This window comes from Larimichthys crocea, unplaced genomic scaffold (assembly GCF_000972845.2).
Source record: "Larimichthys crocea isolate SSNF unplaced genomic scaffold, L_crocea_2.0 scaffold462, whole genome shotgun sequence".
Taxonomy (NCBI): domain Eukaryota; kingdom Metazoa; phylum Chordata; class Actinopteri; family Sciaenidae; genus Larimichthys; species Larimichthys crocea.
The window spans coordinates 136,552-265,117 of NW_020856024.1; the positions used below are offsets into that span (position 1 = coordinate 136,552).

The following is a 128,566-nucleotide window of genomic DNA, read 5'->3' on the forward strand; positions in this document are numbered from 1 at the left end:
TTTTCAACAATGGGGTTGATGCCCCGGGGGGTGTCGAGGTAACTCAGTCCAGGTAAGTACCCATCCTCTTTAGCTGAGAGCAGCTCCATGAGCAGGTCACTAAGTTCTCTTAGTTTAATGTTCTCCCTTGAAGTGAGACGGGGAAAGTTATCCAGCCGCTTAAATAAAGCGCTCTCTATCACTTCGGGTGCGGCATAGCACTCTCTGAGTCTTGTCCAAGACATCTGCAGCGCAGCTTGAGGGTTAGTGACATGGACTGCTCGAATCCTTTTAACTTGTTCCGATGATTCTCTTCCTAGCCATTTTACCAATAGATCTAACTCTTCACTAGCTGTTAGGTCTAAGTCCTGAACGGCGTTAATGAAGGAGGACTGCCATGCTCTGAAGCTCTCAGGCTGATCATCAAATTTGGTAAGACCTGTGGTTACTAACTCCCTGCGAGCCAGATATTTAGCCAAGTCTATCATGTTAGCACCTGGAGTAATAGCATAGTCCTGTGTGTCCTTCCTAGGAAAACGATCTGAATAACTCACATGCCTGAGTGGAGAGGTGGGTTGCTCCTGAGACGTCTTGTAAGAGGAGTGAGGTTGTGGACTTAAGTGCTGAGGCAGGTGCGGTGTTGATATGCATTCTCTTTGCTGTGTGTGTCTTGGCGTTGTGGGCCAGTCATCATGGTGGTAGGTGGAATTTATTTCAGGGGGCTCCTGCTTTGTCAATGGCTGTGTCTCTTTGATATGGGGAAAGGGCTGTGTATCTGGGGCAGGTGTGTTAAGATTGAAGCTGACCTGAGCTTGTTGTTCTAGGTATGCCTCTGTCCGTTGTTGAACTGACCGTGGCGAGACATCACTCCTAGCGACGCTGCATGTGTCCTCACATTCTGTTCTTGCTGCAGCCTCTAAAACTTCAGCCTCTGCATTAGCAGCTGCAGCTGCCTTTTCAAGTTCTAGCGCTTCCAAGTCTGCTTCCAGTGTAGCTTTTTCCAAATCTAATTTTGCTTTCTGCTTCTTCAATTCCAACTCCTTTTGTGCGAACGTGACTCTTGCACGTGCGGCTTCAGCTGTAGCTCTGGCCTTAGCAGCGGCGCTAACCACTGAAAACTTGGAAGAAGACGTGCACCTGGAGCTGGACTTCGATGATGCCTTTTCATCCTTTAGTTTTGTCTGGGCTTCCATAACTGCAGCAATCCTTCTGACAGTATGGCTTTTCACTGTACTGCTCTCTTTATGTGTTGTACTCCTCGAGTGTTAACATAAATAAACAGCCAGCCAAACTCCTTTTCAAGAGCCAGGAAGTGAGCCTGCTTGCTCCTTTAATGACTTTGCTCACAGCAGGTAAGTCAGGTTGACAACATTGAATTGGAGTGAAACTATAAAAGAAAGATAAAAAGACGACTTAATAAACTGTTATGTGAACAACAGGTAAGTATTAACTTCTTAATGTTAACATGAAACACTTACAGCCATTGCTTTCTGAAGGATGCAGACAAAATATCACAGAGAAACAGTCATCAAACTATCATTGCACACTGTCGCGTTTTTCTCACCGCTTACGATCTTACTACCTACTTCCTGTCTAAGCGGATTTCAAAATAAAAGCTCCGCAACAATAAAAACATTTCAACATTCAAATTAAGAGTCTTTTTAACATATAAAACACATTCAGGGCAGAACACTCATCGTTTTTGTTGATGAGCCCCACCACAGTCGTGTCGTCTGCAAACTTAATGAAGAGGTTGGTGTTGTGTGTCGGTGTGCAGTCACGGGTCAGCAGGGTGAACAGTAAGGGGCTAAGCACGCATCCTTGGGGAGCCCCTGTGTTTAGCCTGATGGTGCTGGATGCGTTGCTGCTGACCCGGACTGCCTGTGGTCTTCCGGTCAGGAAGTCCAGCAACCAGTTGCAGAGTAAGGTGCTTAATCCAAGACAGTCCAGTTTTTGTATTAGCTGCTAGGGGATGATGGTATTGAAAGCTAAACTGAAATCTAGGAACAGCATCCTCACATATGAGTCCTTAGAGTCCAGGTGAGTGACAGCTGAGTGGAGGGTAGTGGATATTGCATCATCAGTGGACTGGTTGGCTATGCAAACTGGTAGGGGTCCAGGTAGTCAGGGGGCCAATTCTGGAAAGTGCTTCTGTTAAGACTTTTGCGGACATATTGGGGTAGGGGATGACAACCTATTTTTTTAGTTAGAAGGGACCTACAGGTGAAATTCTAGGGTGGTTGTCAGGCTGAAAAAATATTTTTGTGACTTTTGGAAGCTATTTTTATTTTTTTTAGTGAACACGACATACCTACAGTAAATGGTAATTATCCACAACCACAAAGACCACATACAAAAACTTGGTATCAAATGAAAGCTTACACTCATGGGATGTGTGTAGATGTGTCAGAATAAGACTATTAAAGTATAGGAGCAAATGGAGCTAGAACATGTAAAAAATCAATCTCCGCCTAAAGAATGCCACATTTTAAAGTGAATATCAGCCTGTAAACATAAGGTATGAACTCAAAATCTCTATCGGTCAGTACCCCTATCTGGGGGAAAGAGTCATGCCAAGTCTAAAGCCTGTATTGTGAAATGGGGCAACACTGCACAAGTTTCAGCATTTTGATGTCCAGGCGGAAATCTAGGCCTATCTAAATAGGCCTAAGCCTAGCCTTTGGTCCTATTTGTCTTAATCCATTTACCTGGTTGTGAAGCCAAATATACATGTATGTATTGTATTTGACATATCACAAATGATCTCAAATGCAACTACTGTATTACTTTTATTAGAATGAGTAACTACTAATGGTTTGTAGTGAGTAGTAGTCGTATGGCAAAGATAACATTAAGACAGCTTATTTAAGTTTTGAAAAAAAAGACTTATTAACAATAATCACAAACTTAAAGGATCTTGGACTTCATTAGAACACAAGAACTTGAATTAACAGCATGGTAATGTCCTGCTAGTAGAATTAGATTTGTTTTTTGTACTCCAGAGACAGCAGAAAAGGTAGGCAGCTATCAGATGTGAACCATGTCCAAATGCTTAGTCAGAGTCCTGAAAAGGGACATAAAAGAAGAGTTTAGGGTTTTATTTTATGACATTAAATGGCAAAACCTAAGCTTAATATACAGGGGAAAAAAATGTTTCAACATATGATAATGTTACATGGGTACCTGAGTATTTTTGCACCAAGCTGCACAGGCACATGCACATGCCCCACAGCAATACATCCCACCTCTTCGACATCGACACTGCCTGGTGCTGCACTGACTTCCACTCTCCTTGCATCCACAGGTCGTCAACTCTAGACATTTTGCCTGTAATGGTTCTTTGGTTAAAAGCTTGGGGACCAGAACACCATCCTTCATGTGCCAACCACAACTGGTTGGTGAGGGCAACTGTGGATGAGACACTAGTGACTGTTTCCAAATCTTTGTTTGATAGTGCGCCCTCATAAGGTGCAGAGACAAGGCATCCTGTGTTGGAGGTAAAGTATCTACATTGGCTTTCATCTTCCGAAACAGGGCACATCGAACCTCATGTATTGATTTTTTGGTTGATTTTGGGTCATACAATTTGCGTACAAACTCTTCTGCCAAGCATAGAGTATCTTGACTTGGCACTTCTTCTTCTCCAAAGTTTTGAAGAAGATGAGGGCACTGCTGGAAAACTTTCCATGCAGTTCTTTTTCCTATTCCAGTGAACTGGCTAGTAATGTCACATCCAGTGATGGTGTGAAATGCCAACAAACCATTAATGATACCATTTGGTAGTTTGATATCATGAACTTTGATGTAGCGAGGTTTCTTGACTGTTCCTGCTTTTATCCAAATCTCTGGACTCAGATGTTGTGCAAAGACAAGCAGCAACACCAGAACATCTGTGTCTCGGCAGTGAATGATGATCCGCTGATAGCCTTTGGCTGTTGCATCCACTGCATGCAGCAATATGCGAGTATCACCTTCCTCATGTATAGCCTGTAGTTGGGAAACATCAGTGTCAGCTGCAGATGCCACTTTTTCAGGGTCATTAAATCCCCCACTTATCAAAATTTTCTGTCCATAATCATGCACATGCCTTTCAAGCTCCTCTGACAGGAAGTGGGTCAAGTTAGACTTGTTTGCATCCAATTCAATGAAGCTGTTCCAGTCAGAGGGTACCTTCACATCCCTTCTAACGATTGTGCGAATCTTTTGTTCAGAGGTGGCACGTTTTGCTCTTGTTCCTTCCTTAATTGAGTTTTCTTTGTACTGATCAAAGACCACTCTTGTGATGCTCCAATGTAGATGACCTTTGACTTTCTCCACGAACATGTCAGCATAATCACCAAAGGTTGATGCATTAGGAAGTTTTCCTATTGCTCTTACCAGGGCCATCCCATCAATGATAGTACAAGTGCTCACAGCAGATGGACTGAGCTCTATCTCCATTGCACCAGCTTGTAATATGTTTGCTAAGTCAGCTTTGTTAGTTGGTCTCAGCAAGGAATCTGTTGTGGCAAGTGACAGGGGGACTGCACACAATTTCCTTTGAAGAAGCTCATCAATGTTGACCTCTCTACCTCTGTCCATGGACACAATGATGTGACGGAAAATATCTCTGTCAGGCTTTACACACTTGGATCTCAACTTCCCTTCAAGTTTCCCTTTGCTGTACAGATTTGAGAATGTTTTGGGGTTTCCCTTGGTGAGGCTGCTGTGAAAGTCGATACATATTGTGCTTAACCGTTTTTTCACCAACTCCATAACAATTTGTTTCCCAGACTTGGTAAGGTCTTTCACTATATCCTCTGAAGCCACATCACCAGTTGTCAAAGACACCAACTCGTGCATATTCTCTTCTCCAAACACATTGTACCTTTGGAACTGGTCAACAAGTTGAATGACATCATTGTTATCCCTCCTCAGTCTTGATGGAAGGCAGTCTTTGTGAGTGTCTTCATCATCCTCTCCATCATGTGTCAGACAAAACAATGATCTGGTATCCTGTGCCAAGGATGCTCTTTCATTGTAGGTGATGGACCACCGGTGTCTTGCTGACTCATTTCGAGTGATGCCTACCAATGCCTACCAATTCTCCAGCAACCTTTCCAGTTTTGTTAATGTGCTCAAGACACAGATCAAAAGGCACCTTGTTGAAGCTGTGATTGGTCTATTTGGCCACAAAATAACCATCCAGGAAGCCCTCATAGACTTAAGGCGCTGTCTGAGCCAGATGTTCCATATCTGCTATGAATACTGCACCCCATCTTGTGTAGTGGGTGTGGTCATAAGCAGCAAACCAGGGCATCATGCTCTTGAAGGCTGACATGTACAGCTTCCAGTCACCACACCTCAGTGCCCGTGTGAATGCCAGGAGAATAGACACAAGGTCCATGTATTGTCACCAGAAGGTAAAAGTCGATTTGTCTTTGTTTGCTTTGTCAAACTCTGCAAGGAGATCTTGAACCTTTTCAACTTTTAGCACAAGCTCTTCATAGCATGCAACAGCTGTTTCAATTTCTTCACATTGTATGTGTTCTGACACTGCATTTGCCAACTGAATGCAACTGTTGTCAATTGCGCAATCATTGTCATCCACCCATTGCAGAAAGGTTGGCCACAATATTCTCCAAAGGGCTTCGAAGGCAAGTTTGTGTGCACAGGCTACACAGTTCCATCCTTTCCCCTTCATGATGTTTTCAGCTTTGTTCTTTCCAAACACACCACTTTCCACAAAAATGTCACTCAATCCTGAATCAACAAGGTGCTGACCAATAACTTTTGAAAAGTTCATCTGCACATGGAAGCCACCCAGGAGAATAACAATATCCTCACACTCTTTGTGGTGGTGCCACTGGAGCATCTTTGCTTTACAGTAGAGCTGCTCATCAAAATTAATGACTGTATACATTTGACCCAGTTTTTTAGTAATTTTGTGGCAATTCTGTAAAACGGTCTAAAGTGTGTCATAGTCATGTGCTGGAGAGTTTATGATGAGCATCATTCCAGCAACTGTTTTTGGGTGATCTGATTTTGACATAAAGTGGTTGAAGCCACTCCAAGATGGAACAACCTGATCGTCTGTATTCTGTAGTCTGCATATAATCCAGGCAAGATCTTGACTCTTTGATTGTTTAGTTATGTTTAAGTTTATTTGTGTATCTGCATCATACATCTCTGGTAAAATGTGTGAATGAAATTTTGGAGGGGGCTTCTGTGATTCCATTTTAGCATTCTTAAGCTCAAACAGTCTTGGTGGAACTGAGACCGATTTTGATCTTCCAGATATCAGTTTTATTTTCTGAATTTCTTCTTGAGGCTCACTCCGTCTGAAAGCAGCAATTTGGGAGGCATGAAATGTACCATCAAGGGTTTCCTCGTTTATGTCTATGTTGTCATTTGCATACATGATGTATCCAGGGAGGCTTGCACTGACAAAATTAAGTGGAATATACATTTCACTATGTCAAAGTATCGCTTCAGGGCCTCATTTGCAATCATAGTATCTGTTCTCAGCACTGACTCATAGCTTATGCTGTGTCCAGCAGCATTAAGTAATTGCACTAAATTCTTTGAGCGTGTAGCTTGATGCACAGTTATTCCGATACCAATGTGCTTTGGTGTTGGTTTCCGTCCACCAGATGCCAGGAAAACAATGTCTTGAGCAATGCTGAGTAACTTTGTGTTAAAGGTTTCTTCACTCTCATCTTCTAGGTCACCATCACCAATACAAAGGAGTCGTAACAACATGTATAGACTTTCAGGCACAGCTTTTTCGACATGATGCAGATTTCATTTCAGGAAATATCATAATGGGATCACTTGGCTTTTGTGAATGCACAAATAGTGCTTTTCCACCAAGCAACTTGTCAAGCTTTGTCTTGAAACGCTGTAAACATTTGTAAATTCCTGGATCTAAGTGAAAGTCTGCAAGAAGCTTACAGTATCTTTCCCATACTGTTTGCATTGAGTATATTTCACCTTTAGCAAGCCCTACTTTAAGCTCTTCTGCCACATTTTGTAAACAAATGGAATATGGCTCATTTCCTCCTGATGAAGTACCCTGATACTTCCTTAAGAATGCACTGTAACAGGTAAGGTGATATTTGCCTTCTGCAGCAATCAAGTCATTGACTCCTGCAAGCCTGGTCGCAATTCTGTGTCTTGTTGAGCTAGATGAAGAATCTTTTCAGATGTACTCAAGACTTGGATGTTGTAAACTTTGTCTCTAGGCTTATCTTTCTGACAAAAAATACATTTTTCCCAAGTGACTGGAGATACTGATTGTCTAGTGGAGCAGAGGCAGAAGGTGCTTGCAGGTTCCTGTGATTTCTTTGCACTTTCAAAGCTCTTCTTAAGGCGATGAATGTAAGTGACATTGGTAAAAGCAGCATAACACGTTTTGTGCCATTTTATCTTGTCAGTGTCTCTGTCTAAGAACTCCTGGATTCTACCCAGAGCATCTTCATATTCAACGTCTTTGTATTTTGTCCTTTCAGTTGCTCTGACTCTGATGCAATTCAGGCCTTCCTCAGATGATTTTCTTAGTTGCTTATCTTTGCTGTATTTTCCATGGTCATTTTGGCAAATAAAACATTTCTGCCAATTTATATCTTTTGCTATTGGCTCTTTTGGGGATGCTAGGCTTATAGCTCTCTCTGGCTCCATGTTAACTTATCTGAAAAGCAAGGAAAAGATTAACACCTCTCTACCCTGCTTGCATCTTTTTACAAGACCAAAAATATGGATCAGCTTAAACAAGCTGAGTGAATTCCTAACTAAAAAGGTGGTCCACACTTTTATTTAGCTATCAAGTTAGCTAGCTAGCTAGCTAGTTAGCTGTTATTATCAAGATACAGTATAGTTATCTAGCTAGTGAAGTTTAGCTAATTGGGAAACAGGTTTGCCTACCTTTTCTGGTATCATTTGGTGGTGGAATCTGAGTTTGTTGTTTGTAGACAATGAGAAAAATGTGAATCTCTTCAGTGAAATTCTGTCGAGTAGGAGACGTTGGGAAAACGGTTCCAGCAAGCTATATTTTGAAAATACATACCCATGCCTTTTTTTCAGACCTCCCCTCGAAACCACGCCTTCAAAGTAATGGAAGGGTCTCAAGTTTGATGGACGTGTCAGGATCATAATGAGCAGCCTCATCAATGTGACTGGATGGTGTTTTCCCATGATTTCGCCCTCTAGACTGGACTAAAACATTTAGTTTTTTTTTTTGACAAACCTTCTATTTTACTGGCTGCAGTGGGGTTGTGAAGAGGTTTTCAAGCAATATGGTAAAAAAAAATGCTCCAGAAAACATCTCCTACCCCACCTTTAACATCTGCTTCAATAATCTTGACTGAACCTCTTGTTTCACGCCTCATGTCACAGCTTTGCTGACCATACAGTGCCCCTTGTGGTGCAATGCTCATTTGGCATAATTATTATTCATTTTTATAAAGGTCATGTTTGCACATAAAATGGATTATTTTGCAATTATGTTAAAAATTACACTAGGGGGTTAAGGAGAATAAGGAAACACTTCAAGTTAAAATCCGATTTTGTCACTTTTAAAGATATAGTGATAAAATGGACAAAAATCATTTTCCAGGCTGACAACCTGGCTAGATTACATCTAGATTACAAGGGGTCAAATATTAATATTTTATATGTTGTCAACTCCTATTATGAGATGTTCGCATCAGTTACAATGTCAGCTTTGGCCCCCTGAGTAAGGGAGGGAGGAAGGATGGATTTGATGTGCTGCATGACTAACCGCTCGAAGCACTTCATGATGATGGGGGTCAGTGCCACGGGGCGGTAGTCGTTGAAGCAGGATGGAGAGGCCTTCTTTGGAACCGGGATGATGGTGGTGTACTTGAAGCAGGTGGGGACAACAGCTTGGCTCAGGGAGGTATTGAAGATGTCTGTGAGGACATCTGTGAGCTCCTCTGTGCAGTCCTTCAGCACACGACCAGGAATGTTGTCAGGTCCTGCAACTTTGCGAGCGTTGATCCTGGAGAGGGATCTCCTCACGCTGGCTGGAGACAGGGACCTGGTCATCTGGGGGGGGGGGGGGGTGTTGTTTTCTGTGCAGGTGTGGTGTTGTCGGCTTCAAACTGTCCAAAGAAGTGGTTCAGATCATTCAGCAGAGTGATGTCACTGTCACAGGTCTGTGGTCGAGGTTTATAGTCCGTGATAGTCTGTAAACCTCTGCCACAGGCTCCTTGTGTCTCTGCTGTCGGTGAAGTGGTGGGTTATCCTGCTGCTGTACTGCCTCTTTGCAAGCCTGATGCCATGGGACAGGTTGGCTCTTGCTGATCTCAGACCAGCCTCATCACCTGCTCTGAAAGCAGGTTCCGGGCTCTCAGTAACCGATGGACTTCCCCCGTCAGCCATGGTTTCTGGTTGGCCCGTACTGTGATGGTCTTGGTGTCCGTGACATCATCAATGCATTTGCTGATGTAGGCAGTAACAGTGTCCGAATATTCCTGGATGTTGATCTGATGGTTGTAGGTGGCTGCCTGCTTAAACATGTCCCAGTCTGTGGTGTTAAAGCAGTCCTGTAGTGCTGAGGAGGCACCCTCTGGCCACACCTGTACCTGCTTCTGAACCGGTCTGGTGACTTTTACCTTAGGCCTGTATGCTGGCATTAGCATAACAGTGATGTGGTCCAAAGCACTGAGATGGGGGAGGGGCGAGGCCTTGCATGCTCCTCTCAGAGTTGTGTATACCTGGTCCAGTGTGTTGTTTCCCCGAGTTTCAAAGTCAATGTGTTGGTATAACTGAGGAAACACTGTTTTGAGGTTTGCATGGTTGAAATCTCCAGCCACGATGAGAAGTCCCTCTGGATGGGAAGTCTGCTGTTCACTGATGGAGCTGTACAGTTCACTCAGTGCCTTGTCTCTATCATTGTTGTTACAGCTGGGAGGGATGTAAACTGCAACAAGCAGGATGGCCGAAAACTCCCTTGGTAGATAGTAGGCCAGCACTTGATGATCATAAACTCCACAAGGGGTGAACAGTGTCTGCAGACCACCACAGTGTCCTGACACCAAGCGTCCCTGATGTACACACAGACCCCGCCACCGCGGTAGACGGGACTCAAGAGTGATGAGACGGAAAAAGCGATAGTTAGCAAGTGGGAGATGAATGCTTGTCCTTGGGGGATAATGTGCATGGCGGAGTGGCGGGGTTACCTCCTTCAATGAGGGCTCTGTCTGCTTGGTAGCAAGTTAGCTGGCCGAGCTGGATGGCGGAGTCCGGTACATTGTTGTTCAGCCATGTTTCCGTAAAAACAAAAACACAGCACTCTCTCACAGTCCGCTGGGTCGATCTCAGAAGGTGTATGTAATCCAGTTTATTGTTCAAGGAGCGTACATTGGCTAGTACGATGGACGGTAAAGCTGGCTTATGTGGGTTAGCCGCTAGCCTGGCCTGGATACCTCCACGCTTTCCTCGCTTCTGCCTCCTCTCGCACCGCCTGCGGCGCTTCCTCTGCGGGTGTGCTGCAGTAGTGGGGGTCGGTGTCGAAGCGGGCCGCCGGAGTAGGCCGAGGTTGTGTAGCTCCTCAGCGTGAGTCGGGTTTATGTTCCAAAAAAAAGTATTTCCGATGTCAAAAAGAGTCCCGCGGCTGTATGTGCGCCATGGGATGGACAAACGCGATGAAAACGTAAAATTCCTCGAGCACACTGAGGAAGACAAAATTGTAAAACACGTAAAACACACCATTTTCGGGACAGAGAGGGGCCGCTGCATCCGTACGCGCCGCCAGCTGAGTCAAGCTGGAGATGGAATTGGCATGCTGACCTCTGAATATGGAGGAACTGGCGTGGGGTGTGGATCGGCATCGGGGGCCAAGTGTCTGAAGTTCTGGAACGAGAAACAAGAGAGTGAGTCAGTGAAGGATGTAATGGAGTGCCATGTTAAGCGGCGTATGAATGGCATGATGGGTGTAGCATTAGAACGACCTTTGTTAATGACCCCATAAGTTGGCGACGGCTACAATGGGGCAGATTTGAGATTTGAGCAAGTTTTTCCTCACTCGAACCGAGGGTCTAAGGACAGAGGGTGTCACTCCCTGTACAGATTGTAAAGCCCTCTGAGGCAAATGTACTTTGTGACTTTGGGCTATATAAATAAAATCTGATTTGATTTGATTTGATTTCGAACAGTGCCATAGAGGTGGATGTGTTTTTGTTGGATATCTCTGGAGGCCATTCGGCTGCGAACCATCTTCCATTATAGAAACCCCAAAACCGACAGAAGGGGGGCATCTGTGTACAGGTTTATATCTTCTGGATGGGACAGTTGTTCATCATAGAAGAAGGAGATCCTGTTCCAGTTGCTGTGGAGGTGTAGCCAAAGACAGAGTTTAGCTCGGCTTGGGCTATCTAGGTAGACGGGACTCAAGAGTGATGAGACGGAAGAAGCGATAGTTAGCAAGTGGGAGATGAATGCTTGTCCTTGGGGGATAATGTGCATGGCGAAGTTGAGCTGGCCAAAAAGAGAAAGAAGTTGCAGCATGGTGCAAGAAGGACTTGGATATTAAAAGTCTTTACTAGGAATCAAGCTGTTGATGCTAGGGATGGTGCTACCGTGGGGTGCTGAAAAATCGATGATGAGGCATTTTTTTCCAGAGTATTTCCTGGTTGCGATGCCAAGGGGGCTGATGCGGAATTTAGGAATGATGATGAAGCCTTCTTTGATTTCTTTGGCTATCTTTTGGCGGATTGGAGATTTTTGCGTGTGAAGGTGATTGACTGTTTGGCAGCTATCCCGGGGTGGAAGCCTTCTCTGAAGCCCTTGATGAGAAACTGAACGAAGGCTGGATCGGGTTGGTTTTGCAGGGCTGCTGCTAAGGCTGAGATAATGATGGGTGTTGAAAGGAACTTACCTGAGGCATTTGAAAAATGTGGCAGTAAATTTCATTGTCGATGGAGCCTCAATAAGTGTTCTCACTGAGTTGTTGTAGCCGGGCAGTGGCTTCAGAAGTGAAATGAATGTAGTACTAGTAGAACCCTTGTCACCGGCTGGGGAACTAAGAGCAGATAACGTCTCTGAAAAGAGAAAATGCATAGGCAAACTCTATGGGTGTGAGTTCTTTGGAACGTTATGGTTTCTTTAAATTGGTTGCGTGAATTAACTCGTTTTGACTTTTGTAAAAACGGTCGGGTTGTATAGTTACTGTCTAGGATTTGGTTGCGGAGCCTGGTGGGTACCAGAAAGGGATGGGAGATACAGGCGTTAGGATGGCAGATAGGTGGACTGGCTGTTGACAGAGTAAAGGTGGCGGATGGTTGCTGAGCTAGAGGGTATTGTGAAGGAAGCTGCTGGACTTACCGGTGTCAAACACACCCGCCACAGTCTGCTGCTGTAGTAGCTGCAAGTAAGCAGCAGGTGGCGCTGGCATCCCAGTGCCAGATGCCCCTGCTGCAGTTGGCTGATGAAGTTGGTGGTTGGGCTGCAGGTGGCGCCCGTATCTCCATGCCGGAAGGCCCTGCTGTGGTCGGCTTCTGCACTTGATGGAAGTAGGGAGCAGGGGGCGCTGGAACCATGGTGTCTCCAGCCATGGAGTGGGTTGGCTGCTAGAGGTAGTGATTTGCCATTTGAGAGGAAGTGGAGGGACCTTGGGCCTTGAGCTTGTTCTTCCTCGCCTCTCTGGAGGAGGTGGACTGGGCAAATCAGAGAAATTGTCGGATGAGTTGTACTGACTTTGGATGTTGAGGAGTGATGAACCGTGAGGTATGTGGACCACGGATGTGACGGCATGCGAAGCTGAGTGCTGCTTCCTGGGCTGCTTGATGGAGGAGAGTGGGGTCTCGGGCACTGGAGCATCAGAGAAGTTTCTGACCGGCTGGCGTCGGTTGATGTGAATAATTGAGGGGGCAGATCTGATTTGGCTGGAACAGGTCGTCGTCCGAAGGAGACAGCGAGATTAGGTCCATTTTGGGTGAGTCAGATTTGGCCATTTAAAGAAACGTTTTAACTTTTAGCTATGGCTTGCTAACTCGATGGTGCTGTCAGGTTTGGACCTGATGCAGAATGCAAGAGTGAAATGGAAGCCATGGTTAGGCATGAACTTATGATGCTGTTGGTAGAGGCATGGTTGAGGTGTGTTCCGGCTCCTGAAATTCCACTTTAAGCTTCAAGTAATGTAATGACTGTAAGAAAAAAAAAACTGCTATATAAGTTAATCTAGTAACTTATTCACAAGTGTTGCAGATTTATTTGAGCTTGATAGCTGAAAGCTCTGGCCCCAGCCAATGCAAAGAAGCCAAAATGGGAGAAAATGATCTCTGATCTTGGTTCCTGTCAGAACACGTGCAGCAGCATTCTGAATTAGCTGCAAAGTCCTAAGAGACTTATTGGAGCAGCCTGATAACAAAGAGTTAAAATAGTCCAAAGGGAAAGCATGATACACTATGACAAATAAAATTGGCTTTAGTGTTTTTCAAGGTAGGTATGAAAAACTAGATCAGACTAGACTTGAACAAAACCTTCAAATGAATTATGATTAGGTTTAGAAATTTTAGAATTTTAAACTTATAAACTTGGCCATATTTATAGATATGAAAGCTACTCCGTCCAAAGTGGGATGGATGCCGTCCCAGAAAGTTGCCCAAATTATCTATGAAGCCCACATTGTTTGATTGGCACCACTTCGACAACCAGTGATGGAATGATGACATGCAGTTAAACATGTTATCCAGAGTCCAGAGAATAGTACTAGTCCGATATTGATTCAGCATAAATTTTAGTGACATCTGATTGCTGTGTCGGGTGTCATTACTGCTGATGTGGATAACAATCTTGCTGTACTTAGATTCAATGTACCTCAGACAGTTGCCCAGCTTCCCGGCTGCCTGGGGGGTTGCCAAGGGACAGCGAGCAGAAGCTACCTTGAGTCAGTCCACACTGGCTAATCGGGACTTGCTAACTATAGCAGCTAAGGATTGCTCAGTGGTGCAATACCGTGCCTCCAATTCACTGAGCCTCACCTCCAAAACAAAGCAAATAAACTACATTTATTACTGTACATGTACCATTATTAGTATTAGTATTATTATTTTATAAGGAGGACAAGGAGTAACTAAACAAGAGAAAGCAGGAGAGGAAGAGAGAGAAGCCATCACCAAATCATAAAAAAAAGTTATCTCATTACTCTTTCCATATAGAGCAGGTCTAGACTGTACTCTTTATAATATTTACAGAAACCCAACAATTTCCACAATGAGCAAACACTTGGGGATTAGTGAGGAAGGAAAAACTTCCTTTTAACAGGCAGAAACCACACACACACACACACACACACACACATATTGCATGACATTGCATTAAATGGAGTTTTAGAAATAAAGTTTTGTAAATGGGCATGTGCGCATGTGTGCACACAGATAAGACCCCAAATGTTGTAGAAAAAAAAATAAAATAAAATAAAATCTGTAAAACAACCAATGAGAGAAAGGAGGTGTGGAAAACACTTTGTACGATTCCTTTAAAATGGGTGTGTGTCCGAGAACGACCCAAAACCATCTTGGTGAAAAAAAGAAACTCATCATGCCGCTGAAAAGATCTAATTCCGACAGAGACAATGATGTTTCTGACTCGAGCAGCGAAGAAATGCAGAATTTACAGCAGAAGAGAATCATCACATCTCTGATATGTGAGACACCTGTTACAATCTTTCAAGAATCAAGATTGAACACTGGTGCTCCAAAGAAGAGCGTAGTCTATCTGTGTTGACTGCAAGCGCCCCCGTGCGATTCTCTGCATGGTGAATGGAGCCGTACGGAGTGCAACGCTATTGGGGCTATGTGTTCAAGTATGAAACGAGTGAGCTTTGGCTGTATCAGAGGAATGAGGGTGAAACAGTGGGGCCTCTGTCTGCTGTAGGGATGCTGAGTTCCAATGACTGGGCACTGCTGAGACTGGTGATTCCAAATCACTCTGCTTTAATCAGCCAGACCGGGCATCCCCAGGATCAGGAAGGCCCTGTAGCCGCTAAACACCCCAGATTGGAGGCCGATACCAAGGCTACTGGCAATCGAGAACCTGTCCCTTCGGTCGCTGGTTCTTACGAGACACTTTCCAGACATCCGGAGAGAGAGGAGCTACGGAGCACTTTCTCTTGGAGAGTTTTAATTCAGACTGCGGCGTATTCAAGACGCTGCTAGATCTGCCGGGAGCTGCGTGGAAGGAGAAGATGGAAGAAATTGGAGAAAAAATTACATCTCTGTTCACCAGCTGCCGCAAATGGAATGACGTCCTGGCGGTGAAAAAAACTCTGTCCTTCTGAAACCACACCCCCTTACCCGTGCAACACCTTACACACTCAACAACATAAAAGAACTGTTCAACACAGTTACCCGTTTGTAGACCTGCCACGTGAGAGAACAGACCCCTGGAATGGAGACTTGCAGCAAGCCCGAATCGCCGCAACCCAAAAGTGAAAAAGCTCAGGATGATCCTGACACGACAAGAAGACCTCTTGGACATCCACTCCCAAACAGTTTATTATGAACCACTTTAGACAAAGTGACCGCAGTGACGAGGACACGTGCATGAAACTCAACTGTATGATAGTGGGTCTGACCTTACCCGTTCTTAGTCTAAAGGTGGTGATAGACTCTGAACTCCCCGGGGCCAGCGTGACACCTTCTGGATTAAAGGACCTGTGACTAGCCGTGGCTTTAATCTACTCAGACGGGGCATTTCACCATGAATACTTCACCTGGCTGCTCTCGGTGAACAACCTGATACAGAGGCTCATGTCAGATCTATGCTCCAAACCTGAAGAAGCCAAGGTGACTTTCTCAATGACTGTAGACAGTACTCTGATCCCAAAAACACACGTGAGCATTCATTGCCAGAACAAACGCCTGAAACGTAGGTTACAGCGAACCGACTAGGGACCTGTGTGGGCACGCATGAAAGATGTTGTGTACTATGTGATCTTACATGAAAGATGTTGTGTACTATGTGATCTTACTGATGTTTGCAAAGATTATCATGCGGCATTCTTCAGACTAGTTTAGATCACAGTGTGTTAGTTCAGGTTTTAAAGATGATTAAAGACTAGTCATCTCCTTTTTGCAACCAATGTACAGTATTACACACATCTTTTATGTATCTTTATCCTGTATGTATCTTAACCTTTGATGTATCCTATTACAATACAATCATTAAAAGAAATAAAGAAGCAATCCAGAGTGGTGTGTTTTTCAATAAACCCTGAGAGGCAGGATGGCGGTGAAAAAAAACTCTGTCCTTCTGAAACCACACCCCCCATTACCCGTGCAACCCATGCTTTTTACCCCTCACTTCATTCCTTCCATCCAACGTCTTCTGACCGCGCGCAACATCCGAGAGGACGACGCCAGAGTCAAAACCGTGGCGCAGACTCTATGACACAAGCTCAGATCTGTGAGGAACATCCAGGATTCCATCAGCAGCATGTACGACCAGGATTGGCCAGGACATACTCAAAATCGGAGAACTGAAACTGCAAATACGTTTGTTCTCTTGTTTCTGTTTTGTTTATTAATCATGGGTAATTATTGGAGATAACTTGTAACCTATGTAGAAGAGAGGATGATCATCACCCATCTGATTGAGATTTTGATACAGGATTTTTGCAACAGAGTTTCAACAGATAGAGACGCTGTCACAACACTGGCTGAAATCAGACGACTAAGCAACATTATGGACAGAGTTCGTTCTCACGCTGGACATACAGCTTGGGAAGTCATGTGAGAGCGCATCTGATTTGACCTTTGAAGAAATTGTGAAAGATTGGATTAAGGACTCTTTTGTTATAACACCCTGTCATTTGCTCACTCTGTACACTTTGTTTTGTTGATGTGTTGATTTTTCATTTGCAGAATAACACGTCTGTGAATATCCCGAGCGAATTGAAAAGATTGCACAACATTCTTCAGACTAGTTTAGATCACTGTGTGTTAGTTCAGGTTTTTAAGATGATTAAAGACTAGTCATCTCCTTTTTGCAACCAGTTTTCAGTATTACACCTTATCTTATCATCATACCTTATCTTTTATGTATCTTTATCCTTTATGTATTTTAACCTTTGATGTATCCTATTACAATACAATCATTAAAAGAAATAAAGAAGCAATCCAGAGTGGTGTGTTTTTCAGTAAACCCTGAGAGTTTGTTGCAGGCAGGCAGGCAGGATGGTGGTGAGACGGGTCATAAAAAGAGTGTATTACAACCCGGCACATCGGGCTAGTTTTGGAGGTGTAGACCGACTGCATAGGGGTGTGCAGGATGAAATAGGAAAGAAAGTCAGTGTGGAAAATGTTAAAGATTTTTTACAAGAGCGAGATACCTACACTCTGCATAAACCAGCCAGAATACATTTCACCAGAAACATTTCACCAGAGTTTTTGTCCTTAGGCCTTTAAACCAATTTCAAGCAGATCTTTGTGACATGCAAGCCTTGGCGGAACACAATGACGGGTTTAAATATTTATTAACGGTCATAGATGTATTTTCAAAAAAAGCATACATGCGTGTTTTAAAGAGAAAAACTGCAGACGAGGTGGTGAAGGCCTTTGTTTCAATCTTCAAAGACAGTCAGATCCCTGAAAAGTTACAAACGGATGCTGGTAAAGAGTTTTTCAACAAGAGTTTTGATGCTTTGATGAAGAAGCACAACATTGTACACTTTGCCACAGCAAGCGATCTGAAGGCCTCTGTTATTGAGAGGTTTAACCGTACGTTAAAAACTAGAATGTGGAGATATTTTACAGCTAACAAGTGATACCTCGAAGTTTTACAGGATTTGGTGAAAAGCTACAATCACAGCTTTCATAAAAGTATAAAAATGGCGCCTATGCAGGTGACCACCGAGAATGCCTCAAGTGTTTCTAAATCTGTACGGTACGTTTCCTACACGACACCGTGATGTGGTGCAAATGAAAAAGGGTGATCTTGTCAGATTATCCAAGGTCAGAGGGGCGTCTGATAAAAAATATGAACAGAGTTTTATGGACGAAGTGTTTACGGTGGAGGCCTGCATTCCTCGGACTCCCCCTGTGTACAAACTCAGAGATTATGACGGGGAGCCTATCGAAGGCTCCTTTTACGAGGCAGAGTTGCAAAAAGTAAAAATGTCTAAAGATAGGACGTATCACGTAGAAGAAATATTGAAACGACGTACCGTCAAGGGTGAAAAACAGGTTTTGGTGCGTTGGAAAAACTGGCCCGGCAAATTTAATAGCTGGGTCAAGGCCTCGGATCTGAAAAATATATAAAAGCCACGTTCAACGACCCCGGACCGATCATACTGTCGGATATGGCGACAGACGCAGGATTTTACGCCACCTTACCTTCCAACGCTAGTAAAGACGTGTTTAAAAATAACACCAGCTCAAATTACACGGTAGACTTATCCAAGGCTATTGAACTGAACGGAGAATGGGTGGTGGGTCTGTGCGAAATCATTTATCCTCACACGTGGTTACCTCGGGATAACGCTTATATCGAACTAATGGAAAACTTGGATGAACCTGTAATTCCGGCGGAGGAAGATTATCCTAATCATACAAAGCCTGGAGAGATACTCAGAATTCAAAAGTTTAGTCAGGGAGGATATTATGAGAAGGCGAAAGACCTCCTGGATCAAATCGTACCGAAACTCATAAAATATGACCCCACAGCCGACGTTGTTTACAGCAACGTGACCAAGTGCAACGATTTCAAAGGCAGCGGTCAGTACAAAATTCGAGCGCAAGCCCCCTTGGCCTACATCCTGGGTCCTAAACCGGGTGAGTGGTGGACCCTCTCTTCCCGTTCGGCTACCTACCCGTGCGATCTCAAAAGAGGTATTTATAACCTCTTTATTTACACAGACATCATTCACTATCAACAGATCGGTGACAGCTACTCGCCGTTGTTGAGCGTGGTGAACGTTAAAGGTAGTTTTGGAGACGTGGTGAGTCTCAGGTACAATACGGTCCATTACGTGCGCGTGTCTAAAAGTTACATTAAAACGATTCATATAGAGATTAAAACGGATCGCAAGTGTGTGGACTTTGTCTACGGGAAGGCTATTTTGAAACTTCACTTTAAACCAGCCGTGGCTCAGCATCCTGTATAAAAATAAATAAAAAACATGGAACAGGTACGTCTGAGAGAGGATCCTCATCGCTTCATAAACTATTATGAAAGTCAAGTGGGGGGCGCTTTACCCGGTTTTTATGGAGCACCGGTCATGTACGGTCGGGGTATAGGCTCCATCTTCTCGAGATTGTTTCATTTTGTCTCTTCTCTGGTGAAAAAAGGCTTTGCCATCGCCAAGCCACACCTCAAATCGGGAGCGAGTAACATCGCCTCTGATGTGATTAAAAACTGCGGTGGGGAATATGACCGATCGACAGAATCAGGAGGGATTCGGAGGGATTATGGTTTTATCGCGTAGACAAAGGAGGAGGCCGCCGGGGGATCGTGTTTTTTCGCTCCCTAATAAACGTGCGAGTCATAAAAGGAAAAAATCAGTCGGGAGAAGCAAGCCGAAGGGGAGGAAGTCTGCCAGAAGCTGCGATATCTTTTAGACCTAAATAATACAAGAAGAAGAAAAGAAATTTCAACAACAACAACAACAGCAAAAGCAATATGGCTCTTTTACACCAAAAATCACCCGAGTGCACCCTGGCGGAGCTGGATTTATTTTCAGCCCCCATGACGCAGCTGTCTATCTTCCTCTATCGGCAATCACCGATGGGAGCCACATTGAGTTCTTTATTCCCGGAGATGGTGAAAAGTATTTGGATTTGAATGATACCTTGCTGCATCTCTGCCTGAAAATCACCAACGCTGACGGTACAGACCTGGAGAATGACCCCAATGTGGGCCTGATCAATTACCCTCTGAATACAATTTTCAGTCAGTGCAACGTTATGCTGGGGGATAGATTAATTTCACAGTCTAGCGCTACGCACCCGTACAGAGCCATGATTGAAACCCTACACGATTACTCTGAAGATCTGCTCAAGAGTCAATTCAGCGCGGCTCTTTTTTACAAAGACACAGCTGGAGCAATGGACTCTGCTGTGACCAACAACGGTCCTAACCACAGACTTAACTCCCGAGCAGCCTTCTCCGCCAACTCCCGGAAAGCACACCTGTTTGGCTCCCTCCACGGGGACGTTTTTTCTGCGAATCAAGCTGACTTGAGCCAACGACGCCTTTTGCCTCATGGGAGATAGCGCTTCTGATTTCCGCCTGAGAATACTAGGCGCCTCGCTGTTTGTTAAAAAACAGGGTCATGCAGCAGCTCTGCTGAAGGGTAACGCGCTGTACCCACTGTCGCGCGTCAATGTAAAAACCTACTCCATACCTGAGAATTCTAGGATATGTAACCAGGAGAACCTCTTTCTGGGTGCTATGCCCAAATATGTGGTGCTGGGTATGGTACACCACGAAGCTTTCACAGGAAGAAGAGACCTGCCTTTCAATTTTACCCACAACAACGTAGAATATCTGGCCCTCTGTCAGGATGGCAGACAGGTTCCGGCTAAGGCTTTCCAGCCCCAGTTTAATCAAGGCAGTTCAGTCAGATAGTTTTACAACATGTTTATCGCCACGGGAAGACACCTAAAAGATCTACCTCTGAGCATCAACCGTGAAGAATTTCACGACGGATACTCTCTGTTTGTGTTTAATCTCACCCCGGGTGATGACAACGGCGCTCTGTCCCCTGTTTCCAGCGGGAATTTAAGATTGGAAATCAAATTCAGAGTACCGTTACCACACACCACCACTCTGATCGCCTACACCTGTTACGATTCCATTCTGGAAATTAACTCGAAAAGACAGGTGCTGGTGGATTATTATTAAAAAATCAAAACATGAATAATCATGAACTGGAAAATCTTTTGCATCGTCTGCTAGGAGATGTATTCTGCGGTGTGTGGGCTTCTGATCAGCTCCCGTTACTGACACGTTCCTTTGACACCCCAGTCTACTTTCAGTCTGCCCGGTGAGCACTGGCTCTCTTTGACTCTGGAAGAGGACGGTGTAGCCACCTTTTTTGACTCTTATGGTTTTCCTCCGGACTTTGCTCATTACCCCTCAAGCATCTTACAGTTTTTGGAGCAGCGTTCTGACCGGATATTGTACCACGATCGTCAGCTTCAACACACCCTGTCCACCGTATGCGGTCAACACTGCGTTTATTATCTCTGCCATAGGGCCTGCGGAGTATCCTTTGAACGACTGTTGTCTCTGTATGACGACGATGTGATAAAAAATGATCAGACTGTATCACACTTTGTGGAGAAATATCGACACTGTATCAGAAATCGAAGCTCCAGATGTTTTAACCATGGAACTTGTTCTTTGCAAATGTTTAATCAGTGTTACAACCTGTGAATTATCTATTCATTATATCTATTATTACATAACGTATCATATACATATATCATGAAAATAACTCTCCTTTAGACTGAATGTGATCAATAAGGCCTTTATTGAGAAAAAACATTTTTGTACGTTTGGAGGAGCTATTGTATTTTGTTCTTCTTCTTGTTCTTCTTGTTCTTCTTCTTGTTCTTCTTCTTCTTCTCCTTCATTATCATGCCCCTCTGGTCTGCTTCAGCGTGGGGATAGGGTTACTGTCCATTTGGAGACTTGTTTGACCACTGGAGGAGCTATTGTGTTTTGTTGTTCTTCTTCTTCATTATCTTGCCCCTCTGCTCTGCTTCAGCGTGGAGTGGGTCATTTCCCCTTTTTCAAAACCGCCCTGAGCTTGAGGGTTATTCACAGAGGATAAGGCAATGTTGAGGTCTGACAGAGTATTTAAGAAACTCATCCAGCCTCTAGTGGGGTTTGGGCTTTTTTATAAGGGAGGGAGATGTTTTTAAATAAATCAATCATATGAGACCCTTTTACGGTTTGTCCTTTATAAATAAATCCACCTTTTGAATTCCAGCCAGCGTTGCTCTTGGATAATTTCTTCATAATGTACTCGGCATTCTTGCGGTCGCGCTGGGGATGTTACATCCACGTCTGTGCTGCCTGTTGTCTCCTCCCCTCCTTGTGTTTCTCCCTCCCTCCTAGGGGTGGGTCCCTGACACAGGCAGGGGGGTCTTTGGTGGCGTCTTCAAAACTCTCTAAAAAGAAGGCTTTTTGTGAGGGGAAGATTTGATGCGCCAATATATTCATCTGTAATTTGTCCCGAGGGTTTTTAAACAACACCAGATAATTACTGTTCAAACTCATGGTACGGCTGTGTTTACCTCTGTGAAATACATTTTGCGTCAACATAAACACACTCATATTTCTATGATATCTGTACTGAGTAAAAATTTTGACCACTTCAGGATGGTCGGAGGCTTGAAAAATAACATCATCCAGAATAATCAAATGGTTCTGATCAGGAGGAAACAGCTCTGTGTCATCAAAAGAATCAGGCAGTCCTTCAACAAACTTAATCTTTTTATTCATTTTTTGCAGTTGTTGAGGCAATCTTAATTCACCTCCCCGAATTGGATGATGCAAGATGAGCACTCAGAAGACGTGGATTCGTTCAAAGTATTTATTTATTGTAACAACAGCTGTTGGAGATCCTACCACAGAAAATACATCTGTTACAGCAATGAGCCAAGTAAGATCTGAAGAGTCCTTCCTGCTTCAGTCTTCTTATACTCTTCTACACCTGTCCACTGACGTCACTCCTTCTCTTCCTGTTCTATACGTGGCTGCCCTATATGGTTATATTTCTTTGAAGTCTTTAGCTGCTTAAAATAGGGTGTTTCCCCCTTGTAAGGGTGCAGTCCTTTTGCTCTGTCTGTGCAAACCTTTCTGAGACATTCCTGAAATAGCCAGTAGAAGAAATAGGAGTCGTCAGCAGGAGTGTGTGTCTCTGCTGTGCTGCACACTTCTCACTGTTACATTCATTTGCTCCATCATACATTCTTTAAACATTGTAATTACTTGAATAGCTGGTGTGTTTGTGCTGTACATCTATATTCACAATTCCCTCTTTTGATCTCCCTCAAGGAGATCACATTTTCCAAATCTCTAATTATCATGACTAGTTTTATTCAGAGTCAATAATACTAGGTGACTCATTATTATTTCTAATAACACCTAAGGGTGTCTTTGTCACTCTCCACTTGTAGGTCCTCTAATTGAACAAGTGGCATCATCCCATGGATGTCTTTTTTCTCTATGGCAGCTGTTATCAGCCTTAGTGAGAGGGAACAGATACAGGGAATACAGCAACAACCACACGTAACTATAATAGCTATGTTTAGTAACGGAGTCCCTTATAGTTATTTCTCAGGTGGTAACACCCCTGGGAAAGTTTCTGACCCTATTGTCTTATTTCTTTAACTCAACTCTATAGCAAATGGCATACACTGGAAAACACTATGTATAGTAAGTAAAAATGTAAACAAATATTAACTGTCTAATACAAATCCTAATCTCCCTACACTTGGGTCTGTCCTGTGACACCCAGCTTAATCATTGCCCACTTAAACACCCCTAGAATGACACACCACCCCAATATGCACAAACTTAATTAGGTTTTTGTCATTCTTTGCTCACGTCTGCTGGATGTTATCTTTCTTCTTTCTTGAGTTGGTGGTTTGGCACACCACGTGTAGGAGAGGAGCGCTTATTTCACCTCCTCCCGTCTCCAACTCTTCTTTCTTAGGGCCCCAGGGATAGACTGCCCTGGTGCCCTGATCACTACCAGGGGATTATTCGGGTAAAGGACAGTCACTCAGTGCTTTTTTGAGTACCTGATTAAATAGACCAGGAGAAAGTGCAAACCCTTGTGGCAGCCGAGTATCGCCACTGGTAACCCTTGTAGGTGAATGAAAACAGAAACATTCTTCTGCTAGGGGAAGACAAAAGAAAGCATTAGCCAAATCAATGCAGGTAAACCAACTCTGAGAGGGGTCCAGGTTTGCTAGAGCCACATATAGGTTCGCTACCGGTACAGTGGGTGTGGTCAAAATGTTGTTAATTGCCCTAAGGTCATGTGCCATGCGGTATTTACCTGTCCCTTTCTTCTCCACAGGGAGGATGGGTTGTGGTAACGCCCTCTTTACCACGCCTCCTAATTCTTTAGCTTGGTGTTGTGGATGCAGCGCTAGAGAGACATGTGGTGCAGCTTCATCTGACATCATGTACCACTGCAACAGCTCAGGACTCAGATCTACCCCTGCAGCTACTCCTTCGGGTGCTACATAAATATTTCGAATTTCAATTGTCCAGCTTTTACCTTCAAGCTGGTCCTGACATTTGTCTTGGTACCAATCTGTTTGCAATCTGTCATAAAAGAGGGTAACGTGAGGGGGATCAGGAGGAGAGACATACGGCTTGAGCTGGGCGATCCAGGGCTTCCACTCCTGATAAACAGAGAGGATGCCGCGTTTTTCTGGAGTTTCAGGTGTTAACATTCTTCAATAGATGTCAGCATACTGTTCTTCCACAGGTCTGAGGAGATACTGCCCCCCCTGTGTTAGTACTGGCAAACTGAAACTCAGTTCTTAGAGATCAAAAGGGGGATCAATCTACCATACAGAGATCAATCTACCATACGTTGTATCACCCCTAGAATAACACACCATCCCAATATGCACAAACTTAATTGGGTTTTTGTCATTCTTCCTCCACGGCTACTGGATGTTGTCCTTCTTCTTTCTTGAGTTGGTGGTTTGGCACACCACATGTAGGAGAGGAGCACTTATTTCACCTCCTCCCGTCTGCAGCTCTTCTTTCTTCGGGCCCCAGGGGTAGACTGCCCTGGTGCCCTGATCGCCACCTGGGGATTATTCTGCCCCTGTGCTGGTGGAATCTGTTTCTGAGCCAGCCGGCTCAGTGCTCTCAGCTTGAAGATCTTTCTGGACCTCAGTTAAGGAACGTTGTGGTTCCTCAGCCACGGCACACTGACTCCAATGGAACCAGGTGTCGCCTTTGCCCTTGAAACGCACGCCGTGGGAGGTCCTCTCCGTGATCTGGAATGGCCCTGTCCAGCGCGGTTCGGACCACTTTCGTTTGAGGACTCTCAGCAAATCCCACTCTGCTTCTGGAGGTGCTGTCTTTGTGGCTCCCTCCTGCTGGGCCTTCACCTGCTTGGAGAATGCTGACACCAAACCCTGTAGTTCATGGAAGTAAGCTTTAGAGGTTACATTTTGATCATCACTTCCCATCAGGGGTAGCTTAGAATATGGTCCGGGGAAAGCCCTCCCCGTCTGGAGCTCATGTGGAGTGAACCCAGTACTCTGATTAACTGAGCTCCTAATAGACATAAGAGCCAGAGTCAACGTGTCCACCCAATTCAATTTGGTCTGTGCACAGATTTTTGCCAATTTACTCTTTACCATTTGATTCATTCGTTCCACTTTTCCTTGTGACTGTGGGTGATAAACAGTACCAAAAGAGTGTTTTAACCCCAACATTGCCTCTACTTGTTGGAGGTCTTGGTTTTTGAAATGTGTCCCATTATCTGATCTGATCTTTTCAGGAAAACCATGCCGTGGGATCTAATGATTTACCAGAAATTTGATTACCGTCTTACCATCCTCCTTCTTGGTGGGCCACGCCTCTGGCCATCCTGTGTATGCATCCACACACATCAACACATACCTGTACCCTCTGACTGAGTCTATCATATCGGTGTAGTCTATGATAATCTCTCTCCCTGGCTTTGTCTCTATGGGGTACCTACCTGGTTCTGGTCTGACAGTTGGTCTGGCGTTGAATTTTGTGCATTGTTCACATGTTTTGATTAAGTACTGGGCCATGTCTTTCAAGAAAGGATGCCACCAATTCTCAAGGTTTCGCATCATCTGGGCCGCACCCACATGTCCCATCCCATGTGCCTCCTCCAGGGCTGTTTTACGCAGCCCCGGGGGTAAGATGGGGCGGCCATCTGGTCCTCTCCAGAGGCCATCTGTGTCCGTGGCCCCCCTAGCTTTCCACAGGGTTTTCTCCTGTGGAGAAGCCTTGGCCTGTAATTCAGTTAGTTGTGTCATGTCCAGCATTGGTTCCAGCTCCGTCTCTGAGCACATTAAGACCAATTTGTCGAGTAACCTGCCGTCTGTTTTGCTGCTTGGTCAGCTGCATTGTTACCTCTCGCGACTTTGGTGTTGCCAGTATCGTGTCCTTTGCACTTTATGACTGCCACTCTCTCAGGGAGTAGTAGTGCTTCCGCCAATTCTTTCATCTCAGTCTCATGTCTTTCAGGTTTATTGGTTGTCGTCAAAAAACCCGTCCTCATCCATTGTCCTAGTTCTACATGAACTGCTCCTGTATAAGCTGAGTCTGTGTATATGTTGACTTCCTGGCCTTGTCCTATCTTCAGTGCCTCTATTACCGCCACTACCTCCACTCTCTGTGCTGATTGCTGTCCTTCTAGTCTTTCTGCCTTTTGTATCACTATGTCTCCGCCTATGTCTTCCACTACCGCATAAGCTGCTTTCAGACCTTCCTGTTCGTGTCTGAAACAACAACCATCTGTATATAGATCCCTGGCTCCCTCTATCGGTGTGGCCTGCAGGTCTATTCTCACTTTTTCTTCCATCAATACCTTTTCTGCAAATTCATGTGGCTCTCCTGTCCCTATTTGATCTGCCATGTTGATTCCTTCGTGCGTAAACGAGATGTTTGGCGCTTCTAACACTTAGTGTTGTGAGTGTAAATGCCTGTGAGTTCACATATGCCACTACACTATGTGTTGTTGTAGTGTATTTTCGGTGGTGATGCTGATGTTTGAAGAGAAGTTCCGCCGACACCGTCTTAGTCGTATAACAAGTTTATTACAACAAGCACAGTGTCGAAGCAAGTAGAAACTACTTGGAGAGCTCCTGGCCAAATGATGAGAGACTCTCCCGACCTATGCCGGACAAGCCTTTATATAGGTTATTTTGTGCCTCCCCATGACGTGCAGTAACACGAGCTCACGGCAAACATACAATGAAGTTACTTAAGACCAAAGAAACAGAAAGATAATAAACAGTCCTTTCCCAGGAAGATCTTACAATAAAGCACATGTCTACAACTATGCTAAGACTATGCATCTATGCGCAGACACCTCATATTCCCCCTCATTGTAAACACGTATATTTTGTTATCGGGACTCTACGTAGTCCCAGCCATCTTTCCGAAATATCCGTCCATCAATCTAGACAGGAAAATTCTTTCACGGCCCCTCTGCCCCAGGCGGCCACATATAGTACTCCAATCCAATAATTTTACTCATTATATATTGATATCAATTAAAGCAAATACATATGGAGACCTCAGCAAATAAAATCAAGAATATCCACCTTCAGGCTAGTCAACCCATCGCACCCTCCAATGGACCTGACCCTACCTATCCCCACTGTCCCTGACGGACCGAAAAATAAACATAAAAACTGAGGTTCCAACATATTAGCCACAAATTGAATACAATGTAACATAATAAATGGTACAGATTAACATTCAGATTAACATCATATACATGCATTTCCGTTCCATTTCCGTTCTTCTTTGTCACTCATCGGGGCTGACAGTTCCTCCACAGTGTTGATTCCAAGCATAGTTGATTTCCAAGCATAGTTGAGATGATGTTTACTCTGGACATTCTCACACTGTCCTTGTCCAGAGTCCAGGGTTATTTGTCCTTTTTGATTGTCCTTATTGGAGTCTCTGAATCCCTTTATCAGCTTGGGATCCTTGAATCATCAACCACCCCCATGGTGGTCCTCCCCCACTGTTGTTCTAAGGGAAAAAGAAAACACCAACCAGTATCTTTGCGGAAATAACACCTACAATTTGAAAGCATCGATACAATTTCTATTTCTATAATTATTATAAATTCCTTGCATCACTACAGTAACCCTACTAAGTAACTAGAAATACATGTTAAAACTATAAGTATATTATACATAAAGAATACGATTTTCAAAACCCCATTAATTTCCACACATTCCTTGACTCTGCGGGTGATAAACTGCACCAAGACACTGCCTATTCACAATTTTTTACAAAAGCAATTTTACTGTTTTGTCAACGAACTCTTTACCATTATCTGAGGATATCCAAACTGGAAGCCCCCACCTGCTTATAACCTTTCTACATAAAACCTTTTGCAAAACATGGCAAATGACTGAGCATCCCTCTGCTTAGTTGGACAAGCTTCAGGCCATCTTGAAAATCAGTTCACAACAACCAACATATACCTCTTACCATTATCTGGTCTGATCATATCAACAAAGGCCACAACTAGCTCACACATATTACTCCTTGGAGTCGGAATGCGACCAGGTGGAACCATCACCCCCCTTAGAACATTATTTTCCAAACAGATTGTGCATCTGCCTATGACATAGTCAATCCGTGTAAGTAGACATGGTGCCCAGAATCCATATTCCTTCATAATCTTTCTCCTAACTTCCCCCCTTGCAACATAAGCTAACTCATGTGCATCCGTCCTAAATCCTTAGCCCTAACAGATCTGGAGGAGCTATTATCAGCTCCTCATGGTTCTTCCCAAGACCCATAGGATCCTGGGTGGTCTTGATTGGGCCCAAAATACTCCTCTGAAATTCCATCTACAGCTTCTCCTATCCTATTGCACTCACGGGCAAAATGACCAAACTGTCCACAGTTATAACATCCTTCAGAAGACTGCTGAAAATACGGACTAAATCTTTCTCCTCTTCCTCTCCAAGTTTGTTGCTGACCGGGAACTGGCTGTGGGTATGCAGCTATAGGAATCACTGAAGTTGGCTGAGGTGCTTGTGTCAAAACCTGATTTACTGGTAATGGCTGATTCACCTGGGGCTGACTCTGTAAGACCACAGCCTGTTTCTTTTCCTTCTTCTTATTATCCATTAACTGTATTTGATTAAGTATTCTTAGGGTTTCCTGATCTTGCTCCCTCTGATCATGCTCCTTCTTCCTATATAGCTCTACTTGATGGGCTATATGGTCTGTGTAAACACCTTTAGTCATGCTCCCTAATCCAACTACTTCTGCCAATTTGCTCCTCACTGGTGGAGGCAGTCCCTTTTGTAGTATTCCTCTCAGGATTGACTGTTCCATCTGGTTTAGCTCTGGATTATTCCCTGTGACATTTCTCCATGTTTGATGAGCTCTTGAAACATAGGCTCTAGGATTTTCTTCTGACCCCAGTGACTCAATGAAAATATTATCTGGGTGAACATTTGTTGGAAATGTTTCTTTCAATGCTCTCCACATTACACCTCTATGTGCAGCAAACAACTCAGAATCTTTTACAGCCGTTCCCACATACCGATTAAGGCCTGCCTTCTGCAGAAGTTCTTCAATGCCTGCAATACCAAGAAGACTAGCCAACAGTTTTTTAATGTCTCCCACAGCCATATGTGTCCCCACCATAAGTTCTTCTAACTTTGAAATCCAAGGATGCGCTCCATCCTGCAAAGTAGGCAGTTTCTCAAGGATGTCCGACATGTCTGAGCTCTGCCAAGGTTTATACTCTAGATTTTGTCCGCGAATAACAACTGCGAACATCACCTAGTGAACTGTCCAGGTTTTTGGGCCGGTCTAAAACCACCTCCCAGAGGGTTTTTATCAAATTCGTGGTTTCCTTAAATCCTTTTTCCTTGACGTTTTTACTCGTCTAACTTTCACGCCACCGCAGCTAATCCCGCAGAGTTTCCAAACTCCGAGCTAACGTTACTTGTTGTAAGGCTTCTTGCCTTTAACCTCTAGACAAACATTTCTATTCTAATTTTAACATTAAGTCTTACTCTACCATCACTCCCCCCCTACTGCGATGCCAGCAACGCAGTAAAACGATGGAGAGTAAGTAAATTTAAACGAAACTTCCCCAAAAACAGCAACACAGCACAACACACATTTCCACCCACACAGGACCTCCTCGGTGCGACCCAACACAGCCAGACTACCGCCACAGCCAAACTTCCACCCCCCAAACAGCAGAACTATGTACGCTCACCTGGGATGAGAGGAGGAAAGCAGAGCCGTGTCCAGCTGCGTCTCGGCCGCAAACACGTCCCGTCGATTCGTGACGCCACTCTGTAGTGTATTTTCGGTGGTGATGCTGAGAAGTTCCGCCGACACCGTCTTAGTCGTATAACAAGTTTATTACAACAAGCACAGTGTCGAAGCAAGTAGAAACTACTTGGAGAGCTCCTGGCCGAATGAACAAGCCAACAATGAACAAGCCTTTATATAGGTTATTTTGTGCCTCCCCATGACATGCAGTAACAAGAGCTCACGGCAAACATACAATGAAGTTACTTAAGACCAAAGAAACAGAAAGATAATAAACAGTCCTTTCCCAGGAAGACCCCCTATAGGCTTAACCTTTGACCCGACTCCTCATCAATGCATCTAAAGAAGTCTTTTCTTCTCCGGATTATCTGGCCGGGCTCCGACCTGTCGGACCTCTCGGTTAGATAGCCTCTGCCCCAGGAGTGGACAAGATATCAGCCTGTGACTATCCAGGTATTGTAAAATAACCCCCCAGTTAAATAGCCTCTGGCCCCAGGAGTGGTCTAAAGAAGTCTTTTCTTCAAGGCTCCGAACTGGCTGGGTCATGTGACCCCTAGGTCAATAGTCTCTGTCTGTGACTACACAGGCATCTTACAATAAAGCACATGTCTACAACTATGCTAGTCTATGCATCTATGCGCAGACACCTCATTGTTAAAATGTGTAGCTGGTGTCCCATTACCATGTGCGTGTTTTTTTGTATTAGCTTAGCTATCCCTGCCGCGTGTTGTGTGCATGATGGGTGCCTTTTCTCCATGTTATCCAGCATGACACTTATGTACATCAGTATTATTCTATCTCCCCCTTTTCTCTGGAACAGAATGCCATTAATGCCGGTGTAGCAGCCGTCTCAAGTGATTGTTTGAGTGTAATAAATATTGCTTCAGCCTCCTGTGTCCACTCCAAATTTGCGGTCAGGTTGCGCATACCCTGTTGTCTGACAAGGTCTCTTAGTGGTTGTGTCAGTCCAGTGTAGTCGGCTACATAGTTACGACTGTATCCTGTCAGACCTAAAAAGGAGAGCATGTCTTTTACCTTAGTTGGCTTAGGGTGGTGTAGAATAGTTAAGCGGTGTTCTGGAGACATGCTGACCCCCTTTTGTGATATCAAACGCCCTAGGAATGAGACCTGTTTTCTGGCTACCTGAAGTTTAGTCTTGCTTACCTTGAAACCTTTGTTTGCTAAGTGTCGTAGGACGATGTCGTCGGATAAAAGGCAGTCACTCAGTGCTTTCTTGAGCACTTGATTAAATAGACCAGGAGAAAGTGCAAATCCCTGTGGCAGCCGGGTGTATCGCAACTCATGACCCTTATAGGTGAATGAGAATAAATCTCTACACTCTTCTGCTAGGGGAAGACAAAAAAAGCCACATATGGCCACATATGGGTTTGGTACCGGTACAGTGGGTGTGGTCAAAATGTTGTTAATTGCCCTGAGATCATGTGCCATGCGGTATTTACCTGTCCCTTTCTTTTCCACAGGGAGAATGGGTGTGTTCTAGGCTGACTGAGGGTTCTAACACATCCTTCTCCAGCAGTCCCTCTATTGTGTCCTGGATCCCTGTTTCGGCTTGCGTATCCAGAGTGGTGTATCAGTGTTTACTGAGAATGTGATTGGCGGGCAATCTGTCAGCCCCACATCTGTGGGACCTTGTGCCCATAAATGGTCAGGCAGCTCGTCAATCATTTCTGCTGCCAGGCAATGATTTGTCTTCTCCCTACCATAGTGTCTACTAATGTGGTCATGTTCCATGACCGCAGTATTGGAGGCTGTTATCACGATCCTATACTTTTGGCCGAGGCAGAATACTGTACCTGCGGTATATTGCTATTTTGCCAATCAGTCTGGGCTAACGCCCACTTTACCACACCTCCTAACTCTTTAGCTTGGTGTTGTGGATGCAGCGCTAGAGAGACATGTGGTGCAGCTTTGTCTGTCATCATGTACCACTGCAACTGCTCAGGACTCAGATCTACCCCCGCAGCTACTCCTTCGGGTGCTACATAAATGTTTCGAGCTTCAATTATCCAGCTTTTACTTTCAAGCTGGTCCTGAAATTTGTCTTGATACCAATTTGTTTGCAATCTGTCATAAAAGAGGGTACTGTGAGGGGGATCAGGAGGAGAGACATACGACTCAAGCTGGGCAATCCAGGGTTTCCACTCCAACTAGGCAGAGAGGATGCCGCGTTTCTCTGGGGTCTCAGGTTGTAGCATTCCCCAATAAATGTCTGTATACTGTTCTTCCACAGGTCTGAGGAGATATTGCCCCCATGAGTTCGGACTGGAACACTTAAACTCCGTTCCATCAGGCAGAGTCACCTCCAGTCCATCAGGGCTACACAAAATGGATGCCCCAAGCTTAATAAGGAGGTCCCTCCCCAATAAGTTCATCAGCACCGTCGGTGAGTGCACATAGGGATGTTTTACAGTCTGTCCACCAAGCTGGGTGAGGAGCGGCACTGTGATTGGCAGCGTTTGTTTTTCCCTAGAGAAGCCCATTATCGTAATAGTCTTTGTTGACAGTGTGTTTGGGGACGTATGGATTAAGGTGGAACATGTGGCCCCAGTGTCCACTAGGAAAGGCAGATTCTTTGTTTCCACCCTTAAAGACAGCATTGGGTCTGCCATGTTAATGCTGTCTGGGTCTCTCTGTGGGGTGTGTCATTGTTGTTGGTATGTGCCCCACTCCTCCCATTGGTCCCATTCTGAGACAGGCATCTGACGCTTCAACGGGTGGGTGGTACACTGACCTTCAATTGGGCATGGAACGGTGTCTGAACCGCAGGGCAGAGGCAGGCCATATAGGCCCCTCCCTCGTCCTGCCGTGTATGGGTTGCCCAGGTCTTCTCTGCTGTGCAGGTAGGGACAGTCATGTGCCCAGTGTCCCTGCCCCTGACAGTGATAACAGCGGTCCCCTGGCAACGCTCCCCTTGGTGTTCCACCCCTTCCTCGAACCCCTCTCCACATGCCTTTACCTCTCATTGGTCCGGCACCACCTCCCCTTGGGAATTGCGGTGGTTGTGGTGGTGCCCAAAGGGGCACAGGGCGAGGATCAGGAGTCCCTGGCGGCTCAGCTGCTACCATCACTTTTAAGTGTGGCTTCTCTTGTTTTTTCTTATCATTAACCTTTTGTTTCGCCTCCTGTATCTGCATCCTCAACAGCTGTGCCTGTAGATCTTTGATGGTGTCTTGCTCGCCCTCATGTGTGTCTTGTGCTCTAGATAAGTGGTGAATGAGATGCTTTTCCCACACATGTGACTCACATCCTAACATGTCTGGATTAGCTCTCATAGCATTGCTCACCTCTTCCGGCACACCCTCTAAAATGGCCTGTCTCTGTACCACTTTTTCTGTGCGCCTGGCTTACCTGGATGACAGCCTGTGTGTTTGACCCACGTGTCTTTACTCTTATCTAAGAATTCACGTGGGTTCTGTTTTGGATCCCATTTTAACCTGGGCATGACTGCTGCATTGGGAAGTGGATACTTTTCTCTCATCACTCTCCCTACTGACGTATATCAAATCAAATCAAATCAATTTTATTTGTATAGCCCAAAGTCACAAAGTACATTTGCCTCAGAGGGCTTTACAATCTGTACAGGGAGTGACACCCTCTGTCCTTAGACCCTCGGTTCGAGTGAGGAAAAACTTGCCCACAAAAACCCTTTTAACAGAGAAAAAATGTGGAAGAAACCTCAGGAAGAGCCACAGAGGAGGGATCCCTCTCCCAGGACGGACAGACGTGCAATGGATGTCACGTGTACAGGACAAATTAACACAAACATATTGTACAATTACGTTCCTACCCTCACCTATGGTCACGAGCTTTGGGTAGTGACCGAAAGAATAAGATCGCGAATACAAGCGGCCAAAATGAGCTTCCTTCGCAGGGTGGCTGGGGTCTCTCTTAGAGATAGGGTGAGAAGCTCGGCCATCCGCGAGGAGCTCAGAGTAGAACCGCTGCTCCTCCGCATCGAGAGGAACCAGTTGAGGTGGTTTGGGCATCTCGTGAGGATGCCTCCTGGACGTCTCCCTGGTGAGATGTTCCGGGCACGTCCCTCCGGGAGGCGGCCCCGGGGAAGACCCAGGACACGCTGGAGGGACTACGTCTCTCGGCTGGCCTGGGAACACCTTGGGGTGCCCCTCGGAGAGTTGGCAGAAGTGGCTGGGGAGAGGGAAGTCTGGGCTTCCCTGCTGAAGCTGCTGCCCCTGTGACCCGACCACGGATAAGCGGAAGAAAACGAACGAACGAACGATATTGTACAATTACAATAACTGACAAAATGACAATGAATCACAATGAATGATAAAAATGATTACTGTAACAGATATGGTAGTAAGAGAGAGAGAGAGAGAGGGTTTTCCGTAAGTGAGATGTGACTGCATCTTCAACCAATACCGTGCCTGGCTAGGCATAACCCTGGGTGGGGGGTGGAGTCCCCCGGCAGTCTAATCCTATGGCAGCATAACTAAGGTATGACCTGAGCCAGCCCTAACTATAGGCTTTATCAAAAAGGAAAGTCTTAAGTCTATTCTTAAAGGTGTTGACCATGTCTGCCTCCCGAACCCAGAAAGGTAGTTTGTTCCACAGAAGAGGAGCCTGATAGCTGAAAGCTCTGGCTCCCAATCTACTTTTGGAAACTATAGGAACCACAAGGAACCCAGCGTCCTGAGAGCGCATTGTTCTAGAGGGGTAGTAAGGTATTATGAGCTCTTTTAGATACGATGGTGCCTGACCATGAAGAGCTTTGTAAGTAAGGAGAAGAATTTTAAATTCTATTCTAGATTTAATAGGTAGCCAATGCAAGGAAGCCAAAATGGGAGAGATGTGATCTCTGATCTTGGTTCCTGTCAGAACACATGCAGCAGCATTCTGAATTAACTGCAAAGTCCTAAGAGACTTATTAGAGCAGCCTGATAACAAAGAGTTACAATAGTCCAGCCTTGAAGTACACACATGTGACCTGTTCCTGAAGACAGGGACAAAGAATCGCACCAGTTACATAAACATCTCACAATTCGCTCGTGGTCTGGGTTCACAGTTGTATCAGGCTTTGCCTGGTTTACACTCATACACATTGTAAGTGCATTTGCAGGTCGTGGTAAAGTGTCAGCCCTAAAACCTCTTTAGAAGAATGAAAAGTTCTGTGAGACCTTTCAGAAGGTTGGGGCAGACTGGACAATGACACCTGAGTTGTATGCAGCCTTACAGGAGTTCACATGTCAAATGTACAGCTCCAAGTCCAGAATCACAAACATCAATGAAATGAGGTATGCACTTTTTTGTGAAGAAAGGCATAGAATCCTGGCAGTTACCTCCATGCTCAGATTCTCTCAGTAAGTGCTGTCTCAGAGCTAACTATGAAGGTGCTATCTGGAGAAGATGCCTTGAGAACAACCCTGAAGTTCCTTCCCCAGTTGAGCATGGGTGGTCTAGAGTGGACCAAGATATTGACTTGCAGCTCTCCATAGACTGGTTCAGTGTCTCCATTGGTCCACAAGCAGTCCAGCTCATGCAACAGGGACTGTGTCACTCCATCATGTCAGTGTGTTGCCAACAACTTGGCCTGCACTGACCTATGCCATGCAAGACAGTGTAAAAACCAGAAGGATGACTTTGCTGATGAGGAACAATCCTATTTCTCTGATGAGGATTTCGACAAGGAGTTTGATCAGTGTTGTGGCCTTAAATGATGCAATGCGTGCTAAAATATCATATAAAATTTCATTGACCATGCCTAAAGACCATGACCTTGACTTTTTACAGTAAAGGCAATGTCAGAATTGGGTTTACCACACCTTAAAACATAGGAATCCATGTCTCATTTGTTATTTGTTATACTGTTTTTAGATTATCAGCTATGTCAGTGTTCTGCTTAATTTATATGCATTATTTTCTAAAACGTCATGTCTGATATAAGACTGAAAATTACCCCCTTCAAATCAGATAATATGGGTAAATGATACATTTTCTGAAACCTTAGGGTCATGCAAGTATTTCAGTGTTTGGATTTTGTTTCTCTGATGCTCTGTGGTGCCACAGAATTAAAAGACAAAAGATGACTTAGGTGGAAATGGCAGGAAAATGTGTCTGATTAAAAGTCTGAAGAGCTCCAGGGTTGGCTGTACAAAATGTTCACAAAAGGATTTAAATGAAAGCTCAGAGTCTCCCCTTTAAAATGATACCAAACATAACAAAATAAAATATTACAGTATGTCCAATATAGATCTTCAGCTATGTCAGTGTCTGCTTAATTTATACGCATTATTTTCTCAACCTTAGCTTACGTTATGTGTGATAACTTAAAACAGCTACTCTTGTCAGATGGCCATCATACATCGTTGAAAAAAGCTAAGATTCCAGGCTTTCAGAAAAGGTATGGTAGCCTTTGCCACTTTTTCAGTAACGACCAACCCCTCTGGCTCACAGACTATTAAGGGCGTGGTTGGTTACACATAGGTTGTTGTTGTTAAAGATCTTCACACCCAGGGTGTAATATAATAGCATGCTTTTAATGTGAAAGGAAGTTAACAGTCAGGAGAGGAAGTGTAGGGCTCTTCCTCCCCAGGTTGCTGACCCATCCGATTGGAGACCGGAGCAGAGGACAGACATCGAGATGGACCAATCAGGGGAGAGCTAAGTTTAAACCACAGCTCCTCCCCATCTGCACCTCTAGACCAATAAGATAGTAGCACAATCTCATATAAATACTGTGGTTACCTGTAAATTAGGCACTTCTTTTTGGGACATTGGCTGCAGCAACTCGCTCACTCTTAGAGTCAGTGAACTGTTTCCAGAGCAAAGAGAGTCCATGTACATGTGCTTTTAATTCTTCAATGCTCAAATCCATTTTTTAAAACAGACTTCCGATATTGAGTTCTCCTTACTTGCAAGAAAAAACCCTGGATGTTCTGTTCTTGTGAGGAGGAAGGCAAACATTAACCCATCAGATACAATTACAATTATTTTTTGCCCCTTCTGACCCATGATGTTATTAACGACATTTGCAACAACAATGATATTAGCTAAGGTCTATTAGCATTGTACTAAACATTACAACAGGGACAAATCATCTGACATCTGGGGATAGTGTGGTCACAAATCACTGATACCATTGCTTTGGGGATCGCGGGTTACAAGTTTGGGAACCCCTGCAATACCTGATGACAGCCCACCCTGTGGACCCCAGTGCAACAGCACTGGCTGTACTATCTATAGCTACACCATATCTACCATTGTTTCAAAAATTGCCATTCATTTTCCATATGTTCCCTGCAGGATTTTTTTTTTACAGTGCCAGCTATGGGGTGCCGTCTCGCTCTGAAAATAACATTTTGTCACATTTAGCTAAAAACAATGTTTAAAAAACTGGTTTGAATTTTTGAGAGTAATTTTTTTGCACATTTAGAACAATATTTGTGAACTTAGAGATATTTTAAATATTTAAATCCAAATGTTAAATGTAAAATCTAAATGCTAAATCTAAATCTAAATGTTAAATCTAAATCTAAATGTTAAATATAAATATAAATGTTAAATATAAATGTTAAATATAAATCTAAATGTTAAATCTAAATCTAAATGTTGAAGCTAAATGTTTCGGGTGAAACTAAATATTTAGCTAAAATGCAAATTCAAATGCCGGTAACTGGAAGTGCCAAAATAAAAGCTCGAGGAGGTCAGAGCGTGTTTATAGTGGCAAATAACGAATAAAACCCATCTTATCCGGGAAAATGGACTCTTGGACATGGATTATCGTGATAATAACTAACTACTTGACTGATCTGTAATTTTCGCGGTGTAGGATCGTCTACACCCGCCCGGCTTCACCCCGGTAAACTCTACTGTCGGATATACCTCTGCAAACATTTCAATAAATGACAGATCAGTCAAAGTGAGCCCCCTTGTGGTTGGCTATAGTGGCTACAGGTCATAAGTCCCGCACCCTTCATAAGAGTGACACCAAAAACTCAAAGTACTCTTCAAATAAAGTTTCTCCAAACGTGTTTGTTCATCTAGGTAGTTTTTATCACGATAATCCATGTCCAAGAGTCCATTTCCCCGGATAAGATGGGTTTTATTCGTTATTTGCCACTATAAACACGCTCTGACCTCCTCGAGCTTTTATTTTGGCACTTCCTGTTACTGGCATTTGAATTTGCATTTTAGCTAAATATTTAGTTTCACCCAAAACATTTAGCTTCAACACTTAGATTTATATTTATATTTAACATTTAGATTTAGATTTAACATTTAGATTTAGATTTACAATTTAGATTTATATTTAACATTTATATTTAACATTTAGATTTAGATTTATATTTAACATTTATATTTAACATTTAGATTTATATTTAACATTTAGATTTAGCATTTAGATTTTACATTAAACATTTGGATATAAATATTTAAAATATCTCTAAGTTCACAAATATTGTTCTAAATGTGCAAAAAAGTGACTCTCAAAAATTCAAACCAGCGAGACGCTTTACAAACGGCACCCCATAGCCAGCAAGAGAAACAAAAGAGGACAGGTCACAGGTGAGGAAAGATTCTTTACAAAAGGAAACAAATTCTGGCTGAATCCAGTTTAATAAAAAAAAAATGCAACTGGTTTTAATCTATTACTCTATAAGCAAATCTAAAATACATAAAATATAAATAAATAAAATATATATATATATAAAAAATAATAATACTGATCATACACACACTGATCTTTTTTTCCTGGCTGCAACCTCCTGCAAGAGACCTCTGAGCAAGGGGGGGGCAACAACACCCAGAGAGACTGAGAGCTGTGCTGAGTAGCATGCGTGGATGAAAGCAGGAGGAAGATGTCACTCCAGTATGTAAAAACTGTGAAGAATACAGTCTCTTCCCTCCTTCTCTTTTATCTTTTCTGTTGAGAATGGGCTCCTTAGGTTCAGTGCTGGACAGGAAAATCGCTGTGGTGACGGTAACGCCACGTGAGGAGGCGCTTGTTCAGCCCGTGACAGGTCAGACAGTCAATTTCTACCTCACTATTCAATGTTGCAATATGGTGGAAGTCTATGCTCATTATTATTTTGATATTTTAATGTCAATGTAATAGTCATTAGATAGTTTGGGTGGATGCTGTGTGATGTGGATATCATGAACAGTGAGTAAGGACAAATTCATGATTATTATTTAATGCTGATATTCTGTTGTGCAAGACATACTGTATCATGAGAGACACGCTGGTTAAATACAGGTTAAATAAAATGATTCCCTTTGATTTTACTGGATAAATGTGTAGGCATTCATTTAAAGTCATAAGAACATTCTGATTGTTAAAGTCATCATGCAGTCAAAATATGTTAAGGTCACTGTGCAGAGTTTGTTTTCACATTCATCTTCTGAAGTGGGATAGTTTCTCTGTGCTCACCATAGATGTCAGTTTAACACCTGGATGTACCCTATATACACCTAGTAGCCAATTTTGGCCTCCAGTGCACATAAACAGGCTTCTCAGTGAGGGAACAGTTGTTTCTAGAAATTAAACTGTGGAACTGTAGAAGAATATTTACATATTTATTAAGCCTGGGTCAATAATTACTATGATTCAAAACATACAACACAATACAATATAGTGTTTCTAGCTTCTGTCAGGTGAAGGTCTAAAAATAAATAGCATGTCCATCAGCTCTGCCCATGTTATGCTACTTGTTCCCTGAAAAGCCTTTTGACAAACAAAGACCTGAATATATTACAATGCATGCACACACACACACACACACACACACACACACACACACACACTCCTTCAGCCCTCACATGGTCATATTTAATTGTCTCTTCAATGTTAGTGCTGATTATGAAGAACCAATTAACAGTCAATTAGCCAGCTGACCAATCAGACAGTCTGCTGTTGCCAAGGTTTGTTACAACCACAAGAGCTGCTCTGTTGGACAACATGTACAGTGGAGTGACACACACACACACACACACACACACACACACACACACAGACACTTTGCTCTCTTGTCTCATCCCTACTAGTTTCTTCAGGTCTCTCCTATCACGTAAAGTAGGGGTGCTGTAGTACTGTAGCCCCTAACACTACCCTCAAGAGGCTGCAGTATGCTGTACTGTCACATTTTGTTTTGTGTTTTATTTGTTATGTTTTATTCTATTTTATTTCTTGTGTGTGTATGATGGGGGTCCAGATACCAGTGATAATTTCCCCTGCAGTCTATCTAGAGGCTGGGAACTTGACCAATGACAGAGTCCAGGACTATTTAAGACCTTGCGCACATGGGATGGGTAAAGCAGAGGGTATATTGGAGGTTTTGTTACAAGCACAGACAGAGCAGGCAGAGACAAACTCCCAGGCATCTTTCTCCATTGTGGGCCAACAGAACACTAACAACATGTGACAGGCCAGATGAGCAGAATGGTTTTAATGGAGTACATCAGAATGAACTAAATCAGGAAGAAAGAGCATTATTCACATAGCTAACTAGTTTAGGCTGGATCTGCTGGGGTTGACGGACACAGGACTCTCTGCGATGAAAATGCAGGTTTTTTCCTCCATTTGAGTTACAGTAGCATGTTTGCAGCACCGCAAGTCGCAGAAGAAGAGCCAGATTCAACTTTTGGAGAAATGCTCTCCTAGTGACACGTAGAAGTTTCCTTTTGTTTGTCTCCAATGAAAGAGAGAGAGAGAGTGAGAGACAGAGGGAGAGAGAGAGAGCACTGGTCGAGTGACATAAACAGTGAATGAAAATGAGAGAGCACTGGTATCGAGAAAAGCTGGTAAACTAGGAAAATAAAAAAAGTTTCTGATTGTTTTATAGTGGTTACATTCAGCGCAAATAAACACACTCCCAGCAAAAACCCCATTTATGTATAAATCTACCAAAGAAGTAGCTGTTTGGATGTAAGTGAGTTTTTTTTTTTATCTGTCAGTCCAGACAATGAAACAGTGATAGAGTTTGTCATCCGAAGGGGAATGTTAAGATAATATAGCACCGGTCAGTCCAGGTGTTGGAGGCATCCACCTCCACAATGACCTGGAATCATCGGTCTGGTTGAGGAAAGACCTGAGCAGAGGTGAAAGACAGGGATCAGATGGAACTTTTCACTTCACAAAAAGTTTGCTTTCCAAGAGCACTTGCAGAACTTGAGATACAGGCTACCAATGAACCTCTGAGTTCTTGGAAAAATATTATATCTATATTTATATTATCCAAACAGACAAAAATAAAACATAAACACATCTTTAACTGGCTGTGCCTCAGGAGGTAGAGCGGGTCGCCCACTAATCAGATGGTTTGATCCCCGGCTCCTCCAGTCTCCATGTCAAAGTGTCCTTGGGCAAGATACTGAAGTGATACTTGCTCCCAGTTAGTTGCTTTGAATAAAAGTGTCAGCTAAATGTAAATGTAAATGGGCATTTAATGGCCAACAGACATAATCATATGCTTGAAATTACCAAGAATGTTAGCCCCCCTATCTAACAAGGTGGTAGACATTCCAGAAGTCTTATTTGCTGATGATACACAGCTCTACAAGTCCATTAAGCCCACTTTCTCTATCCCCTCCACTGCCCTCATCACCTTTGCCCATGATCTAAAGCTATGGATGACAAACGGCTACCTCAAATTCAACAGTAATAAAACTGAAATACTTTTCATTGATTCATTAGTTAATTCCTTGACCACATCATGCATAGACTAATGCAATGCAGTCCTGATCAACTCATCCAACTCATCCAGATCCCTTTTGTACAAATTTATTACACATATAAAGTTTACCTAGCATGTCACTGATTCAATTAGACTGGCTTAACAAATCAACTCTAAAATCTTACTATTGGCCTTTAAAACACTTCATCTCCTGCTTATCTCACAGACCTCCTTCAAACATATACAGTCCTTATCAGCAGGTCTACTGGCACCACCAGCCATGGACCTCAGCACAATAGCTGCCATGGCTTTCTCCTATGCTATCCCTAAATTTTCTGTTCTCTGGGCTGACCTCTTTTAATCTGTCTTCTTTTAGTCTTTTATGGTATCTTTGGTGTTTTTAAATGATCTAGTTTAAACCATGTGAGCATAGATCCCCCCGGATCACCTACATTAATTCACATGAACCTAGATGTACATCCTTTTAAGTAGAAAAGTTAATACCAGACCCCTAACTAACACAGGATAATCCAGGTCAGATCAACCAATGAACCAGTCATATACAGACGCACACAGCTGACTGGCCAGCAGAGGGAGACACATCCATGCATGTATCCTTTCTTACTTGTTTTACTTTCACTTTACTTTTTTTACTTGTTGTCTTGTCTTGTTTCAGTTCTTTGCTTTCTTCAGCCATGATTATGATTACTTCTACTCTTACTACTACTACTTCTTCTACTCTTTGTCATAAATACTAATGACTAAATCTGGACAGGACACAACAGGAATTAATGATAATGAATGTTAATGTTATTAAAATTGAGATCATCAGAAAATGATTGTCATTTAACTCAGAGCATAACTCTAAAATCTGTCTCCAGAGTAAAATTAAAAGTAAAATCAACATCACAAAGTTGCATGTGACTGCCTTTTCATTTCAGTTACAACGATTTATTATTATTTTTATCTTTGTCTGTTTTGTAGGCCTGATGTGTCATGCAATTTGTGAGGGTCAGTTTTGTGTGGGCACTTCCTCTGAAGAGCATATGGAGTAAAAAGAAAGGGAAGGTTGTGGTCAGAAAGAAAAAATAATCTTTTGTCTACAGAAATCACTCTTACCACCATCCAACCATACTTTATCTAGTAATCTTTAACTCACTTTTTTACTTAATTTTCAATCACTTAAGAGTTCCATTGCCTTGTTGGCTTACTCTACAGTACGATCATTAAGAAGCGAAAAGCTTACATCATGGACAGTTTTAAAATTCACTCACAGAATCTTTGAAACTTTCCAAAGTTTAAATTATTGCAGTGGTAAAAACAAGTTTCCTTCCTCTTCCTTCATCAGGGGACTCTCTACAGCCAGTCAAAGCAGTGAGTCGGCTGCAACATCCAATCAGGAGCAAGTGCAGCATCAGGAGGCAAGTCTGTGGACCCACCAGTCACTGTGTTGTGAAAAACTCAAAGACTTGGTAAAATCTTTAAGATCTAAAATTCCAATTCATGATCATATGGACAGAGAGCATGTTGCACTGCTGCATTAAGAAAGTTGCTTCGCTAAATGGTTACAAAATTGAACAATAAGACTATGTTGTGCTGCAGTAGTGCAAAATTCATTCATATTTCATATTATGACACGTTTGACTAATCAAAACAAACTGTATACCTACAACCCATGGATGAGTACCTTAGTAAGACTTGTAGAGTTATCTGCAATTTGACAAAATCACTTATGATTTGTGTGAAAGCAGTGCCAGCAACTCGCTTTTGCAAAACCATAACCCAGATGGACAACAGCATATGATTTGTACAGTAGGTTGGCAATTCTGTTTTTTGGGATACAACTACAGCATGTAGATGGAAAGTGCAGCTGACTGCTTGAACCTAACTTTGGGGAAGTGGTTGGGGCAAAGTACAGAAGGGAAGTGAACATGTAGTTGCGTAGGAGTTCAGTCTATACTACTTTTTAGTGTCCACTTAAAGGACACAAATGTGCACTTGATTGGTGTCTACAGGAAGATGTGTCTTTGTAATGAAGTAGTCACTACAAGTGAATTTCCTCGGAATTTCTTTGAAGTCAATCTCATCTCATGTCATTTCATCTCATCTCATCTCATCTCATCTCATCTCATCTCATCTCATCTTATCTTATCCGGACAGACCACTGAATAAATGAAGCTGCAACTGGATTGAATGTTTCCTTCCATGAGGTAGTGAAGATTATAGACACCCAACAAGGGAAGGTTTACACCTTCTAATAGTTTGTATACTGAAGAGGTGTGCTGTACATTTGATAGTTTTAATAACTTTAATTTATCTGAATACTAAATACTACATACTGGAAATGTAATGCTTGAGTATAAATATGAGACCACAGACCATGGCATGGCAGAAAACAAATAAACTGCTACATTGTATACACTACTGCTGGCATACGTTTGGAGACAGTACAGGGTACAGATACAGGAGACAAATTTAGTAGTTGTAGTAGTTTAGTAGCAAAACAGGTGGATAATGTCTTCTGTGACTAATGATGTCATGTCATAGTGAGGTCAGCAGGGTTAATAGGGTCAGGGTTGGAAACTACTAATTTAAAATTAAGCCTGCATTACAATAGAAAAAAGCATTTGTGAAGTATGGAGGGTATAAAACAAGACACCATCATGGGAAAGTTGCATCATGGGAAATGTAGTATCTGGTGTTCATGGAGATTGACCATACTACTATAGAACTCAAAACATTTTAACTTCGTCTGCTTGGATTTTGAACATTCTTTATTCTGCCTTTCTCCATGTTATACTTTGTTATGCCATAGAGTGCCACTTTAATGCCCAAACTTTAAGATCTTATTGATATTATTGGTAAAGCAAAGTTTTGTTCTGTCCTACACTTTTATATTGGTAGTGTAATGACCACAGCAGACTCCAGGGGGCGACAGCAGGACTGATTTGTGCGATTTAGCTGGAGACATTTGTTACTCTCTTTTTTCAGAAATATTAAACCAATTAAATATTAAACCACACACATACAGACACACATAGAGGGTCACTTTGTCTCATGCACAGCAAACACACAGCTCAGCACTGTCCTCTCTCTCTCTCCCTCTCTCTCTCTCTCGCTCTCTCTCTGTCTGTCTCTCTCCTGCTTCCTCTCCATCTCCCTCTATGATGCAGCTAGTATGGTTGGAGGACAGACTGAAATGCCTGTTTGCTATTTACATCTGAACAGATAAAGTTATGTGTGTTTGAATTTGGGTGGGCGTTAGGAAAAGAAAAAGGAGCAGAAGGAGGAGGAGGACGTTTGTCGACTGCAGGATTCCATCACTCTTAGCAACCGTAATTGAGTTGCCACGGAAACGCTCTGCGATGTTCTCTGCTTCTCTCTTGTCCTCGTCCATCGATCTTCTCTCTTTCTCTCTCTCACTCTCTCTCTCTATCTCTCCCTCCCTCCCTCCCTCCCTCACTCTCTCACCACCCTCTCCTTATTCCTTATTGCTGGTCGACTTCCTCCTGCCGCGGCAATGCTCTGGGATATTCAGCTGGATCATTTTGCAACAGTGCTGCAGTTAGTCTGATCCTGATTTTCAATCTTTTAAAAAAGCTACACTCACAATCTTGTGACCTTTAAGCCCCGAGTCTTCTTTAACGGATCAGATCAGTGATCAACATTTTGGATTGGCCAAGCTGTCAGGTGACATCACAGGAAGCTGGATGTTGGAAGTTCCATCCAACCCAAACGCTCTTGGCTGTAATGAGTGTCAATGTTTTCATGACTCTGTCAGTCTGAGAGACATCCAGGCGCTTCACAGAGACCAAACTCTGTCTCTGAACAAATACTAAAAAAAACCCACCTCCTCTTCTCCTCCACCAGGCCGAGATGAATGAGGAGGTGGAGGAGTCACAGCTGTCTGTGGAAGTTCTGGAGGCTGAGGAGCAGGAGCAACAGGAGCAGTGGGAGCAGGAGGTTTTACAGCAACAGGAGGAAGCGGTAGGTCAAGAGGAAGTAGAGTTTGAGGAAGGGCAGCAGGAGGAGGTGGTGCTGCATCAAAAAGAGGAGCAGGAATCGCAGCAAAAGAAAGAAGAGAACCAGGGGGGGCAGATGCAACTAGAAGAGCAGGAGAAGGTGCAGCAGCTTAAGGAGCTGCAGCAGACTGAGGAGGAGGAGCTGCAGAAGGAGGAGGTGCAGACTGAGAAGATGTCATGGACTAAGGAACAGCAGATAGAAGTACAGCAGCAGACTGAACAGGAGCAGCGAATTGAGAAGGAGCAGCATCAGACAGAGAAAGGGCAGATTGGGGAACTGCAGGACTTTGACGACCCTCTGGAGCGAACCCAAAACAACCAGGTCCTGATTCGTCTGAGAGGAATGTAAGTAAGCACAGATCATAGATTCAACTGATGATGTAATGTTGATGATAATTATGTAATGGCACTGATGATATGTATGTTAGAATCATTTGATTATGGTTAGTTTTTGGAGTCAGACTGACAGTCTTAGGGACAGCGTGGTCTCCTGGTTGTCCTGGTGATGTTGGCACAGACCGAGGATGGAGGGAAGACGAATGACAGAAAATTAGCAGAACTGTAGGTGTGTGGCATCACTGAACATAAGAGAAAGACAGAAAAAGAGAGATTGTTTGGGACTTTTGATGAGGCCACTGCTTCCTATCTTTCTTTCTGTCCATTCTCTGTAGTGGACACTAATAAGCTAGTATCACAGCAGGAACAACATCACCACATTTGTCTGAATCTGAGGCTACGCAGTAGATGAAAAACCACTGGTGGTTTTGTTCATAGTTGCCATGGCAACGTCAGAGCATTGTGATGCAGCAAACTCTGAGATAGATCCACATAACATATAAAAATATATGAAATATAGCATCACAGCTGACCATGAAGTAGACATTTTGGAAAATGTCCTTATTTACTTTATTGCTGAGAGTTAGATAAGAAGATCTACTCTTATGTAAGTTAAATATAATGTTAAATCCACCTGCCACCATAGCTGAAGCTCACTGGTATATTAGTAACCAAGGGAGGCCTTGAAAGGTGAGACACCAGAAGCTTTGCTACCACGAAGCTACTGTGCACCGTAAAGCCAGCTACAAATCCTAAATAGCTAGCACCATCTGCCTATTGCTCTGTGGATGAGCCTGAACAAAGGCTTAACGTAGAATCCAGTGTTGAGGACCTCTATCAGAGACAATATCACAGGGTATGCTATGGGGGCAGAATTAGTTGAGAAGTTTTTTCGGCTGATGGGAGTTTTGAGAGGGCAATGACATGGCCAGCCTTGGAAGAGTGGTCAACAATAGTGAGGATGGTGATGTTACTTTAGGATATCTAACTGCTTGATGGTGCAAGAGTGGGCTTAATATTTGTGGAGCAAAGTAAAGTTGAACTATTCAAAAAACAAACACCATCTAGTCTGTCCATACCACTAACAGTTATCCTTCCTTTCTATGCCAGTTTCACAGCTAGAAGCTCTCTGTTTCTGACATCATATTTACATTCTGTAGGGGTAAAACGATGCGGAAAATACATATAGATACAGTTTTTAGATAATTGAGAAAGTGCTGCTCCTACCCCAGTGTCTAATGCATCTACATCTACAGTGAATTGAGGAGAAGCGTCAGGCTGGAAGAGCACCAGAGCAGAGGAAAAAAGCATCTTCAGAGAATGGAAAGCCTTGTCAGCTACTAAAGTTCCAGAAGAAATGCCCATAGAACATGGCGGCTGCTATTTGTTCTCTGGTTGTGGTCCCTTAGTCAGCTTGGACATCTAGGGTCTGTCTGCACCAGCCCACTCTTGTAGCCCAAGAAGCTCACTGCTCACTGAGTGGAAATCACACTTCTCAGCTTTAATGAACAGTTATTCTCTTCTAGCAGCCACGAGAGGACCTGACTTACACGGGAGACATGTTCAGCTGGATCTTTTGATGTAAAAGAAGACATAAGGCTCAGGAGACCCATTAGCATGTTTGAAACATGGCAGGTGAAGTTAAACTAAATTGCACAAATAAGTACTCAAAACGGACCAGAGATGTTTTAAAATAGTTTGTATCACACAAGTAAACATAAAATAATCTTGTGCAGGTATGGTATGGTGCGCTATTTACCATATATTTGGTGCTGAGATCAGCAGAAAGCCAGAACTTTATGGCTTACGGGTTTGCTTGCTGTATTGGATGAAGCTGCACTTTACTTTTGTCTGGTCATCAACAGTTGGTGGCACTGGGCTTGTTTTGCTTTCCCAAACATCGGTCATCAGGGCAAACATTTCATGTCAAGCTTTTTTTTTTTTGTTGGTCTAGTGTAGTTTTGGAAATGAGTTTTAGAGCATTTTGTAATTGTAACTATTTGGCAAAAAAACAAATAAATCACAGAAATTTACTAGCAGAAGTCAAGAGAAGTGTTTAATTTAGTCCAATCCTGTAACAGACATTGAAAGTGTTATTTGTCAGCAGTGATTTAATGAGATAGAAACACAGAAGTTGTAAAAAATAAAGATTCAGAATTCAACTAACTGGACATAACTTTTACTGTAGGTGAGAACTTCAGAGGGAAGCATGTTTTTTTTTCTACTTTTCTTTTTCAAGTCTGTAAAAATGTTTTTTACCTCAGCATGAGTTTAGAGAGAGCAAATCTATTTTTAGCTGTCATTAGAAGAGTTAGCATTGCTCTCCTATAAATGGATGCTTAAACTTGTTTATTGAGATGTAGTCTGGACCCTGGAGTTTGCAGCAGAGGTGGGCATCAGGCTACAGTCAGGTAATGTTTTTCCAGCTTTTTTTATTTTCATTTTTTAAAACTTGCCCGTTATGAAAATTTCTATCCTTAGGTTACACGAGGCCACGTGTGGGCCTTGAAGTCCTCAGCAGTATTAGTTGTTTGGTTTTGGTTGGTAACAGCAGGTGCCAGTCTATCTCATCACTGTGGTGGCCGGGGTCGAAGAGACCTATTGCTGCCTTCCTAGACATAATAGATACTTGCCATTGACGTTCCAATCTGCGTAAACAGATATCGGTGTCTTCAGACTAGAATATGCTGACAATAACACCTGCATGAATAAATTCTTTTTGACTAATTCTAGGCGTATAGCATTTGTGGTGTTATCTTGGGGTTTAAAGTCTATCCACCAGGATGAGTTTCACAGAATGTAAGACCGACTCAGACAACATCATAGGACATTTATCAGACTTCACAAAAGGCTTCATGCAACTTTGTCACATACGCAGGAGGATTTCCCAACATCTGCAAACACACTGTGATGTGTATAATCGGTGGAGTTCCTCTTTCAGACTCTTTTCTAGCCCACAAAATTCAAGTAAACATTTCTTTTTTCAATGTGATCTCCAGTTTCTACTTTGTAATTCACCTTTGTTCAACTAGCAGAGCAGATGTTTGGACATGGAGATAATGGTGTAATTATCCAAGCAGAAACAGGTTTATTACAAGAAATCTGCATTGGTGTGTGCATAACAAACATTAGTAAAAAAATATATGGAAGATAAATCAAGTACTAGAAGATATTGAAATGAAAAGAGCTGTACAGATTTGTACAGGAATGTGCAAAGGCAGCAAGGCTACAATGTCAATGAGGGCAAACCATTTTTCAGAAAGTTGGACGAAAAGATCATGCTCTGAATCCCAAATGAAGCCTGCCTCTAGGATCTCTGCAAACATACCACACCCCTTTCTCAGAGGAATCCATTCAGTGTGTTAGTTTATTTAATTCTGTATGGACCAAGACAATCTCATCATGCAAAAGCAAAATGACCAGCAGTTTTCCTTATTATTACTCTCAAATGATATACCAACTCTTGACGGAGACCTTCTGAATTACAGCACCTTCTTTGGAGCATTCAAGCATGGAAGAAAAAGGCTGCTAGCAGTGTAGATTGCTTGTGCAGATTACTTGTGCTTTTTTGAGTTGTAGATCAATGGACAACCTAGATAGCTGGTAAAGAGCTGTCAGCACATGCCACCTAAAAGGAGATATCAAAGAGCAAGGACACTTTTACAAGAATGCTTTGGAGCAAAGAATGGCCACTGCATACATGGAGACAGCCCTTGGATGGTTGTCAGTGAAATCATACAATTACAAGGCTTTGCAGCTTTTTCTTTGTTTCTGTGTGTCTGCTGTAATGCAATGGAGGACATAAGTTACATGTCAGAGATGAATATGCCATCTAACATGTGTGCTGTAGTCTTAAAGTTACCATATAAACTACCAACAAACTTGTTTCAAATATATCAAGGCTTATAGTTACGCAAGCTCTATAAAAACTGCTGATGAGCAGTTGGCACCCTGCATGGCAGCCACTGCCATTGCCAGTGTTTCAAGTTTCAGGTTTATTTGTGTCTTTACAGGTTTCAGGTTTATCTGTGTAATTTAACACAGGGTTTAACAATACAATGAAATTAGCTGGACGAGAAAATTAAATTTTAGGTAAAAAAGAACAATATAGATACAAAATAAAGATACAAAATATAAAAATATACTAAAATGGTATATGAAAAAATATGTGGAAGTGTTCTAAAACATGTACACAGTATTGGAGTGAGCTGTATAAATAAACATGACATACTATACATACACAGATGTTAGGTATTGTACAGTGTAGATTTAAACAAAGTGTAAACAAGAGTAAAGTGCAGTCACAGTGCAGTATCCGTATAGAACAAGTATATACTAGACCAGCGGTTTTCAAAGTGTGAGGCGTGCCTCCTTTGGGGGGCGCCAGAGGACTTCAGGGGAGGCGTAGCGCGGGAAAAAATACAAATATATCTTACAAAGATATGTGTCTCATCACTGTGCAAGAAAACTCTAGCCACCCCCCAAAGGGTAGCAAAAAAAATCCACAAATCGATACAGTGTGTGTTATCTTTGCTGTTTCGTGGTCAGAAGTTCTATTCCAGCCCGAAAAAACGCTGCTAATGTCTCTGCTAATGTCTCCTGCTATGTCTCTGCTTTAGTTTGAATCAATCACGAAGCTCCTAGTTGTTTACATAAAGACAAAGAGGCTCTGACAGTGAAGTGTGACCTCTTGCTGCGATATACTACCTTTGGGTTTACTTCATTCTGGATCATCATTAGTGGGTCAAAGGTGAATGTGGGCGGTACTAATCGATTCTCCTGACTCTGATTGGCCGACAGGTGACAGGTGTCAATCATCCACACTCTGTGTTGTTTTAGCCTTAGCAGCACCGCTAGCTGCTACCTGCTGCTTCATATTCTTTAATACCGCTTGTTTCGAACATTGCGTCGTATTTAAACTCAAAGTCTTCTTTCCTCTTCTCGGAAATCTCACTGAACAACTTTAGCAAACAGCAATGCTGTTGTTATCTTCTGACCACACTGGTGAAGACATGTCAATTATTAGTCTGGCAGAGACGGGGCCAGGCTTGGGTCCTGCCAATAAGGCACGATAACTTTTGGGGCTACTTGGCGTGCAAACGTCGGATGAGTGAATGATGTGTTTAAAAAATCAGTTGTATTTTTTGGTGGCTGCTCTTGAGTTCTCTTAGGGGAGGCCCACTATCCCACACTTTGAAAACCCCTGTACTAGACAAGTATAGTAAAGTTGACTACAGACAGGTAAAAGTAACATGGTGTTTTAATAAAGTATTGAGCAAATAATATTCCAATCGGGTTGTAGCAGCGGTCATATTTTGAAGACAGTCCTGTTAGATCAGTGGTGTCAAACTCAAATACACAGTGGGCCAAAATTAAAAATTGCTACAAGTCAAGGCCCGGATGGGTTCAATGTTTATTAAAAACTTATTGCACATATTGAACCTGGAACTAACCAGGCCTATAGAATACTGCCTATAAATAAAAGCAATAAAATCGGTTTCATTAATTTCTCATGGCTCTATCTGTAGTTTTTCTTGAGTAATTTCAAGTGAAAACATTTTCTACAGGCAAACAACAGCCAAAAGTAATTTACTCCAAAGAAAAATCAAATGTCCTGTAGTAGCAAGAGAATAAAAATGCAAAAATGAAACTGCATTAAAAACTGAAAATGTGTCAAAGCACCGTTTGTGATGCTCACTAGTCTGAGCTAGATGCTTAGTGTCTCATCCTGGATACAAGTTCATCTGGGGTCAGGCTCTGAGCTGAGGAAATCCTCAGGATTGAGTGAAGGTGTTCTTCAGTAAAAGTTTGTGAAGTTTTGTTTTCATCTTCATCAAAGAGAACAGTTGTTCACAGAATGTGCTGCCAAACATAGAGAGTGTTTGAGCAGCCTGGGAACCCAGCTGGGGCATTGTGTCAGGGATGAAACGTGGAAACTCTGTCTGCAGCGCCCACAGACATATTTTGCCTTCACTGTGTCACTACATTGGAGCGCAATCAGCTCCATTTGGAGGTTTGATGGTACGCTTTCCACATCAGCTGCAAATGAATTACAAGCATTTCAAACCTGCTTTTTTTGGGGCTTCAAAATCGGCGGCTGCGATCTGCTCTTTCATTGTTTGGCAGTGCGGAAAAGTTTTCCTGCAGCATCTGCGTCTCCCACAGGCGCAGCTTAGTTTTAAAAGCCCTCACTGTAGCGTACATGTCAGTGATGACACAGCCCCAACCCTGAAGCTGCAGGTTGAGCGTATTCAGGTATATCTCACCTGTCTTGAAACCCCCTGTTTTCAAAGTCCACCTTTCGTTTAGCCATTTTTGGGGGAGAGGGATAGTTGAAAGTTGTGTGGTGTGCAATACCATAAGACTAATGATTGGCGAGTGAGGCGTGCAGACGCACAGGCAGTGCATTGTGGGATTTGTAGTATTATGGTGGTAGTAAATAGATTTTATCACACGGGCCAAAGATAATTCATTCACGGGCCAGATGTGGCCCGCGGGCCTTGAGTTTGACATGTGTGTTAGATTATGTGTTTAAAATTCTGGTGGCCTTGTAGTAAAAACTGTTCTTAGGCCTGGTGGTGCAGCCCTGGGGCCTCATGTACCTCAAAGACTTTCCTACTTAAACTTGGCGTACACCAAAACCCAGAAACTGTCCTACGCACAAATACATTTAGATGTATCAAAGTGTGCATACGCATGGATCAAGCACGTTTCTTTTGTACATCCCAATCAATGTGGAATTGAGCGCACATGCATCCCTATTTAAATATGCAAATAAATTTAAATAGGCCCTAGACCTGAGATTCACCTCTTTGTCCGATCAGATAATGCAATGAACAAAGGAAAGAAAATAAATTTCACAGAGTCTGAGCTAGAGATTCTAGTGAATCAAGTGGAGATTCTGTTTGGTACCCTGTCAACAGGGATAAATATGACCAAAAAAAAGACGTGAGTGAGCGTGTGTGTGAGGCTGTAAATGCTGTGGGATCCGAGCAGCGCACACACAGAGGTTAAAAAGAAATGGTCAGATCTCAAGGTGGAGGTGGGCAGAAACCCTCCGCTGAAGCATGACCGCAACAGGAGTGGAGGAACTCTCCCCCTTCGACAAGAGAGTGGCCTCTTTAGTGGGTGACACAGCTCTCACACAATTAATGAATGCAGAAGTGCGCTGCGGCTGACATTTCCAACTTTACGCCTGCTTTTACTGACATGAATACTGAACATGAGTCATGCGTTGAACTGGGCCACCTTGCCACGATGTTAGTTAGCTGCATTTGTGCATCACATATGATTTGAACATTGATGGAATGAAAATGTTTCCTATTAACATGAACAAATTCATCCTGTGATGGCGCTTTTATAGCAATGTGTGTGCAGTCAATAGCTCCGATTACATTAGGGAAACTGGCTCTCGCTGCAAATTGCGCTTTAATGATGGCCTGTTCAACAGCATTGTATGGGAATCTGATGTACTCGGATGATTCCGTCCCACACAGCTGGCATGGCTCGGCTCAGGGTTGACTGGCACACTCTTGACTGATTGGCCAGCTCCCGCTGGAATGCCCCTGTTGCCAGGAACCCCAGCGTGGTCAGCAGCTGTGTGGACACAGACAACCCCTGACTCCTCGCCGTGTTGCGCTCTAGGGCCAGCACGGCTGTGCACAACTCCAGTAACACTGGCCTTGGTAACCGAAATCGGCTTATGAGCCAATTATCATCATTTGCAATTAAATCCTTGCTTTCCCTAAATACTCGCTCATGTCGGATTGCACCATTTGCAAGGTCCTCTAACAACGCTAACGCTGCCATTGTTAATACCATTTTCTTCATCACATTGTGCATGCTTTTATATCCACCTATATAATTGCAAACACCTGGGTGCGTTAACTGTTCATAAGTGTGCCTCTGATGTGCACATCACTCTGATGACTACTTGTTTTCACATTATTAACAGTTTCCTAGCATCACCTCTAAGTGTCGCCAAAGGAACATTAGCTATGGTGCTGGGTGCTGGTAGAGATGTGCAGATGTGGCTTAAAGCACTTCATAAACCCTGAGGTCAGTGCAACGGGGCGATAGTTGTTCAGGCAGGAGGCAGGTGATGTCTTTGGGTCAGGAACAAAGGTGGATGCCTTGAAGCAGGAGGGAACCATGGACTGACTCAGGGAGAGATTGAAGATCCTGGTGTACACTACTGCTAGCTGGTCAGCGCACGCCCTGAGGACCCGGCCTGGTATACCATCTGGTCCAGATGCTTTTTCAGGGGTTGACCCTTTTTTAACGACTGTATTACAGTGGCTGTTTCAAAGGTCAGCGTGTGTGCAAGATTTTGAGCTTGACCTGGAGCGATGCAATGTGCTAGCCAATGTCTCTATTGGTCCATGTAGTAGTCTGTGATGCAGCGTAGTCCACTCCACATGTGTCTGGTGTCAGAGCTGTTGTAGTCGGACTCCACTTTTTCCCTATAGTTTGCCTTAGCATCCCTGATAGACTTTCAGAGGTCTTATCTGGCTGCTTTGTTGGTGTCAGGATACCCTGACTTGAAAGCTGTTATCGTGCCTTATGCTTAGTGCAAATCTCTCAGCTGACCAGGGTTTCTAGTTGGGCTAAGTGCAGACAGTAGCTTTAGGGACCACATCATCAATGCACTTACTTATGTAGCCTGAGTAATCATTGATGTCACCATCAGCTGCGTCCTCAAACATCTGCAAGTCTGTTGTCTCAAAGCAGTCTTTGAAGACCTCGTCAGCTTCTTTGTTCCACTTATTGTCATTAAACAAAAGTTCGCTGAGAGCTCTCGTCGGTGCAGCCATCTCGCGGCACTCAGCAAAGTCTATCTAAGTATGAATGTGGATGAATGAGATTTGTGGTATAAAAGCGCTTTGAGTGGTCGGAAGACTAGAAAGGAGAAACATAAACAACTTTGAATTGTGTATTTCTGTGGGTTTGTTCGGTGCGAACAGTGTTTAAACCACTTAGTGCCCACTTGTCATTATTCATATTAATGAATTTGTCCTGATAGATATATAATAGATGCAGATCAATAAGCAATAGTCTGAGCTGTTTTGTCCTCTTCCCTAGTTTCCGTGGTAACAGCAGAGCTTTTTGATGCAGCAGGAGAGATGGACAGATAGAGAACAGGGCCGCTTTTTATTTTTTTATTTCTTTACTTTTATTTATTGTTAAAGTTTGATTCTAAAATAGAAGACAGGTGCAAACATGTATTTCTATTTATTTTAATTATTTATTATTTATTATTTTTATTTATTTATTATTTATTTGTGTGTGTGCTGCTTACTATCAGACTACTGTGTTTTGATGGATGCTCTGCTTTTTTCTTTAGGTCAGGGTGATTGGGTGTAGATGGATTTAACCACTAAAAAAGTGCAACACACACCCTGCAGTGGTGCATCACAGCACACAACAGTCTAAAAAAGAATATATCTAAGAATAAAATTAACTTTGCCTGCTCAATATTAATAATACTAAGGATGCAAGGAAGACAAGGTTTGAGGTAAAAGTACAAAACATATTAGCAAAAGCACACTAAAGTGGATAAAGCAGAATCAGCATCAGTCTTAAAAAGTCAAGACAGAGTAGTGAGTCATTCTCCAGAATCTCTGTCCTCAACAGTCACTGTTGGTGCCGCAGCATGCTTTTTTTTTTTTTTTTTTTGCAAAAAATCACAATGCAACAACCTGGCTCTGTTCACCCCACCAGATCCAGCTTTGTAATTCAGGGCTGATCTGCTCACACAGGCTAGTGTACATTTACTGATGGACCATGAAATAACAGGTTCCTGCTGTCAGATCTCAAAGCTGAAATGTGTCAGAGCCGTGTAGTCTTTGAGGTCAGATTCCAGAACACTGATTTCAGATCTAATGGAGCTCATGTCTATCTGTTCATGAGTTCATGTTTACATGTTGCTTTAGATGGTATTTTTCAATTAGATGGGGACTGGCAACATTCTATTTAACCATGTTTTGAATCTGGGGGCCCTAAACAGAAGTAACAGATCTTTTTATGTAGAAGACTTAACACATGTTCAAAATCATGTTTAACCTGCTCACATGGAAAAAAAAAGAGTACAGTCAACTTATTAGGAAATACTTATAAATACTTAATAATCTTGTAATGACTTTTTGAGGTTTTTAACACTAGCTATACTATTTATTTTCAATTTTATTACTGGCTGTGTGTAAAGTTTGTGAATATTAGAATAGACATATTTAAAAAATTCTCATTCATTTGTCCAATTCACTCCAGGCACTGCATACATTAGCACGAAACACAATCATTAAATTATGGCTTTATAGACTCTAAAATTTAAAAAATGTTTGAGTACACATGCAGGTTTTGGGTTCCTTAAGTATTAGAGTCTTCTTCTGAGATATGTCATATCAATCAATCATAGAAAGAGTCATTTAAGGATGTGACACTCTGTACTCACTTTGAGTGACAGTTCTGTTTTTGTTTTTGTTTACAGGCAGAAATATAAAAATACATCAAAGAGGTAAGACACACATACATGCATGCATGCACACACACACACACACACACACACTCAGTCTGGAATACAGTGAAAATGAAATGCTTGAACATCTGCAGTCTTGAACTTTAGTTCTCTCACTCCCTGTCCATATCTGATTCCAGCTGTAACCATGGCAACACAAAACAGATTTCATCCAGTTTCCAGGAAGGTGTTTGGTTACCATGACAACAGCACAACACCTGGCCACATTGGTGTCTTTATGTCTCACTGCCATCCTATGTTGTAATCATAAAAAACAGCCTTCTATTCTGAGCAGCAAGAACAGACACAGCTCGGCATAAAATAAGTCAATATGTTTATTTCCTGAAGGAGACTCATATTGCTTAATGTCAGCTGATTGACAGGAGGCAGAGTGTTATGTGTCCATCTGGAGAAAACAGATTTTCATGTTCTGGTTCTGTGGTGTGAAAAGGGAATGTGGCTCTGCCATGAGCTGTGTGAGTATTCAGATCAGTACTTCCTTCTGTCAGTTAGAAGGTGTATGGAGTATGCACTATTCACTCTGGGTAAATCATTGGTTACCTCAAGTGAATTTTACATTTACAATGATTTATGATAATATGATGATACATGCCAGGTTTAAATTAATCTTCATGGATATTGATATGAATACTTAATTCTGCGAATAACTAGGTGTTACTGTGACCATGTAAGCGAGGAGTGATTTCACATATTTACTCTCCCACTGTGTTTGGCAATCCGTCTTGTAATGTACATTATATTCACAACTGTGTGCGATCTGTGTGTGTGACATCAGGATGTACATCAGACCACCTGACAACACACAATGTTTAGATGGACACTGCAGTCTGTTGTCAGACTGCTTTCATCATGAATCTCTGTTACATAAACGTTCTTTAATGGTTCTTTTCAAACATTACAAGGCTTAAGGAGGTCCTGGAGCAGATGGACCGTGGTGTTGTGGACCTACAGGAACTCCGCTGGAACCTGGAGCTCGCTGCTGCCATGTTAGATGCTATTTATACTGATGAGACCAGGTAGGACTGAACATAATGGATGAATGAATGGATATGTATAGGTTCTTATCACTGGTTGTCAAGTTTGACAGGTGTTTCTTTCTGTTCTGAAGGCGTCTGCTGGACACTGAGGATGAGCTCAGTGACTTTCAAGCAGAGTCGGTGCCTAGCGAAGTACGTGACTGGCTGGCATGTACCTTCAGCAGGAAGATGGGTGTAACCAAACGTCGTCCCGAGGAGAAACCAAGATTCAGGAGCATTGTCCATGCTGTACAAGCTGGGATATTTGTAGAGAGGTAAAGAAAATAAAAAGTAATAGTTAGGCCCATGTATATATATTAAGTATTAGTATAAGTATTTCAAAGTATTAGACTTCACCGTGGTATGATATTTCTCAAACATTTCCAAATGAAAATAAAATATTAACTAAATTTATATAAACTAAATTTATACCAGCAAGTGACCACTCATTAGACAAGGAAGAAAACAGATATCTTACTGACTGCTGGTATTTGTTGAAATCCTTTCACATAACACAGGTCAGGGAGATTCCCATGCACGTCTGCCTTATTTACTATAAATGTGGCTAATGTAGCTCTATGGATTATGCTTTGCCACCTCTCTTGTGTCCTTTCCTGAACACATTTTCTTGACCTTAACCCAGTAAAATATGACCTCATATCTAGGTCAGAACTGATACAAAAAAGGGGTATCCTTCACCTAACATAGAAGTGAAATAAAGTGTTAAAGTGTTACAATAAAGTGTCACATTAAGAATAGTTGCTCACACTCAACCTCCTGTCCACTCAGATATCAGCATGTTATGGCAAAAGATGAAAAATGCTTCATAAGCATGATGATTTGCAGTCTGTACTGATCACAGAACCGTAGAGTAACATCAGAATCAATGAACATGATCAAAGTTTTTATGTCAACACACCTGTCCATATTCTCTCTCTCTCTCTCTCTCTCTCTCTCTCTCTCTCTCTCAACTTCTTCAAAATAAATCTGAAATAAATGACCAAACATCTGGCCAACCTCATCGTGGATGATGTGATTACGAGGTCCAACATGAAGCCTAATGATGTTAGTGTGCAAGTGAGCTGGAGATCATCATATAGGGAAACTATTAGGTCCAATATTATTAGTGTAAATGACAGTGACAGAGCGATGAGTGATAGAACACTATCAGTTTATCTGCTACAGCCTAATGATGCATGAAATCAAAAAAATATCTGCAGCTTTGTGGCAGTGCTCACTGTGTGTGTGTTTAGAACATGGTTGCCATGGCGACATACAATCCATCCTGGCCATAAACTGTGGGGGAGGGCAGCTAGGTCTGCATAAGGACAATTTTATATGCATGCAACTATGTATATTTGAGAAGTGTGCATGATATGTTTATGTGTGTGTGTGCGCGTGTGTGTGTGTATCAGGATGTACAGACGGACGTCCAACATGGCTGGTCTGACCTACCCTCCCACAGCTTTGACAGCTCTTAAGGTAACAACTGTTTTATTTATGCAGGAAATGACATACAATGTTATTATTAATTTTATTTTTAATTATTGAAATAAATGTATGTAGTAGTAATTCACATAATATGTTTTCATTGGTGCATAATTACTTGAAAATATGTATTGCTGTGTTTTTGTTACCTTAGAATGATACTTTAATATCTACAGATGCAGCAGGTCGTCTTTCAACAGGAGGGTAAATCAAGGGGATTGCAATAAACAATGCTAATAAATCCCACACACTTTAAACCTCTTCTGGAAGTTGAAAGGAAAGGAAGCAGAGTAGTAAAATAAAATGAAGAGTGAAAGAAAACTGTTAAAGTTAAGTAAATTAAGGAAGTATGAGAAAGCAGAGAAAAGAATGGGGACTGTGAGAAGAAAGGGAGGAGGGACAGAAAGAATAGTGAAGAGAAGAAAAGAGAGAAAGATAAAGGATGGTGAAGGGAAAAAGGTGCAGAAAAGGAAAGAAAAATAGGGAGGAAAAAAGTATTGAAGAAAAGGAGGAAAAAATGGTAGCGAAAGAAAATTAAACAAAACAAAATAGGAGGTACACTACTGACCAAAGGAGGATGAAGGAGGGATAATGTCATACAATTCATGTCCGCCTGGACTATGGCATAATTTCTAAATCCAACAGGAGGGGATACTGATGAAAAGGAGGATATAAAGCAGATAAGATGAGAAAATGATAAAGGGCAAAGACAAAAATATGTGCAGAGGTAGAGAAGAACAGGGAAAGGGATAGTAATATGTAGGACAGAAGAGGAGACAAGGAGCAAGAATATGTGATTAAGCATTATCACTACCCCCTCTGCAGGAAAGGTCCTACATTACAGTGAATAACAATACATGATCTCAGAATGATCTGCTGGATTGTCCCATATTCAATGTTGTTTGAGCAGACTGAGAATGGGAGTGATATCGTCTAGCCTAAGTCTTTGTGATTGTTTTCCAGGAAGTCGATCAGTGGTCATTTGATGTTTTTTCCTTCCATGAGGCCACCGGAGACCACGCCCTCAAGTTCCTGGTCTATGACCTGCTGACTCGTTATGACCTCATCAACAGATTCCGGGTACACGCTGCTTCATACCATTAAGCCACTGTGGAGCTTAATGTCAGCAGGGGTGGGGCTGAGTATACTATGAGCGCAGAACGCTTTATGAAAAAGTTCAAAAGTATCATGAGAGGACTGGGGCTGCAATGTATTCTTTTTTATTTCCTTGAAGATGCCAAAACAAACAATGAATGAATACAACGGCTACAGCCAGCAGCTAATTAGTTTGGCTTAGTACAAAGACTGGAAATAGGTCAACAGTAGACTCTGTCTGAGGTTAGTCCAGAAGCACAATGCATTTACCAAAGAAAAAATAAAATTGCAACTGGAAAATGTCTGATCTCTCCCCTCTGACCCCTGAGAGATACAGAAAATCTCTAAATGAACCCCCTCAACAGGTGGCCACAAATGCCAAACAGTGTGGTGTATCCAAAAGCCGAAATGATTGCGATCTTGTCGACCATTTCCGTGCTGAAGTTCAGTGGTGAATGTTAAAAACTGTGACCTGGGGGGTTTGGGAAAGAACAGCTGCTCCCTGCTCCTTTTGGAAATTTCCCCTCTCCAATTTACATGGGAGTAGATGGGGCTGTGAGAGGGTTTCTGGCGCATCTGTGCATCCCATGCCCAAACTATACATCCAACAGCTTCAGCAGATTAATAGGAGTGATAAGACAAATTTTTCTATACTTCTGTCTATTAATTATCTTTGTGGAGTGAAATCTATAGCCTCGAGAACAGTTTACAATACAGACCCATTAATTTTTTTGCCATGATTTTTGGCGATTTCACCTTATTTACCTTGCCCCAGCAGCCCAGGATTTGAATCCGACCTGTGCACTTTGCATGTCATTCCCGTCTCTCTCTCCCCACATTCCTGTCACACTCTAAAAGGTAATACCTATGCTCACTTAAATTACATTTGTGTACTTTACTTATTTCTCACTATCTTGTTGACTGAACTCATGTCATGTCAGTAACATACTCGTTTTGCCTGAAAGGGTTATAAAACTAAGCTCATGTGAGTAAAGTGAACTTGTACTCCTGAAGTAAACGCAGCGCGTGGCTTTGCACATGCTCAGTAGAGCAGGACTTTCCAGCAACTGCGTGGACAGAAACTTTTGGAAGAAGCAGCAAGCTTAAAGAGTCTCTAGGTAAGTTATTCAATTTTAGTAGTATTTACATTTGTCAGCTATGATTTCATTATTCACAACTGAACTTCAGCAGCATTTTTCTGTACATGGTGATAAATCTCCTGGCGGGCTAATGCGAATTTGAGCTAACGTTAGCCAGGTTAGCTAGCTAAAACGGCCATGCTGAGAGCCGTTAGCTACATGCACGAGCCCTACCCAAATTCATTCACGTCATGTTTAATTTGAAATGCTAATTTGATGTTGCTACAAAATTAAAAAGCGTGGCAAGCAGAGAAAGCGCACAGAGGTTTCCATGCGGAGGCGCGACATGCACGCGCATATACACCGTGCACGCGCGCGTTTGATTTGTATGTGTAATGCTAGATGCTAATTTGATGTTGCTACTAAATTTAAGTTCCACAGTTTCCACGCGATGGCGCGACGTGCAGGTGTACTTACGTGGCGCGCACGCGTATACATGCACGCACGGATTATGTTTAAGCAGAGAAAGCCCACATAGGGTTCCCACACGGAGCCGCGACGTGCACGTGCGTGCATGTAAACGTGCCCGCGTGCACTGGATTTTTTGGGGGGGGGTTAAAATGCAGATTTTATAGACAAATGAAAAAAAGACGTTTGATACCAGTACTGTTTATAAATAGTTATCACAAAGGAAACGTGTGTATATGTATGTGTGTGTTTTATAAGTTACGTTTTACCACAGGTGTCTGTACTGTATTTAAACCCACAACTCTTTTTGTGACTTTTCTAGCTGAGGAGCTGTCTTTGTGGCTTGAAGATTGACTACCAACTGACATGTAAGTTCTGCAACTTTGCATGTGATAAAAGAGGGCAGCTACTTAAACATTATAGATTGAAACATGGTGGTAACACAAGAATGTCACCGTTACCATGTGTTAATAAAGAGTGCCTCTGCACATTTAAGTCCTTCAATGCACTTAAGGTACATCTATCAAGAGTACACTCCTAAAAGGATGATCATCCAAGTGATGCTGTGGAAAATGTATTTCAGTGTCAACTTTGTGACTGAAACTGATGTTGGAACGCTGGCCAGCTCTTTTCAGAAAACAACAGGTAAGCAAACAAGCATATTAAATAAATACATAATAAACATCCACCAAAATATTGTGGTCATTTCTTAACTTGGTACAAAATTTTGTGTTCTGTTTTGTCTTTGAAGGTTTTTGCAGAATTCACCAGAGTAGCAAGCAAAGATCTTGAGCAAGACTTTTTTGAGTCCTTGGACCACCATACCCCCGCCATTCCTTGAGATCTTCAAATCTAAAAAGGGAAATGTTGGCAGGACACTTGCAGAGATCGTTGCACATGTTGAAATAAGGGTAAGCATTTCTTCTTATTACTATTGCGTAAAAGCAGAAAATTGTGCAAAGTCTTCTTTTCTAACTGTGCCCCCCTCCCCCTCCCCCCAGCCTCATAATTACTGTACAGACGGTATAAGTTTCACTCTTGTTCTCCCACTGGTAGACCCATGATGCCATAGCCAAGAGGACTGCTGTCTTACCTCCCAGTTTTTCTCGGTGATGATGGGAGTGATTTCTTCAAAGTCTGCTTCGTAAGTATTGCCTTATTTGGTATGTTGAACGTTCTGCACCACAAAGACAAAATCTTAACCTCAGTTTTGACTTTTCTTTGTATATGCAGGATTCGGATGCCACTCTGGATTTCACACAGGTTCCTGTTGGAGTAGTGACTGTTATACCTGAAGAGAGTCAGCAGCCAGGTCCAAATGCCCTGCACCTTGAACCATCCAGCATTGGTATCATACTGGAAGGTAATCTCGTCATGGATGACACTGAAAGCCACGCGCAAGCTATTTGCCTCATATTTGGACTAATCTATGCTCTTCATCTAGATTATCCCAAAAGTCTTAAGAACACCTTTGACTTCATTCAGAGGGTGATGCTCAACCTAGGTGTAGGTAACCTGAGGCCAAAACTTCAGAGCTTGAAAAATGCGCTTTTGCAGTAGATGGCTGTGCTGTAAAAGGTCCTCAAGCATAGATACTTTGGTAAACTGACCTGAAATATTTACAACTAATAACCACTGCAAAATTCTTAGACAGTTATAGTCACAGCTGGATGATTTTGGCCACGTCATATTTCAGTTTATATAGTGTACCTTAGGATATCTACCTTGTTAACATGCTGTTGTGTAATGTGATTGACTAGTTTGCAGCCAGCAGAATACAGGTAGCACAATGTTACAGTGTAATCTTGTTTATTACAGTTCAATGCACATAGTGTGACATAATTGTAAAAGGTTTCATTTAGTTTGTAAGTTGACTGAAGCTTGATTGAAAATGTGTCATAGAACCCTGTTGAAATCTAAAGTAAAGTAGTGAGAAAGATTTAGTTTAGTTATTTCCAACATTTTAAAAACACTATTTTATAGTATGTATTTTATTTTATAGCTGATATTTTTTAAGGCTTAAAACTGGATTTGTTTTGATTGTATAATTGAATTTCTCCATAAACACTGACCTGGGTTTAAGAAGCTCACAATGGCAATTTTGTTGAAATAAACAATAATCCTGCAAACTTAATCATTCTTTGTTGTGCTTACTTTATTTATTTAAGGCAATCGGTTTCCTAGATTCTATTGAGTTAACACAACTGTTCAGTTAAGTAAGACTCACTTGTTTCACTTAAGTTGATATTACTTAGAAAGAACAATTAATTTCACTTGCCCTTTTTAAGTTGGAACAACTTTACCAAATTAAGTAAATACAACAAAATTTAAAGTAAACTCAACTAGAACATACAGAGTAAACATAACTTGAGACTTATAGTTATATTTACTTACCTTTTTCAAGGCAATCGGTTTCCTAGATTTTTTTAAGTAAGATCAACAAATCAGATTTTAGAGTGCACTCTTCAGCTGTCTCTATACTATAAAGCTTGAAAAGTAGAAGGAGAAATAGTTTAAAGTGTAGAAGATTTGTAGAAGATTGTAGAATTATTTGAAGGTTGTACAATGTATTTAAATGGGATAAATGGTAAAATATTAATAGTAGAAATTAGTAAAATATTAGCAGGAATGTCCTAAATGAGCTGAATCTAGTGATATAATTTTTATGCAGGAATGTCCTAAATGAGCTGAATCTAGTGATATAATTTTTATTAGTTTTAGTTTTTTTAGTACAAAATTTGCAGGAGTAGTGAGGTGTCTGTCTGTCTGTCTGTCTGTCTGTGTATGTGTGTCTAGGCCAACTCACACCGGACGCGGAACGGAAGCGGAATGGCACCGCCGCGGTCACTGTAGCAAATAGAATCCAGTCTAGTCAATGAGAGCACTCACATCGGGCACGGATCAGCCGCGGCTCGAACACTAAACTTAGAAAAGATTAATCAACAAAAAAATCACTCTTAAAGAGGAAGAAGACAACAACTTACGTGACAAAACAATTTCTTTCTTTCGGCAAACGGACTGTGACAATGAGGGCTTAGGTGAACGGACACGACGAAACACTTTGGCACAAGACAAAGGGAAGACGCCTACTAAATACACATGAGGGAAATGGGTAACAGGTGGAAACGATCAGGGATCAGGTGAGACAATCAGACCGGTGACACATGAGGAAGGGCAAGTGACCTGAAACGAGAGGAGAGTTAGATTTCAAAATAAAACAGGAAGTAACGAGACAAAAACCCCAAGACAGGACAAACCTCACCGTGGTGTGACACCACGTCCGGTGTGAGTTGGCGCCGGGAAAAGTACCGTTCCGCTGCCGTTCCGCCTCCTGTGTGAGTCCCGTGTCAGTCTCTCTATGTGTCTGTGTTTGTGTCTGCGAGGGAGAAGGATAAAATGGCCGACATTAAAAATGTAGCCTTGATAGTCATTGATTATATAAAAGACAGTGTAAAAGATTGTTAAAAGTTAAATAGAAGTACAAGGTGTTGTGTACAATTTGTAGTTTGAATGAAGTGAAATGTAGAAAGTATGTAGAAGTAGTAGTTTAAAGTGTACAAGGTTTGTAGAAAGATTTGAAGCTTGTACAATGTATTTTAAATGGTAAACAATCTGTAGAAAAAGTTGAATAATTTGTAAAATATTAATAGTAGAAAAAGGTGTATACAAGCAAACATGTCCTAAATGAGCTGAAACTAGTGATATAATCTTTATTTTTGTAGGACAAAATTTGTGGGCCTAGTTACGTGGCACATAAGATGGAAAAATAATAAAGATTGAAAGAACAATAGTGTGTTCGCCCTCTGGGCACCCACACCAACTAGAAAAATTTCGGTAGAAATTTTGAGTGTGCCTGACTCTGGCCCCGCTGCCCCCATGTATTAAATAGCTGTTAGCGTTTGTGTGCGTGCTTGTGTGTTTTACAAAGAGAGGTTTTACAAAGTCTTTTTTACAAAGTATTTTATTTTGAAAGCCTTTTGTCTTGTCTCTGTGTGTGTGTGTGTGTGTGTGTGTGTGTGTCTGTGAAAGAAAAGGATAAAATGGCCGATATTCAAACTGTATTATTGACAGTCATTGTTATTAATAAAGTTAATCACAGTCAGGCTTGGGAGGGGCAGGGGCAGGCCACACCAGGGCCAGGTGGAGCCCACCAATCAGAGCAGAGCAGTCAACCACAGCGGCTCCTGTGACATTTGACACCACTGAGAGAGAGAAAAACCTACCTGAACGTCTACATATATATTTTATGTGGCTAAAGTTAGGAAATTGGACCTTTAGAGCGATGGAAAGATACTGGTATCTCTGCTTTCTTCCAGAAATCTTCCCTCCTTTTAAACATTGCTGTTAATGGAGCAGTAGTTGGGTGTAGCTGATGCTTCAGAGGTAACACAGCCAAAACTATAAGTCTGACAGCTTTAGCAGACGAATGTGAGTGAGAAGACAAATTTTCTACATCATCTATGTATAAATTATGTCTGAAGTGTGAAATTTGTGGCCACGGGAGCAGCTTCCGTTTTTTTTTTTGACTGATTTTTTTGTGTCCTCTTTCACTCGAGCGATGTCATTTACTCTAGCAGACGGAATACACACCCATTATAAACTCAGAATTCGAGTAAAAACTTCATCAACTTTAAGTTGTAATAGTTCAAAAACGGTAAAACATTATAGTATGAGGTCTTGTGTACAATTTGTAGTTTGAATGAAATCTGTAGTAGAAAGTATGTTGAAGTAGTAGTTTAAAGTGTAGAAGCTTTGTAGAAATCTATTTAAATGGTAAAATTTTTGTAGAAAAAGTTGAATAATTTGTAAAATATTAATAGAAAATGTTTTTATACAAGCAGGAATGTCCTAAAGGAGCTGAATCTAGTGATATATTTTTTATTTTTGACAGAATGTGTAGACTAGTTACGTGCAGAAAAATAATAACTACAAAACTGAATTTTCCTGCGGAAAGTGCCGCCCGTTGCTGCATGTTGTTCCCCTACCTCTCTTTTTCACATTCCTATCACTCTTTAGCTGTCTCTATACAATAAAGCTTGAAAAGGCCAGTGTTTAATGTAAACTGTGATGGTGGCAAGGAAAAACTGCCTGTGGCAGAAAACTTGAGCAGAACCCGGATCATGTGGGTGGCCATCTGCCGTGACTAGTTCTAAATAAGACAAATAATAACAGCAGTTAGTATACTATAGACTGTTGATTGTCCATGTTTTCACATTGGAGTTGGAGTTATGTAGGACAGAGCTGGTCCTGACAAGAGAAAACAGAAAGATGTTATAATAAACTGAAGAGTGTAAAGTTGTCCAGAAGTTATATAAAACACAATTATTAAATACCTCCATACTTCTACAAGGCAGAAAATTATCTTCTCTCCAGTGCCACTGAACACAGAGAAGCTTTGGAAGGCTGCCTGATATTCAGCTTCTTTTACACCTTTAGCTCTCCGTTCAGTCCCGAGTGTGCACGGTGAAGTGGAGGGGTCAGAGTGGCTGAAGACCTGGAAAAAGAAGTTGACATAAATGACATGTTGTACTCACTGTTAACTAAAGCAAAACATGAAATAAAATCTCCAATGCCTTTTGCAGGGGGAAAACACATATCTCATATCTCTCTCAGCAGCAACCGGTCTGTGGCAGTCTTTGTTGTTACGAGCCGGTCCTCACAGTGCTGGAGGGAGTAGGTGAGCCAGGGCCGGCAAGTGTCACCACAGCGGACACAGGAGAACTCTATCCTCTTCAGGCTCAAGTAAACTTAAACAAGTTAGAGTCTATGACAAGTTTGGGCAACCTGCTCGAGAGAAATATGGGAAGTGGAGTTTTAGTACAGCAGAAAGGATGTTACATTTAAAACACGAACCACCAATCTTCTGATTAGTGGACTTACCTCCTAAGGCCACAGATGCCCCCTATTACCCAAAACAATATTTTGTGTTGCATAATATTAATAATATAATAACTTTATTTATATAGCACCTTTAAAAAACAGAGTTTTACAAAGTGCTTTACAGAGCAGTAGACCCAACAAATTCACAGAATCAATTAAAATAAAAAATGATAATAAGACAATTAATAAACATAGAAAATGAATGGATACAAAGACGACATCACATTTCATCAAGTATATTTCCTTTACACAGACAATTAAATGGTCCACAGCCTGGCAAGGTGTTGGGGCCAGGCTACACAGAGGATACCCCTACTCTGGATAATAATTGACTATTGTATTTGTAATTTAAATCATTATAAATAAGTATTATCATAATTAGTAAATATTGTGTTGTACTAGTTTTGAGTTTATCATTGCATGTTTCAATAATTTAGCTCAGTTAACATTAGTTTAGATTTAGTTCCTTTAGTTCATTACACAGTACACAGGATTGTAATAACTGTAATATGTTTTTATGACACCGGAATGAAGACAACGCTGTGGTTGAGAGATGAAAATCGGGTCCAGCAGTGTGTTTTTCTCTGTGGTTGCATCAGTGATGAGCTGTACATATCCCCTGGACTGAAACAACTCCAGTATTGGCTTACTTCCACCAGCTAAGAGATTCTCATTGAAATCGCCGCAGACAATGATGGGTTGATAATCCATGATCTCTAGTGAGTCTAAAAGACTTTGCAGGTTTGACAGGAATGATGTCACACTGTAGTCTGGAGGTCTGTACACAACTGCAATCAGTGCACGCACTGGGGTTTCAATCTTCAAGGCCAAGAACTCAAGGTCAGTTACATTATGCACATACTGTTTTTCATGAACTTGGAAGTGGTTCTTTACATAAACGGGAACTCCACCACTGCACCACAACAGTTCTGTAAGGTTTGTGTAAGATACATTTCTGTTGCGCTTGTACATTTTGTAGCCCTCTACCTGGAGACTCTGTGCGACAAAGGAGCCTTGTAGGTGAGTTTCTGTGAGACACAAGACATCTGCAAGACACAGTTCGTGGTGGCTCTTCATGTCTTTAATATAGGATGGCAATCCTTCGGTGTTATGGTGAACAATGGTCAAAGTGTGAAGTCCACTTAATGTTTGTTTGATATGAAGAAGAGGCATCATGTTGTCCAAGTTGACTTGTCTCATGTTCTCCAAGGCTGCTGTGATTTCTGGGTCAGCATATATTCTGCTTTCATCCATATCTACCATGTTACTCTACTGATAGCAACATAAGCCATTCCAGGTTCAAATATGTGTTTGAGTGAGACTACAGCTGATGTCTTTGTCATACCTTGAATCAGAGGTTACTATCCTGCCCTCATGTAGCAAATGATCGATTAACTAATCCTTGAGAGATATCTATGTTTCGAGTTTTTGCTTCCTTTAAATGGTTTTACTTGGCGTGTCATCTTGCCAGTGTGTGGGTCCTTCCTATAGTCATCCGCATCAATTTCAGTGACTTGTGAATGTAGCAAAGCTAACGTTGCAAAGTTGTGTGAATTCACTTGTTTGTTAGTCGCAAAGATGTGCAGGACATCAGTTGGACAATGTGCTGGTTCGGTAACAGTTTGTAACAGCAATGCTCTGTCTGCTAGACAACTCATCATTTTTCTCTTTTACATGGATACGTTCAACATCTCTGCAAAGGCAACACCATCCTTTTGACGCATTATCTCAGGCAGAGTGATCATCTGAAAGTTTTCTTGCCACAAGTTGACCTGACATGGGTCATACACACTTAGGGTCTTAGACTGATGCACAGGTGGTATAGAAATCGCCAACTGCTAATACTGACATTCCTCCAAAGGGTCTTTGTGTGCCTTTTATTTGTTTTAGTCTGGCATCTACATATGCAAAAAGGGGCTTTGAGACCATGACCACTTCATCAATAATAATGATTTCTTGCTCTGGATTTTCGCCACAGACGTGCTTAATGCACCAGTCTCTCACTGCATAGTATACACATGCCTGTTTCTGGTTCAGATTCTGATACATTTGACGTAACAGTGTGGGGTCGATTGCAGGAACCTCTCGAATAGCTCTGACTTCTGTTACAGCATTAGCTTGTTTAGCATATTCTGGGACATCGTCTTGTACATTTTCATGATCTGGCTGTCTTGCTTCAAGTTCTTCAATACACTCCAACCTCACAAGTTCAGATTCAGGTGCCAGATTACACCATTCATCAATCAAGCCTCTGTTCTGTTCAAACTCTTCTACTCCATTCTCGATTTCTTCACTGTTTTTCTCATATTTCTTTTAGTTTCGCTTGACAATGTGTTGGACGTACTCGGGATGGTTAGAACCTGGTAGTTGAACCACACCACTGTTGTAAAAGGACTTATGTGGGTAAATGCTGTCTTTTAAGTTCTAGGTCTGATCTGTAAGGAAGGTACATGTCAGGCAGGGACTCAATGAGGACTCAGATGCAGAGTTTGGCAGACAGCTGTTTTATTCAGGACGACAAAAATCCTCGACTGAGTGAGGCTATGAAAAGGGCCTAAACTAGAGGAAACAAAAATCACTCCAAGGAGGAAAAAACACTGAACTACTCTTAATAAAGATAAACAAAATCAAAATCACTCTCAACGAGGAACAACAAAAGGCTATGACTACTCGTATAAAAGATTAACGAAATCAAAATCACTCACAATGAGGAAAAAACAAAAGGCTATGAAACATTAACTTAAGACGCTCAAAAACGAGGCTGAAAACACACTAGGCTAAATACAAAGAAACAAAAAGGCTAGACTAGGAAGTACAACAAAAAATCACTCATACGAGGTAGAAAAACAAAAGAACACTAGAGCTAAGATGCTGTGACTGTGGGCTATGGAAAAAGGGCTTTGGTGCACGCTACGAAAGACAAAACACTTCGGCACGGGACAAAGGGAGACGCAGACAATATATACACAAGGTAATGGGGAACAGGTGGAAACAATCAGGGCGGGGAAGACAATCAGACCGGTGACACACGAGGAAGGGCAAGTGACCTGAAACGAGAGGGGAGTTATCTTTCAAAATAAAACAGGAAATGACAAGACATGACAAAAACCCAGCTTGACCTCACAGTACAGTGACAGTACCCCTCCCTCTAGGGCCGACTCCTGACGGCCCAGGCTGGTCAGGGTGATCTCTATAAAAGTCATCTATCAGGCTGTGGTCGATGATGTGACGCGAAGGAACCCACTGTCGCTCCTCCGGGCCGTACCCCTCCCAGTCCACCAGGAACTGCCTGCCCCGGCCCCGGTTGCGCACAGCCAGTAACTTTTTGACCTTATAGACTGGACCCCCATCTACTACTTCAGGAGGAGGAGGGGGTGGGAGGGCCGGGACCATGGGACTCTCCTTGACCGGTTTGACCTGACTTACGTGAAACGTGGGGTGGACACGGAGAGACCGGGGGAGACGAAGGCGAACCGCTGCAGGTCCGACAACCTTGGTTATGGGGAAAGGACCCACGAAGCGCGGAGCCAGTTTCCTCGAGAGGGCCTTGAGACGGAGGTTCCTGGTAGAGAGCCATACCCTCTGGCCCAGCTGGTACGCTGGAGCGGGTCGTCTTCTCCGGTCCGCAGCTCTTTTGACCCGGTCCCCTTGGCGGATGAGTACCTGACGGGCGGCTGCCCAGATGCGGCGGCAGCGGCGGATCTGAGCTTGGACGGAGGGCACCGACGTCTCTGGCTCATTGTCTGGGAAAACAGGGGGTTGATAACCATAGACACACATGAATGGGGAAAGACCAGTGGCTGAGGTGGGCAGGGAGTTGTGGGCATACTCTACCCAGACCAGGTGCTTGCTCCATGTGGCTGGGTTCTGTGACACTAGACACCGGAGGCCGGTTTCCAGCTGCTGGTTGAGGCGCTCGGTCTGGCCGTTTGCCTCCGGGTGATATCCTGAGGTCAGGCTGGCTTTGGCACCGATGAGCCGGCAGAATTCCCTCCAGAACCGGGACACAAACTGGGGCCCCCGGTCCGACACAATGTCCTTGGGAAAGCCGTGATTTCTGAAGACGTGGTTGACCATGATCTCTGTAGTTTCCTTGGCCGAGGGTAGTTTAGGCAGAGCAATAAACCTCGCCATCTTTGAAAATCTGTCCACCACAGTGAGGACAGTAGTGTTGCCTAGCGATGTTGGGAGCCCCGTGACGAAGTCCAAAGAGATTTCTGCCCACGGTCTGGAGGGGATGGGAAGCGGATGCAAAAGTCCCATGCGTGAGCCGGTGGACGTCTTATTGCGGGCGCAGACCGAGCAAGCCTCCACGTACTCCCGAACCTCCGGTTCCATGGACGGCCACCAGAACCTCCGGGAGATGGCGAACATAGTCCGCCGAACTCCCGGATGGCAGGAAAGCAGCGAGGTGTGGGCCCAGTGGATCACCTGTGGGCGCAACTCAACTGGGACAAACAACCGATTCTCTGGGCACCCACTAGGTGGCGGAGCCTCACCATTAGCCTGCTTAACCTCCTTTTCTATTTGCCAGGAAACCGCTCCAACCACACAGGACAGTGGAAGGATGGGCTCGGGCTCCTTGGCAACAGGCTCGGGGTCGAAGAGACGTGACAGGGCGTCAGGCTTGACATTCCGGGACCCCGGCCTGTAGGAGAGGGAAAAAGAAAATCTGTTAAAAAAAAGCGCCCACCTGGCCTGGCGAGAATTGAGTCTTTTGGCTTTTCTCATATATTCCAAGTTCTTGTGGTCGGTCCAAACAATAAACGGCTGAGTGGCCCCCTCCAACCAGTGCCGCCACTCCTCCAGAGCCGCCTTCACCGCCAGGAGCTCACGGTTGCCGACATCATAGTTCCTCTCGGCCTTGGACAGCCGTCGAGACAGGAAGGCACAGGGATGCATCTTACCATCCCCCTCGGATCTCTGGGACAGCACAGCTCCGATTCCCTCATTGGAGGCGTCCACCTCCACCACAAACTGCCGCTGAGAATCGGGCATGGTGAGGATGGGGGCCGTGGTGAAGCGGCGCTTGAGGTTCTGGAAGGCGGACTCTGCCTCTGTAGTCCAGTGAAAGTGCACCTTGGTGGAGGTGAGTGCATGAAGCGGAGCTGCTGTTGCGCTGAAGTTTCTGATAAACCGCCTATAAAAGTTAGCAAAACCAAGGAACTGCTGGACCTTTTTGCGGCTATCAGGAGTGGGCCATTCGGCCACAGCGCTCACTTTAGCCGGATCCATCTGCACCCTTCCAGGGGCTACAATGAAGCCCAGGAAGGAGATGGTGTCGGCATGAAACTCACTCTTCTCTGCCTTGACAAACAACTGGTGGTCTAAGAGTCTCCTGAGAACTTTTGCCACGTGGGCCTTGTGCGTGTCTAGGTCAGGAGAGTAGATGAGGATGTCGTCAAGGTAAACATACACGAAATGGTCTAAAAAGTCCCTAAGGACATCATTAATCATGGCCTGGAACACTGCTGGGGCATTAGTGAGACCGAATGGCATCACCAGGTACTCATAGTGACCAGTAGGTGTGTTAAAACCTGTTTTCCACTCATCTCCTTCTCTGATTCTCACCAGGTGGTAGGCGTTGCGCAGGTCTAATTTCGTGAACACCTTGGCTTGCTGGATCTGGTCAAAAACCGAAGACATGAGTGGCAGAGGATATCGGTTCTTAATAGTGATGTCATTAAGTGGGCTATAGTCTATGCACGGCCTTAACGACCCATCCTTCTTACCAACAAAAAAGAAGGAGAAGAGGAGGGACGGATGAGCCCTGCCTTCAGGGAGGTCTGGATATACTCCTTCATGGCTGCTCTTTCTGGCCCCGAAATGGAGTAAAGGTGGCTCTTGGGCAGGGTTGAACCGGGGATTAAGTCAATTGCACAATCATAAGGTCTATGTGGAGGGAGAGACATGGCTTTGGACTTGCTGAAGACCTCCTTGAGGTGATGGTAGCAGGACGGCACGGCACTCAGGTCTGGGTATTCAGGGTCTGCTTTGGGATTCACAGTCACAAGATTAATCATTGCGCCGTCATCACTCAGAGACGGTGTGGTTATGCCGTGAGTCATACAATCCCTTCCCCACCCCATGATGGATCCTGTTTCCCAATCAATGTGTGGGTTGTGACTGAGGAGCCATGGATGTCCCAGAATCAGAGTATGTGCAGGAGACTTGAATCAGAAAAAACGTATGTGTTCTATGTGTCTATTGATGCGGAGCTTGAGAGGCTCTGTGATGTGTGTGATGGTGAAAAGTTCTTGTCCATTTAGTGCTCTGGCATGGATGGGCTTGGCCAAAAGTTCAGCCCTGAGGCCTATCTTCTCCGCTAACCCCCAGTCCATCATCCTTTCATCGGCCCCTGAGTCTATGAGAGCTCCTAGTGCGGTGGTAGTGGCGTGGTGCATTACCTTAACTGGTGCAGTGTCCTCTCCGGTGTCGAACCGCTCCGTGGTTGCCGGAGCTCGCGAACCCGGTTGTCTGTCCGGATGGCGAGAGCGATGAGAGGGTCCAGGTCTGCAGGCAGGTCCAGTGGCAACAGTAGCTCCTGGATGTGAGCCGCCAGCCCTTTCAGGAACACGTCGTACAGGGCGGTGTTATTCCAGCCGCTCTCCGCCGCCAGGGTGCGAAAGCGGATGGCGTAGTCACACACCGAGTCTCTGCCCTGTGTCAGACTGCTCAGTTCCCTGGCCTTCTCTCGGTCCGTAGACACTGGGTCAAACGTCATCATGAGGGCAGCTTTAAAGTCTGTGAGGGAGGAACAAAGTGGAGAGTCACGAGCCCACTCGGCGGTGGCCCAAGCTCTGGCTCTCCCGGTCAGGTGGGAAACCATGAACGCTATCTTGGATCTGTCCGTGACGAAAGCATGAGGGAGCTGCTCAAAGTGGATGGAGCAATCAATGAGGAAGGCCTTGCATTGGCCTGGTTCCCCAGAGAAACGCTCCGGGGGTGCCAGCTTGATTCCCACCCCTGCGCCCTGGGACGGAGCCGCTGCAGCTACTGGAGACTTTGGCGCCGCAGGTGGCTGGGTGGTCTGCCGAAGGTGGTGCACCAGCTCTCTCACCTGGGAGGAGAGCTCACCGAAATGCGCTGCCATCGCCGTCTGAAACTCCTCCTGACGGGCGATGCGGGCTTCCTGAACCCGTAGCGCAGCCGCCCACTGGCCAGCCTCTGCTGAGTCCATACTGGCCGAAGTGTACTGTCAGGCCGGGACTCAATGAGGACTCAGATGCAGAGTTTGGCAGACAGCTGTTTTATTCAGGACGACAAAAATCCTCGACTGAGTGAGGCTATGAAAAGGGCCTAAACTAGAGGAAACAAAAATCACTCCAAGGAGGAAAAAACACTGAACTACTCTTAATAAAGATAAACAAAATCAAAATCACTCTCAACGAGGAACAACAAAAGGCTATGACTACTCGTATAAAAGATTAACGAAATCAAAATCACTCACAACGAGGAAAAAACAAAAGGCTATGAAACATTAACTTAAGACGCTCAAAAACGAGGCTGAAAACACACTAAGCTAAATACAAAGAAACAAAAAGGCTAGACTAGGAAGTACAACAAAAAATCACTCATACGAGGTAGAAAAACAAAAGAACACTAGAGCTAAGATGCTGTGACTGTGGGCTATGGAAAAAGGGCTTTGGTGCACGCTACGAAAGACAAAACACTTCGGCACCGGACAAAGGGAGACGCAGACAATATAGACACCAGGTAATGGGGAACAGGTGGAAACAATCAGGGCGGGGAAGACAATCAGACCGGTGACACACGAGGAAGGGCAAGTGACCTGAAACGAGAGGAGAGTTATCTTTCAAAATAAAACAGGAAATGACAAGACATGACAAAAACCCAGCTTGACCTCACAGTACAGTGACAGTACAGTTTTAGCAACGTGCCATAAAACTGCTTAGGATATTTTTCCTGCGATGTTTGGTGAAATCTGATAATAGCAGGCTTATCGGTTTCTCTCTTCTGAACAAATCCTATCTCATTTAACAGGCGGAAAAAGATTTTTAACTTTGCTCTGTTGTAGGGATGTAACGATACATCATGACACGATTAAAATCGGTACAAATGCGTGACGAAAAAATAAATCGCGATTCTTGACGAATGCGAGAGAAGTAGAATATGTTCTTTTTCGTCTTTTTTTTAATTAGAAATAGGTTACATTGTGGCTGTAGCTTCCACTGCCGCGTCTGCCTTTCTGTGTCACACACACACACACACACACCTACACACATGCGCAGTAGTGGTAATCGGCATCAGGCCTGACTGTACCGTAAATGATTCCATAACACAGACCCTCCAGGAATTCACGATGTTGCAATTTGCAACTTCAACGCAACTTCAGTGAATCCCCGTGAATTCAGGGGTGTTGCAATTTTAACCAATCACCACAACTTCCGCGCAGTCTGCAGTCTGCAGTCTGCACGGGGGATTAAACTCAGGTCAGGGACGGCCGCACCGTGCGGGAGGATCCCCTCATGGGACCTCTCCCCGGCGCTGGCTGGCCCCCGCCGGGCGCATTTCCTCCGAGGTGGTGCGCCGCGACCGGCTCTGCGTTTACAGCGCCCGGACCTCGCCGTTTCCCGGGGCCGTGGACTCTCATTAAAGGGTTAATGAGCTATCATCTTGTTGTTTTTATTTTCAGTTAGCTCATACTTCAAGCTGAAAGGTAATGGTCAGATCAGCTGCTTGCTGGCAGCCCTAATAAGAACACAAACTTTTTGAGAGTTTCTGTAAAGAGAGATTTTTTTCCTACAAATAAAAAGATAATTTTATTTGGTCAGAATTTGTCTGTAGCTCATTTTGATTTAAAAAAAATCGTGAAAAAATCATATTGTGAACAAAAAATCGTGACTCGAATCAAGTCGTGAGTTGAGTGTATCGTTACATCCCTACTCTGTTGGCCATAGACAATTCTGTGAGTAGCTGCACAGTTGCAACTCGCTCTTGTCTGGCCTACCTGCTTGCGCGATCAAACCTTTGCAAATGGTCCAGAATGCCGCAGCGCGACTGGTTTTCAATCAACCAAAAAGGTCACATGTCACCCCACTCTTCAGCGACCTGCACTGGCTGCCTGTAGCTGCCAGAATTAAACACAAAGCTCTGACGCTAGCCTACAAAACCACCTCAGGATCTGCCCCTGCCTATCACAGCGTCTTACTAAAGGCTCATGTCCCGACCAGGGCGTTACGCTCCGCTCATACAAACCGTCTAGTTGTACCCTCGCCTCTCGCAAAGCGAGGTCACTCTCAACTCTTCTCTGTGGTCGTCCCCAAATGGTGGAATGACCTACCAACGGCTACTAGAACAGCAACATCCCTTTCGACCTTTAAAAAACTTGGAAAAACCTTTCTGTTTTGAGAATGCTTCCCTGCCTAACAAAACTAACAAAACTAACAACTACTGTGCTCCTTTACACCTTTCTCAGCTTATGTCCTCCTCTGTAAGTCGCTTTGGATAAAAGCGTCTGCTAAATGCAATGTAATGTAATGTAATGTCTGCCATGCACATGATCTCAAATTCTGCAGTGTCCAGAGTTTGTGGGGGCAGCGGGCAGAGAAGGAAGGGGGGGCAGTGCTGGGAGGGAGTTTAGCATCTCCTGATGGCCTGGTGCATGAAGCTGTCTCTCAGTCGGCTGGTTCTCGCTCAGGATGCTCTCGGTGGTGCCGCGGTAGAAAGTCTGTAAGATGGGGACTGGTGCACTGGCTCTTCTCAGTCTGTGGAGGAAGTAGAGGCCCTGCTGAGCTTTCCTGGCCAGTGATGCAGTGTTGCTGCTCCAGGAGAGGTCCTCAGTGATGAGCACACCCAGAAACCTGGTGCTGCTCACTCTCTCCACTGCAGCACCGTTGATGGTTAGTGGATGGTGCTGGGTGGAGGCTCTTCGAAAGTCAACAACAATCTGCTTCGTCTTCTCCACGTTCAGAGAGAGATTGTTGTCTCTGCACCACTTGGCCAGTTGGCTCACCTCATCCCTGTAATTTGACTCATTGTTGTTGTTGATGAGCCCCACCACAGTAGTGTCGTCTGCAAACTTGACGAAGAGGTTGGTGTTGTGTGTTTGAATCATCGTCCATAGGTCGTGTTATCGTAGTCCTTCTACACAGTGGTTTGGGAAATCCAAAACGGCACCCAGAGCTTGCACTTTTGAAACATGTCCTTGAGTGGGTCTTGCTGTGTATTTGCACTTCTGTGACTTTCTTGTACAGTTCAGGTTGTGTATCTGGGTCAGGAAGCTGAGCTGAAATGTATTTAGACATGAAATTACATACAGTCTGATCACTGTCTTCTTCAAACACTGGTGCACCTTCTACCCAAAGCAAGCAGTGTATATGTGGGCTTCCTCTGTGCTGAAACTCTAACCAGTAAAAATGGTCAACAACTTGCCCAGGGGTTGTGCTGGAGACAAGATTAAATCTTTGTATAAGGCTTCAATGCGTTTGTCATCCGCATTGTTGTCACAGGATTGCTTCGCAATATCTCTCACTTTCTTGCCAAGTCAAGCTCTTCAAAGCTAGCTTCTTCACCTTGCTGAGATTTGATTGCTTCAATTACTTCAGGCCAACGCATTTCTGCTGCAGAAAATGTACAGACAAATGTGGGAGTACCTGTTTTCTCCCAATAGGTTTCTGGCAAACCGATCATCAACGCCAAATAGCCTTGTTTTGAAGTAACTACTAGGTGTTAATTTAATACGGCTCTTTTCATCCAGTGTGTTTTTACCAGTGGGAAACTGAACAGGGAAAGCCATGGTTTCCAGTTTAGGGGTTCTGAAAAAGCTGACTGGACTATTTCTTTCTGCAGGGGGAATAGAGTATATTCCTTCACTAAAACACTATATGTCTTCTGAAACATCACGTGGCTGAAGGCACGATTCTAGAGCAATTCCACCATTTGGCATGTCACCTTTTTGTTCTGTATCATCTCTCCGATGAAGTTGTTCATTGTCATCACAAAACAAGATGGCATTGTGTTCATTTCCTGCCTCACACAGTGCATTGCTGTCACACCTGTCAGTTTCCATCAAATCATCCTTATCATAGTCATCATCCATGTTCTTATCTACGTCGTCATCATCATCATGAGGAAGTGTTGGGTCACATAACTCATCCCTGATAGTTACATCTTCATACTGTGGATGAATATGTTTAAGTTTATGTAGTGCCTGCACACGTTTAGACCAGGTTACAGTCTGGTAACCCACTACGCCACCGACCGCCCCTATCTTCAGTTTTACTCTCAAGACTTGAGACTGACCTCTCAGTCTAGGCAGAGAATTGACTGTCTCTGTCACTTCAGATGGGACACATACAACATTACCACGTATTGCTCTCTGCTGGCCTTTGGAAAGAGGAATAATTTTGGCAAATGTTATACACTTGGCTATCAGATGTCTTTCCAATATGTTGAGATCAGACAGTTATGGTGGGATGTCAGCAAGCTCCAAGTTGTTAGCTACAGCGAGGGTTGGCATGGCTCCATTGTTAAGATGAGTATGACAGGTTGAACAAATCCATTCTCTACTTCTCTCATCACGTACCTTGCACTGTTGTTCATTGCTGCAATCATGGTCACAAATATGGAAGTATTTTCCTGTCAAGCACACTGCAACCATTTCTGGATTTTTGACATAGTTAGACCTTTTGCAGGGTTGTATTTGGTTTGGAAATGCCGCTTTATGACACACTGTGCACACATAAGTGGGACCTGCCTTTATTTGGGATCAGAAAATGGATATGGCACGTTTGATCAAAGAGTTGTCACTCTCTATGGGACTCTCAACTGTTAGTCTATTAATCAGTCTGTATTTTATTTTTATTTTCAATGCACATCTCATGTTATGCATCGTCCTAATTGTGAGATTGTTATTGTACTTGTCTCTCATTCACTGTCTCATTAGTTTGTGTCTAACTTTGAACTCTTGGTCATTTTCATAATGTTGAGTGATATAAGATTGCTGCCTCTTCCTAAAATCAAGATTATCTCTGTATTGGTTGGTAATGTATTCTTTTCTTTTCTGTCTAAACTGAACATTTTCTTTGTATCAGGTAGTTATATGGAGTATTTTCTTTTGCCGTAACTCAGAGTTGTTCCTATATGAGTCTGATCTTTTCTTTGCTTTATATGTTTCATCAGAAGCATACTTTACCTTTCCTTTTTTCTTTTGATTCTCCTTTCTTTGTGACACTTTTTCAGAGAGCATTAGTCTCCTCTTATATTTTCACCTTTCCTGTTTACTAATTTTTGACAGTTTCCAAGAGCACAGCATTTATTCTTGGAGCAGATGTACTTTTAGGAGCATCATGTAATGTAGGAGAAATCAAGCTGAATTGGCTTAACGGTTCTGGTTCAGTTTCCATATCAGTGGATACTTCATGTTCATTGCTATTAGAGACATCATTGTTGTTCATTTTCTGAGCACTCAGGCTTGACATCCAACATAACAGTTGATACAGCAGCAGTGTGAGTTGTAAGTCGACTTGCTTTGTCCAGGATAGGCTCGTTCAGGATGGCTGAGTTCACAAATGCTACAGGCTTCAACTTGTAGTTACAAGATGAGTGTGTTTCCAACATCTTGTGATACTTTATGAGTCTGTCAATCATATCACTCATCATATCAGATGCGTGAATGTCAGCATAACTGCAGTACCAGGAGCATGTGAGTCAAGACGTAGGGGAAAACCTTTGACTGTTCTCGGGTGTGGATCAAAGAAACCGTATCTGCCAGACATGGTTCTGAATACTGCAATACACAAACCTCTCATCAACAACAATGCATACTGTACATCTGATAACAAACAGTTCAGTCTAGCGTTAAGGTCCAAAAAGCTATCAACAGCTCCAGGTAAAGGATCTCCAAATGTGCCATATCTTGAAAGTTTCGTCATGTCTGCATATTGAATACACGTACGAGAAGGAACGATATCAGGAAGCTCATCTGTTATCAAATGGATGTGCTTAGGGAACTTTTTCCTGGCTTTATTATAAATCAAGTTACCCTTATCCAAAACTAGGTCAAGGTCTGCTCTGTTGAGGTTTTCATTCTCATGTAAGAATGCAAGAAAAGTTAGTGAGTTACAAGTACACTGCTGATATCTCGATTTGCTGTATTTAACAGAAGCCTGCATTAGAAGGCCCTGCCACACAGCGATCATCATAGAGAGAGATATCCTGTATTTACAATGTCAGCATATGATACCTGTGGTACATGTGATGTATCGAGTTGACATACCTGTTTTACACTTGCATTAGAAGTCTCAGATATCTTTACTTCTCCACTGTTCTGAGGACCAACACATTCTGCTTGTTCAGTTGTTAAAGCACAGGTAAACTAATGAAACTTCTGCCAGTGCAGTTTTGTAGCTTGGGATTTCTTACCCTTCCTTGGCATTGTTGTTTTGCTTAAATCAAGATATTAGACACAATAAGAGAAACAAAAAAAAGATGACAGTGCAGTCTATGTAAAATAATTGATAACAATTAATGTAATGTATTTAGAGGTATTTTATACTTACAAAAGTCAAGTAAACAAAATACAATTTTATCCACTCCAGTGTGTAGATATTTACAATCAAAACAAACCTTTGGGTACCAACCTACAGGTCTCCACAGCAACAAAATTCAGGAACAATATATGAGTATGAGTATGAATATGGATGTAATGTGTGCATTGATGATGTTTCAAGTTCCAGTTTGTATATTTTAAGGTATTTTTCAGGTACATTTTTCAGGTATATTTCAAGTATTTTTCAAAAAATAGACAGCATGATAGAAAGATAGTTTTCAGTCTTTAGAATAGATAGAGCCTGACACCAAGACAGAGTTGACAGAGTATAAAGAGGAGATGGGACAGACAGTTAGAGAAGAGTTTTTTTCAAATGATAGGGACAAGAGAGAAGCTAGATCACTGGACCGCAGGACACCTGTAAGACAAAACAGAAAGCATATGTTAGATAGTTGTTTCAATATAAGAAAACTGATTAAGCAACATCGGTGTATGTTTACCACTTTATTAACTGTGTACAAGAAATGTCCATGGCATTTCATTCATTCATGTGTGTGTAAACTTACTGCTCAATCACCATGGAGTCACCAACAGTGATTCAGACCATCAGAGCAGGAGGTTGAAAGAGTTGATAGACAAAAAAAGACTTTAGGTTCTATTGCAGAAAAACAGCATGGCACAGCTCATTGCAATCCTACTTAGAGAATTGATCTGTATTTCCTCATTTCTTATCAATCTTGGATTTGTAAAAATAAATAAATTGTGATATTGTAATCATGTATATTAATGACCTAATAAAAAAGTCACTGTACTTTATATCTTGTTAGTATTGAGTAATTCCGTAATTGAGATGAGATGTGAAACAGCAACAAGACATTCTAAACTAACAAAATATCAGTGTAGTGTCAGCAAAATCATAATGCATATGTGTTGTGGAGAAATTGCTGAAGTCAAAGGTCAATGGTGAAGTCAGGAGGGAAGAAAATGTTCACGAGCCTCTGATGTCTTATGCTGTATTATTTATTGACGCTTGGCCAAGGAGAACTAGAGACACTCTCAAAGTACACCTGAAGTGCTTGAGTTGGTCTCGCATTCTGATGAACTCATGCTGGTGGTCATACTTTAAACCCTCATAGATGATGCCACAAATACTTTACGCCCAAAATAGTCAAAGGGAATGCATTTACCCATGTTCGTGTTCACCTTCAACACATTCTAGTCCGGAGACACTGTTGTCTGTTCATGCTAATGGAACGTCAACAATTAGCTATCTATTATGTCTAGGAATGCAGCAACAGGCCTCTTCGACCCTGGACACCACAGTGATGAGATATGGTGGCACCCAGTCAAAGACAAACAATTAATACTGCAGAGGACCACAAGGCTCACACGTGACCTCGTGTAACCCAAAAAGAGAAAATTCCATAACAATATGCAGAGGCGGTCTTGGCTACATTTACGCCCTGGGCGAACTACCCCCCCCAACAACAACCTACCTCCAACCCCTGCACTTCTTGTGTTGCAAACACAAACCAGATTAGGTTGCCTACGGGTGAAATTAGTTGCATGACATGATGTCAATTCTAATAGTTGCTAGTTCAGCAAAAATAAAAAAACAAATACAGTCATCTTCTGTGGCTAATAGCAACATATTAGCAAGAGGCTAATAAATAGCCTACAGCCTGCTGTCACTCACGTCACTCACAGAAATCTGCATTACATTACATTACATTACATTGCATTTAGCAGACGCTTTTATCCAAAGCGACTTACAGAGGAGGACATAAGCTGAGAAAGGTGTAAAGGAGCACAGAGTAGTTGTTAGTTTTGTTAGTTTTGTTAGGCAGGGAAGCATTCTCGAAACAGAAAGGTTTTTACAAGTTTTTTAAAGGTCGAAAGGGATGTTGCTGTTCTAGTAGCTGTTGGTAGGTCATTCCACCATTTGGGGACGACCACAGAGAAGAGTTTAGAGTGACCTCGCTTTGCGAGAGGCGAGGGTACAACTAGACGGTTTGTATGAGTGGAGCGTAACGCCCTGGTCGGGACGTGAGCCTTTAGTAAGACGCTGAGATAGGCAGGGGCAGATCCTGAGATGGTTTTGTAGGCTAGTGTCAGAGCTTTGTGTTTAATTCTGGCAGCTACAGGCAGCCAGTGCAGGTCGCTGAAGAGTGGGGTGACATGTGACCTTTTAGGTTGATTGAAAACCGTCGCGCTGCAGCATTCTGGACCATTTGCAAAGGTTTGATCGCGCAAGCAGGTAGGCCAGCCAAGAGCGAGTTGCAATAATCGAGGCGGTGTAATATTCTTAGAGAATATGATTTACGACCGGTCCCTGAAGTATACATGAATGTGATTGGACATGTGACGTGTGTGTTTACTTGCTAGTTGATGCAGCCGGAGATGCAGTTTTTGTTTGTTCCCGAAGTGGTGAATAAAGAGAATACAGTTAGCAGCACGTCGTGTGTTGGCTTAACTTTAACATATAGCACAGAACAAGACATGGTGTCAGAGTAAAAGGAAAGAAAAGCTTCGCAACAAGATGGACGTCGCCGGAGTTCCGTCACCTCGAATGGACTGGGATGCGAGCAACCTGCCCGAAGCATGGCGGAAATTTAAGCTCCACGTGGAGTTGATGTTTTCTGGTCCGTTTAAGAAGAAAGGAGAAGACGAAAAGTGCAGCTACCTTCTCATTTGGGTCGGCGAAAGAGGCCGGGACATATATGACACATGGACGCTTACAGACGACGAACGAAAGGTACTGAATACGTACTATGAGCGCTATGAAGCTTACGTCATGCCAAAGTCAAACATCATATTTGCTCGTTATAAATTCCACGAAAAAGTCCAAGGAGCTAACGAGCCATTTGAACAGTTTTTGACGGACTTGAGGCTGCTTGTGAAAGACTGTAATTATGCAAACAACGAGGAAATGGTGAGAGACCGTGTCGTGTTTGGGATCCATTCACCTAAAGTAAGAGAAAAACTACTCAATGTCGGCTCTGATTTGACTTTGGATAGAGCTATAGACATTGTCAGGTCTCATGATATGGCCCAAGCACAGCTCAAAACCATAGCTAGCGGCAGCAGTGGCCTGCAGGAGCAGACTGTCCATGCTATCGGTCGCCATTATTCAAGGAAGACAGCTTGGAAAACGCGCCAAGACAAGGCAACAGGAAATATGGAGAGCACCTACAGACCTGATGGGGACAGAGAGCGTCATAAAACCTGTGGCTACTGCGAACAAGCCTCATGGACAAAAGACCACTGCCGGCGAAGGTAAACAGTGCAAAATATGCAGCAAATGGAATCATTTTGCAAAAGTATGTCGCTCAAAGCAAAATAAAGGAGTGCACACTGTAAGTGAAAATGACTCACACAGCAAGACAGACAATGAGGATTTGTTTATTGATGCAGTAACACAAGATAGCAGTAACAAAAGACAAACTGAACAGGCATATGCAGATGTGTTGGTTGGACCAAGTAAAACTACAGTCACCTTCAAGCTAGACACTGGAGCCTCAGCTAATGTCATTCCCACTAATGTTTTCAAAAGGCTTGGGATACAGGACACACTACAACCAACAACACGCCCTCTTTATGGTTACGGGGGTGAGAAGCTATCTGTCAGAGGAAAGTGCAACATCAAATGCCAGTACAAAGACATTCATCTGACATTAAAGGTCCACATCGTTGATACACTGGCTCCTCCTGTGCTAGGATTAAAAGCATGTTTGGACTTTGAACTCATTAAACTCATACTGTCTGTGCACAGCTCACCTGAGACATCAGTTATGGATGAGTTTGCCGATGTGTTCACAGGAATAGGACTGTTTCCTGGAGAGTGCACAATTCACATTAACCCCAATGCAGTACCTGTAGTTCACCCACCTAGGCGCGTCCCTTTGGCCCTCCGCGACCGCCTCAAAGAGGAACTGAAAAACATGGAAAAGCAAGACATTATTGTGAAAGTTACTGAACCAACTGAATGGGTTAATTCCATGGTAGCAGCAGAAAAACCACGAACAGGAAAATTGAGAGTATGTCTTGATCCAAGGGACCTCAATAAAGTCATCAAACGCCCACACTACCCCTTACCTACCCTTGAAGACACCACATCCAAATTGGCAGGAGCCTGTTTCTTCAGTGTAATGGATGCAAGGTCGGGCTACTGGGCCATTAAGCTCTCAGATGAGTCCTCAAAGCTGACAACCTTCAACACTGTTTTTGGACGATACAGATTCCTCCGCCTGCCTTTTGGATTGATCTCGGCTCAGGATGAGTTTCAGCGTAAAGTTGACGAGACTTATGAGGGTTTGCAAGGTGTCACGGCAATTGTTGATGATATCCTCATCTACGGAAAAACTAAAGAAGAACATGACACCAACCTCCGTGCCATGTTGCAACGCTCCAGGGAGCGGGGAGTCAAGCTCAACCCAGAAAAAGTAAACATCTGTGCCACTGAGGTCAGCTACTTTGGGCACAGAATACCAAGGATGGAATCAAGCCTGATCCAGCTAAGATTGCAGCTGTAAAGGACATGGAGCCACCAAAGGACAAAGGTGAGCTGGAAACAATCCTTGGCATGATTAACTATTTGTCCAAATTTGCCCCTGGACTGTCTGATGTCATGCACCCTGCGTCACCTGCTAAAGATTCAAGCGAATTCAGATGGGATGCACCGCAGGGAAGCATTCAAAAAGATTAAAGAACTCTCACTCAGGAACCAGGTCCAGTATTGAGATACTTTGACCCGAGCCAAGAACTCAGACTCCAAGTTGATGCGTCCAAATATGGATTAGGTGCAGTACTGTTACAAGAAGGAAAGCCCATAGGCTATGCATCCAAATCGCTATCTGATTGTGAAGTCAACTATGCACAAATCGAGAAGGAGCTCTACGCCATTCTCTTTGGATGCAAGCGCTTCCACCAGTACATCTATGGACGCCACATCACCGTGGAAAGTGACCATAAGCCACTGGAATCCATTTTAAGGAAACCACTTGCAGCAGCGCCTCCGAGGTTACAAAGAATGATGCTTCAGCTGCAGAGGTATAACTTCACCATCACTCACAGACCAGGCAAAGACATTCCTGTCGCAGACACTCTCTCCAGAAAGTCACTGCCTGACCAGGCCACCAGCCTCAGTGAAGGTATGGACATGCAGGTGCACACTGTCTACAGCAACCTACCTGTCAGTGACACCAGGCTTGAAGACATCAGGACAGAGACAGGGAAAGATGCTCAACTCATCGTGCTGAAAGGACAATAAATCAGGATGGCCTGAGGAGGGAAACTATGCCCTCAGAGCATAGCCGATATTGGAATCACCGGGATGAGCTCTCGCATATGAACGACATCCTGTTCAAGGGGGAAAAAATCATCATACCCACCTCACTGCGCACAGAGATGTTATCCCGTATCCATGCAGGTCACATGGGTATGGAGAAGTGCAAACAGCGAGCGCGTGACATCATCTTCTGGCCTGGGATGAACAAGCAGATCGAGGAGTTAGTTGGGAAATGCCACATCTGTAATGAGCATAAACCATCAAACACTAAAGAGCCAATGATAAGTCACAAGATCCCTGACAGGCCGTGGCAAACAGTAGCTACTGACCTGTTCACCTTAACAATGAGGACTATTTAGTCACCAGTAGACTTTACAGCAGATACTTTGAGCTTGACAGGTTCACAGCACCACAGCCGCTGCTGTTTACAAAACTGAAAGCTTCTTTTGCAAGACATGGAATACCAGAGACTCTTATATCAGACAATGGCCCACAGTACAGATGTAGAGAGTTTGGGTTTTGCAAAACCTGGGGTTCCACACACATTACCTCCACCGCACTATCCTCAAATAATGGCTTAGCCGGAAGTCTGTTCACTTGCAAAGTCTCTCATGGAAAAGGCCAAGGCTGATCAGAAAGACCCTTATCTGAGTCTGCTTGAGTATCGCATACCCCAGTGGCAATTTTAAGTCACCAGTTCAGCTGCTCATGGTCGTCGCACACGCTCAATCCTGCCTAACACTCACCAGCAGCTGCAACCCAAGATCATCAGACACAGAGATGTTCACATCAGGAGAACCCACAGACAACAACAGCAGAAAAATACTATGACAGATCAGCTAAGCAGATGTCACCTCTGCATGAGGACAACACATCCGCTTTCAGGAGAAAGGCTACTGGAACCAGCAGTTGTCATTCGTTCAGCTGATACTGAAAGATCCTACCACATCCGCGCATCAGAAGGACAAGAATACAGGCGAAACAGACGACACCTCCTGGACACAACAGAGACACTGAACACTCAGCTGGAGAAGACACAAACATGACACACAAACATGCACTGCACACTGACACACACAACGCAAAGACAACAGAAGAAGCAAGCCCACAGGCTGTGCGTTATCAGACAAGGTCTGGACGCGAGGTTAAACCCAGAGTTGTTATGGACTTATAGAAATGTGCTCAATATTTTCAGACACATATAAGCCATTGAAAGTGTTATGGTGTTCTATTTGTTATCCAGTATGACATTTGAGCAAGCTAGTGATAATTGAGATCTGTTGAATCTCTACTTTATAGCAGTCATAATGTGCTAACTTTATTTCAAAATGTTTCAGCAAGGGTTTATTGCATAGAAAAGCTATCCTTGAATGTTGTGTCCCCATTTTTCTTAAAAGAAGGGGGATGTATATTCTCAGAGAATATGATTTACGACCGGTCCCTGAAGTATACATGAATGTGATTGGACATGTGACGTGTGTGTTTACTTGCTAGTTGAATGCAGCCGGAGATGCAAGTTTGATGTTTGTTCCCGAAGTGGTGAATAAAGAGAATACAGTTGCAGCACTCGTGTGTTGGCTTAACTTTAACATATAGCACAGGAGCTGACTGTAGCCTGTATCAGGAGCTGAGCGCATATTGGGTCAGGTCGGTCTGTTTTTCTAATATTGTACAATGCATAGCGAGATGACCTCGTTACGGAGAGATGTGCTCAGAGAGAGAAAGACAATCATCAAGTACGACGCCCAGGTTTTTAGCAGCATGGTTCGGGGTAATAGTGACAGTACCAATTTTCAGGTTGAAGTCATGGCAGATTGACTCATGGGCAGGGATGACCAGGAGTTCGGTTTTTGACAGATTAAGCTGGAGATGGTGGTCTTTCATTCAAGTTGACAGATCAGAGAGACAGGCGGAGATGCGTGCGGAGACCGTGGTGTCGTCCGGCTGGAACGACAGGTATAGCTGTGTGTCATCGGCATAGCAGTGGTAGGAGAAGCCGTGTGAGCGGATAACATGGGACAGCGGGGTGGTGTAGATGGCAAACAGAAGGGGACCCAGCACCAACCCCTGCGGCACCCCCGTGGAGAAGGTATGAGTCGATGAACAACGACCTTGCCAACACAATAAAGGAGCGTCCATCGAGGTAGGACTCGAGCCAGGAGTGGGCAGAGCCTGTATGCCCATGTTAGCGAGTTGGTTAGGAGTATGTCGTGATTGACTGTATCGAAGGCAGCCGATAGTCGAGAAGGATGAGTACCGATGTTTGCCCTCGTGCTCTGGCTGTTTTTTAGGGTTCTGCGGGACAGATAGTAAGGCTGTTTCGGTGGAGTGGCCACTTCTGAAACCCGATTGTTTTGGGTCAAGTAGGTGGTGATGGGTGAGGAAGTCAGTGACTTGTTTAGAGACCGCCCTCTCAATGGTTTGAGAGGAAGGGAAGCAGTGACACCGGCCGATAATTTTCAACCAAGGCGGGGTTAAGCGTAGTCTTTTTCAGTAATGGCGTAACTCTGGCTTGTTTGAAGGCCGCTGGAAATACGCCTGAGGACAGTGAGGCATTTATCACGGATGTGATCGGTGGGACTACCGTAGGAGCGATATCTTGTAGGAGTTTAGAGGGGATGGGGTCCAGCGGGCAGGTGGTGGGTCGGTTGTTAATGATCAGTTTGGATACCTCGTCTTCTGAGAGAGGGGTGAACGAGGAGAGAGTTGCGCTGTTGTCTCGGGGGGGTAGCAGGTTGTGACTGGGGGGATCACAAAATTGTTTGCTGATAATTGCCACCTTGTCTGTGAAGAAGGAGGCAAAGCTGTCAGCAGTGAGGTTGGTGGCAGGTGGGGGTGGGGGAGGATTGAGCAGCGATTTGAAGGCGGAGTTTCTGTGAGTCAGTTGTGCTGCTGATTTTCTTGTTGTAATATTCCATTTTAGCAGTCGTGACAGATGAAGATGAAGATGAAGATAATGACGCTAGGAGAGATTGGAAGGCTTCTAGGTCAGCAGGGTTTTTGGATTTGTGCCATTTCCGCTCTGCAGCTCTGAGTGCTGTACGTGACGAGCGGATGGCATCAGTCAACCATGGGCGGGGCTGAGTGGAGCGTGCTGGTTTGCTAGAAAGAGGGCACAGGGTATCTAGGCATGCGGTTAGTGTGGAACTGAGAGATTCTGCGGCTGCATTAACATCTAGCGGAGAGAAACTGTTGGGACGGGGAAGGGCAGTAGCGACAACTGAGGCGAAGTGAGTGGCAGACAAGTTGCGGAGATTGCGTCGAGAGGTGGTCATGGGTTGAGGGGTGGTAGGTAGTTCTGGGAGGGAAACCATGAAGTGGATGAAGAAGTGGTCAGAGGTATGTAATGGTGTGACCATTATGTCATCAGTTTTGCAGTTTTTGGTAAGGGCGAGATCCAGTTGATTGCCGTTTTTGTGAGTTGGGGGAGTACTGACTAGTTGCATGTCAAATAAGTTGATGAGGGATAGAAAGTCTGTGGCGTAAGCTTTGCCTAGATGGATGTTGAAATCACCGAGGACCAGCAGCGGGCACTCAAGTTCAGGGATTGAGGACAGTAGCGTGTATAACTCATTGACGAAGTCACCCAGAGGTCCAGGAGGACAGTAGATGACGATCACTGAGCATTTGACTGGAGCTATGACTTTGATTGCATGGTGTTCAAATGAGCAGTAGTTGGTGTTGAGGAGCAGGGGAGCATAGTTCCATTTGTTGTTAACCAGGACCCCAGTTCCTCCTCCTCGCTTGGAGAGACGGGGGGTATGGGAGAAGGAGTGAGCTGCGGAGAGTGCTGCCTGAGTGGCGGTGTTTTCGGTTTTAAGCCAGGTTTCGGTGAGGACCAGTAGGTCCAAGGATAGACTGCTGGCATAAGCCAGGATAAAGTCCACCTTGTTGACAGCAGTTCCATAGGCCAACAGAGAAGGTTTTGGTGGGTGTATAATGTTCCAGTGGCCGGAGGTTAAATAGATTCCTGGTGCGAAGGTTGCGGCGTAGGGGGGTCCATGCAGTAGAAACTACGGGGATCTTCTGGAAGCACATAGCGATATAGGTAGGACAGATGGAGGATAGTTTTGCCTTGCTCGGTGGACTCGCGCAGGTAGACTCGCTTGTCTTAACCCAAGGAGGTCTTCACACGAGGGGGGCTTCAGACGAGGGCTGACGCCTTCCGCTGACGCTGCAGCGCAGAATGCCTGTTGAAATAGGTGCAGGTGCCACTCCCTGAGTCCACCCTCTTTTGCAAATAACAAAAGGCTGTGGTTTCTGGGGCGTGTCACTTGTTCACACCTGAGTCAAATCCAGTTTTGGGTACAGCAGAGTGAAATTAATCCTAGTTAAATTACCTTAAGTGAATTCTAGAAGAACTTACTGTCAGCTGTTGACTCCACACTTTCTTCAAGCTTGTCCTGCATACCTTTATCTTTAGCCCTTTTCTCCTCTTCTTCTTTTCTTTGTTTTCTAAACTGGGCACCTGATGGCTTCTTTGGTTTTTTACTTTGGTCCATGATGAAGACCGATGAAGATCGGTTCGCCCGTCAATTAACTGGAGTCACGTGAGGTCACGTAGATTTTTTTATTTTTTATTTTTTATTTTTCACATAACCCAAATAATTACATGTAGGTATATGGGTCTATGTTAATTCTAGGAATGAAATACAATTTATTTGGAAGCAGTTTGTGTTGTGTGGCCTGCCGCCTGGGATCGGTCTGTCCCTCGCCCCCCTCCACGTTGCCTCTTCTGACACACACACAACCTGTATGACTCAGCAGTAGCAGTAAGGAGGGGCGCCCACTCCACTAACTTGACGTGGAAAGCGGTATGGAAAACTGGCACGTTTTTTTTTTTTTTGTGCGTCCTCACATAGATTGCAGGCTGGGCGGTCGCCCAAATTGCCCATAGCAAAAACCGGCCCTGTGCATATGCATTTACTTAAAGTTAACTGAACATACACACCTCAGAGCCATTGATGGTCTGCAGTTTGACAGCCAGGAGTATGAGGTCAGTTCATGTCAGAAAACCAAGCTCACAGTTCATTTGAATCCTATTCACTTTAGGATTAGCTACTGTAAACCACTAGTTAGCTGTTAGACGCCAACACTAGTTGGTTCATTTCCTATTAACGCCCTATTATTCCTATTAATGTTAGGATTAGCTAAAGCTAACTGCCATTGGACGCCAACACTAGTTCACAGTTCATTTTAATCTAACTGCATCTAAATCTAAACTGAATCCTATTTACTAACCGCTAGTTAGCAATTAGATGCTAACTTATAGTTCATTTGAATCCTATTTACTAACCACTAGTTAGCTGTTAGATGCTAACTCACAGTTCATTTGAATCCCATTTACTTTAGGATTAGCTAATGTTAACTGCTAGTTAACCATTAGACACTAACTCAGTGTACATTTGAATCCTATTTACTTTGGCATTAGCTAACACCACTAGTTTGCCAGTAGATTCTAACGCTAGCTCACAGTTCATTTGAATCTTATTAACTTAATTTTCTTATTAACTTAATCTTATTAACTTCACTAGTTAGCTGTTGTAGTTTGAATCCTGTCATTTGAATCCTATTTATTTTAGGATTAGTTAATGCTAACCGCCACTTAGTCTTTACAGCACAGTACATTTAATAAAGCATTGCCTAATGTAAACCCTGTTAAAGAAGTTAAGCAAGTATATATATATATATATATATAAATATATATATATATAGATAATATATATATATATATATATATACACATACACACACACACACAACACATCAATAAAAATAAGGTATATACAAGATCAAATTAACATTAAATAAAGTGCAACAAATGCAAAATTAATTGTCCGTGTTTGTGTCAGCTGAGGGGGAGCATTATAGAGTTTAATAATCACCACAGGCAGGAAGGATTCCTGTGTCGCTCTGTGGTGCATTTAAGAGAGAGGAGTCTGCTGCTGAAGGAGCTCCTCTGCAGAGCCAGTGTGTCATAGAGAGAGTGAGAGTCATTGTCCAATATGGAATGAAGCTTGGACAGCATCCTCCTCTCTGCCACTGTCGTCAGAGTGTCCAGCTCCTCCCCCACGACATCACCAGCTCTCCTGACCAGTTTGTTAAGTCTGTTGGTGTCTGCGATCTTCAGCCCACTGCCCCAGCATGTGACAGCAAAGAAGATTGCACTGGCCACAACAGACTCCTAAAACATCCTCAGCATTGTCCGGCAGATGTTAAAGGACCTCAGCCTCCTTAGGAAAAAGAGTCAGCTTTGGCCCTTTTTGTAGACAGCCTCTGTGTTTCTAGCCACAACAGTCCTGTATTCACTATCATCACTCTTTTCAATACAACCAACTACCTGTATTCACTATCATCACTCTTTTCAATACAACCAACTATTGCTAAATCATCAGAGAACTTCTGAAAGTGGCAGGATTCGGTGCAATAGTTGAAATCTGAGGTGAAAAGGGTGAAGAGAAAGGGAGAAATAACAGTCCCCTGTGGGGTCCCAGTGTTACTGACCACCCTATCGGACACGCAGTTCTGTAGGCGTACGTACTGTGGTCTGCCCATCAGGTAGTCAACACTGTAGGCGTACGTACTGTGGTCTGCCCATCAGGTAGTCAACAATGGGGGCCTCCACCTGCATTGCAGTCATCTTCTCACCCAGTAGAGTCGGACGGATGGTATTAAAAGCACTGGAGAAGTCAAAGAACATGATTCTCACAGAGCTTGCCGGGCTGTCGAGATGAGTGTAGACTCTGTTCAGCAGGTAGATGATGCCATCCTCAACTCCCAGTCGGGGCTGGTAGGCGAACTGTAATGGATCATTGAAGGACCATAGGTTTTTTTTCCAGGACGAGCCTCTCTAGGGTCTTCATTATGTGGGACGTCAAGGCTACCGGTCTGTAGTCCTGAGGGCCACTGGGACTTTGGGTCTTTGGCACAGGAACAAGGCAGGACGTCTTCCACAACAATGGGATCCTCTGGAGGTGAATGCTCAGGCTGAAGACTTGACACAGTACTCCAGATAGCTGAGGGACACGGGCTTTAAGCACCTTTGGAAAAACATCATCAGTTGTCTTCTCACCAGGTCAGGTGTAAAGGACACTGTAGAGGTGACAGTTAGGGGAGGGGTGAGGTCCTCAGGTTGTGGCCGACATGATGCAGAGCAGGGGGAATGGGTGGAGTAGGTGGTAGTTAATTGAGGTGGTGAGGTGCAGACAAGGGGTCTGTTGTGTCAGTTCATTGGCTCGGTCTACACGTCTTTCCAGCCCCGTGCTACCAGTCTTCTGGAACCCGGTGATGGTTCTCATGCCACTCCACACATCCCTCATGTTATTTCACTGGAGTTTATTCACTCTAGCTTTCTCCAATAATTTTCTTTAGCCTCCCTGATTTTAAATTTGAGTACCCCCTGCACTCTCCTCACCACATCACGGTTGTCATCTCTGAACACTCACTTCTTTTCATTAAGGATGGCCTTAATGTCCTTGGTGATCCAAGGTTTATCATTAGCGTAACAGGTGACAGTCCAAGCTGGAATATTGCAGTCCACACAGAAGTTGATATAGTCAGTGATGCACTCTGTGAGCTTATCAATGTCCTCCCCGTGGGGCTCACAGAGTGCAGGCCAGTCAGTCACCTTAAAGCAGCCCTGCAGTGCCTCATAAGCCTCCTCCGACCACCTCCTCACAGTCCTTGTGGTCGTAGGCTTCCTCTTCACCAGAGGCACATAGCAGGGTTTGAGGTGAACCAGGTTATGATTAGAGCTGCCCAGAGGGGGGAGAGAAGAGGAGATGTATGCATCCTTAATGTAAGCATATAACAGGTCAAGGGTCCTCTCCTCTCTGGTAGGACAGCTCACGTTTTGTTTGAAAGTCGGCAGAACTCTATCAAAGGTGATGTGGTTAAAGTCTCCCGACATGATGATGAGGGCACTGGGGTGTTGGGTCTGCAGTTTGGAGATGATGGTATGAATGGTGCTACAGGCAGATGTTGGGTTTGCAGAGGGAGGGATGTACAGGACAACAATGATGACATGCGGGATCTCTCTAGGTAGATAGTATGGACGTAGATCAACGGCTAGCAGTTCAACATCCGGACTACAGAGCTGTTCTTTAATTGTGATGTGACCGGGATTACACCATCTGCTCTTAACTAGAATGGCAAGCCCCCCTCCTTTCCGCTTACCGCTCTCGGTACAATCCCGGTCGGCCCGGACAGTGTGGAAGCCATCGACGGAGACGTTCTGGTCCGTAATGTCCCTGTGCAGCCATGTCTCCGTGAAGCACATCAGACTGCATTCCTGGTACTCTGCGTGGCTCTGCGTTAGCACTGTTAGCTCGTCCATTTTGTTGCTAAGAGACCGCACATTTCCCATAACAACAGAGGGGAGACACGGCTTACAATATAAATATATATTATATATGGATTACAAATATACATACATGGCATACATATATTCTCATAGTTTTTTATGTAATAATCAAATTCTTTTTAGCTAATTTTACACTTTTATAATATTCTATGGCCATCATTGCTATGATTGTGTTAGCCTCATCGTTAGCATCTCTGCTAGCACTAATATGGCCACTAATATGGCCAATAATAACCTCCAACCTGCCGCCCTTTGTTGCATGTCTTTCCCCTGTCTCTCTCTCCCAAAATTCATGTCCTTCTTCAGCTGTCTCTATACTATAAAGCTTGAAAAGGCCAAAAATGATATATCTTAAAAATGTGAAATGAGCTGATAGTATGAAGTGGTACAATGTTGTGTAATACTGTAGAAATTTGTAGAACTGTAGAAAGTTATAGTAATAGTATAAGAAAGAATGAAATTAGCTGAAAAAAGTAGAATGACAGGCTTGGGACACAGAGGTAGGACTCGGATGCAGAACTGAATAGAAGGCTTTTGTTCTGGTACTATAGGTTTGTTCAATAGTTCTAGGAGTAAGTTCATAATACTGCCACTAGTGGGCAGTGGTCTCCCTCTAGAGACTCAGGAGGTAGCTTCAGGAAGTCATGTTTTTAGAACTGCAGGAGGCAACACAGAACAGCGCTGCATGCTATCTGTTAACATGAGCAAATAACTGTTTACATCTTATGCTATACAGAGCATCGTCGGTATGTATTATCGTTGTATATCTTTATGTTTAATTTAGAGTTCATTATTTGTCACTACAAAAGGTTGTTCGTGAAGTTTGAGGAAAAATGCTGATTCTCAGTTAATTTCCATGATGAACTACTATAGTAGTTCATACTATAGTGAAAGATTGATAACATGTTAAAAACAAGAAAGTTATGGTTAATTAGAGTAATAGTTTAAAAACAAATACATGAGTACAATGAGATGTAAACATGAGTGAGTTAAAAAGGTTTAAAATTGAGTGATTTAATTCATGATAAAACACGTTTACAGCGTATGTTCAAGAGGCGTACAGTAGCAATTTGTCTGATTATGCCATGTTTGTGTGTTCTCAGTTTCACCCTTTTTCAAGTCAATAAACCTGAGGATAACCTGATGAACATCTACAGAGTTTTGATGAGAAGAAGGCGTTTAACTTAAAGCCAAGATATATTTAGCACATATATTGAGGGCGGCACAGCTTTATTAAGCACACAAAAATAAGGAGAATGAACAGAAAGCACCTCAAACAGGAGGGATGGCTATCAAAAATTACTTTACTAAATCCTATTGTCTAGGGGGAAAAAAAACCAAACAAACAAAAAATCGATGAGAACAGAAAACGCCTCCGAGAAGGGAAAAACCACAAACAGGGAAGAAGTCCAAACTCTAGTTATGAAAATAAAATGACAAAAGGCCAACAAAAAACTCTCTAATCGAGGCGAAAACTGTGACTGGGATTTACTATGACAAGATACGACTGGTGGGTCAAGAAGAACAGCATGACACACTGGCACAGGACAAAGGGAGACGCAGACTACTGTATATGAACACATGGAGGTAATGGGGAACAGGTGGACACAATCAGGAATCAGGGAAGACAATCAGACTGGTGACACATGAGGAAGGGCAAGTGACCTGAAACGAGAGGAGAGTTAATTTCCAAAATAAAACAGGAAGTCACAAAACAAACATGGAGACAGGACAAAAACTCAACTTGACATACCGGTGTGACAAGAATAGTATAAGAAAGTGTAAAATTAGCTGGAAAAAGTAGAATAGTATAAGAAAGTGTGAAATTAGCTGGAAAAAGAATAGTATAAGAACGTGTGAAATTAGCTGAAATTACATTACATTACATTGCATTTAGCAGACGCTTTTATCCAAAGCGACTTACAGAGGAGGACATAAGCTGAGAAAGGTGTAAAGGAGCACAGAGTAGTTGTTAGTTTTGTTAGTTTTGTTAGGCAGGGAAGCATTCTCGAAACAGAAAGGTTTTTACAAGTTTTTTAAAGGTAGAAAGGGATGTTGCTGTTCTAGTAGCCGTTGGTAGGTCATTCCACCATTTGGGGACAACCACAGAGAAGAGTTTAGAGTGACCTCACTTTGCGAGAGGCGAGGGTACAACTAGACGGTTTGTATGAGCGGAGCGTAGCGCCCTGGTCGGGACGTGAGCCTTTAGTAAGACACTGTGATAGGCAGGGGCAGATCCTGAGGTGGTTTTGTAGGCTAGCGTCAGAGCTTTGTGTTTAATTCTACAGGCAGCCAGTGCAGGTCGCTGAAGAGTGGGGTGGCATGTGACCTTTTTGGTTGATTGGAAACCAGTCGCGCTGCGGCATTCTGGACCATTTGCAAAGGTTTGATCGTGCAAGCAGGTAAGCCAGCCAAGAGCGAGTTGCAGTAATCGAGGCGGGAGCTGACTGTAGCCTGTATCAGGAGCTGAGCGGCATATTAGGTCAGGTATGGTCTGATTTTTCTAATATTGTACAATGCATAGCGAGATGACCTCGCTATGGAGGAAATGTGCTCAGAGAGAGAAAGACAATCATCAAGTACGATGCCCAGGTTTTTAGCAGCATGGTTAGCATGAAATAAGTTGTCTCTGTCATTAAATAGCTATCGTCGTGTGTGTGTGCTTGTGTATGTTAAGGAGAGAGTTTTACAAAGTGTTTTATTTTGACGGGACTCTTATTTTGAAAGCCTTTTGTCTGTGTCTGTGTGTGTGTCTGAGAGAGAAGGATAAAATGACATTAAAAATGTAGCCTTGATAGTCATTGATTATATAAAAGACAGTGAAAATAGCCCCTCCTCCCCCTCCTCCCTCAGGCAGGATGGAGGGCCAACTGCCGGGCCCTAATCAGAAGAGCAGTTAAATGCACCTGTTAGAACGACAGTTGGAATCTGTTGATCTGGAAACAGTTGATCTGTGACCTATCACGTTTCACAGTACATTCAATTCACACAATGACCGAAATTCATATGTGGACTTCCCGTGGTCCCAACAATATTGTAACAATACGTTTTATTGACCAGGTCAGGTGGTTGGGTTACTGTAACAGGAAGTGACCTGTGACCCGGGGCGTGACCTGTGACCTCTCGCGTTTCACAATAAAAGTCCATTCAATTCACACAATGACCGATATTCATATGTGGACTCCCTGTGGGCCCAACAATATTGTAACAACGTGTGAGATTACCTGTAAAAGGTTAGAGTAATATTTCTATATTCACAATATTTATACTTTCAACTTGTATATATTTTTTATATGTTATGTATAACATCTCCCTCAGGCTTCTCAGAGGCAGACGTAAGGTTGCCAAGGAATGAGCGCCATCTGCCGGGTAGTGGTGTGCGATACTGCATATTTTGGTATCGATCTGATACCAAGGGCCAGCATCATCGATACCGATACTTTTCAATAAATCATTGAATTGCTAAATCTCAATTAACGCTGCCGTTACGCTGCCAACGCGTGCCCGGTGTGAGTTGACGCCGGGCAAAGGACGGAGGTAAACCGTTACATCCCCTGTTTGAGTCCTGTGTAAGTGTGACAGCTTCAGTAGTGGTGTCAATATGTATGTCACTCACTCTAGCAGGCGCAATACACACTCATTATAAACGCAGAGTTGGAGTAAAAACCTGCTTAACCTGCAAAAACGGTAAAAGATTTTGTAAAGTTGAGTACAAGGTTAATAGTTTAAGATCTTGTGTAAGTAGTAATTTGAATGTCTGTAGTACAAAGTATGCAGTCATAGTAGTCGTTTAAAGTGAAGTGGTTCTGTTGAGAGATGCAATGCATTCTTATGGGGGGAAATTTGGAGAAAATGTTTAATAATTTGTACAATATTTCTAGTAAAGATTTGTAAAGTAATAGCCGGAATGTCCTGAATGAGTGGCATCTGGTGATATAATTTTTATGTTTGTAGGACAGGATTTGTGGGAGTAGGAAAAAAAAATAAAAATAAATATAGGTGTAAGCAGCAATGAGGGGTCCAAGCTAATCGGTCGATCATGGAATAATAGTACTTACTTACATTTATTCACAACTATTTACTATTTATTCACAATGTTGGCAACCATCACATTTCAATTCCTAATCCTAACACATCAATCATAATACAAAGCAACACTACATTTTGCTAACTGCAGCACCCCAAGTGGCCGAATTGAACCAAATTTGGCCTGTCCCCTCGAAATGTACAAGCAAATTTGATTTTGATACGTCAAACCGGTTCTGAGATATAAGTTAAAAATCCAATTATGGCAGCCGCAATCTTACGCTGACATGAAAAATTTTGAAAGGACCTGAATTGAGACCTTCCACAGTTTCGGAAGAAAGAATAATAATAATAATGAGAAGAAATGGTAGAAAAACAATGGGTTCCCGCAGCTTTGCTGCTTGGACCCCAGAAATAAAGATTTGGATAACAACAGTGTGGACGCGGGAATAGATAATAGATAGTGTGCTCATTCAAGCACACTCAATAAGCGCAGTGAATAACGGTGTACGTGCTTGTGTGGTCTGTTAGTGAGAGAGTTTTACAAAGTCTTTTATTTTGAAGGAACTCTTATTTTGTAAGATGTTTGTCTTTGTCTTGTGTGTGTGTGTGTGTGTGTGTGTGTGTGTGTGTGTGTGTGCGCGTGTGTGTGTGTCAGGGCCAGGTGGAGGCCACCAATCAGAGTAGAGCAATCAACCGCAGCTGCTCCTGTGAGATTTGACACCGCTGAGAGAGAGAAAAAACGCTGAAAGTACCCCTCGAACAGGAAGGATTTTTGGCCATAGTTCCAAACATTGAGCATCTTGAGCTCTTCCTGAACGTCTACATAAGAGAGAGTCAAAATGGTTGTGTTCAGACATTTATTACACAATTAATTCTATAAACCAATTGTAAAAATGTCAGTTATCCCATAAAGCAAAACCTCTTTGCTCTCACTGAATCTTAAAGCCAGCTGAAGCTGAAGGAATCGGACTTCTCCATAAATAATTCAACTCATTTCACTGAATAAACGGTCAGCAAATTAAATATTCCTTTACCTGTTTTTGCTATTGGGTAGTCTTTCCACTGTTCCAACAATCACCAGCTCTAAAAACATTCTGGTAAAATATTTTTTTGTCAAAGGACTCTGGTCTAGTGGCTTTGAACAGAGAGTAAATTGGCTTCAGCTGCCTGTTGGAAATGACTCTCTGATGGCAAAGAAAGGCTGTGAAAATATTCTAAACATAGCGTTCGTTTTTTTAGGCTTCTATAACATGTTACAGTTCTCACCATCCACAGCAGGTCTTTGCTTAGCTTCAATCCCAGTAGGGAGTTGTCAATCAACCTACGATCTGCCTACACAGTCTTGTGAAATGGAACTGCAAAATGAGCTGTTTTTCAACCAGTTTTGTCACTCAGATTTTGTGGATGCTTAATCAGACCATCAACATTAATATCATACATGCATTTTCACATTTCCAATGATTTAACAATTAGTATGTCACTTGAGGTAGGACATTTAGGCATTTCAGACTTTGAAATTAGAAAAAAAATGTTAAAGACAGCTGACCTGTAGCGGTGTTTTCAGATCCCTGTGCAGGCTCTCGTGCAGTTTGTTGAAGCTCTGGAGAATGGCTACAGCAAACACAAGAACCCCTACCATAACCTGATTCATGCCGCTGATGTCACTCAGACTGCCCACTTCTTGATGCTGCACACTGGACTGATGGTAACACATAAAAACATACATAGTTTCTATAGTCATATACATGTTCATATATATTGCATTTTTCTACAGTGAGAATGTGTGTACATGTGTTTTTGTGCAGCACTGGCTCAGCGAGCTGGAGATTCTTGCAATGGTTTTTGCTGCAGCTATTCATGACTTTGAACACACAGGAACCACCAACAACTTCCACATCCACACCAGGTAATGTAGACAGTAATGAGAATACTCTGTCTTCTATAAAGATTATTTAAAGGATCTGGGGGATCTGACAGTGGCAGTTCTCACAAGTAGGGCCTGATGGAACAGGTTTCTTTTATGCTATGAGCTTAGATTTACGTCTTTAGGTATAACTTTGAAAGACACTGAACTACCAGCCCAAATGAAAATTAAAGCTGCAAGCAGCGATGTACGGGCCCTCGCACGTGCGCACGTCGGGGTAGGTGCATCACACACCTGTCTGTCAAGTGTAGAGCAGGCCATGAAAATCACATGTACATCACGACATCACAACAAGAAGCTGCAGCAAACCAGCTTTTGGCCTCCAGAGGGAGACAAACACACAACCGTAAGTTGGAAAGCTGTCACTGCAGTCACAGAGGGTCCTCGAACCACAGCGTATGAGGTGGCGTCATTGTTTTCACCAGGAAGCATCACTAAGTCCTGAAGCCCTACATAAGCCAATTTGATGACACTGCAGCGATCCAGATAGGCGTAACACCTTGACATGTGAAGCGTGACATTTCCAACCACCAACAGGTGGCGCTATACGTCAGTGTGAGTATGAGCATATGTAAGCGTTCAGGCCGTGTCCAGCGTCCACCCTATGACGTTTGGTCAGGATAGGACAATGTATCCACAAGTTATAAGCGACTTTGTGTTTTGTGGCGAGTAGTGGCGAGTCCTCGAACTTTGAATAACCAGGAATCACCTGGCCAAGTTTGAAGCCATTAGCATTTAATCTGTAGGACGAGTTCGATCATATGCAAGGTGTGGAAATGGGCAAAAATGGCGCCAAAACACAACTTCCACCCAAAATGGCCGACTTCCTGTGCATCTGGCACCATGGCGTCCATAAGCATTTTTGTGCATCTGGGTATGACACATGCGTGTGCCGAATTTTGTCGTCCTATGCCAAAGTCACCCCATTTTTTGGCCGTTTTTGAAAATCTGTAGGGGGCGCTATAGAGCCATTTTGCGACGCCAATGCACGCAACCGCCAAATTATCAAAAAAAAATTCACAGGCATGATGCGCAGGCAAAAATCTGTGACTTTTCATGAACGTTACGGGCACGTAATTCGTCCCAGAAGAGGGAAAAGAAGTAAAATAGTGCAGAAAAAGTCCTTCAGTTTCAATAGGTCCTCGCACCACTGTCGGTGCTCGGGCCCTAATAAAGAGATAAGACTACATGCCTAGAGCACTGCTAGTGGCTCTAATGTAATTTAGCTGCCTAAACTTTAAGTATCATACCCTAAAACTTGCTTGAGTTGTGTAATTTATCATCAAGTCTGCATTCTTTTTAGCCATGCATATGTTTAGCAGGTATAATGTTTGTTATGTTCACCATCTAGTATGTTAACATGCTAATATTTGCTAAGTAGCTCTTCACACATGTACCAGAGAGAGGTAATTTGTAATGAATTTCTTTTAAAAAGGACAAATTGGACAAAGTGGTGGGCGAAGAAACATTGACATTACATAACTGAAATACTAAAATACTGGATATTTACAAACATTTGCTGATGGTATACAGTCGTCCCTCGCTATAACGCAGTTCACTTTTCGCGGACTCGCTGTTTCGCGGATTTTTTTAGTGTAATTTTGCATGCTTTTTTTTACAGCGTACTATACAGTATGAACGCGCATTGTGTTCTGCATCCTAAATTGGCTAAGGGAGAACCGCACATGTGTTCTGCATCCTGATTAACTAAGGGAGTACTGTACAAAATGTGTGTAAAAAGGTGTATAAAAGTGTGTGGTTAGGGGTTTTACGGCCTTAAAACATGTATAATAATTGTAAAACTTACTTCGCAGATTTCGTTTATTGCGGGTTATTTTTAGAATGTATCCCCCGCGATAAACAAGGGACATGTATTCACAAAGATGTGAATCTCTTAACCAGGAGAATAACAAGAACATAAAAAAGCATGTTTTGGTGGTGCTTCTATATATTAAGTAGCAGATTGCTACTTCAGCAGCATCTGATTGGATGTTATGTCTATCTGTCAGGTCGGAGGTGGCCATACTGTACAATGACAGGTCGGTGCTGGAGAACCATCATGTCAGTGCTGCCTACAGACTGATGGCAGAGGAGGATATGAACATCCTGGTCAACCTGAACAAAGATGACTGGAGGTGCGCACACATAAATCACACATCACTGATGAGCTGATACTTATATACTTTACAGATCTGCCTGTATTTCTCAGTGCCTTCCATGGGAAAACTAATTTTTCACTCACAATAATAAATATAGGCCTGAAAAACATTCACACACCCACACACCAACAGTGGTCTGTGCTGACTGAACCAGCCACTTTCTGGCTCCTACGGACTGAGCTACTCCCACCTACACACACATCCATCCATTTTCTGTAACCACTTCATCACTTCATCAGTGCTGGAGGCAGGTACGGCGTGGACAAGTTGCCAGTTCATCACAACGCACACACTAAAATGTAACTTGATTGTGTGTATTGCTTATTGACAGGGAGCTGAGGGCTCTGGTCATAGAGATGGTGATGTCAACAGACATGTCGTGTCACTTTCAGCAGATCAAAACCATGAGGAATGCCCTGACACAGACACACAGGTCAGTGCTGCAACCATGACATGCATAATCTGCTCGTTATCAACACACACACACACACACACACACACACACACACACACACATGCATGCATATACATACACATACTGTATATATATACACAACTTTCCAATGAAATGATTTTCTTCTCTTTCTCCAGTATAGACAAAGTGAAGGTTTTGTCTCTGATGCTTCATGCTGCAGACATCAGTCATCCAGCCAAGGCCTGGCCACTGCACTACCGCTGGACTCACAGTCTGATGGAGGAGTTCTTTAGACAAGTACACACATACACACACACACGCACACACACACACACACACACACACAAAACACAATGTGTTGAAAGAGTTTGGAGGGTCATGTTTCTTATCCATATTAGTACGAGAAAATACAAAAGTGTAAAGAATTAATTAAACATTGTGTGAAATTGCATTGAGTTAAAGGTCAATGGTGAGGTCAGGAGGGAAGTTAGTGTTCAGGAGCCTCTGATGTCTTATGCTGTAATATTTATTGATGCTTGACCAAGGAGAATTAGAGACACTCTCAAAGTACATCAGAAGTGCCTGAGTCTGTCTCACTTTCTGCACAACTCATCCTGGTGGATAGACTTTAAACCCCTACAGATAACACCACAAATAATATAGCCAATTAGAGAATTTTACCCAAGCAGGTGTTATTGTCAGCATATTCTAGTCTGGAGACACTGTTGTCTGTAGAGTTGTCACGATACCAAAATGAGTAACCACAATACTATACCAGACAAAGTATCACGGTTCCGGGTATTATTGCGATACTGTGGCCTTATTTTTTTTATGAACTGCAATGTATTTGTACAAGTTATAAATACTTATTAATAACTTATAATGTTGTTTGGTGCATGATAAACAGCGGAGCTGTCTTCATGGAGTTGGTTCTTGCCGGCAGAAACATGGACAGCCAATCAGCTAACAGACGGGTGGACCAAGCATACGGAAACATCACCAGTAACAGGCAAACAGCTAATCATTCAGTTCGGTTGCAGTAGTTGCATTGTGGGTTAGTTTACAAGGAAGTAGCATGCAGTGAGAAGGAGAGTAGAGGTGGCCGCTATGTAGCAAAAACTGGCGATGGTAATATAGTAATCCACGGTAGTACCGTCGTGTAGAATTTTTAGTATAGTAGGAACCATTACGATTTGGCAGCGCGGGGTAACGTGGGTACTGTGGGTACCATGGGTATTGTGCAACTCTAGTTGTCTGTTTATACATATGGGGTGCACATCAACTGTGTGGAAAAATAAGAAACTCCTTGCCAGTAGACCCTGTGGCTGGCGGACACAAATCAAGTGCGTATCTGTGGGTCCATCCCGATGAAATTTTGCTGTGATATTCAGACACTTCATTTCCTGCATTCTGGTAAATTTGCAATCATGCTTTGTATGCATCAATTTCAAAGTCCTTGTTACTGTCAACATGGATGTAAATGAAACAAAGGGTCAAACAGAATAAAGCACAGTTGGATCACTTCTATTAAAATTAAAACACCAGATCATAGACATGAGCAAAATGTTTGGTCTCTCAATATAACTCCACTCTGTGTCCTATGCCTTGGTGCTGCTCAGACGTGAGAGTCCTCCTGCTCAATGTTGCTACAGGTGAACCATGGGTGAAATATTCCTACTGACAGGACTGATTCACTTATGGTTGATCGGCCATTCAAGTCTCTTGTTACAGGCAGACTTCAGCTGGAGATGTTTACAACATTTGAAAAAAGATGTGCGTTTGAGTATCCCTAACCAGGCGAAAAATGATATTGAGTGACTGACAACTTTCCTGTCATCGTGGAAAGTGACACTTTTTTTTTCCATATTACTCCAATATATTATTTTGCAATATTTTTGCATGTACATTCCACTGTCTAGGTGCTGGTCCTAGCTGCTATCAGAGTTAATGTGTAATGTGTGTGCAACCCTACCAAATGTTCATAGAGACACTGATTAGTCCTCACCCTAAAAACATTTTTCTTGTAACATTAAGTGTGGAGACATATTGTTTGAAAATATGGATATATTATTAAGTGGCAAGCCATGTCTGTGTGAACATCACACAGAGTTGATTTGAGAACCTAGAAAACACACCATGTCCATGTTGCTTTGGTGTGTCTTTCCTAGGGAGATAAAGAGGTGGAACTCGGCCTTCCTTTTTCTCCACTCTGCGATCGCAAAGCCACCATGATTGCCCAGTCACAGATAGGTAAGAACAACCACCATGCCACAATACCTAAGATCACAGGCAGGTGAGGAAAAGTACTACTAACTGGTAAATATTACAGCGGCTATCAAAAAGAGGTCACACAGAATATCCTAAATGTGTGTGTGTATGGTTGAAGATAAAGAAAGAATGTGCACATTCTTTGATCTCCGATTATTCAATTAGAAAAATAATAACAATTGTCCTGTCCTTTATTCTTTCATCCTCTTATCTTTTCATCTGTCTGCCTGTCTCTCTTACTGGTTGCAGGTTTCATAGACTTCATTGTTGAGCCGACTTTCAGTGGTTTAATTGACACAACAGAAAAGGTGATTGGTCCTCTAATAGAAGAGGACAGGAGGGCCAGAGAGACTGGAAACAGGAGGTCTAGGTACCACTACTACTATTATTACTTTTACTGGGGAAAAGTAATCACAAAATAGAATAGAATGAATCACAACATCCAACCTTATATCTAATAGATGTAAGTTGTCAGCTGGACACAAATCTGATGAGTGACTGTGTTCATAAAAAGGAATGCACCAATACAATTCTCAAATATTGATTCTGATACCCAATCTCTGAATATGAACCCATACCAAGTAACAATCTCTGTGTGAAACAGAAGATATATGTGAGCTAATGTGAGGCTGAAGACTTCATAAGTGATGGGTCAGGGGACAGTTTTTGGGTGGGTAGCTGCTCTAATGGAAGCACAGAGAATTGTGTAGGACTCTACAGCTCTGCCTCCTTTTTTTAACTCTGGGTTGTGACACTTTAGGTTTTTAGCAGAAAGTTGTCCAATTATCTATGAAGCCCACATCGTTTACTGGACACCACCTTGACAGCCAGCGATGGAATGATGACATGCTGCTAAACAGGTCATCACTGGTCAGATTAGGCAGAGAAAAGTCTGATATGGTTTTTGTATATGTACACACTGATGAGGCCACTGTCCTATACGACTGGATGAAATATGGAAAATGCAATTTTAACGCTGATGTAAAAGCTCAATTGTTTTGATCTTCTCCAAGCCCATGGTCCATGACTTTTCTCTGTTCTAGTCTAACAGGAAGTGGTTCAGTTACTGTGGAGTCAGTGCAGAGACACAGTAGTGGTCGGCATGGAAACAGTGATGATGGACAGATGGACTTTTCCCTGACAGCCATTGAGCTACCGGCTCTGAGGCTCCACCTTTCTGGCGTCATAGCCAGCAACAAGGACAGATGGAAAGAGCTGTCTGTGCATGGTACTGCACACACACTCACACACACACACACACACACACACCTTTTAGAAGTCTTCCAGATGCAGCATTTTATTCTGTTATATTCTATTCTGTGTAGAATATAAGGCTGTTATATTTTTGACAGATGTCAGATATCAAAAGCAGATCAGGCTGGCTGTAAGTTAGACAAACGTCATAAAGAATATATAGATTGTCTCTCCGTGTTTTACCTCTCTGTATCTCTGTGCTGAGTAAACTTCATGTTTTGTGAAGGTCTAGTTTGTACAATATTGTCTGTTGCCATGGATGTATCACAGACTGGTTTGGATCACAGTGTGAATGACCACCCAGGATAGTTGTGCATTATTACTATCCAAGACCTGCAACAACAGTGGACTTACCTACACCAGGGATGATCTGCTACAACTACGACCAAGGAAAAGAGGCAATAGTAGAGGGGTATGCATGCACCAGGTTGAGGAAAAGACCCTTAAAATCCCTTCTTCCCTCCATTGTCCTGTCCAATGTACGGTCCCTCTAAAACAAAGTGGATATACTCCATCCAAAATGTCTGACGGAAAGGACCATCAAGGCTGCATCGTCACCCTGACTGAAACCTGGCTTGACAAGGCTGTCCCAGATGCCAAGGTTCACCATCCTTAGGGCAGACCATATGAGGGAATTGGGCAAGGATAGAGGTGGAGGGGTCTGTATGCACATCAACAACAGGTGGTGAAACAACATAAAAAAAAATCCACAACAAGGTTGGTACTCCAAACCTTAAGTTGCTGATCCTATCCCTCTGTCTCTTTCATCTTCCAAGGGAATTCCCTGCTGTTGTCATCAGTCGTGATTATATTCTGCCCAGTGCTAACACCGAGGCTGCTGCCGAGCTAGTAGCTAGTAGCCTTTAAACATCAAGACTAGGTCTCACTCAAGATCATAAACCGTCAAATTAAAAATGACATGATCAAGGCAAAACTCAAATACAGAGAGAAACTGGAACAGGGACTGCACTACAAACATTACTTTTTCAAAAAGTAAGAACACTGACTGGATGTGACCCAAAACCAAAATTATCAGCAATAAATGATCTAATCTCCTTCACTGATGACCTGAACACCTACTTCAGGTTTGACCCCATCAACTACTCCAAGGAATGCAGGGTACTGCTAGAAACCCTGCCCATTCCAGAACCTATACACCAGGCTCCTTTCACAGTGGATGACGTGTGTCAGGAGCTAAAGCAGGTGCAAACCAGGCAAGGCCCGGGGACCGGAATCCTACAGGACCGCTTCAGTATCCACCCTCTGGAAAACATCCACTGTCGTAACAGTTCCCAAGAAACCTTTACATCAATGACTGCATCAGCCCCTCAGCTGTCACTACATATATCAAATACTCTGCTGACACTGCCATACTTACACTCCATACTTACATGACAATTACTCTGTTTTAAGTTATCAGGACTCCATCTTCCACTTCACACAATCAGAATCAGCGTCAGAAATACTTTAATAATCCCAGGAGGAAATTATTTTTGTTACAATACTCCAGTTTAAGTTAAACAAGTAATCATCAAATATAGACTATATATATATATAAATAAATAAATAAAGGTATATACAAGATCAAATTAACATTAAATAGAGTGCAACAAATGCAGAAGTAGTTGTCCGTGTTTGTGTCAGCTGAGGGAGGCATTATAGAGTTTAATCACCACAGGCAGGAATGATTTCCTGTGTCGCTCTGTGGTGCATTTAAGAGAGAGGAGTCTGCTGCTGAAGGAGCTCCTCTGCAGAGCCAGTGTGTCATAGAGAGAGTGAGAGTCATTGTCCAATATGGAATGAAGCTTGGACAGCATCCTCCTCTCTGCCACGGTCGTCAGAGTGTCCAGCTCACCAGCTCTCCTGACCAGTTTGTTAAGTCTGTTGGTGTCTGCGATCTTCAGCCCACTGCCCCAGCATGTGACAGCGAAGAAGATCGTACTGGCCACAGCAGACTCGTAAAACATCCTAAGCATTGTCCGGCAGATGTTAAAGGACCTCAGCCTCCTTAGGAAAAAGAGTCGGCTTTGGCCCTTGTAGACAGCCTCTGTGTTTCTAGTCCAGTCCAATTTTTTATTCAAGTACACCCCCAGGTACTTATACTCCTCAACACTATTCACAGGGACCCCCTGGATGTTTTCGCCCTTTTCAGATCCACTATTAGCTCCTTCGTCTTTGTCACATTGAGCTGCAGATGATTCAGCTCAGTCCAAGTGACAAAGTTGCCCACAACAGTCCTGTATTCACTATCATCACCCTTTTCAATACAACCTGTCAGGCTTTTAGTTTGTGGGTAGACTTCCTGTTTTATTTTGGTTTCCCTCACTTCCTTTTTGTGTTTCTGTCCTGGTGTCTTTACTCCCTGTGATTGCCCATTGTTTTCACCTGTGTCTTGTTTGCTCCTCCCCTCATGTGTATTTAAGCCTGTCTCTCCCAGTGTGTCCTTGTTAGATTGTCTTCTTCCTTGTGAGTAGCTCTCTGGCGTTTTCATCATAGATTCCTCGTGTACCAACCCTGTTTGTTTCTTCGACCCGTTTTTGCCTAGCGTCCTGTACCTCTGCCTGTCTGCTCCGTGTTCTGGATTTTTGACCCTTGCCTGTTCTCGGACTTTCTTCCTGCCTCGTGATTTTGTACTTCTGCTCCGCTGACTGCCTTTTGTGTACCGAATCTGGACTGTCAATAAACCGCCTTACTACACCTGTCAGTCTCTGATCTGCTCTGTGGGTCCAGTTGTCTGTCTGAACCTGACACAACCGACTATTGCTGAGTCATCAGAGAACTTCTGAAGGTGGCAGGATTTGCTGCAATAGTTGAAATCTGAGGTGAAGAGGGTGAGGAGGAAGGGAGAGAGAAGTCCTCTGTGGGGTCCCAGTGTTACTGACCACCCTATAGGACACACAGTGCTGTAGGCGTACGTACTGTGGTCTGCCCATCAGGTAGTCAACAATCTAGGACACGATGGGGGCCTCCACCTGCATTGCAGTCATCTTCTCACCCAGTAGAGTCGGACGGATGGTGTTAAAAGCACTGGAGAAGTCAAAGAACATGATTCTCACAGAGCTTGCCGGGTTGTCGAGATGAGTGTAGACTCTGTTCAGCAGGTAGATGATGCCATCCTCAACTCCCAGTCGGGGCTGGTAGGTGAACTGTAGTGGATCAGTGAAGGGCCTGACCATAGGTTTTAGCTGCTCCAGGACGAGCCTCTCTAGGGTCTTTATTATGTGGGACGTCAAGGCTTCCGGTCTGTAGTCCTGAGGGGACCAGCGTCTTTGGCACAGGAACAAGGCAGGACGTCTTCCACAACACTGGGACCCTCTGGAGGTGAATGCTCAGGCTGAAGACTTGACTCAGTACTCCACACAGCTGAGGGGCACAGGCTTTAAGCACCCTTGGAAAAACATCGTCAGGACCAGCAGCCTTGCCGGGATGGAGTCTCATCAGTTGTCTTCTCACCAGGTCAGGTGTAAAGGACAATGTAGAGGTGACAGTTGGGGGAGGGGTGGGGTCCTCAGGTTGTGGTGGGCATGATGCAGAGCAGGGGGAATGGGTGGAGTAGGTTGTAGTTGATAGAGGTGGTGAGGTGCAGACAAGGGGTCTGTAAGGAGGGCGATAGAGGGAGGTAGAGTGGTAGTGGATGTTGGGTAGCCAGCAGCAGAGTCTTGAGGGGTAGGGGCCATAGTATCCTATTGAAAAAATAGGTTCAGTTCATTGGCTCGGTCTAGACGTCCCTCCAGCCCTGTGCTACCAGTCTTCTGGAACCCGGTGATGGTTGGCATGAGAACTCCACACATCCCTCATGTTGTTTTGCTGGAGTTTATTCTCCAGCTTTCTCCCATAATTATCTTTAGCCTCCCTGATTTTAAATTTGAATACCCCCTGCACTCTCCTCACCACATCACAGCTGCGATCTCTAAACACTCACTTCTTTTCATTAAGGATGGCCTTAATGTCCTTGGTAATCCAAGGTTTATTGTTAGCGTAACAGGTGACAGTACGAGCTTGAACATTGCAGTCCACACAGAAGTTGATATAGTCAGTGCACTCTGTGAGCCAAATCAATGTCCTCCCCGTGGGGCTCACAGAGTGCAGGCCAGTCAGTCACCTTAAAGCAGCCCTGCAGTGCCTCATAAGCCTCCTCCAACCACCTCCTCACAGTCCTTGTGGTCGTAGCTTTCCTCTTCACCAGAGGCACATAGCAGGGTTTGAGGTGAACCAGGTTATGATCAGAGCTGCCCAGAGGGGGGAGAGAAGAGGAGATGTATGCATCCTTAATGTAAGCATATAACAGGTCAAGGGTGCTCTCCTCTCTGGTAGGACATGTATAGCTTGAAAGTCATGCAGGACTCTATCCAAGGTGATGTGGTCTCCCATCATGATGATGAGGGCACTGGGGTGTTGGGTCTGCAGTTTGGAGATGATGGTATGAATGGTGCTGCAGGCAGATGTTGGGTTTGCAGAGGGAGGGATGTACAGGACAACAATGATGACATGCGGGATCTCTCTAGGCAGATAGTATGGACGTAGACCAATGGCTAGCAGTTCAACATCCGGACTACAGAGCTGTTCTTTAATTGTGATGTGACCGGGATTACACCATCTGCTGTTAACTGGAACGGCAAGCCCTCCGCCTTTCCGCTTCCCGCTCTTGGTACAATCCCGGTCAGCCCAGACAGTGTGGAAGCCATCGACAGAGACGTTCTGGTCCGTAATGTCCCTGTGCAGCCATGTCTCCGTGAAGCACATCAGACTGCATTCCCGGTACTCTGCGTAGCTCCGCGTTAGCGCCATTAGCTTATCCATTTTGTTGCTAAGTGACCGCACATTTCCCATAACAACAGAGGGGAGACACGGCTTAAATCTTCTCCTCTCCATAAAGCCGGGCATACACTGTACGATTTTTGAAAATCTTGTCGTTGATACCATGACACACTGTACGAGTAATTGTCTACAATGTATGGCCAAAACTCACGATTTATGTACTCACACTGTACGGTCCGATCATCGAACACGACCAGAGAGCTCACACTGTGCGGGTGAAAACGGCCCGTCTGCCCCTGCTGACTGTCCTGTCTATTGACAGCTGTCAATAAAGATTTATTTGAAAGCGCCGACGCCGGTTATTAGCAACATGCTAGACAAAAAGAAGAAGGCTGCCCTATTGATTGCTGCGGTACTGTGCTAAAAAGAAGAGGCGCCGGTGCATCTGGACTCGGAGATGGCTCAGCAAACGCGGACAGTATGAGTTGTCCATTTTACAGCAGGAATTGGAGTTAAGCCTACTTTTAACTTGATAACAAACGCTACGCTAAAATTCCCGTTATCTACGTTTTGACCATTACAAGTCACTAACAACAGTTTTAATCAGGGTAATCAGGGTACGCCTCCATATTTTCATGCCACCGACGCGTCGCCATGGTGACTATCACTTTGCGCAGGCACACTGAGGGAGAAATGCTCCGGTCGGCTCTGGGCTCTGCTTCCACTGTGCGAAAGAATTTGTCGGCCGACCAAAATTTCTGACATGTCAGAAATTCATCCGACCGTCCGGCGGTGGTTCGGGAACAGATAATCGGCCCTCATTACCCCCTCTACACTGTACGGAAAAAGACACCAGACGAAACGGGAAATCAGGCCGAGCGTCTCAAAAATCGGGTCAAAAACGGGCTAAAATCGTACAGTGTATGCCCGACTTAAGCCCGTCCCGTCTCGACTCTCCCCGACGTTGCTTCCCTCTTCTGCACCCCCGGTGTGTTTTTCTCCAGAGTTCAGCTGGTATATCGGCTGGTCTTGCCACTATGCCGGCCAGCATTAGCGTGATCAGCTGTTCCCCGGAGTAAACAAAGGCAGCGTGTCTAGGTGGAAGCAGCATTTAAAAAAACAACACGAAGAAAAAAACACGAAAAAAACACGAAAAAAACACGACAAAAAGCACAAAAACTCTCTAAAAACAATCTCGTTAGAGAGGGTAGGACTTCAGAGTTACAGTGAAGATAAGAAAAATGAACAAAAGAGAAAAAAGGTCAAAAGCAACCTCAAAAGCTGGAGCATCATAACAGGCAGCATGCAACTTTCGCGCATGCGCACAACGAATGGTGAATGGTGCACTCACCTTGAACTGAACATCAAGAAAACAAAAGAACTTATTATCAAATCTCAGCAGATCTCTCAGCTCAAATAGTCTCAGACTGATGCCTGTTTATGAGGGAACTTTATTTGTCAGGGTAACACACAAATTTCGCAGACCTCTTCTTCTTCTGGTTTTCACAAAGGAGCGAGGCAGGATTGGTCGTTTTTGGTACCTCAGGCCCCAACTCATCTCTCTCTGCAATTGTCGTCACCAGGGAAACAGACTCAGCCTCTCTCCAAGCTTTAAGGAGGTTGAGGTGATAAATCTGTGTCGCCCCCTCCCCTGTCAGATCACACAAGCTCATAGTCAACGTCACCCACTCGCCGCGTGACCATAAAGGGTCCTTGCCACTTGGCGAGTAATTTGGAGTTGGAAGATGGGAGCAATACAAGCACTTTATCTTAACCTAGATCCTCTGTTGTACAGCCACTGCTGACGTTCCTGGGCCCGGAGCAAGTTCTCACGTGAATACTGTCCTAGAGTGTGGAGTTTTGCTCTCAGGTACAGGATGTACTGAACTTCGTTTTTACTTGGGCTCGACCCTTCCTCCCAGCTTTCTTTAACCAGGTCCAAAACCCCTCGTGGTTCTCTGCCAAACAGCAGCTCAGAGGGAGAAAATCCCATGGAGGCCTGGGGTACCTTGCACACTGCAAACAACAGAGGATCTAGCCACTTATCCCAATTACGACTATCATCGTGCACAAACTTACGGATCATGGACTTCAAAGTCTTATTCAGGTGCTCAATGAGGCCATCAGTTTGAGGGTGGTAAACACTGGTTCAAATAGACCTGATGCCCAATAATCTGTACAATTCTCTCAGTGTTCATGACATAAATGAGGTACCTTGATCAGTCAGGATCTCTTTCGGGATCCCGACTTGAAACAGCGTCTGCGCCACACTCTTTGCAGAGATGGAGTGCAGCGGCACTGCCTCTGGATATCGGGTTGCGTAATCCACAAGAACTAACACAAAGCAACATCCATGTGCACTCTGGTGAAAACTATTTCCCAACGGCTTTTCGGGACCAACAGTTGGGTTATTATTTCATCTGCCTGAGTGTCACGACTCACTCTGTATAATGAGCGTGAAGTGCAGCCAGCTGTTGCCGGCTCGTCACTGCCTGGTCTCGGCTCATCGCCGTGACCTCTGCCAACATCTGAGCCAGTGCCGTTACTGGCTAAACCTGCTGAGGTTCCGTCAATGTCTTTGTTTGTTGCTCAGATCCGTTGGGCGCCAAAATGTGACAGACTTACTGCCACCAGGGTTCTCTCAGCACGAATAGTCTCAGACTGATGCCCGTTTATCAGGGAACCTTATTTGTCAGAGTGACACGCCACATATTTTGCACACAATACAGCCGTTTGCAGGCCTCTTCTTTGTCTCGCTGCCGTCTGCTGTGTGTCTGACTCCAGTCTTTTGCACTGACTGCCCCCAGGTCCAGCACGCTACTGTGTTAAAAAAGGGGAGAGTGATTAGACAACTAGATACAGGTGTGCTAATCACTTCCCCTGGCGCTGCTCTCCTGAGCCATCTCCACACCTCTCTCCTGTAGCTGATGCACCACGCCCCCCCTCCACAATGAGAAGAGGAGAAAGAATGCAGCTGAAAAGCAGGGCTGAAATCCACAAACAGGATCCTGGCATAGGTTCCTGAGGAGTCCAGGTGCTAGAGGATGCAGTTTCTGTCTATCTCTCTCTCAAACCATTGAACAGAAAACAAATGAAACTTCTTTGTGTCACTATTTTGCAGCATAAACTGAACAGCTGTGGCTCAAGAGGTAGAATGAACCACAAAACTGATGAGCAGTTGGCAGCTAATGCCATCAGTGTATGAATGTGTGTGAATGGGTGAATGAGATATGTAGTGTTAAAGTGCTTTGAGTGGTCGAAAGACTAGAAAGGTGTTATATAAGTACAGCCTATTTACCATTTACCAAATTGCAAGCCAGACACTGATTTAGAGGCTTGGCATATGAAACAAAGAGTAGAGTAGAATAGAGTAATAGTTCAATGAATCCACCTGAATAGTCTTAATTTCGGTGACAGGCTGAGCATTTGAAAAAATGCTGCATTTTTCTAAAAGCCAGCTCAACTCCTCCGGCGAAGGTCGCTGCGTGTTTTGGTGCTCTGTGGCCTGCACCACCCCAACCAAAACAGATGTAGTGCAGACAGAACAATGCCAGATCCTGTCTGAATGCAACCTTATAGTCATAGGAAGTAGCCAATGAACTACTGTTCTACTGGTGCTTTGAAAGACAAAGTGACAGTCATGACACCATTCCCCATGACACCCTCTACAACTCCAGCACATCAGCTCCACCTCTCCGGAATTGCTCACCTCCTCTACCTCAGCACAACTCAATGTCAACAAGGCTTTTCCAGGCACAACCCTGTTAAAGCAGCTAGACCTGACTCTGACAATCCATCCACCCTGAAGGATGTGCAGATTAGCTGTCTCCAGCATGGAGACATGCCATATTCAAGCCTGCTTTAAAACCTCCACCATCATCCCAGTCTCTAAGAACCAAGGACCACACGAGGTAGTGACTATAGACCCGTCACACTGACAGCTATGGTAATAAGTCTTTTGAGCAGCACCACTTCAAAGCCAGCACCAACCCCCTGCCGTATGCCTGCAGAGCAAACAGGTCTGTAGACAGGGCAAGGGCAAACTGCAGTGTATTATTCACTCTGCTCATAAGGTGATGGCTGCAATTTTCTTGTAGGTAGGTATGATTGGACCCAAATTTATTCTGCAGTAGAACAACAACCTCAAACATACAGCCAATGTCATTAAGAACAATCTTCAGCGTAAAGAAGAACAAGAAGTCCTGGAAGTGATGGTATGACAACTGACCCACAGCGTCCTGATTTCAACATCATAAGATAAGATAAGATAAGATAAGATAAGATAAGATATGATAAGATAAGATAAGATAAGATAAGATAAGATAAGATAAGATAAGATAAGATAATACTTTATTGATCCCACAATGGGGAAATTCACTTATTACAGCAGCGAAAAATAGAAATCAAGGAGGGAAACACAAGTGTACATATTTACAAAAAGTACTAGAGTATAATGTGCAGGTTTAAGAATGTGCAGATTTGCTAGACAAGTACTAGGGTAGAACATAAGCGTTACAGAAACAAAACAGAAACAGACATGAACAGGAGACTACAACATGATCAGGTGCAGGTGTTGTAAAGTCTCACAGCAGCAGGGATGAAGGACCTACGGAACCTGTCATGTAGGGGGTGAGAGGTGTTGTCCATGATGGATGTCAGCTTAGCTAACATCCTCCTCTCACCCACCTCCTCTGTGGAGTCCAGAGGAGGTGGGTGAGGACAGAGGAGGACAGAGCTCTTCTAATAAATCTGTTGAGCCTGCTCCTGTCCCTGTCCATGCTGCCCCCTCTCCAGCAGACCACAGCATAAAAGATGGCTGAGGCCAGCACAGAGTCATAAAAAGTCCTGAGGAGAGCTCTGTATACTCAGAAGGACCTCAGCCTCCTCAGCAGGTGGAGACGACTCTGGCCCTTCTTGTAGAGAGCATGTGTGTTGTCAGTCCAGTCCAGTTTATTGTTGAGGTGGACACCCAGGAATCTGTAGCTCTGCACCACCTCTATGTCCAATCCCTGGATGTTCACCGGTGTGAAGTGTGATGCTTTCCTCTGGAAGTTTACGATCATCTCCTCCGTCTTGCTCGTGTTGAGCTGAAGCTGGTTTAGCTCACACCAGCTGACAAAGTCCCTGATGATGGTCCTGTATTCCAGATCGTCCCCCTCAAAAACACATCCAATGACGGCTGTGTCATCGGAGAACTTCTGGATGTGGCAGTGGGCAGTGTTTTGGGTGAAGTCCGAGGTGTAGAGGGTGAAGAGGAAGGGGGAGAGCACCGTACCCTGAGGGACACCTGTGCTGCAGAGCACCACGTCAGACACACAATGCTGAAGCTTCACAAACTGTGGTCTGTTGGTGAGGTAGTCTGTTGTCCACGCAGCCAGGTGTTGGTCAGTAGACCTGACCCACCCTTTCCATCTTCACTCTGAGCAGTGAAGGCTGGATGGTGTTAAACGCACTGGAGAAGTCAAAAAACATGACCCTCACAGCGCTCCTGCTGTCCTCCAGGTGGAGCAGCGATCTGTGCAGCAGGTATAGTACTGTGTCATCCACCCCGATCCCAGGCTGGTAAGCAAACTGCAGGGGGTCCAGCTGTGCGCCCACCAGCGGTCGCAGGTGTCGTAGGATGATCCTCTCCATAGTCTTCATCAGGTGAGAAGTCGGGGCAACAGGCCAGAAATGGTTAGGCTCCTGGAGGGAGCCGGCCAGGGGAGGTGTGAATAGGGGTCAGGGGGAGTGAGAGAGGGAGGGGGGGCAGAATCAAATCTGTTGAAGAACAGATTCAGTTCATCTGCCCAGTCCTTGTCCCCGCTTACTGGGTTCCTCCCCACTCCTTTTCCATGGCCTGCGATGGTCTGCAGTCCTCTCCAGACGTCCCTGGCGTTGTTCTGCTCCATCCGCTTCTCCAGTTTCCTCCTGTAGCTGTCCTTCCCCTTCCTGATCCTCAGCCGGAGTTCCTTCTGGACTCTCCGCAGCTCCTCTTTGTCCCCCGATCTGAAGACCCTCTTCTTCTCATTCAGCAGGGCCTTAATCTCGGAGGTCACCCAGGGTTTGTTGTTGGCAAAACACCGTACCAACTTGGAGGGCACAGTGTTCTCCACACAGAAGTTAATATAATCCGTGATGCAGTCAGTCATGCTGTCAATGTCACTGCCGTGGGGGCTGCAGAGTGCTTCCCAGTCTGTTGTCTCGAAGCAGTCTCTGAGCCTGGCACTGGTCTCCTCAGACCACTGCTTCACACGCCTCTTCACAGGTCGTTGTTTATTCACCACAGGGGTGTAGTCTGTGATGAGGTGAACAAGGTTGTGATCAGAGCGACCCAGCGGGGGGAGGGGGGATGAGGTGTATGCATCCTTGATGTTTGCATACAGTAAGTCCAACGTTTTATTGTCTCTGGTGTGGCAGTTCACGTACTGGGTGAAAGTCGGGAGAGCAGAGGACAGAGAGGCATGATTGAAGTCACCGGAGATGAGCAGGAGGGATTGGGGGTGCTGGTTTAAGAGCTGCGAGACGACAGTGTGGATCTGGTATGTAGCTGCAGCAGCGACCGCAGAGGGGGGGATGTACACAGTCACGGCAATGACCTGTGAAAACTCCCTCGGGAGGTAGTATGGCCGCATGCTGACCGCATGCTGAAAGTCTCTGGTGCAGAATTGCTCCTTCACCCTGATGTGTCCCGGGTGGCACCATCTATCGTTCACAAACACAGCGATCCCCCCTCCCTTTTTCTTACCGCTCTCCGGTGCTTTCCGGTCCGCCCCGACGAGCTGGAATCCGTCCAGGTTAATGTGCGAGTCCGGAGAAAGTTCAGTCATCCACGTCTCTGTGAAGCACATGAGGCTGCATTCCTGGTACTCCCTCTGCAGCCGGGTCAGCGCCGTTAGCTCTTCCATCTTGTTGGGGAGAGATCTTACGTTCCCCATGATGACAGACGGTAAACATGGTTTATACCGTCTTTTCTGCTCCCTGCGCTTCACTCCCGCTCTGCATCCTCTTCTCTTCCTCCGTAACTCCCCGGGGATCTCCGGCCGCTCCGCGCAGAGAAGGGGTGTGTGTCGCAGGCCTAACAGCTGATCCCGGGTGTAAACAATGGAGCCGTAGTTGAATGGGGAGCCATGGTTCAATGTATTTCCCACAGCCACACCAAAAAGGGCAACAGCAAGGAGCAGACCACGAATGTCACAATGTGAACATCCATAGCTGCCCACTTGCTTAAAGTGTCGATGCGGTAAAAAAAGAGTAACAGAAATACACTAAAAATGCTAGAAAAACACTAAAAAAGAGTAACAGAAATACACTAAAAATGCTAGAAAAACACTAAAAAGAGGTAGAAGTTCGGAGCTGCTGTAACAAGTGGCCGCTCACTCCGGCGCTCAGGTCACGATATGAACCCCTCATCATAGAGTCTGTCTGGATAAATAGATTATAGACTATAGTAGAGTGCTTCATGAATTTATTTTTTACCTTCTTTAAACTGTCTGACTGAATGCATTGTGCCAAAGCCATTTGCTGTCTAGAGTATGAGTTAGTAATTTGCATGCATAAATGAAAAGGATTAATCCTACATTGTTTATTTCGGACACCTCCCCAGCTAACATTTAACAGAACTGGATACAAAAATTGAACTGGGCAATATCTTGCTGACCCTTTTCCTGACCTGTAGCACCACTATGACATTGACATTTTGGTCTTCAGTGAAAGTGCTTGATGGATTTCTTTGAATTTGCAATAGGTTATGAAGATATTAAAAGGATGTATTTGAATGACTGATCATTTGACTTTTCCTAGTATCATCACATAGTCAAAATTTCTGTTTGTCTAATAGGTTGATGACCAAATAGCTGCAAAAGTAATTATATTCCCATCAGCCTCAGCTGTACTTTGTGTTTAATGCTAATAAGCATATGTTGGCATGCAAAATTAAGATGGTGAACATGATGAACATTATACCTGCAGGGGCGGCAGTGGCTCAGTCCATAGAGACTTGACTTGGAACTGGAGGCCGGTTCAAGTCCAGCATGGACCAAAAATGTGGAAGGTGGACTGGTAGCTGGAGAGGTGCCAGTTCACCTCCCGGGCACTGCCGAGGTGCCCTTGAGCAAGGCACCGGACCTCCCCCACTGCTCGCAAGGCGCTCCTCAGGGGGGCTGCCCATCACTCCACCATCTCGCTCCACATTGCATGTCTATGATCCCTTGTACTGCATGTTCTGGGTTAAAATGCATGTAAATAAAACAGAGTAAAAAAAGTATCTCTTATATACCTACCAAAACATCAGTATGCTGGCTTTGTCACTGTAAGCAGTTTAGCCTGCTGACATTAGTATTTAGCTCAATGCCCACTAACTTGAGTACACAATCACTTATTCGGTGTTATTTGTTTTCTGTCATTTTCAATGATTTGCACAGTTCATAACATTTGTTTCTATAGATGCGGATATGAAGGTTCCTGTAACTTAAGTGTGTCTCTGTGTCTGTTGTTCACAGAGCTGGCCAATAAAGCGCAAGAGGAACAGGAGGAAGTGGCATCTAATGTCAACTCAGATATCCAATCACACATCTCACCCAGTCACAGTGTCTCTGATGGACACACCTCTAACCAATCACAAAAGTCAAATGGCTCCCCTCCTGATCAAACACACAATGACAAGTTTTCATCCCACAAGTCTGCAGATCACCTGACCTGGAATGGTACAAACATAATAGAAACATATAGAAATATTTCCAAATCTTTGACTCTCAATAGGTTGACCTGTTGCTGTGGTAACCATTGCAGGGGCGGGGCCAAGGGTGGAGAAAGAGGAGGATGATGAAGTGCCTGAAAATGCCTGATGGGGGACGATGATGAAGTGCCTGAAAATGCCTGATGAAACTCCATGGCGAACTCACCACTGTATGTGGCAGATCACCATGGCAACAGATGTTGCAGTGCAGTGACAATGACAGTTCAGGCTCTTCTTTTTAAATACAGCAGCTAACTCAATGTAGATCTGTGGCCCCTAAAGAACCATCAGACCTTATGTTTACAACTGACCATGAATATATCACATTCAAGGTGACAACATTCAGCAGATAACAACTTCTCAGCAGCTTCATGGTCCATTCACAGTGTAGTGGTGAAAGTGTTTTGTGACTTTATTAGAGATTCAGAAAGTGGAAATATTAAAACTGAAATATTAAAAATAAAGACATTTTAAAAACCAAAGAGTTTACAGTGGCTGAAAATTTCCTGTTCATGGCTAAGGCAGGGTAACTGTCCATAATCTAGAGGAATGAGACATGGAGCTGTTAAGAAGCAGTTACAGTGGTTTGGGGAATAAAGTTAAGAAGAGCATGAGGTATGTTGTTTTAAACGTTACAATATGTGAAAACGTGGTGTTTTCCTCAGTTGTCTGTTCTAGGTTCAAATTGTCAGAATATTTAGCTTCAGGTCACAACCCAATATGTGATGTCAGAGTCATCAAAGAATAGTCAATAGGAGCTGTTGTTAACCACGCTAGTGGCATAGATGAAATATCAACATCTATTGGATGGATTGCAATGATGATCTTGGTTCCCAGAGGATGTTTCATATTGGTTTTGTTGACTAACCTTTAGTCTTAAAGTATCAGCAGGTCTAAGTTTTCACTTGTCCAGTAAAATAGCTCAATACCTTTTAAATATGTGATTTATTCATGATTCCCAGACAATAAATGCTAAAGACTAATGACACTGACACTCTGACTTTTTTCAATCAGCACCATCATGAGGTCAAAATTTTTATTTGTTCAATTCATGAACAAAAACATAAACAACTAATGACCTTTCTATCAGCCTCATGTGATTTTTGCTTTGTGCTAGTTAACCGTTTTTGGCATTCTACCTTGCCTCAAAACACCTCAAAAACCACAGTTGTGGTTAAGTACTCTTAGCATGACTATAGACTCTTAGGGTTCTATTTAAAAGCTTTGCTCACTGTAAATATAACTTGATATTGATCCTATTATTCATCAATGACCTTCTGTGCAGCACCATATAGTGGGAAGTACATGAACCTTGTGGAATTTCTGCATAAATACACACAAATATAATGCGCCTAAAACAATAACATGAAAAAATTGTCCTTTAAATTAGTCTTTTAAATAGTAGGAAAATACTACACCATTGATTTTCAACTGGGTTTTGGCCGCTCAGTAGGGAGCCAGCGGAGGCAGGACTGTCAAGATGGCGGCAACCAGAGTCACCATATTTTGAGCTTCACAATGGCTCTTCAGAAACTTGTGAGTGGCGTCATGGACATTATGTTCTTTTTTATTTATAATCTATGACTAGAATGTGATCCAGAATGACAATCCCGTAATCTCCGCTATCTATATGTATATGATTAATAGTAATGTATATGGCTGATTAGCATGAACTGCACTGGCTGGTGTAGTTTTATCACAAAAATTTGCTTCATTGAGCTAGCTGCTGAAACGGCTGGTGCTCAATGTGTTTAGTTATCAGTCTTTCATTTAAGCTAGCTGCCACACTGTTAAAATGTGAAGAGGACAATGAAATACACAATTCATTAAATATGTGTCAACACCAAATAAATAGGAGTTCAAAATAAAACTAGAAAATTTCTAAAGAAATTTTGAGTGTGTGTGACTCTGGCCCCGTCGTCCCCATACATTATTACTGACACTGCTCAGCAAATTCAGTACTAGAAAAGAAATTTTGAGAGTGACTAGTGGGCTGTTGCCGGGGGTCTGTATCCAAAAAGCACACCTCAAATAGTCATTTTTAACATGTTTATTTAGACACAGGAGCAGCTAGCGCTTACATGCTAGCAATTAACATTAGCATGTTAGCATTACCATGTTAACATTAGCATGTTAATGCTGATGCGCTAGCAGTTATCATTAGCATGTTAACATGAGCATGTTAACACTGATGCGCTAGCGGTTAGCATTAGCATGTTAACATTAGCATGTTAACACTGATGCGCTAGCAGTTAGCATTAGCATGTTAACATTAGCATGTTAGCATGAGCATGTTAGCATGACCATGTTAACACTGATGCGCTAGAAGTTAGCATTAGCATGTTAGCATTAGCATGTTAACATTAGCATGTTAACGCTGATGTGCTAGCAGTTAGCATTATCATGTTCGCGTATACATGTTAGTAATTAACATGTTAACGTTGATGCGCTAGCAGTTACCATTAGCATTTTAGCATTACCATGTTAATAATCAACATGTATTTAATTCCTAGTGGCTAATGTTAATTAGCACTAATTTTAGCATTGGTCGCTAATGTTTGCAAATAGCATGTCTTTACAGCTTGCGCTAACGCTCTGCTGTCTCTGTCTGCCATTTTACACAGACAGGTTCAAATTAAGTGCCAAGAACTACTAAAATGGCCGCCGCTCGGCTTCTGCTGGCCCATCCCCCCTCTCCTCCTTCACGCAGGCTGAGGTTGCCAAGCAACCAGGACCAACTGTAATCAGGGGAGCAGTTTTCACCTGTTAGAATGTCACTTAGAGACTGAGGCTACGTTTACACGTAGCCGGGTATGTTGAGAAACGAATATTTCCCTCCCTCCGTTTTCCAAAATAACATCGTGCACATAGCATCGTTTTCAAAAAAGTCAACCCGCATAAATACGCCATCGAGCGCCGTCATAACTACGCCAAGCCTGTGGGTGGCAGTGTAGGAAGAAGGCGAATCCTCTGCAAGCCAATCAGAATAACGCTTCCATGAGCATCGTCATAGCAACAAGTAAACATTGATCGCACTTTTGGCGCATCCACTGCCTAAAACTCTGTTTATCTCAGTTTACACGCAAACGCAAAACCGGAGTTTTCCAGAATCTCCACTCTAGCCGGAGTTTTTAGAAAGATTCGTTTTCAGAGGCGAATTCACCGTTTGCGTGTAAAAGATAGGTACAAACGAAGGGAAATGTCTCCGTTTTTAAAAATACCCGTGTACGTGTAAACAGGGCCTGAGAGAAAATGCTGAGAACTCCTCTCGAACAGGAAGGATTTCTGACCAAACCGTAATTCCAATCATTGAACCGACATAACTGGGGGCATCGCGTGCCCTTCCTGGTCGTTTTACATATTCGTTTTGTGTCGATAAATGAAGAAATGTGCCCTCAGGAGCAAGAGAGAGAAACGTTACTTCTGCCTTTCTCCAGAAAATTTCGCTCCTTTTTTAACATGGGAGTCTATGAGGCTTTGGGGGGGAGTAGTCGATCAATTAGAGCGTAAGGAGCCAAAACTATATGTCTGACAGCTTTGGCAGGCGAATGTGAGTGATACAACAAATTTTGCTACGTTTCTATGTATAAATCGTGTCTGTAGTGGGGCATTTAAGGCCACGGTAGTCAAATACGTTTTATTTTTTCACTGATCGTTCTCTCCCCTCTCCACTCTAGCGATGACATCACTCACTCTAGCTCTGGAAAGATCTCGCAATACACACCCATTCATTTTTTGGCTTCGTTGTTGGCGATTTTATGGCAAAACCGTTAGAAACTCTTAGAAAAGTCATAGCAATCGATTCCCGGCCGAGCCGGTCGTTTCGATACCCGTTTTGTGTATGTGCGACAAAAACTCTGGGAGGAGATGTGAGACAAAAAAAGGGCGGGAGAATAAGTTTAACTAGAAAACTGCATTTCCTGTGGAAAGTGCGGTGTGGGTGCCCTCTGCTGCCGCCGGCCCCAGCGGCCCACCTGCTGCCCTTTTTCTGCATGTCTTTTCCCTGTCTCTTTCACTCTCTCTCCCCCTCACATTCCTGTCGCTCTTCAGCTGTCTCTATACTATAAAGCTTGAAAAGGCCATAAGGGATATATCTTAAAAATGTTGAAATTGGTTGAAAAGAGTAGAATAGTATCAATAGTATGAAGTGATACAATGTTGTGTAACACTGTAGAAATTCAGATGAAAAGGTAGAATTGTAGAGAGTAATAGTAATAGTACAAGATCTTGGTGAACTGTGTAGTTTGACTGAACTCTGTAGTAGAAGGAGCGGTAGTTTAAACTGTAGGTCTGTATAAAGATTTGAAGTTTGTATAATGGATTTGAAATGGTAAAATATTTGTAGAAAAAGTTGAATAATTTGTAGAATATTAATAGTAGAATTTAGTAAAATAATAGTACAAGATATTGGTGAACTGTGTAGTTTAACTGAGGTCTGTAGTAAAGGAGAAGTAGTTTAAAGTGTAGAAGGATTGTAGAGACTGTCCTGAGACTCACCTGTCCAGGTGTGCAGCTCAGCCTGTATTGTTCGTAGATCAGCAGATTTTTATTGTTTGAACACGATGTCGATCTGTTTGCTGAGCGTCTGTTCAGTGTCTGTGTGTGTGTGTGCGTGTGTCTGTGTGTGTGTCTGTCTGTGTGTCTGTGTTACTGTGTGTGTGCATGCTTTTGTCTGTAGAAATGTTCTGAATTAGTTGAATCTAACAAAAATGTTGAATAAAAGTTTAATAGTACAAGATCCTGTTGAAATGTGTAGTTTGAATTAAGTCTGTAGTCAAGTAGAAGTCATTTAAATTGTAGGTGTTAGTGCGCCAAAGACAGCAAGGCAGCTAGCGCGGTTCGCACTAGCTGTAAAGACATGCTCAACTGTTTAAACATTGCGGCCAAGCTAAAATTAACTGCAAACTGGTAATTGCTAGCGCGTACAACACTGAGAATTATAGTAAGCCACGATAACCAATACATGCTCTGCTAATGATCTAATGCTAACATGCCTAATGTTAATTACACTAGCCACAAAGAATTAAATACATGCTAATTAACATGTTTTAAGTTAATGTGTTAGCCTCTGCGCTAAAGCAAGGAGCATTAGCCAGAAGAATTAAAGACATGATCATTGCTAACAGTTAATGTTAACAGCTAATGTAATTAACATTAGCGCACTAAATAAGTTACATGGTCTTGCTAACATGTTATTGTTTAACATGCTATGTTAATTAGCATTAGCCACTAAAATTAAATACATGATCATTGTTAACATGTTAATGGTGACCTGCTAAAGCTAATTAGCATTAGCCACTAAGAATGAGAAATAATGATCATGCTACATGGTTAATGTTAACACTGCTAAAGTTAATTAACATTAGCCACTAAGATTAAAACATGATCATTGCTAAATGTTAATGCTAACATGCTAATGTTATTGCTAGCACGTTAGTGCAGCCAACTCATTTCGTCACTAAGAATAAATGCTAATGTTAAGTGCTAGCACGTCAGTGAAACTAGCCCATAATTTTTTAGTCACTAAGAATACATGCTAAGTTAATATGGATATAATTGTTAGTGCGCCAGAGCACAGCAGCAGACAACTAGCGCGTTAGCACTAGCTGTAAAAGGACAATGCTAACTGTTAACATTACAGCCAAAGCTAAAATTACTGAAATGGTAATTGCTAGCGCGTCAACACTAGCAATAGCAGTAGCACTATAGAATTTATTTACATGACACTGGCTAACATTTGCTAAGCTACTTGCTAGCACGTCAGCGCTAGCAATTACCCTTAGCCACGAATAACCAAATACATGCTACTTGCTAATAGCTAATGCTAACATGCTAATGTTAATGGCATAGCCACAAAGAATAATATGCTAATTCTACATGTTAATGTTAATTGTTTAGCCATCTGCGCTAGCAATGAGCATTAGCCACGAAGAATTAAATACATGATCATTGCTAACAGTTAATGTTAATAATAACAGAGCCACTAGGAATTAAGTACCATGCTCATGTTAACTAGCAAAGCTAACCTGCTAAGATAATTGCTAGCGCGTTGTCTGTCAAAATGACAGACAATGACAGCAGAGCAGCTAGCGTGTTAACGTTTAGCATAGCCATTAAGTATTAAATAATGCAAGTGTAACATGCTAGTTAACATGCAATGCTAACTGGTAATGTTAACCTGCTAATGCTTATTGATTACTATTAACCATAAGAATAAATACATGCTCATTGATAAAATGCTAAGCTAGCATGGCTAATGTTAACTGCTAGCAGTTAATGCTAGCCACTCATTTTCAGTCATAAGAATACATGTTAATTGCTAGCACGTCAGAGACAGCAAGAGCAGCTAGCTCATAGCGTTAGCTGTAAAGACATGCTAACGGGTAACATTAGCGGCCAATGCTAAAATGAATGCAAAGGCTAACATATTATTAACATTAGCACAAAATTAAAGACATGGTAATTGTCAACACGCTAAGTCAATTGCTTGCGCGGCAGCGCTAGCTGCTCCTGTGTCTAAATAACATGTTAAAAATGACTATTTGTATGTATTTTGTGAAGTGTTAAATCATAACATAACTATTTTTATTTATTTTAAATGAAATGTTAAGTTATTATATTATAAAAAAAGTGTGTTATTGTGATTTTAAATTAACTGTTAATAATTATTTATAAAATTGTTTATTTAATGTGTTTTAATTAAATGTGTAAGATGAGGTGAGCTTTGAGGACTGCCTGATTGTGTGTGTAAATAAACTGTTAAAAATAACTATTTGAGGTGTGCTTTTTTTTCTGGCGCTGCTCATGGTAGTAAAGACATGCTAGTGCTAAATTTGCAGCCAATGGTAAACATGCTAATGTTAATTGCTAGCGTGACGCCACTAGATTAAATACATGATAATTGCAACATGCTAATGCTGACATTAGCCACTAAGAAAAAAATAAAATGCTAATATTAACAGGTTAATGCTAATTGCTAGCATGCAATGCTACACTGATTTTAGTAAACTAAGATAACATGCAATGTTAATGTTAATGTTAATTGCATCACTGTTAGCAATTAACGTTAGCCACAAGAATTAAATACATGCTAATGTGCTCCAGTGTCTAAAATAACATGTTACAAATTACTATTTGGGTGTGCGTTTTTGAATACAGACCCCCGGCAACAGCCACTCGTCACTCTCAAATTTCTGCGGGAATTTTCTAGTTTATTATTCATTCGCCCTTTTCGAACATTAATGCGGCACGCAGCGGTGAGAGGACCCCAAAAAATTTAATATAAAAAGGGTCTTGATCCGAAGAGAGTGCTATACTTTTCTAAGAGATTCGCGTGTTTTTCGCAAATTTATCTGGAAAAACGCGAAAATTTCCCATAGGGAATGGACTGGGAGGCCTGAAAAAAAGTTACATTCAACAGACCTTTCAACAATGAACTGCTCTGGCTACTTTCATCCAGAGAGACTTCGTTTAACTTTAAAAGCGCAGGTATGCTCCCTTATCTTCAGGGATTCACTACACTCATCGACAACTTTATACGTTTTTAACTACAAGGCTCAAAGTTGAGCAGTTTTTAGTCAAATTTCGGGTTTATAAATGGGTGTGTATGTGGCGGAATTTTTGTGCTAGAGTGGTGACACTATCCAGCTGAGAGTGAGGAGCAGGGAGAAAAATCAGTGAAAAAATAAAACGGATTCACTCCGTGGCCTCAAATGCCCACTACAGACACAATTATACATAGAAACGTAGGAAAATTGTCGTCTTACTCACATTCCGCTGCTAAAACTGTCAGATAATAGTTTTGGCGGGAGACGTAAAGATGCGGCAGCAACCCCCCACCACAGCCCTAGAACTACCATGTTTAAAAGGCGGGAATTTTCTGGAGGAAGCAGAAGTACACCTTTCTCTGAATTGCTCTTAAGAACATTTCTTCACTTATCGACACAAACAAATATGTAACGTTCAGGAAGGGCACAGGATGCCCCCAGTGATTTCGGTTCAGATGTGGAAAACGGTTTGGCCAGAGATCCTCCTCTTCGAGGGTGGTCTAGCATTTTTCTTCTCGTCTCTGTCGGATTGCCAATGAAGTTCCAACTGACAACAGGTGCAGAAGCCCATGGCGGCCATTTTAGCAGTTATTTGGCTAATTTTAACTTGTCTAGTAAAATGGCCGACAGAGACAGGCATGCCAAAAGCTAAGCTAACATGCTCCACCAAATCTTGTACTAGTTATTTACTAAATTCTATTAATATTCTACAATATTCACTTTTCTACAAATTTTTACCATTCAAATCCATTATACAAACTTCAAATCTTATACAGA

The 128,566-nt window shown here is 43.3% G+C and overlaps 1 protein-coding gene and 2 long non-coding RNA genes across 4 annotated transcripts; all 3 read left to right on the plus strand.

Moving 5' to 3' along the window:
* The first annotated feature begins 26,702 nt into the window (after nucleotides 1-26,702).
* On the plus strand, nucleotides 26,703-30,281 carry LOC113745114 (uncharacterized). The gene is made up of 2 exons (XR_003461986.1): nucleotides 26,703-26,861; nucleotides 30,170-30,281. It is a non-coding gene; the product is annotated as an uncharacterized LOC113745114 (long non-coding RNA).
* A 14,784-nt stretch (nucleotides 30,282-45,065) lies between these two features.
* LOC104939049 (calcium/calmodulin-dependent 3',5'-cyclic nucleotide phosphodiesterase 1A) lies at nucleotides 45,066-121,225 on the plus strand. The gene is made up of 16 exons (XM_019265393.2): nucleotides 45,066-46,006; nucleotides 56,484-56,510; nucleotides 57,434-57,547; nucleotides 57,640-57,822; nucleotides 58,963-59,029; nucleotides 59,999-60,115; nucleotides 100,313-100,453; nucleotides 100,554-100,654; nucleotides 102,682-102,807; nucleotides 103,163-103,264; nucleotides 103,423-103,543; nucleotides 105,415-105,496; nucleotides 105,764-105,884; nucleotides 106,558-106,742; nucleotides 120,007-120,210; nucleotides 120,296-121,225. The coding sequence occupies exons 1-16, from the start codon at nucleotides 45,516-45,518 to the stop codon at nucleotides 120,349-120,351; spliced, it is 2,238 nt and encodes a 745-aa protein (XP_019120938.1). The 5' UTR covers nucleotides 45,066-45,515; the 3' UTR covers nucleotides 120,352-121,225.
* Nucleotides 61,652-63,840, plus strand: LOC109142713 (uncharacterized). 2 transcript variants are annotated; one of them, XR_002043054.2, is made up of 4 exons: nucleotides 61,652-62,322; nucleotides 62,429-62,588; nucleotides 62,734-62,821; nucleotides 62,911-63,840. It is a non-coding gene; the product is annotated as an uncharacterized LOC109142713 (long non-coding RNA). The 2 variants fall into 2 exon arrangements; XR_003461985.1 differs by having other exon boundaries at nucleotides 61,652-62,588.
* Nucleotides 121,226-128,566: the final 7,341 nt, after the last annotated feature.

What these genes read in the sequence shown, in the direction of transcription:
- LOC104939049 (XM_019265393.2), top strand. Translation starts at nt 45,516, where the DNA reads ATGAATGAGGAGGTGGAGGAGTCACAGCTGTCTGTGGAAGTTCTGGAG. An exon ending in CAGCTTTGACAGCTCTTAAG is followed by an intron (nt 59,030 to 59,998) that starts GTAACAACTGTT and finishes ATTGTTTTCCAG; the next exon opens with GAAGTCGATCAGTGGTCATT. An exon ending in ACTGGAAACAGGAGGTCTAG is followed by an intron (nt 105,885 to 106,557) that starts GTACCACTACTA and finishes TCTCTGTTCTAG; the next exon opens with TCTAACAGGAAGTGGTTCAG.